Source organism: Squalius cephalus, assembly GCF_949319135.1.
Source record: "Squalius cephalus genome assembly, chromosome: 9".
Classification (NCBI taxonomy): domain Eukaryota; kingdom Metazoa; phylum Chordata; class Actinopteri; order Cypriniformes; family Leuciscidae; genus Squalius; species Squalius cephalus.
In genome coordinates, this window is record NC_137130.1 from 19,349,639 (window position 1) to 19,472,399 (window position 122,761).

The following is a 122,761-nucleotide window of genomic DNA, read 5'->3' on the forward strand; positions in this document are numbered from 1 at the left end:
CTTTATCCAGTGATCTTCATCTCCATTTCTCAGCGGAGACCGTCAACGTCAAATCCCGCGCTCGTGGTGAATTCAAATTCAAAAATTGCGCCCGAAGCGTTACGACATGTTTTACGGCAGTGATATCAAACGCTCATTGGCTCTCGCATGCTTCGTCACAGATTGCGACATGCCGTGTTTAAGTTGTGTACTACATTTGAAATGGCCTTCCTTCACAGAGCGAACCATAGAGCGAACAGCAAACCGAAACCGGATTAACATTTCCACGGATTAATAACTTAAATTCAACATTTCCACGGATTAATAACTTAAATTCTGCTCTGTAACGTTACATAACTATAACGTTACTGCCAGAGAGGACTGCGACACATCGTCATGTGAACGACTTTTGGTACCGGTTTTGACATTTTCTCAATAAATTAATGATTGTGATTGTCTGTCTGTTGTTTTAATTTATAATTGTAGTTACGTAGTTTTAAGAAATGGTTAGGTTTAGGGGTAGGGGTAGGGGTAGGATTAGTGGCTCAAACTATCTTTTAATGCTACATTGTTAATAAAGCTGCCATTTCCCTACACATAGCCTATCTGTCCATTACGTTTTATCCTTTTAATATTATCTATAAAATGGGTATGTTTAGGTGTGTAGTTAGGGTTAAGGGATCTTACATTTATAATCTATTAAATGGTAAAAGGGAAATTATACATATCTTTATGATATGAAATATTCGTAAATAGTTTAACGTAAGTTACGTTTTTTAGCTGTAAAATCGTAATAATGTTATGTAACTTTACTGCTTTATTCTGAAACCAAACGGTATAAACCAGTTAATTCAACAGCTGGAAAGAGCTGAGAAGGAATTCAGTAGGCCTACATACACCATGAACTTTATTTTAAGTGCCTGTATATCTGAAAACTCTTTACAAAACCATAAAGCTGTTTTACAATTTCATGATATGGAGTCACATCAGTAGCTTTATACGTTAAAAGGTGACTCTTTACCCAAATAGAGATCAAGGTGTTTGTGAAACATTTTTTTTTAAACAGCTTTATGGTTTTTAACTGGTTTATACCGTTTAAGAATAAAGCAGTACAGTTAAGATCAAAGTCCATTTGTCCACAGTACATTGTTTGCAAAGACTTGAACTTTCATGTTCATATTCATGTCATTTCACAGTTATGCCACATTGTTCATCAGTGTTTCAAAGCACCAAGTCACCACTTTAGTTGAGGGGCCACACACATGATGAAGTCATTGATAAATAATGCTTAGTTAATGATGACTACTGTATTTTAATGCCAACAGAATTCGTATGTTATGTGCTGTGATTGGCCAATTTGGGGGTCTGTCCATTTACCTGCAGGCTATGAAGAAGACATGAACATGCTGGATAACTCAAATCATAAAGAAAACACATTGTTCATCAGTGTTTCAAAGCATCAAGTCACCACTTTAGTTGAGGGGCCACACACATGATGAAATCATTGATAAATAATGCTTAGTTAATGATGACTAGTATTTGAACGCCAACAGAATTTGTATGTTATGTGCTGTGATTGGCCAATTTTGGGGTCTGTCCATTTACCTGCAGGCTATGAAGAAGACATGAACATGCTGGATAACTTAGATCATAATTCAGAAAAAAAGTTCTCACATTAATTGATATACTGTTCTAGCCTGTATGCATGCATTAGATAATGTGGATTTTTGTACATTCCTTTAATAATTCGAAGAGTAGTCTTGCATGCATGAATTAATACTTTTTTAAGCATGAATTCATGATGATTCATGTACCATAACCATAGCTTTATCCACAATGGGTGGTAAAGACCAATTTTTTGTGTGAACAAAGAAAACATCATGATCATGCGTAATAAATCATATTTTATGATGATGTACTCATCTTAGTTAATGTTTTAATTAAGGTGTTGTTCATCCATGAAGTCGTGAATGAAAAACGTTGAACTCGTGTAAGTTCCTGATGATTCATGAGATATTAATGCATGAATGAATGCATATTTCATGCATGAATTTATACATGAATTCATGTACCCTTACCGTAAAGTGTTACCAAGAATACTGTAGCCTAATAGACCCCTTTTGCGCGGACGTCACAGTTACGTCACGGCGCTAGCTGGAGGCAAAACAAACGGAAAACTGGAGGCGGCCAATACAAACCAGCACAGATTCGGCTACATAATAAGGAGCTTAAATTATTATTTTTATTATTAAATGTCATCTTGTTGTGTTGTTGGGTACAAGAATCGATGAAAAATGAGTATGCTGTATCTGGATTTTTTATTTCTAGAAAATATTCATATATATGCCCTCAGTTTCTCTTTACCCTCGGTTTCTCTATCGGGTAGGTGTAGAAGTCAGGCCACTCAACCGGAGGTAGCGTTAATGTTAATCCTGTCAGATCGTCCATTGACTGAGCATGTACGGTCATCTGGTTCCGTCCGTTAAAATTAACTTTTGCAAATAACAATCGCGGTCCTGGACAGTGAGTGACCTCGCACATTAAGACAAAATCGGATTTTCTCCAGTCATTGTTAAAAAAACCAGCTAACAAAACTTGCAAACTAGCGTTAGTGAAGCGGCCAGAGGGATCTTTCTGCCTCCAGCTAAGCCCCGCCCACACAAATACGTCACCATGTTTACCAACTGTAAAAGGGTCTATTATGTGCCTTTATACTTTTACAGTCCATTTTCGCTGATATGTCAGTGTTGTTTGCATTTAAACATTATTATTCTTTTATTCTGAAAATAGACACAAAAGTAACACAATCCCTTTAAAAAACGAGAAAAAGAGAAAAACCGCATGGTCCCTAAGTTGAGCGTCAATAAGAAGCCAGCAAACGCGGAAGTTTGCGTCATTTAAGGTGGAACGGATAGCGTCAATTAGAAGCTGCGAATGAGCGTTTTGACCTATCAGATGAAAGGGGCGTTTCAGCGCCGCCCACATGTGCAAATGAAATATCGAACCCATAAACAGATTTGTAAACCACTCACGAAAAATGAAAAATCGAGCCAAAATCTAATTTTTCGTTCTTTAAACTAAACTAAAAAACGAATAAATGGGCTGGTTTTAATTTCTCGTTATTCCATTCCAAACAGGAAATCAAATGACCAAAAGATACACGGACCCTTGGATGACATCGGGGTGAGTAAATTATCATCAATTTTTTTCTTTTTTTTGAAAGTGTACTAATCCTTAACCATGTGCTGATTAGCATCTTTGAGCTAGGCTCAAAAGTATCTAAAATTGTCACTACCGAAACATGTCATCATATAGTGACAAAAGGGAACAAAATTTTAGTACAGTTATGCAAATCATTAGTTTCTTAGTATATTTTAGTAGTGTTTTAGTATGGGAGTTAAAATTCTGTAATGTGATGTGGTCGCTACCAAAACATTATTGTGCTACCGAAAATGTGCCGTCTCGACTGAAACATGCATGTTTTGTCTAAAATAAAGTAGTCTATATTGAATTATCAACTAAGATGTTATTATAGTATGGAAGTAAAATAATGTCAAATGTTTTTGAAACAAAAAGCCTGTTGAATTGCACTACTTGAAAAAAAATAGGCATTGCATTAATCATGCTTGCATTTTAATGCATTGTATTTTTAGGGCTTGCATTTTTATGGGCTGAAATTCAGCATGGTTGAATATTTAAGCTGTGAATATTTCAATTAAAAACATTTCAAACACATTTTCATTATTAAAAATTCAATAATCCATATTCACCTTTCATATTTCACTTCCAAAATATTCAAACTGTTTAAAAATACAACCTATAATATTCAACAGGCAATTTTCGGTCCATTTTATTTCGCTTTGCAAAATTCGCTTCCACAAATTCAGTGGTTCAAATTCGACAGTAAATTCAACGGAACTGCAGGAAAAGCAATAGACTACCGAGATACTCTCCATCTGCTGTTAGTCGACCTCACCAGAAGGGGGTGCAAAAGCGCGTGTTGTTGACGAAGACAGAGCAACAGTTAGAGCAAGCCATTCATTCATAAAACTCATTTAACAGCAATGCAAGTGTATTTGTGATTATTATGACGGCGGTTTTATGTTAAATTCAGTGTCTTCACGGTTACTCTCCCTGTGTAGCCTACAAGCATCTTTCTCTACCGTGAACAAGATTATAATGTTATTCCCCGATGCGGATATACAGATCCAATATTACATTTTTGAGATTGCTAATAAATTAAAGTTTGCTATTGAAGTTAGAAACGTGTATGCCAATGTTTTATGCAACTTTTGAGACGGTCCCTAAATGTGCGAATGTCCAATGTTAAGCCAATTTTACATTTATTAGGCTACATTTGTTCATTTATTTAGCAGACGCTTTTATCCAAAGCGATTTACAGTTAAACTAACAATAGGAGGACAACAATATGCAAGTGCTATGACTCTTCCCAGTTTAAGCTAATGCAATACACGTAGGCATAGCCTATTATATATATATATAGGCTATATATATATACTGTAGAGAGAGAGAGAGAGAGAGAGAGAAAAGAGAAGAGAAAGTGTTAGTATTGATCAAGTGTTGATTTTATGCCAGTATATCACGAAACGCTCAGCATGAAACTTTGCACGTTACGTTCATATTCTTAGTCCATCTAGCCTATATAGTAGCCTACAGCCTACATCCCCAATAAGGTGCAAGTTTGGTCTTTTATATCTCTGTATTAGTCCATAAACTACGTTAAGCGTTTTGTCCCGACAGAAGGGGAATCCTCGAGTGTGAGGTATATTGAGGGAAACCGATTATAATCCTGTTCATGTAGAGAGAAAGCTGATGACATGCTACACAGGGAAAGTAACAAGTTATTGAATGAAACATAAACACAGCTTTTGTGTCTTTATCATCTTTTCCGCATATATACTGACACAGCTCATTTTCATTTTATGAATGAATGGCTTGCTCTAACTGTTGCTCTGTCTTCGTCAACAACACGAGCTTTTGCACCACCTGCTGGTGAAGCCGACTAACAGCAGATGGAGAGTACGCTCGGTAATCTACTGCTCTTCCTGCAGTTCATGGATGTCAACGTAATATTTTCTGTCGAATTTGAACCACTGAATTTGTGGAAGCGAATTTTGCAAAGCGAAATAAAATGGACCGAAAATTGCCTGTTGAATATTATAGGTTGTATTTTTAAACAGTTTGAATATTTTGAAGTGAAATATGAAAGGTGAATATGGGTTATTGAATTTTTAATAATGAAAATGTGTTTGAAATGTTTTTAATTGAAATATTCACAGCTTAAATATTCAACTATGTTGAATTTCAGCCCATAAAAATGCAAGCCCTAAAAATACAATGCATTAAAATGCAAGCATGGTTAATGCAATGCCTATTTTTTTTCAAGTAGTGCAATTCAACAGGCTTTTTATTTCAAAAACATTTGACATTATTTTACTTCCATATTATAGAGTTTGGTTGGATGTATATTCAAACTAATGAATCCTTAACTTTGAAATCAGTATGATTAACTTAATGCCTTTTACAAAGAAAGATTGGATTCAAAATACAACAAATCTTATAAATTACACTTGAAATATTGTTAAAATTGTAATTGTTATTGATTTACCTGTGAAAACTTTTTTTTAAAAAATAGCAAAAAATATATTTACATGGTATGTAAACAAAATATGAATAGGCCAATATAAGCCTTCTTATTAAATTATTTATTGTAGTGACAAATTTGGGGAGAGGAAAAATATTCCAAAACTTTCTGAAAATACAATATGACAATTAACTGCACAATTACTAGAAATGTGTACCTTGGATATTATACAAAAAAATTGTGGATTTTTATTTATTTATTTTTTTCCAAGATGTTTCCAACTCTTGACTTTGAACCAATTCTGTAGAATGGCCCATAAGTGCTTCTGAATGTTATCTATTTGTTACATCCGCTAATTTTGGAATGTTTGGAAATGTAAACTGATATTTCCTACTGACACACTACAGCAAAAGATCAAAATAACTGGCTTAAAACCAATTTTTGTATACTATTGGTGGCTCTGGCTGCTAGCTATGCTGTTGTGTTGGCTAATAAAATCTAATTAGCATAAAACTAACTACAGAATGGTTTAGCCAACGTTAAGTATTTAAATGGGAGCATAAGAGGAGAATATAATTCAGTTCACTTGTCACTGAGTTTATGATATTAAATTAGTTATCTTTCTCAGTAAACAACCTTTTGCTCACCATGTTACAAGTTCGCTTGCCAGACACACTGCGCGGCAGTAGCGGGAAAAGGTAGTGGGCGTGGTCAACCTGTCATTTCGATCCAGGGTGACCAATAGAAAAGGGCCTTTCATCTTGGTTGGTAGAGACCGCCCACTGAGACACTTCATTCGCAAGCAAAACTTTTCAACTCACAAGCAAAAGATTTAGACCTGCAAAAAAGACAGCAGAAAAGAGAGCAAAATTTGTGTTTGTGATGAAAGTGTTCGAAATGCACAAAGAAAAATAAAGGTTTTTAAAGATTTACACGCAGGGGAGACCGGGGACAGTTGCAACAGGGGATGGTTGCAACATGTAATTTTTCTCCAATCAGAAACAAGCTAGAGTGATGACACTCATACTGAACATGCACAGTTAGACCCTCCCCCCACCAAGAAGACAGTAGACATATTCAACAAATGCTGCTGCATTTATTGAACAAAACTTGTTTTGGAGGTATGAAAGTAAATTTTTTCATGAGATATATTTTTGTCATACTGTCCTGAAATTTTGTATGAATTAATTAGAGGTGGGCATAGATTAATTTTTTTAATCTAGATTAATCTAGATTAATTTTGAAATTAATCTAGATTAATCTAGATTAAAATGGCTCATTTGAATTCTGCCGAAGGCATTCAGAATATGTGTGCTACCCAAATAATGACTATAAAAGTAAGTCTTTGAGAACGGGTTTCTCAAGCCAGGTGGCGCATTAGACCAGGGGCTCATCTCCTGTTTCCAAAATGCATCACAAACTGCTTGAGAAAGCTGTTCTACTCATAGACTGTAAAGGTTACTACTGTACTGTTACCGTCCATAGGCAACATTAGGTAGGCCTATTATCAACTACTATAGGCTATCAATTAGGGATGGGCGATATGGCCTAAAATCTATATTGTGATATACATTGCAGCCTCTTGCGATAACGATATACAGTATATTATAATAAAACCATTTCAGAACAGGTTACACAGACCCTGCTAAACAACTGCTAAATGTATTTTTTTTAAAGGGTATATGTAGTTTTGATAACATATATTGTGCAAAACTATAAGTATACAACATAATTTTGCAGATAAATAAAATTTAAGTACACTAGCTGCAGAGACTTAAGTAGGTCTAATGTTTATTATAACTTTGAGCTTATGAAACCCCAAATTTAAAGTGATAATATTGTCTAACTGATGTATTTTCAGTTAAAAAGAAACACAACAACGATTCTTAAAATCGGGCATAGACAGAGATTATGTGTTAACGTTACACCACTAAGATATATTGGAATGAGAATAATACGCGCGCGCTGGTATTCAGTGATATCATGTTTCGTTTTGAATTTGAGGTGGTAGAACGGATTAGTCGTGTGTTGACTTACCGAACCGTTACCCCACACACTCTGTCTATAGTTTGCTGCTGTTTGTCGGACGGCTTAAATCCGAACCAAGTCCAAATAATGGATGTTGCAGCTTTCACTTTCAGCCGTGTTTACTTAAGATGACGACGAATATGCGTTGCAGCCGGGTTTACCTCGCGGCCGCGGGTAGATTGCGTCATCATCTCCCAACCCAACTTGGGGAATAGATTAACGGCGATATTTTTTTTATCGCGCGATAAGAGTCTCGCGTTAACGCAGCGCGTTAACGCCGATAACGGCCCACCACTAGAATTAATCAAAACTTACTTAGTTTGAATTATTGTTTTGTTGACTTCTAAGTGACATGGTTAGCATGTGTCAAAGTCAGTGTGTCTAGCAGGAATATGATTTTCTGTCATGGCTGATAGGGTCGGGGACGGTTGCAACAAGTTATAAATTGCATGTTTAATAAAAGTTTGTTGCATTGTAAATTGTTAAATTCTTCCTGTCTGACACTGAAATATGCAGAGATTGAATATCATCTGTAATTCCTGCACACTGAATCTATGTAGGCCTATGTTCTACACATGAACAAACAAAACTCAATAACTGTTATTTGATAAATATGACTAAATAAATAAATAATAGGCTACAATAATATTATTGAAATAAATAATACTATAATATTATAGTAGGCCTAAAACAGTTAATATTTTCAGAATTATTTGCTCATTGAGACAAAAAGCTTAAGTTAATTAATGAAATTTAAGGTATTTTTAACATGTTGCAACCGTCCCTGGTTCACGAGTTCACACTTACATATAATTTGAATGGGTAAGTTTAATGCGTATATGGCGTGCTGTCCGGAGGGAGGGCTCCGAGCTCGGAGTTCGGCCCGAACCCAGAGTACTCCCCCCGTATGTAAGTGTTTAGGACTAGAAGTGTGGAGAAGGGGTGGTGGAGGGATGCTGCAAAAACTGTCAATGGAATGAGGTGAGACTGCTGAGTATAAATACCTCTCACCATTGATTGCTGAGTGCTCTCCACTTGTGTTAATTATCTGAACGTGCTCCTCCCGAACCTTGTTAATAAAACATCATTTCACGAGTTCACACTTACATATAATTTGAATGGGTAAGTTTAATGCGTATATGGCGTGCTGTCCGGAGGGAGGGCTCCGAGCTCGGAGTTCGGCCCGAACCCAGAGTACTCCCCCCAAAGGCTAAAGCAGAGGACAGCCGCCGAACTAAAGACCCCCAAATGAGTGCCGAGTTTGGCGGGCTGGCATCTCAAGAAGGGGCCTGGATGTTTGACCGGGAAGGCCAGCAATGGTGGCTCACTGCCTGGGCTGCAAACGAGGAGCGGTTGTAGTTTACAGAAAACAGGAAAATGAATGCTTGCCCCGGAGATTTCCTCGCACTGCATCGCTGGAAGAAAAAGAGAAAACGTAAGTGCTTTACTGGGAAAGTTCTCACTCCGTCCGCTGTGAGACCAATGCTCGCTGGACGGAAAGGAAACAGGAAAATGAGTGCTTGCCCAGGAGATTTTCTCACACTGCATCGTTGGATGAAAGAGAAAATGTAAGTGCTCCACTGGGAAAGTTCTCACTCCGTCCGCTGTGAGACCAATGCTCGCTGGACGGAAAGAGGAGACAGGAAAGAGGAGACAGGAAAGAGGAGACAGGAAAGACAGGTTTTTTTTTTTTTTTTTTTTTGGTCAGTTTTACTTTGTTTAATCAAGTATTATAGGAGACATCACTGCTGTGGCAGTGGAGAAGATTAGCCAGAGTAAAAGAGCTCCAGTGGGAGCATAGGAGACATCACTGCCATTCAATACCGCGATGTTGGTCAGAGGATTGCGGCAGAGGTTCTTCAAAGACGAGAGATTACCCAGCAAACATTTGGACGTTTAATGACCGTTGAAAAGACGTCCGTCCGAGACGTCCCGTCATGGTTGAAAAATAGTTCCAAAATGGAAGTTGAACCGACGTCTTTTCTGGCCGTGAATTCCACGTCTCTTCTGGCCGTGAATTCCACGTCTCTTCTGGCCGTGAATTCCACGTCTCTTCTGCGCGTCCCTGGACGTCTAAATGCGTCGTCATCTGTGTTTAAATGTGTTGCTGCATAATTTAAGTGTATAAGCCTGCATATAAAATAATCACACACCTATTGTGTAACATCGTGAAAGACAATCAAGTCTTGAGGTTTAGCCTACACATCTTGACAAAGGTTCTAAAAAGGTCCAAAATTGGTCCAGTCAGACCTGAACGTCAATAAAACGTTTTAATCATGTGTACATCAAAAACAATAACACATTATTTGTGGACATAAGCAAAAAAGAAGCATGTTCTGATTAAGCACAACATTTTATTGATCTTGAACAGCCAAAATTTCTCTTTATTTTTTTCAATGTTTAACATTTCGTGAGCTTAGAATTATAAGGTTCTATCTCCACTTTTGGTCGAAATTGAGTTTTTGACAGTCTGATTCATTAGGTGTTTATTAATGCCTGTGTGGTGTTATTTTTGTAAAAAAAAATATTTTGTTAGTAGTTATTAATAAAATAAAAGGTTCCATCTCACAAAACATAAACCGAGTTTAAAAACTTTGATCCTCAATAAACTACAATAAACGGAGATAGAACCTTATAATTCTAAGCTCTCGATTTGTTAACCAAACTAAATACCAATAGCAAAATACTGAATTATTATATAAAGATAGTTCACCCAAAAATGAAAATTATGTAATTTACTCACCAAATTCCAAACCTGTATGAGTTTCTTTCTTCTGCTGAACACAAAAGAAGATATTTTGAAGAATGTTTGTAACCAAGCAAATAGAGCATCCACTGACTACCATTATTGGAGAAAAAATGATTATTAATGGGAAGCGACATCTGCTTGGTTACAAACATTCTTCTAAATATCTTTGTGTTTAGCATAGAAAGGTATACAGGTTTGAAACATGAGGTTGAGTAAATGATGACAATTTTCATTTTAGGGTGAACTATCCCTTAAACACATTGTTTGGCTCATTTTTTGTATCCACCACCCCCAGCTCTTCCTGGAGCGTGTTTCAGGTGTTCTGCCATTGCTGCATCAATTTCAGTGTCTGTAGCATGTGGGCTCTACCTCTTCACAGCATCTAAGGGAAGAGAATATATTTCTTTTTAAAATAAATGAAAATTAAAAATTTGAGGTAAATGACATGCACTTATTTTCAAAATATTTGTATGGTCTTCAGCTAAATTCAAAACAGCATTTGTCCCCTGCCTCTTCAATACCACTGTGGTGCCCTTGAGAAAGACCCTTAACTAGGTGTGTAACAGTGAGAAAGTGAACAGGACATTTCTGATAAAGACAGGTGGGCTGTGATGTCCCCTGAATAGACATGTTTAGCAATTCTAAAATTACAAAATATTTTTAAAGCAGTTACTGAAAACATACATGTTCAAATCCAGGTAATTTCATTCTACTTCAGATAATTTACTTTCTGAAAGAAACTCTCAAAAGGCTACATTAATAATTTACAGTAATAACTTTGACTGTATCATTAAACATACTTTATACTATGGTATACCGTTGTATAAGTTCAAAGTAACTTTTAGCCTACTAGCTAATTTTAGCCAAACTCAGTTAGCCAATTTCAGTTGACAATGTGGGCATCATTTCTTTCGGTTCATTCATGTCAAACAAGTAAAACTCTAGCACGTGAATCTAATAATACAAAATGTACGTACCCAACAGTAGATTTCTAATAATATGGGCCTCAATTCCTCCTCTCTCCGTGGTTGTTCAAACTTCAGTGTTCCGGAGTGAGTCTATGGGGAAAACGCGTTAACATCTCGTGAGATAATCTAACCTTATCGCGGGATTTGGTAATGTCGGGAGATCTTTTGTTACATCTTGGCAGCACAGTTTTGGCAATTACATCCAACTCAGACATAAATGGTGACCAGATATATTTCTGTTTTACATGTATATGCATACATTCCATAAAAAAAACAAAATAAAAAAAACACACACAACGTATCAGGTAGGCTACAGGTTGAAATAATGACTAGAATGCAGAGGCTTTGCATTCACTTTTAAAACCACACTAGGAACTGTGTGATTATAATTTATTTAAACAAGATAAAGTAAATATATTTACTTTGTATACAATTCGTGTATTTCATAAAGATAATTCCTGTTTTTTTTTCTGTCTTGCTTGACTAGACGTGTAAAAGACATCAGTGGACGTCTGTTCACAGTCTTGATGTGTAAAGGACGTCAGTGGACGTCTTCACAACCTCTTAAAAACTACTTGGGCAATTAAATTAATTTTTGCAGTATTAACCATGCAAGGATTAAGCACAGCTTTTGCATATTTCACAAGGATTCCATGATGGAGGGTCATGATGGACTATAAATGCACGTGTAAAAGACGTCGCCAGGTGACGTCCTCTCACCCGATACACTATATTGAACTACACGTAGCTAAAAGTCAAAATAACAATTATACATGCAACCCCAGAGAACTGTAGACATGTACAAATGTATCTGAATGCATTTTTAGGAAATGTTCTGTGTTACATATTTTTACCGATTTATGCCGTCATACCGCGACTATTTTTGGCCAGGGACACGACGTTGCCGTCGGACCAATGTTTGCTGGGTATTCATCGGACGGGAATTGCTCGATTCGGACCTGTTAGGACGATACTGTCTGGCTACATGCTGCAAAAACTGTCAATGGAATGAGGTGAGACTGCTGAGTATAAATACCTCTCACCATTGATTGCTGAGTGCTCTCCACTTCCCAGCAAACATTGGTCCGACGGCAACGTCGTGTCCCTGGCCAAAAATAGTCGCGGTATGACGGCATAAATCGGTAAGAACTATTTTTCAACCATGACGGGACGTCTCGGACGGACGTCTTTTCAACGGTCATTAAACGTCCAAATGTTTGCTGGGTTGTGTTAATTATCTGAACGTGCTCCTCCCGAACCTTGTTAATAAAACATCATGTTGTGTTGCAACCGTCCCCTGGGTCGGGGTCAGTTGCAACATCTGACTTCTTCCATTCAAATAAATACTGTGAACGATATGTCATATATAATCATCTTTAAATGGTATGGGTAATTAGCAGACAGATGCAAGTTTAATATATACAAATTTGGTTGGTCTAGTCCAAATAGTCTCTGAGTAATTGAGAGAAATGCAAAAAGTGTTGCAACTGTCCCCGGTCTCCCCCACTGCAAATCATTTTATTAACTTGTTTATTTTTTACCCTTAAGAAGACTTTTTTACTCTCAGACACAGTATGTTTGATTGAATAAAATAGAGTTTCCTTTGTGTCTTTTTATTCAAACAAACATACTGTGTTTTTTTTTTTTTTTTCTGGACAAGCAAATTTTTACTCGGACAAGTGAATGACCGATACTTGTGCGATGGACAAGCACATGAAAAGGCTTAATGTCGAGCGCTGCCCTTAAGGACTGTGTAATGTGCCGTGCACTAGACCTAATTTAAATATTTTGAACTGTCACCGTTGGCATATAAGTTAGTGAAACTAAGATTACTAAAGTCATCAGATTTTACTAATAGACTTACCAATCTCTGTGTAAAAAATAAAATTATGCTGTTCTAAAGTAATTTTTTACCACCGGTCTCTAGCCTAACCGCGACTTCAAATCTCAGGTAAAAATTGTCATTCAGACCCCCCTCTACAAAATATTGAATTACTCAGTCAATATACATTCATTACATATTTTGCTTTTCTTCATTTATGTTTGTCTTTCTTCAAAAAAAAAAAAAAAAAATTAATACTAATAATTGAGCCAGGGAAGTTTCTGAAATTTCGTTGATTTCACATGGAATGACCCAATTGTGTTTATGTCTGAGAACCTTTTATACACATACTTAACTGCGGACACTGAAATGACACTGTGTGGTATGGTACTAATATTTTGAGTGTCCCTTATTCTGTCTGTTCCTATAAACAACCACGATTGTCCTGTATTTTCCATTCCAGAAGTTGGCAACCTTATTTCAAACATTTATTGGCGGATCCCTTTGTTACAATCTACCCCACAACTGGGGTAGGTTGTAAGTAATACATGCTGGGGTTAACAATTATACAAAAGAAGCAAAAGCAGAGGCCACAGCACACACTATACATAGCATACACCTATCTGTCTTTCTTTTCCACTGTTTAGGCATTCTTTAAGATTATTAAAAATAAGCTGTTCTAATATGTAAGGGAATGGTTGTAACACTTTTTAAAGATGTGTTACAACCTACCCCCACCCCACCCCTGTTTGGCAGTGTTTAGCAAGCCATATTAGCATAATGGTTTGAAAATAGCAGGTTAAAATTGCATCACATTTTGCCTGAGAGACTAATCTAATATAAGTTATATGATAATAAAATGCATAACCATACAGCCTTGACAACCATTCATATATGATCTGGGAGGAAGTGAGTAAACTGAAATGATCATAGAACTCCTAGCTTAAACCTGATTGGTGGAATTGGTGGTGTTACAACTCTCCCCATGTTACAACCATACCCAGTCTCCCCTACTTAAATTAAATTGTATAAAATAATAATATATTTTTATAAAATGAATGGGAAAATACTTAAAAATGTTTCTACATCACATATATTTTAGTCTTATTCCCTGTTCTTCTATTACCAGTTCTGTGTTATAGCTACTTACTGTATTGGGTTTTTTATAATCTCAAAGCAGCTACTATCTATTGTCGAGATGTCATAGGCTAGCCTATGTTAATTCTTTAAGTTCAAATAGTCTAAAATTGTTTGTGGAAATATTTTATTGGACAGTCCTTTGTGCTTTTACTTCTTTGTAGATCAATACTTTGATGGTTATAATGATTGTGTTTAATAGGCTACTTTTATTGAACATTGATGGATCAAAACATTGGTGGGACAATAATAGTTTAGTTTGATTCAAAATCATAGCCTATATACTGTAGGCAAGGTGGAACAAATACTAAATACAAATACAGCGAAAGCTGAGTTTGAGTAATATTTAGACTGCTTGTCCAAAATAACCACTTAAGCAAAATTACCATTTTATGTATTTTTATAAAGTCAGTAAGTTAATTCACTTTTATTAAATAAATCTACATCAAATATTTACTTTATAGACACCACTGGAATAACAAGATAAATTAAAAGATAAAAATGTTTATAATTTAATGTTTTTTTTTGTAACAATAAATAGGGCTTTTGATATTTTGACATGAATTGAAATTGTGGTTTCATTATGGTGATTATCTCTAAGGTAGACATTGGATAGCCATTATCAACTTACTAAATTATATTGTACATTAGAACTGAACAACTAATAAAAAGGTCAGTCATCTATTTAGTATCACTGCAATTATTATAAAAATTGGTTAATGGGTTCCAAATACCATGATGTTACTTAGGCCTATTTAAGTTAATGGAAAAAAATTGATTTAATTGCCTTGAACAAAACTATCATTAATAATTTTTCTGTCTTAAAATATAGTAATTGTATTATTATAATAAAATTTGTTCAACACAAATTACATTTTACACAACTTTTGGACAAAAATGTTTGTTTTGGATATATTTTGAACAGAAATCATCCTACAGATTTATATGTTTGTCATGTTTTTCAGATGGAGAAAATATTCAGCTTACTTCAGAAGTTCAGACTGGACAAATACTACAAAAAATTCATTGATCTTGGGATTCAGGAAGAACTGGATTTTTTTGACAGTGTCAATGATAGGACCTTAAAAGACATGAGTATGACTTTTATTCTCAGAAAATAGCAGAGAAATCTATTCTATTAATATCTATTTTTTTATCCATCATAATGCATGACCGTATACGTGATGGGGAAGCACAGTGGCTCAGTGGTTAGCATTGTCACCTCACAGCAAAAATGTCTCCAGTCCTTTCTGTGTGGAGTTTGCATGTTCTCCCTGTGCCTGCGTGAGTTTACTCCGGGTTCCCCCATAATACAAAAACATGCAGTATAGGTTAATTGAAGACGTTAAATTGTCTGTAGATGTGGATGCGTATTATTCACAGTATTCATATTCACAGTACTGATTAAAAAATATTTGATAATGCACTATTCCATTCCATTTTTTTAAATTTATTAAATATAACTGCCCATAAATATGATATGCTAATAATACATATTATGGCCACCAGTGAGCAGTATAAATCTTTCTTACCTTGTTATATTTTATATAATATTTTATAATAAAAGAAAATATTATATTGGATATGTGCAACATTACACCGTACTTATCTCAAAGAGAATCACAGGAAGATGGTTTCCAAAAATATAGTCAGATGGGGACTTTCCAACTCCCCCATACATGTTTTCAATAAACTAATTACATGCGTATTAAATACTGTATGACAGGTAATTTTCTTTTTGTTCTGTTAAAAGATTTTTCACAAGCAGAGAGGAACCGGTATGGCAATATGGTTGCTTACTTACAAAGGATTGGCAATGCACCGCCTCCAGAGATGCAAGGAATGCCTGTAATGAAGTCACTTAATTCATTTACTATATTCTACCGATTTCCAAAATGTCCTGGGATACAAGAGATAAGAGGTAAATGTTTAGAAGGCATACACACTTTATAAACAGTACAAATGTATTTCCTCACGCTAACAGACAATTACAATAATAATACTGGGCATTGGGAGATGCCAACACAAGATGCAACTATGTTTGAGTTAAAGTACAGATACTGCTAGAATTAATCAGGGATTATGACCTTCTCTAAATTAATTTTTTACCAATAACATAAACCTTTCAAAACAGATCTACCATGAGCTTCAAGACTGTTTACAATTACATGTCATTATTTCACCTTAAATTGCACAACAGGACCAATTTCTACAAATAATCTAAATAGTACAATGCTCACCTGAGAGAATTATCTGTTTCTGGCTGGTAAGATGGCCAATAGAGCACTACAGTAGTCCAGTGTTGAAATGTGCCTGAAAGAGGATAGTTTATTGAAACAATAATTATATAGTAAATGATAATAATAAAGCACAAACCTGAATGACAGGGCAGTCAATGGGCAGTGCATTTTAATCACCCAAAATGCATTGTCTGTGCTAGCAATTTTGCTAATCTCATAAGCAATTGTGGTATACTGATAGTTTAAATATACATTTTATCATATGCTAATGAAAGCAATACATTTTGACTTCATATTTTGGATACTGAAGACCATCTTTACTACCTTAAACCGCCTTTTTTCTTTCTATGATATAAGGAAGTTATGGAAAAGAGAAAATACAGAAGAGATATGCGTTATTAAGACAAGAGTGTACAAATCTAAAATTAATGGAAATAACTTTACCCTTTAAAGACCAACAGATTCTTGGGAAATAGGCTAATTCATGGAGCAACTTTAATTTGAGTTTGTGTAAAGTATATAATCATACATAGCTTCAGTGAGAAAAATAATTAAATGCAATAAATGCAGAATGTCCTGTCCCTTTATTCATATTTTATTATTCTTTTAAGTTGAAGTGGATCATTTAAGTAACTTGCCAAAATCTTTGTGTATGTGTGTGATAGAGCAATAATCCCCAAGAAGCTGTGGTTTACATTGTAACCCCCTTAGCCATTCTAAAATAATTGTAGGCTAAACCACAGCTTTACTGGGCTTACTGCTTTTATAAAATGGTTGCTACATAGCCTATACTTGCAAGGTTTCATAAAATGAACATTAAGCAAAAAAAAAAAAAAAAAAAAGGTAATTAATGTTTGTAATAATGTGACATTTGTTTTTTGACCATTGTACAGATATGGATCCCTCACAAAGTACAATAGAGGACCTGATGCTCCGAATCTGCCATGAAAATGAGGTTGCCGGTAACATGTCTGTATGCCTTTACACGGTTGAGGGTATGCCTTTGACAGATGACCCCTTTTTTAACACATGTAAGTATTAAAATGTTTTTGAAGATCATATTTAAACATTGTTTTATTTTGAATCCAGAGACACTTTAATTCCAGCACCAAATGTGGTTTCTTTTTATTTATTAATGAATCAAGCATAGTGTTGTAATATTTGGTAAGCATCATAACATGGTTATTGATAACAGAATTATTGGATACACATCAGGTCTGATACAATGGAACTATGGTACAACTTGGCTCTTGATTTGATTTTTGCTTCATTATCTGATTCTGAGATATCAATCTGTAAAATCAAGTTGTCACCCTTCCTGATTATTAAATCATTATTCACACAAGCAGTCTAAATCTTGTGGAAGCTTGTTTTCACACGGAATTAAAAATAGAAAAGGAAATTGTGACTTTTTATCTTACAATTCTGACCTTTTGAGTGCATATCTTATAATTCTGAGAAAAAAAGTCTGAATTGTATATACGAAGGCCTGCACATATTATGTGGATATGAATTCAAGTCCCCCTGTAGTCAATAATTGTATCCCTTAAAACTCATCTTTGATCACCAAAATTACATATTTAAACTTTTTTTTTTACTGTGAATTTTTTTTAATTCATGTCTTAAAATAGCTTGAATGTAACTCTACAACTTCATATTGATACTTTGCAGTCACGTGACTACCACGGATACCTGGCGGGCAACAAACGGGTATTTTCAACGTTGAGTCCTGTCTTTCTAGTAGATATCAAGTCTGTTAGCGAGCTTGCTGCATAACTATGGACTAGGATTAACTCCAAGGTAGCTAAATTGTGTAAAGCAGATAAGTTTTTTTAAGATAATCGAGCAGTAATAATTCCTCCGTAAATAATCTAGCTCTGCTGTTGGGTCATCTCTGGTTCTCATTGAAAATCATAGATATCGCAAACCTCAAAACAACCTATCACACACTTCTGTTATTGTTAGCAAAAGACGACACCGCCACCGGCGAGAGCGTCAAAGTGCCCGGAAATCATTCATTTCCAATGAATTTTGCCGCTCTCGCCGGCGGCGGTGTGAACGTACAGTTAGCCTAGCTTAGACTCATAACACAAAGCTGACTCGCCGAACCAGCTGGTGAATACTGGTGGTGTTGATTGACAAAACTACAGTAACTTAAAGACACGATTAATTACATGATCATACACATATTGTATTCAAACAAATGTTGAAATTACCTTTGATGGTAATTTGCACAGACGTGTAGCCTACTGTGAAGGTTGCTTATCTCATCTGCGGTTAGTGCATCCAATTGCATAACAACTGATCTGACATGTCGTTTACACCTCAAAACACCAACTTTTGTATAGCAAAACTGGCGACCCTTGATTAGTTTACTGGGTTTCATTGCTGGAGAATGACGTTCTTGCCCGCCAGCCAGTACTTTTGACGTCACGTGCAAAGTATCAATAGTATACGTGGATCCATGAATATGCAAATGATCCCCACCTCCACTCACTCTTACAAGGTCTTATAAAGTTCGATGTATCAGAATGGTAATGCATTTTATGTATCGCTCTCTACGTCGGACACATAGCGGTAATTAATATGATTAGCATTTTGCTTGACTACGTTATCAAACATCTAATAATGTATTGCTAATATCACAAACCATGTTCCCGTTAATAATGAACCGGGATAACCTGGCTTCTCCTGAGACTCCCCTGCTTCGTGGCATATAATGACAATAATGCTAAAGCCGTACGTCGACGTTATTGGCTATAAGGTAGTTTGTGACATCAGAAAAACCCAATAGTATCTGTCTGCACCCCGCAAGACTTCAAGTTATGCCCACTTCAAGTTACGCCCACTTCAAGTTACGCCCCTTCAAGTTACGTCACGCCGTAAGCCACGCCCCTTCAAGTTACGTCACGTCCCTTCAAGTTACGCCCACTTCCGCCACGTCCCTTCAAGTTACGCCCACTTCCGCGATATGACGAGATGACATCAAATGACCGTGAGAGCGATTAGAGAAAAGTATGCGATTAGTTTCGTATGCTTCTTAATCGATCTCGCATAAGTTTAACTGAACATATTCAAATGCAGTGCACTAAACTGACTCTTAGCTGTTCAAGAACATAAACCTTTGAGATGACATCTTCAAAATGCTTGTTTTTGTCTGTATACAGTAAAGCAAGTTTCAATATGCATTTATGCCACTGCCAAGGTATTGATAATGTATTGCTAGAAACCATATTGCAATGTATTGTTTTTTTCTAATTGTCCCACCTCAACTAGACTGTGGAGCAAGTACTAATATAGATATTCTTTTGAAATTTGGCTTTGTCTAAAACATTATTTTTTAAATAAATATTGTTAAACATCTTTTCATGTTTTAAATAAATAATTTTAAATATCTGTTCATGTCATATTGCCTGATGTGCTGACAAACGATTTTTTGACAACACTAATAAACAGTTAAATGCACTACTGTCAAATATCTTATGATACTTTAAGACAAATTAACTACAAGCAAACTTATCACAAAAAAACTTTTATTGAAAGGCAACACAAGGAGGGTTTATGCAAACCCAATCCACAATTTATGTCACTAATATTGTCATAGAAAATCAGATTGTGCCTCCAGCCACATAAAAACAGTCCATGCAGCAGTATCCAGCAAAATCATTTTCAGAGTAGAACCCTTTAAGTTTTCCTCTTTGTCCACTTCCCCAGTATCCTTTAAGGAGAACTCCGGTCAATTTTAACATTGAGCTCATTTTTTTGTACATTTGGAGTGCTGTCATTACAGAGAATAACGACAAAAATCAGTGTTGCCTACACCGTGTTATCCTCCTTTTAAAATTTGCACCCTGTTGACTTCAATTGGGCAAGTTTTAAACCTGCTTTTAGCCTCTTAACATCCTTTTTTTTATATTAAATTTTCAAAAAGTGTTATACAAATATTGTCAAAACCTCACACGATACAAAACCCAAACAAAGTGTAAAGAACATAAAACGTACAGTAAACAATGATTATTTGATAATATAAAAAGTATATATAGAGAGCATGTATCACACATTCAACATGAAACAAATAAAAACAGTAATTGACAAGACAAAAAAAAAAAAAAAAAGAGTTTTTTGGGATAGATTACCATGAGGGTGGAGAAGGAAGGCTATGTGTGTGTGTGTTAGAATATACATTACTGTGCGTGTAAGTTTGTGTATGATTGAGTGTTTTGTGTTTGAGTGTTGAAATCAGCAGGATTGGTATAGTATGAATTGTTGTAATTAAAGTATTGTGCCCTAGTTATATAAGGGGATGAGTTGGGTTGAGATGTGAAAGATATGAATAAAAATTATAATATTTCAGCCAGCGCTCATACCTGTATTTACATCCTGTTTTCGGTCGAAGTCCATAGTAATCAATTGTCGAGTTCATGCGCGTGATCATAGGTAACTAAACCTATGTGCGTGAACTCGACAATCGATTACTGTGGACTTCGACCGAAAACAGGATGTAAATACAGGTATGAGCGCTGGCCGAATTAACATAATTTTTATCCATATCTTTCACATCTACTGCAGTCAGATTCACTCGTGTTCACTCTGAAGGAATCACTCACATTGGCTGTGCACTTGTAATGACACATCAAGGATGTTAAGAGGCTAAAAGCAGGTTTAAAACTTGCCCCATTGAAGTCAACAGGGTGCAAATTTTAAAAAGAGGATAACACAGTGTAGGCCACACCGATTTTTGTCGTTGTTCTCTGTACTGACAGCACTCCAAATGTACAAAAAAATGAGCTCAATGTTAAAATTGACCGGAGTTCTCCTTTAACAGTCTTTGTACAAATCATCACATTGAATGCAACGGGAGATCAGATAGGGAATGCGGTAGGTCCTTTTATACTCCCCTGAAAAGGAGTTCCAGTTTACCACACCTGTTGACAAAAGAAAAGAAAAGTTTAAGTGTAAAACATGTTTGCATTTCTTCTTTTTTTTAAATATGAACTTTTCTGGTAGCACTGTTTCCTCAATATTAAAGTAGTTCACTTTTAAAATGAAAATTCTATCATATAATACTCACCCTCATGTTGTTTCAAACCTGTATGCATTTCTGTCTTCTGCTGAACACAAAGGAAGATATTTAGAAGAATGTCAGTAACCAGACAGTTTTTGGGTCCCATTGACTTCCATAGTATATATTTTTTCCCTACTATGGAAGTCAATGGGACCCAAAAACTGTCTGGTTACTGACATTCTTCTAAATATCTTCCTTTGTGTTCAGCAGAAGACAGAAATGCATACAGGTTTGAAACAACATGAGGGTGAGTATTATATGATGACAGAATTTTCATTTTAAAAGTGAACTACTCCTTTAATTTGCCACCATAACAAGACAATTCAGAAATGAAAAGAAACACTTATTGCCTAAAACAAAAAGCATTAGTCTAATGTAGAAGTGAATGTTATATTATGATAATTAAAATAATTTTAGCACTAGAACCTTGACTTGAATCATAACTGTGGCCCACACAAATGTAGAAATCTCCCATTTTGCTGCACAACTGGCATTTGTTTGGATTTTTTAAGATACTTTAAACCAGGTGTCACCAACCCTGCTCCTGGAGGGCTACAGTCCTGCAGATTTCAGCTCCAACCCCAATCAAACACACCTGGACCAGCTAATCAAGCTGTTCAGGGTTGCTTGATAATTACAGGCAGGTGTGTTGGAACAGGGTTGGACCTAAAGTCTGCAGGACAGTAGCCCTCCAGGAGCAGGGTTGGTGACACCTGCTTTAAACTGTTGAATGAAGCTAGAGGAAAATAAAATAAGAATTAAAATGATCACAAACATTAACATTTATTGTTCTGGTGAACAAGATCTTCAGAAATACTGCGGTACATTCATGTAAAAAGGCACCCGTCAAGTAATCACAACTAAACTTGCATTATTCTGAATGCAGCAATGTGTGAGGGGAAATAAATAACATTACACGTTACTCGTTGCATCATGTTACAGAGTGAGCTCCCGAATTAGCCTAATGTTTACCCTGGCTAACGTTAGCTAGCTTATATTGTTTTTATTGCCTGCCATTAGTTAACTTATGTTGCTTTCACATGCTATCAGAAATGTGATATTTACAACTTTTGAAATCGTGATTTCGAGCTCATTGCATTCAAGTTCGAAATTGGAGGGTGTTCATCATGTACATTTTATACCAAGGAAAGCCGTTTTACGCCAATTCCAAGAGCAAGGCAGCATTATTATTACCACGCCAGCCAGTAAAATACTTAACAACACCAAGCGAGGACGGTTTAGTTTTAAATAAATAAAAACTTTTAATAGATTATCAACTCCAGAAACAGTACCAAAAAAAAAAACACAATACTGTATGAACATTTCTTACACGGTTATCTGTGGAAAATATTCTTAACGTGGTCTCTGAACCCTCTAAACGAGCTGCCGTCTTGCCAACAAAATCTCGTTCTTTTGACATCTCGTGTGATTCGGTTGTGATTTGGACAACTTCAAGTTACGCCCCCTTCAAGTTACGCCCCCTTCAAGTTACGCCCTCAGTCTTGCCGTCCGCAGACAGACCCATCTCGAAAAACCAGCTATTTCAAACCGTGTTTTTGAGACTGTCTTTTTTTTCACTGCAGTTTTAAGGAGAAAATACTCAGCAATGGTGTGAACCTATGAATTTACACATGGTTTTATAAGCATATTACACCACATAAACATATAAACAACATCAACTTGATTTTCACCACAAGGGGTCTTTAAAAATGAATTACTTTGTTTTATTAATTTGTTCCCCCATTTTTGTTAAATTGTGGCCACCAATTAATAATTCATTCTCCCCTTTTGTTAAATTGTTGCCACATTTTAATAATTCGTTCCCTTGTTTTAGTGAAATCAAAACGAAGGAACGAATCAGTACAATATGGGCATAATTTATTAAAACGAGAAGTCGGGGGAAAGAATTCTTAATTTGTGGACATTATATAGACTATTATTATCTGCAGGTCATGTGCGTGGCTACGTATTATGGTTGGTATTACTCTCCCAATTCAGACTTTTTTCTCATAATTTTTAAAGTTTATATCCTGGAATGTGCATTTTTTCCCCCTCAGGACTGTGAGATATAAACTCGCAAATGCAAGTTATGAAGTATGTATTAGCCTATCATATGTATAAGTCACTACTCTCAGAAAAAAAAAATTGTGAAATCTAAACTTGTAATTGCCTTTTTTATTTGTTATTCCCTTATAATTCATTTTCTGCAAGGTTTTTAATTGAACTGTTATTGCAGAATACTGTGGTAAGAATAATTCTGAAAATATCTGGATTTCTGCATTGATTACTCATGAAATGTGGTCTGACCTTCATCTAAGTCACAATTTAGACCAGGGCCCGGTTTTTCAAAAGGTTTAATCCGGATAAAATTGATCCGGATTTAGTAATCCTTTTTTTTGCGATCCGTGATCACGTAATCCAACTTACTTTTGAGCCAGTTTTTCAAAGCAACATCGGATTGGATCAATCTGATCCGGATAGGAACTTTTCAGGATCACCAAATCCTGTTTACTAGAGCCTTAAAAGGAACCAACAGTGTAGCCTACTGGCTTAGCAAAGAACAACAGTTGGCAAAATACCGGTGGCCACAAATAACCATTGTTTATTTTAATTTTAAGACACAGAAACACTGTAATAAACAGAAACATTTTACTTTCCTTATTTTGTTATAATGTTAAATTGTAGATTTTGTTGTTTTACCATATCTCATTAGATGTGACATGCTTCATATATGCTTCAAATATGAAGAAATGTATATATCATCAGTAAACATTGATTTTGTGATCATTCACTTAAAAAAAAAACCTCTCTGGTTTTATTTGGTTCGAAAAATCACAACTGAATCCACCCTTCTGATGGGATCAGGATAATCCTGTTTTTTGGGATCAAATAGATCCCAAACCGAGTTCAAAGTTCTGAAAAACCCAAAGGGCAGGTTTGATCCAGATCAAATTTAAGATCGGATTACATGATCTGATCTTAGTTCAGAATCCCTCTTTTGCTTTTGAAAAACCCATTTCCAAGATTTGATCCAATCCGTGATCCGAAATCCCACTGGATTACTTTTGAAAAACTGGGCCCAGGAGTGCCCAACCCTGCTCCTGCCGATCGACTATCCTGCAGAGTTTCTCTCCAACCCTAATCAAACACACCTGAAGCAACCAATTAAGGTCTTCAGGATCACATGAAAATTAAAGGCAGGTGTGTTTGATTAGGGTTGGAGATGAACTGTGCAGGACAGTCGATCGGCAGGAGCAGGGTTGGGCACCCCTGATTTAGACAAACACCATCTGATTAAAATAATGACACACAATCAGTTGTACTTTCCAAAATTTTAATAAAAGACATTAAGTGACATTGAGTCCAGCATTGCTGAAGACCTGGGCAGCGTTTCTCAAAAGCACTGAGCTGAGCTGATCGTATAGAGACCATTGGTGGCAATAGTACTACGATCTAGGCTTACAATGCTTTTGGGAAGTTTGAACTTTCTGGCAAAAATGTGCAACGCTTTGTTTAGAGCAACGTTGTCCAAACCTGCTCACGGAGGGCCATTATCTCGCAGAGTTTAGCTTCTCCAACCCTTATTGAACACACCAGAACCAGCTAATCAAGGTCTTCAGACTTACTAGAAACTTCCAGTCAAGTATAGGCTGGAACTGGTTGGAGCTAAACTCTGCAGGATGTTTAGAGGAAAAAGGGCAAAGCACAACAAAACCTCATCCCAACTGTGAAGCATGGTGGAAGGAACATCATGGTTTAGCACTGCTTTGCTGCCTCAGGGTCTGACGAAACAATGCAAGACGAAAGAAGTAATCCAAGGCGAGCAAGAGTCCAGAGCAGGCAGAGAGAAGGCAGAGCATGGGAAACCAGGCTAGGATCAAAACAGGGCAAACAAACAAGAGTAAGACTAGGATATACTCCATAAATATGCTATCAGCTAGACAGCCGTATAGGCTAACAATACTCCGCAATCAGTGAGCTTGTGCATCAGTGTTTTATAGTCCCTGTGATTGACTACAGGTGTGGAAATAATTAAAGCCATGGAACATGGGAAATGTAGTCCAGGGTAACCTGTAACTTTGTGTGCAGTGAAAAAGTCTTAATGGTGAACAGGTGATCTCTGGTGGTGAATGGATGGAAACAGCAGGCGTAGAATATGTGACAGTCATCATGTATTAATTCCTTCTCAACATATAGTATTAATAACAGTGTAAATTAATGTTAATTATCACAATGTAATTAATCATTAGCTATTTGCAAAGATATCTATGTTATGACTTTACTTGTTGAGGCTACATAACTATTAACTAATTGTTAAGTAACATGTCAAATTGGTTTTGGCATCCACACTAAGCCATGGATTTCACTTTCCAGCCGTCTACAACCAGGATTCCACAATATCAGATAAACTGGCGCATCCAGTGCCTTGTTCATGGCAAAAGAATATGTTTGGTTGAAGCTTGAGGTCTAGGATTCAAAGACAATGCTATTTCGTAACACCTTGTCTACACCAGACAAAGATAATAGAACCCATTATAATTAGTGATACTGTCTACACTGTATGCTATGGAAGCTTGTTTCTGCCACGGAATAAAAAATAAAAAAAAACAATAGCAAGTTTTTATCCTTAGTTTTTTTTTTGAGTTTTTTGTTTTCCTTAAAGTTGTGAGATTACATAACGTAATACTGACATTTTTCTCAGAATTGTGAGAAATAAACTGTTGCCTTCAGTGAGGGAAATGGCAACAGTTGTCTTAGATCACATTTTCTGCATTCATGGCCTTTTGGTGGACGTGGTCTGCAGCAGGGTTCCCAAATTTGTGTTCTGTTGACAGCGAGTCTATCCTCCGGCTATCACCCGAAGACTATAACGGTCAGGCTGAGCGTGCTAACCAGGATCTGGAGAGGGTCTTGCGCTGTGTGGCCCGTTCTCCATTACCAAGGTGCTCAGTCCAGCTGTCGACAAAACTCTATCCAAAACTTAGACAAAAATTGTGGAACCATGTCAGAGACCACGTCCACCAGGAGGCCATGAATGCAGAAAACGTGATCTAAGACAACAGTTGCTGTCTCCCTCGCTGAAGGCAACTTCATAAAATGGCAGAATAAAGTGGCAGGGGAATAAAATGGGCCGCCTTCGAGAACCTGTCCACCACAGTGAGGACTACCATGTTGCCATTGGATTGGGATAGGCCCGTGACGAAGTCCACAGCTATGTGTGATCAAGTCCACGAAGGGAAAGGCATGCCGGGGGTTGATTGGAGCCCTTGCACAGCACAAACCGAAACCGGACAGGCCGACACAAACTGACAAGGACACCAGGGACGGCCACCAAAACCGCTGCATGATAAAACAATCATGTACAAGTCACTCCCTGGTGGCAAGCTAATTCGTCTGAGTGGCTCAACTGCAGGATGCTAGTTCGGACAGATTTGGGCACAAACAACAGTCTCTGGCACCCTGCAGAAACCGTGATGTTGCGCAGCACTGCACAGACTCTGGACTCCACAACCCCGGTTGACCATCGCCACCATCGGATCAGGAGGCAGAATGGTCACAGGGAGGGTGGATTTAGCCTTAGCCTCAAAGATATGCAAAAATGCGTAGGGCTTATTGTATAAAGGAGAGGGTGTACGGTGAGCGTCACTAATTCCCGGCTGCCCTCTGGTGGTCGTTCAGTCCTCCAGGCCAATTAGTTAATGGTATATGTTGATAAGGAATTAATAAATGATGACATTTAATTAATAGCAATTAATGTATTGTATGCCTATATTAGTGATTGTGTAATTATTAATGAATGGTTTAGTTCTTCATGAGTCATTCATTAACTCATGATTATCTGTGCATTAGTTCAGCATGAATTAATGTTTATCAGTGCACCCATATTGTATAGTGTTATCAATGAACCAAAGCACACAAATAAATCAACTAAAGAATGGCTGAAAAAGAAGAAAATATATTTAAGCTAATTCAGATTCTGTATCTGAAACAAAATAGGGATGTGCCATCAAGACAACTCAGAAATAGTGATCAACTGAAACACATTTGTGAGAGGGATGGTCCATAATTGGTCATTAGTCTGTCATTTCAAGGAGGATCTACCTTAGGCTACTATAAGTTACTAAATTCACTTTATCTACCCTGCACTGTGAATGATTACTAAATGTATTCAATACAAATGTGAAGAACAATTGTTTGTTTGTTATTAGTTTAGTCAGATTTTGTCTGTTTATAGTTGTGAGCTAAATTAAGATCAGGCCACATTTAATTAATCAATGCAGAAATCTAGATAAAAGAGTTTACAAGCTTATTCTTGCCACTTTAAGCCGTACTTGCCATTATCGATTCTGCATGTTTTTTCACTAATTTTATTTCTCTGCATGCTTTGTATCTTTAAAGGGTCTTTGAAAGACAGACATATTGAGAGTGGAAGTGAACTGTATGCCATATTTTCACCAAGTGTAAACTTGTTATGTCTGACACAAAGGCAGGCCAACATAAAAAAGGAAGGATCAAGTGTCATCCGCTGTCACATAATGTTACAGGTACTACTGATGTATAAAATAGAATCAAGTGTGGAGAAAACACATTTTTTTGCATTAACAGTGTAATATATTTAAACAGAATAATCTACTGAAACAGCTCTGCCAACATCCATTAACCTGATAGAGAATTAAATTATTTAACCCAAAAGTGAAATGTTGATCTCAAAATCCTTTATATTTATACAAATAGTTACAACTTCAACAATTAAATCAGGATGATGGTGCTCATGCATGAAAGTAATTACATCATTTTTCAAATTAGATAAATTGACCCTGTTAAAAATTTACCCTGTTACAACCATCTTAAGTCTCTCTATATCAACATCAGTCTTCTTGTTTTTCTCATATTTGTTCAAACAGGGAGACTTTGAAATCAAATGTGACTTTGAAAGTGATACATTGAAAGAAGTGACACAACGGCTTTCTCTCGAAAGTGGTATACCAGCAACAGTTCTTCACATCAGGTCAATAATGATCACATAATTGAGATTATACAATTATATATTTTTAGTTCATGCTATACTACTGATTTACTATATTGTATATCATTGTTTTCCAAGACAACATAGGTTAATTTCTCTTACATGTTTTTCTTTACACAGAAGTGAAGAGTACAATCATGTTGATAAACTGAATGAACTTGGAATCACTGAGGATTCAGTTCTACAGTTCTCTCTGTCATCATTTGATGATGAGAAACCAAGTCAAAATCTTTTCTTCATGAATGATGTCATACCTTCAGTGAGGCAAACACAGAAAGGCCTGAGTGTTTTCCTGTCAACGCTGTATGCCGTTGTATGTAAAATTCTGTAATTTCTATATTGTCAGGGTTTGATGCTTGCTGGTCTAAAACCTTGGTTGCATATACAATAGGGAATCCAATTTGCAGACCGATCTCAAATGCAGTTTTAATTCACAAGGCCTTATTAGAAAAAGTGCCAAAATCCCAAAATAATAGCAGTTCAAAAACACAGCCTAAAAGAAAAAAGAAAAATCCTAAATCAGTCCAGATCTAAAAAAAACAACAACAACAAAAAAACAAAAAAAAACAAGGGCCAAGGCCAGAAATATAAATAGCCGCGTTTCCACTGTCGGGCCAAAAATGAGCATGAGCCACCACTGCCAACGACCAGGAGTGTTTGGCCCGCCAAATACCTTTGTCTAAAGCAGGTCAACTGGGGCTCAAGGTGTGGTCATGACCAGAGAAAGGGTCAGGAGAAGGAGCTCATTTCCCATGTTTTCATATTAGGCTACCAGCTAGCATCAACATTTAGGACATTTAAAACAAGTTTCATCTCAAAACGCATAAGCAAGTGTCTAAAATAACTTCCAATTGCGATCCGATAGATCTAGATGATTTAGATCACCGTATGAGACAGAAATATATTTATATGCAATGCTACTTATACTAACCATTGCCATAAATAATTTACATTATGCTAATGAAAATATCAGGGACCACTTTTAAAGAACTTAGACAAATCATACAAGATTATAATCGTGTATATGTTTGGTTGTGCATTTGTTGATACCGGACTTCTGCATCTAAATATGTCATAAATTATTCTGGTTAACTCCTATATCTCCTGTTTATTCTTGAGCTCCCCCTGTTATTCTGGCTGAAAGGATAACAGTGAGACGGGATAGATCGCTTAAACATCCTAAGATCGCAAAATTCCGTGCAAAATAAATAGAAATGCTCATTCTTTCTAAAGAAATGTGACATAAACATATGATATTCAAATCAATATTTTTCAGTCTTCTGACTTATTATCCATCATTCTCCAACATTCAGAGCCGTATAGTAGGGTGGAAAGGACAGTGCTTTGGTAGTCTCAGTTTAGTGTGGGTGCTATATTTGAGGACCTCCACACATTGTTCAACATTCTAAAGGTGTTTCTGGCCTTGCTGAGACTTGATGTCACTGCCTGCTCCTCTGTCGTGTCGAATGGTGCTGCCCGGGAAAATAAACTCTCTCGGACTGCTGAGGATAAGTTTCTTCAAAGTGTCTATGTTTAGCTTCGTTATGACGTTTAATGTTTCCACTTTTGACAACAGCAGCAGACTCAGAGCAAATGAGACACATGGGCCCCGTACAGCTCGATGCATGGAGAATAAATGGGTATTTTCCACCCATTCATCTCGGAAAACCCGGTTTTCAGCATCAACTTTCCTAATTTTTGGAAAATTCCATTGTTTTTCACTCACTGAAAGTTTTATCTGTCTGCATTTTTCACTCTGCATTTTGCAAGTTTCATCTATCTGCGCACCGCTCTCTGCTCTCTGCACGCATGACTGTGCATCTGAACTTAGCAACAGTGAGCACAGCAACTGTAAGCAGCCCGTTGATGTGCCTGATATAAATGTGATTTTATTTGAAAATAGCGTTTGCCATTTATTTCATTATGTCAAAAAGCTTTGCGGTCCGGATGGACGGATCTCGTGGTCCACCAGTTGGCGACCCCGGGCTTAGGGCATAGGTTTGCTCCTGCCCTGTACAAATTTTATATGCAAACTGCTTCAGCTTGTGATTTTTTGTGACAGCTTGATAAGTTGCTTCTGGTGTGTTTGATTAGGGTTGGGGCTAAACTCTGCAGGACAGTGGGCCTCCAGCAAAGCTGGCCCAATGCATTTGTGTTCTAAGCGGCTGCTTAGGGCCCCGTGGCCACCAAGAGCACATGAAATGACAACTCAGTTGCAGTTCTGTTGCCTCCATCCCAATACTATACAATTCAACGTACATTCGCATCACATGTTAACGCCACAGTAGAGTTACACTCATGGGACTTATTCGCAATCACAAAGTTTATTATTTGAATGTGTTTTAAAACCTTGCCAGTTAAATATTTCATTCGCGCGCTTTTCTGACGTGTGCTTTTCTGAGCGCATATATCCGAAGCTTGCGCGTCAAACAGCGCCCGATTACTAGACTTTATCTTTTGCGTCTGATTGCACAAAAACTGTCAAATACACACAAGGTTTACATAAACACAGTTGGTTATGTCTAAAGGGAAATTAATCATTTGCGTCTGTGTGTTAGAAGCATGCAGGTCTTAAAGGGACAGCAGCCTAATAGTGAACATGCTGCCCCTTGTTCTTAAAGGGATAGTTCACCCAAAAATTTAAATTCAGGAGCGGACCTAATCTTATAGGTCTGTGGTCTGCAGATCCAGTTCCCACCTAAGTCCCCACCCTCGAATCCTCTCACTAAGGCGAGAACCTGTAACCATGAGCATGCCGGTGCCATGATATTCATATGCGCATTGAAGCACAACTCATGATTGTTACCAAAACAATCTTCCCCCACAAGTAACTTGTGTTCCCTTTCGATTTTGATAACTTCGACTTCAGAAGCTGATGCTAAGAGGAAACACATTTCTCAGAAATTACTGAAGCCTTATGGAATAACGCCATTGCGCTGCAATGGCCAGTGGCATTTAAGCATGCGAAAAAGTGCGGGCTCGCTCCCTATATAAAGCGGCGCTGAGCAACATTTCCTCCAAATATTTTTCCTTCACACGACTCAAATCAGAAGCTTTTCTTTTGCCGTCGAGTCAGCACTTCAAGTGGACAATGCTTCTTTGCTTTTCCTCTTAAGCGTTCTATCAAGAACTTAATGCAGATGGCATTAAGTAAAATTAGCAGCACCTGTGCGGGTCCCATCAAGCTTTCATCAAGTAAGATTAAAATGACAGTAATTTGAATAATAAAATTTAGTGGGCTTTTTTTCAGTTTAACCGACTACTGTTTTCAGTGTCGACTAGTAGCAACTGTATCGTTTAGTCGACTAGTTGACTAGTCATGCACATCCCTAATCCAGATAGCCCCTCGCCACAGGCACTTTCTGAGATTTTCTTTCGAATGTGTTGCCTACCAGTTTACAGTTCTTCCTTTCAGTCTGTCCTAAGCTCCACGCTCATTCACAAAAAGCATGAACGTATGTATTCTGTATTCTGCATGTATTCTCCCATCTTTGATTGAGTTTGTGTTCTGAACCACCTGTCCTAGAGGATTGTCTTATTCTAGCTCATTTAGGGGCCGATCACACCTGACGCGTTTTTTGCAGTGAGAGGCGCCTATTTTCAATTGGTTTCCTATGGCAGCGAGCGTTCTGCGTGCTGTTTATGCGCCTACTGCGGCTCGCGTTTTACCGCCCGCTGCGCCTCGTTTTTTTCCACTGTCCAATCGAATGAATGGAGAGGCGGGCCTTCCGTTTTAGTGATGAAAGCTACAGTTGCTTGAACGCCCGGAGAGTGCGATGATGGAGGATAAACTTGTGGTGCTCTCCCGGGTTACCAGGAGCTTAACGACTTCACAAACCGTAACTACCACAATGTTAACAGAAAGTAAATAAAGTTGGCTGATTTGACGTTTACTTGACTGACAGGACAGCTGTTTCAGTGGTTGCCTAGCAACATAAAAAACGCCGCGCACTGCTCGTTCTGTGTGATGGCAAGTGCTGTGTGCCTCGCGTTTTCGAACCTGAAAAACGCGTCAGGTGTGATCGGCCCCTTAGAGAGTATGTTGCACGGCTACAAACATATGACCATCAACGTCCTTCAGTGTTTGGGTCTTACTCAAAAAGGCTGACTTAAGCCCACCCAATGCATTCCCTTTCTGGCCGTGGGTCTCAATTCACTCTCCATGCAAGCCCGCCTCTTATCGGAACACTCAAGGCATTAATGGACTCAATCATGATGTTCAAAAAAGGGAGAACCCTCCTTTTTGTGTCAGAAAACACTTGGGCTGATGGCTGTAGGATGTCAGTTGGGCCTGCTTCATGCGGCCACTTCAGCTATGGTTGAAAGCTAGGGTGACCACCTGGATATTGATCTGTTGCAGGACAGTAGCCGCATTTCCATTAAAGATTTGCGCAAAACTTTTGCAATATTTTCTAAATGTCGATAAAAAACTATTGCAAAATGACAGTTTCCATTAACCAATGTTATGCGACTAAAATGTAATTATTTCCTTTTGTGATAAGTCATTCATGGCGATGGATGTTGGTAGGTTTACGTAGCCCTTATTTTTAATCGAAGGATTGAAGGTGTTACCCCACCTTTAATGGCAAGGAAAGCCCCTTATAGCCTACTTGGGAGCGGCACATATGGGGTTTCTCCCTCCTATCTGCTTCAAGGTCTTGATAAATGTTGGCATTTCTTTGTTGTTTAGAATCCAGCATTTATTGGTTAAAATGAATGGAGAATATCTCGTGTTTTTCCGTAGATGCTCGACCATTTAAAGCATGTAGCCTAAGCATCCATCCTGATGGCAATTTGGCAAATATTTCCAACGAACATGGGATCAACGCATGTTAGTTGGAAATATTTGCCAAATTGCCATCAGGATGGATAATTAGGCTTTCTTTTTTATTTTATTTTATTTTATTTTTTAATCTGGAAATGCCCTCGCTAGTCTCACAGGTACTGTTGGTGCAAGAGAGCTAGTTTTTGCAGGCCAAAAGCCCACAGTAAGCTGCTCCATTGAGCAGTGCTTATACTTTGATAAAAGTGTTGTTACAAATCTATCTTACTAAGTGCTGTATTCGCTTCTTCTCTATCATCCATTTACCCTTTCACATGTAAGTTAAAAATATTCTAGCTGACCCGCTATCGCAAGTTTTTTTAAGGCAACCTTATTAGATAGACATCACTGTTATGTGTTTCATTACACCAGTAAGGCTACTATTGCTTATCAGTGCTAATATTGGGCCATTAGCTATGCTTATGCTAAGCAGCCCTTCACAGTAACACGGCAGGATTTTATACATTCCCCATAGTGTCAGCTTCTGACGCAATGTTGAAATGACCGAAATTGAAAGGGAATGTCCCTGAAATAAGGGAACGAGACATTGCGTTCATGCCATGTTACTTACACTCAGGGTTTATCATTAGCATTCAGTCGAAAGATTCTGAGGCAACGTCTCCATTGAACATATTATTCCAATAAGGCTTCAGTATGTTTCTCTTTAGCTTCTGACACAATGTCTCCTTCCCTCATCTCAGGGAACTGAGGTTACTTTTAGTATTTGGATAATTTTTTATGCTTCAAAAACTAGAGGGCCACAGTTGCATCACATGCTTTGTTTAATGTAAAGAAAATTGTAACTAGGTCTCCCACCCCACTTCTTACTTAGTCTATCTATATTTTAGTCTATTAATTTAAAACTTTACAAACTATAATTTTACCAAAAACCATATCCGCTTTGCTCTAATTCTTTATTTTCTTTGAAAGTACTTATTTCCATTATACTGTATGTCAAACTGCTTTAGTTTCCAATGCAACATTTTATTTATTCTGAAAATCTTTTTCAGTGCAACTATTGGTAATATTTTCTGTATTTTGTCCTATTCTTTAGAAACTTAGACACTGTGGAGAAGAATTTAAGAAAGTGGTTGCGTGTATTCGCAGACTGAGTGGATGCAATGCTTTGGCTCAAAGTTTATTCCAAATGATCTGTGGGAACTTACATGTAACTAGAAACCAAAAGGTATGTATTAAATAATATAAAGTGTGAAAATGATTCACTGAATTTCTGTGGGGTTTGACTTTTTAAAGATATTTATGTTATTATGTTATTATTTTATTTTCATTTCAGATTGCTGTTGTTGAGGGTCTTTACTTTCTTTTCCGAGAGTTGTTACCAGGTCTTAATGAAAGATCAGGCCCAAAAACCATTGAAGATGGTGATGTTTTTGAATATGCAAATATCTGCTGGGCTTACTTGATTGCTCAAGGACAGGTACGTTTGTAGTTTTTTGACACAGCACTTCATAAATTAGATCAGAAGCTGTTCAGGTACTATTTTTCATTCCAGTAGCATGGACTACCCAGTAATTGATTGAAAACATGATTTTTTTATTATTATTATTATTATTATTATTATTATTATTTATTTATTTTTTCTACCAGAATGAGACTAATGATCTGGAGAACTATGCTACAATATCCCTGAAGGCCTATCCTACTGACAAGCGGCTGTCTGAGCCAGTGAGAGTACCAGGGATACCAGACATTTTTGAAAAGTCGTACATACTGGAAAAAATCACAGGTAAAATGTAAAACCGAGATGTTTATTTTTCCCAATTCATCTCCACACCCATTATGCTATGAAAAGCTTTTTTTGTTGTTGTTTTTTTAGATGGTGTAAAGATTCCAAACTGTGATGAGGAGAATCTATTGGAGTCATCAATTCAGAGAGCTACAGATGTCGAGAAAATTTTGCTTAGTCTTCCTGCATCATTTGATAGGTTTCCACTGTGGATTTCTCATAACAGCATCCCTCATGGTTGCAAGTATGTCATATTCAGGAATCTTGAAAAGCACTATAAACAGATAAACACTTATATGTTTTTCATATATAAAAATATATATTTTAAAAATTACATCATAATGGAATAATGTAAAAAATATATATATACATAATGCTTTTTTATAGCTTTCAGGTTGAACAAAAGAAAACTTTTTCGGTCATGTTTGAGGATGTCAAACAGTTCAGTCATTTGATTGTCACACCACCCCTGCAACTGGCAAACATGGGAGTTGAGGGTCCTCTGCTGGTGTATCTCAGTGAAGGTCTAATTTTTATATGCTGAAAGCTAGACTGTTTAAAGCCTAAACTGTTGCCTAAGAACCTGAGTGTAACAAACCCGATAAGATTTATTTTATATTATTGTTTGTATTGAGCAAAGTATTTCATTATGAATTAATTTCATTATGATCTAAAATTATTTTTCTATATATAATATATAGATAATCTAGGTGTTTACTTGAACAAAGACAAGGGACATCCATCTAATATTAAGGTCTACAACTGTCTGTCCGGAAAAGAGACCACAGTAAATGTGACGGATCTGGCTGCAATGTAAGTATAGTTCAAAAGCTTTTACCTTATAAATAACATACAAGGGTTTTAGGTGTATACTTGTAGTTATTTGATGAATGTTATTAAGCGTTGCTATACCTTTTAAGGTCCTTAGAATAAGTTTTTATTTTGATACACCTGAACATCCACATTGAAAGCATTTGATAATACTTGTCAAGTCAAGTCAAGTCAACTTTATTTATATAGCGCTTTTCACAATACAGACAAACACAGTATTAAATAAAATAGTACATCAGTGTTTGTTTCTAGTGTAAAACGTCCACGTTTGGTAATGCTGATCAATAGTATTGTTGATTGATTAATTAAATTAAGTATCCCCAACTGAGCAAGCCAAAGGCAACAGTGGCAAGGAACCGAAAAACTCCATCAGGTGACCTAATGGAGAAAAAAAAACCTTGGAAGAACCCAGGCTCAGTCGGGGGCCAGTTCTCCTCTGGCGTTTATGAACTAGAGACCGGATTTAACTGTAAGATTAAAAATATTATATAAATGCCTGGCTGAAGAGATGCATCTTTAATTTAGTTTTAAACTGGGAGAGCGAGTCTGAGCAACGAACAGTATCAGGAAGGCTATTCCAGAGTTTTGGAGCTAAATGTGAAAATGATCTCCCTCCTTTGGATGATCTGGATATCCTAGGTATGACCAAAAGCCTCGAATTTAGTGATCTTAAAGAGCGCGATGGATTATAGGGCGATAGAAGATCCGTTAAATAAACTGGAGCTAAGCCGTTTAGGGCTTTATAAGTCAGTAGCAATACCTTGTAATTAATACGGAACTTTATAGGTAACCAATGTAGTGATGATAGAATTGGTGTTATATGGTCAAATTTTCTTGATCTAGTAAGAACTCTAGCGGCGGCATTTTGGACTAACTGTAGCTTGTTTATTGAGGATGCAGGACAACCAGCTAATAAAGCATTACAGTAATCTAGTCTCGAGGTCATGAACGCATGAACTAACTTTTCTGCATCAGAAACAGATAGCATATTACGTAGCTTAGCAATGTTTCTAAGGTGGAAAAAGGCTGTTCTTGTAACATATGAAATAAGATTTTCAAAAGACAGGTTGCAGTCAAGTATAACACCCAGGTCTTTTACTGTAGAGGATAAAGTAACAGGACATCCTACTATGTTAAAGTTGTATTGTGAGAGGTTTTGTGGGCGGTTTTTTGAACCGATAAGTATTACCTCTGTCTTGTCTGGATTTAATAAAAGAAAATTGTGCGTCATCCAATCTTTTATATCTTTAACACACTCTGTCAATTTGGATAATTTAGCGTTTTCATCCGGCCGTGATGAAATATATATTTGAGTGTCATCAGCATAACAATGGAAACTAATTCCATTAAACTTGTTCCATTCCATTAAACTAATTCCATGGAAACTTGTCACATGTATGTTGGTTTCAATGCGTTTTGGTTTGGTCTGTTTGGTTTGGTTTAGTTCTAGTTCCCGTTTCCTTTGTTCTCCCGCTACTGTTTTCCCGCCATTAGTCAGTTTCCATGGTGTCTAATTAGTTCACACCTGTTCCCTGTTCCGTTGATTAGCTTCCCTTGTTTATTTAAGCCCTCGTTTTTCCTCAGTTCCTTGTCTAGTGCCGATGTTGTGTTAGGCCTCGTTTACACCGCAGGTCTTGATGCCAATTCTGATTTGTTGCCTATATCCATAGATTTTTTTTGACCGTCCGTTTACACGTTCTTTCAATTGTGACCCATATCCAATTCATGTGTTTACACTTGCCATCGGCTACTATCTGAAACATTGTGCATGCTTAAAGGGTTAAATTATCTTGCACAGATGGACAAACGCGAAATATGCTTGATGCTAGCTTTGCGATATAGCCAATGCGAAGTTCGCCAAACATCACCATGATTTTGAGGTGGAGGAGGATGAAAATGGCCATCATCATTGCACATATACTTAAGTTATTGTGTGCGAGAGAGTTCTCAGGACTAGTGGGAGCATATTGTGGCAGGCTTTAACGAGGAGCAGTGGGTCCGAAATTTTAGAATGAGCAAGCCAACCTTTGATATGTTGTTAATGTTTGTCCACATTCCTCTCCTACGACGATACAACGTTTCGTCCCTTTGCAGATGCGCGTCAAGATTGCTCTCGTCATTAAACCGCGGAGACGTAGCCTAATGCCTCAGAAAATCTGATCTGCCTGTTTACATGACAGTCGCATTGGCACATATCTGATTTATTTCCACATATGAATGAGACCTGAAACCGATCTCGAAATATCCGAATGCATGTGCAAAAAAATCGGAATTGGGTCACATTTCACTGACAGTGTAAACGAGGCCTTATGCTGTGTAGTGCTTGGTATACCTCTGTGTCAAATAAAAGTCTTCCTGCTTGATCTTCTGGATTGCTACAACTTTACACATAATTGTGGGCAGTGGGCACACACTACAAGATTTTCAGGGCGATTTTTGGACAGATTTATCCCCTTTTGACAATCCTAGGTAAAGTCCCAATTATCTTGATGGTTCTGCGGATTATTTTATCAGATTTTCCAGTGCTGAATCTGCTTGGAAGATCGTCGGAGCAGCCACGATTTCGAATCGTAAATATTCAACATGTTGAATATCTACAATCAGAAATCCTGTAGTGTGGGGGGGACCCAGAGGACAAATGCGCGTACACTCTAGAGATTACCAAATCAGAAAGCGAGCTGACAGAAGACTTACCTCCAGCTCGCGCTGTAACGTGAAGTCCATGTTCACAGCATCTCCACAACTTCATCTAAACATTTTTACGAATTTTCTGTATAAAAAAAAACATCCATACACTATAACGGGGGTTTTCAACCTGTGGAACACCTGTTAGTTCAGATACACTTAAGTGAAACAGCTGTAAATGTGAGATTTTACTAGCAAATCTTTAAGGTAGGGATACACCAAACCAACGCCAAAGAACTAGCACTGATGAAATCCGACTGTGCCAGGTGTGTCTGACTGCGTCCCACAGTACTACAAACCATGCCCCTACAAATTACACCCCTTACCTCAAGTTGAAATAGTTGAAAGTTGAATACCCTATAATAATGAAACAGCCATTCACGATGTCATCAGAGCCCCTCCATCTGAATTTGTTGATGTCATCACTAATACTGCTCTTCTTCTGCTTCACTTTCTTCACTTTTTAAGCTTCACTATCGCCATCGCCTATTGTTTCCCTGTGACCTAGTTTTCCCCAATCTGCTTGATTAGTCATTTCTTTCACCTGTGTCCTGTTAATTATCTAATTAAGTTCCTTTATTTGCTCTGTGTATTTAGATGCTGTGTTCTCCCTCAGTCGCCGTCCGTTCTTGTTAATGTTTGTGTGGTTTTTATCCTGGTTCCTGAGTTTTGTCATTAAATACCCTTATAATCGCTCTCCTTCCTCCATGCTGTTTCCACTACCACGTTACGTAACAGAAGAACGGACCTAACCGTAAATGGCATGGCCTCACTTGCTGTACTGCTTCTCTGCTTAGAGCAGGGAGTCTGCTGGAGATCCACACCCAGGAATTTTTACATCTCTCGTGCCAAAGTCATTACCCGGACCACTCGCTCTGTATATTTTTCCACACCAGCCTAAGCAAGCGCTCCACGGTCCCAGAGAGGATTTCGCCGCTTTCGTAGTGTGGGTGCTGGTGCACAACAAATCACCATTTACCATCGGCCCAGCGGAGGATGACTCCACTGCCAGAGACCAGCCAACCACCACCAGCGAACGACGTGACTGAGATGTTGCTTGAGCCCACCTCAGACAGAGGAGACCGACCACCCGTGAGTGACAGGACCGTACCGAGTATAAGGACACAGAGTGTCATTGCCACAGAGCCTGGACCACTGACAGAGACTGACTAGGTGCGTGAGCCGGCAACACCATGCGTCACTGAGGGAGTGCTTGTGGAGCTTGAGGGCTGGGAGGATTGCCCACAACCCTACCTCTATGAAAGTGTGTATGTTGGACTCTGGCATATATTTTGAGAAACTTAAGGACATTTTTGTGGTAGATCTTATTGACTTTTGTGGAGAGGTTATACCCAGTACCCCTGTATCTCCAGCGTCCTTTGAATCACCAGAATTCCCGCTCAGCCTCCCTCTCCCACCTCCTCAATCAGCCTGTTCCTCAGCCCCGCCTCCGCTGATGTCCTTCAGTCCCTCAACAGCTCCCACTTGCTGTGAAGATCTGCCAAATGTCTTTAGGCCACCAGCTCTATCTCGCACAGAGGATCCCCTGTCTCCGTCTCCAGCCTCTGTGCCCGTTGCTCCACCTCGGCCTGGCGACACATCAGCACCACCCTGGCTTCTCCCTTCTTCGGCTCCACTGGAAACCATCGGCCATACGGCTTCTCCGGGCTCCCTCATCCCTCTGGCTCCGCCTTGGTCATCCGTCGACCTGCCTGCACCTTCAGCTCCGTCTGGCTTTGTCTTCCCCCCGGCTCTGCCTCCGTCCTCTGTCCCACCGGCTCAGCCTCTGTCCTCTGGATTTCCGGTTCCCCCTCGGTCGTTCATCACCGCTGCTCCACCTCGGCCTCTAGTGCCATCGGTCTCCTGTGGGCTCATCGGCCGGTCAGCTTCACCAGGGTCTCCATCATCTGTGGCATCCTCTCCATCAGTCGTTCCCAGGGTGTATTCCATCAAGTCGTCTCCACCATGACTTCTCCTGCCTTCGACTTCGCCCTGGGGCCTTGTCCTGGCCTAACATCTGGCTTCTCCTGGCTCCTCACTACTGGCTCCTCTCACCATCCACTCCACCATGGACTCCCTTTGTTTTAGCCCTGAGCTGTTTTTGCCCTGAACTCTCACCAACGGCACAATGCCAATTCTACATGTTGAATCAGCCAAAAAAAAAACAGGTGGCGTCTGACTATAGCCATTGATGTGGAACACAGAAAAAATAAGTCGGCCTTGGTGTGTCCCTGGCTTTAGTCATCCATTAGAAGGGGCAGTTTGACTATTCTCCCAGCTAATCGTTGGCTGGTTACACTTTGGCGCAACTGAATTTGAGCATAAACAACTAAAAACAAAATGGATGGGTGGCTTGTAAAAATCTAAAATACCAGAGATGATAAATCAGTTAAACTGAATGAAAAACAAGCTTATGCCGGGGACACACTTAACGACTAGTGAAATTAGATAAACAAAGGGGTGTGCATGTCCAAAAAAGGTTGAAAACCCTTGCACTTCAAAGACACATTTGATGTGAGAGATTGTGCGAGATTTCCTGTGTTCACAGCTTGGACTCTGGTTGTTTGTGAATGGAATCTGTTAAGCCTGGTTCACACGGGATGATTTTAAAATTGTCTGCCGATTTTCCAAACCTGATAGACCCCACACACGGCGATAAAAAAAATCACGGGTCTAACAGTTTTGGTCATACAGTGTGTGGTGCGCAGCCACACGGCAAAATCAACACATCACACACAAACCGATTTGACTCCCGAGCATTCCCAGGTCAGACGTGAAATCTCGCAAAATCCCTCGAGATCAAACGTGACTTCAGAATAAACAATCATGGTGGACGAAGAGGATAAAGTGGCGATAGTTTGTAGTTTGTTTTTAAACGAAAAAAAAAACGGTCTGAGTACCAGCTAGAAAAAAATAGGCCATTTTGGGCATAAAGGTGCCGAGAGCAGAGCAGAGCTACTGGAGGGAAAGCATTAATGTGCAGAGAGGGCCACCTGTGGGCTAATGCATCCTTCTCCCTTGAGAAGTTGGCATTCTCTTTCAAAGCAAAAATGTCCACCTCTGCTTGCCTGAAAATGCTCCAAATCGTGTGGACTGTATGGGGGTGGAGCCTCCACTACCCCGGAGATGGTACACTCTGGGACAGTATGTCTGCCCCCAAGTTCATGGAGCCCTCACTGAGCGAAGATTCTACTGAGCCCACAGAAAGAGGTGGCCCGCCAGCTTGTTTAGCGGACGAGACATGAGACTCCTTTGATGATTTATATAGGCTACCACTGTCATGCTGTCGGATTGGACTGTCATGATCTCATCTGGACATGGTGCCCCCTGAGTTCTGACTGGAACTTCTTGAAGGCAGGAACTACTGCCATCATATCCAGACAGTTGATGTGCCAGTTCGTCCTTGGCTCCGTTCAGCAAAATCCAGGCCCGCATTTGAGGCGAATCAAATACAGCCCCCAGGAACGAGATGTGTTGGCTGGGGGACAGTGAGCTTTTGCTCAGATTGATCCTGAACTGCAGACTTTCCAAGTGGCTGAGGATCTGTGCGCACATAGTTCCTCCTTCGACTGGGCTAAGAGCAACTTCAAGTTAATTCAGGATGCATACTCCAATCATTCTCAGGGAGGAGAGAGCTGCATCCACACTAGAGGCTGACATTTTTTCGGGAATCCCACGGGTCACGGGATTCCCGTGGGATTCCTGCAGGATGGGAGTCATCTTTGTTATTAATCACGGGATTTGGACGGTACAGGATAAATGGTTAACGGGAGCAGACGGGAGCGGGAATCAACCAATAGCAAAGACGACAAAAAAAGAAAAAAGTAAATGCACCATTTTGTAGTTTCCTTTTAACCTGTTAAGCCTCACCAGTGCGTCGGCGCACTGAAGCGTTTTTTTTTTTTTTTTTTAGTTCAAAGTTACTATCAGATTTAATGTTATACATTGACAGACTATACATCATTAAAAAGATATAATACTCAAGTTTCAGTATTTGACAACTATTGTATTCTGAGAAACTTATAGTGACAGTTATTTCTTAATTTGTGTCAGGAGTTATGAAATGAAAAAATGCGTCGATACCTTTAATATGAATTATGCGCGTCAGCCGCTTTCATTCATAAAAAACTCCCGTGCTGTCGTCATGACAGCGATACACAAAACAACGTCCCTCAGGGCTTTAGCTCAAAAATGTGCAGATTTGGAGAAATATTGATAGATTCTCATAGATTTACATCAGATTTCTATTGACAGGAATAATATTTATTGAATTTATACCCATAATTGGACTCATTATGCAAGAGCATAATTGATGAAAATCGTTAACATGTAATTAAAAAAAACTATAAATGTAAACTATAAATGTATTGTTTACTCAACAATAAATGAGAAAAAGGCAGCTTTGTGTGCTGTTTGGGTTTATTAAACTATTGTAGACATGGTGTGAACTGTACTGTTTTTATTTTATTTGCTGTCTAGAAAATCTAGAAACGGGCTCAGCAGCTGGTCTAAAACAGGATGGAGAGCAGATTAAATCAAATTATGTATTAACTAAACACTAATTGAAGAAAAACATATGGGAGCGGTACAGGAGCGGGAGTCAGTTTAAACAGGAGCGGGATGGGAGTGGGAGTCAATTTACCAGGAGCGGGATGGGATGGGATTATTTTTAAAACTTTGGTCTGGAAGTGGGACGGGACAAGATTTCTTTCTATGGGAGTGGGACGGGACAGGAGTGAAAATCCACTCCCGTGTCATCCTCTAATCCACACATTTCGTAAAGGTGCGTGGAGCTAGGGACAGTCTGAATGGTAGGACTGTATATGGGTAGTCGGCCCCATACATTTTGGCAGGCTGAAAAGCCATTTTTCTTTTTTCTGTGCAGGTGCACAGACGTGACCCAATCAGGCTTCAGTATTTTGAGAAAAACTGACTTTTCCCTATGCGTCTGAGACTGAACCAATGTGCGCGAACCATATCAAAATGGAAATTATGTTCAGTTAAATATGACAACTGTTCACTATTTAGGGTTTCAAAAACCTTCGACAAAATACAGTTCTGAAATATAGTTATCCATATAGTTATCCATATTTGTAGGATCTCCCCATTTTAATAATGGAATAACAAAAACAATTTCTAAATTATTGGAATTTCATTGATACACAGCGAAAGATTAAAAATATATGTAAAAGGAGTGGCAATAAAATCTGCAGCTAATTTTATGAATAGTGCTACTGATTTATCAGGACCGGCTTATTTACATCCAATAATTTAAAGGGGTCATATAATGGTACATGCACTTTTACAAGTTGATTGTACTGAAATGTGTGTTGGCAGTACCTGTACACAACCATCATAAAATGATAAAAATCCATCCAGTGTTTTTTTTTTTAATCTTCTTATATGTTTTCCCCCCATCTCAAATCAAGCCCCTCCCACGATTGTTGATTGACAGCAGCGTTTCAACAGACCCGCCCTCGCTCGTGAGCGAGCTGTCAATCATAGTCTGCGCGGACCGGCGCGGTCATTCTTGATACGCTGGAACACTGTCTATGAGCAGAATGGCGTCTAAGCGATTGTGGTGTTCTGTTCTTGGGTGCAATAAGGAACACAGCAGTCATTTTGATGTTCCTAAATCCGAACCGCTGAAGACGCAGTGGCTGAGTTTGTTTTCGAAGGGAATATTCCCCACGATCAAAGTCAATGCTTTCATGTTTGCGTGAATCATTTCACACACCAGACTGCTTTACAAACGAGGGTCAGTAACATTATAAAGCTGGTTTTGCTAAGAAGCTGCTCCTGAAAAAAGGATCGGTACCAACTATTCGTGTTCCTGCTGCACCTCCAGAATAACTGAAGTGAGTGTAACGTTTTATTAACCTTTATATTAATATTTATATTCATCTTTGCAAATCGCTAGCACGCTTCACGATGAATGCGGCTAAGATTTACACTCAGGGTACATTACGGCATGTTTTCTATGTATGACGTTCTCAATATAATTCATAATCCCACGTTTATAATGAACAACGCCTTATGGTTATTGTGTTATTGTGTTACAAACGGTGTATGCACAGAACAGAGGGGCGGGGTGAGCAAAGCTCATTATCATTTAAAGACACATGCACTTAAACGGAGTGCTGAAAACAGAGCTGTTTTTGACCAGGTAAAATGAGTGTTTTCTTACAATACTAATGAGAATTTTTAATTAAATTATATTACATACTTTTAATTTAGACCCTAAAGAATCATATTAGCTTGTACAAAAATGGCATTATATGACCCCTTTAAGAGCTTTTGGAACCCAAATAAACTATTTAATTAAGTACATTTCTTTCTCTAAAATCCATATCATTGTTCATAGTTTTAGGTGCCTGAAATAGAGATCCAGCAGCAACAAAGTTCTTGTTAAAACAATCAAACATGTCTTCTTTATCCAAGATTTTTATGGAGATATCCATTATGTATGATGCAAGCTTTTCAGACTTTTTTGCTCCTGAAATATTGTCAATATTTTAAGGCAAGGCAAGGCAAGTTTATTTATATAGCACATTTCATACACTATGGCAATTCAAAGTGCTTTACAGAAAGGAATTAAAATCACAAAATAAAAGCAAGGAAAATTAAAACAGTTATGAAAGAAATTTAAAAAGATATATGATAAAGTTATAAAATGAAGAGTAAAACGATGATACATATAAACTTCTCATCTGGCAAAATATCATATTTTTATCATATTTTTCACAACTTTCAGTTTTACTCTGAGATTTTCTCATGGTGATTAAACTGTATCTATGGTGTTATTTCGGCGCCTAAGAAATCTATTGAACGTTTCCGATGGACCCGATATTTCCCTAAAATCGGACAGGAGGAGCTCTAGGACTGACTCATGGGGTAACCTTGGGTTCACTGCCCCATCAGTCCGCACCCCAAAAAAAACCATTTGTTCCAAAGCTCTAGGAATGGAATCAATCCAGTCCGTACCCTACAGAACCTCAAGTTTAATTACACATCAAACTCACTACTCCATCACAGGCCCAGGTCATGGTTTCATCTCTCAAGTTCCCCAATTAAGTAATTTATGTTTGTCTCTTACCCAATTCTCAGTGCCATTTCAGTTCAGTTTAGAATCAAAAGGAGGAATACAGTGCAATCAGTCGGACATATAGTGGATACAGTTATAAAAATAATTAAAAGAGTAATAAGATTATACATAAAATAAACTTCTCATAAATAAACTTCTCATCTGGCAAAACACCGGTGTATCATATTTTGCACAACTGCTTGTTTTACTGTGAGTTTTTCCCATGTGGATTGTACTGTGTCTGTGGTGTTCTTTCGCCTAAAAAAAAATCTATTGGACGTCTCCAATAGACCTAATTTTTCCCTAAAATTGGACAGGAGGAGCTCTAGGACTGACTCATGGAGTAACCTCTGGTTCACTGCCTCATCAGTCCGCACCCCAAAAACCCATTTGTTCGGAAGCTCTAGGAATGGAATCGTTCCAGTCCGCACCCCACAGAACCTCGAGTTTAATCACGTCAAACTCACTACTCCAACACAGACCCAGGCCATCAGCATGGTTTCATCTCTCTTACCCAATTCTCAGTGCCATTTCAGTTTAGAATAAAAAGGAGGATAACAAAATAAAATACAGTGTAATCAGTCGGACAGAAAGTGGCACAGTACTCATTCAGTAAATTCACAGCTGATCAGATGTGTTTTGAGTCTGGATTTGAATGTGACTAGGGGCTGTTTACACCTGGCCACTTCATGCATTTTCTCAGATCAGATAGCTATCCGATCGTGAAAAGACCAGGTGTAAATGCCCTCCGAAATGCATTCGAGACGGATTTGAATCCGATCGCTCAAACCACTTCAGGAGGTGGTCTGGGCCGCATTCCTGACGAAACTGGACAAGTGTAAATGCATCTGGTTGTTGAAACCACATATGTAAATTGTACTCCCAAAAATGCTAAAAAATAGACTTGTGAGAGCGTGTTATAGGCTATCTGTAATGTTATAGCCAGATATGACGACGCTACTGGAACACGCATCACCGCAGACGAGCAGCTGATCATCTCTTCATCAAGCCAACGTGCAAACTATCGCAAATCAAAGTGAAAGTAAGTCGCAGACGCTTAACACACAATCATCATCATTAAAAGTAAAGAAACGAAAATATCTTACCAGGGCTGTTACTGCTCTCTCTTATTGCGGTCTTTGATTTGAAATTTTAGCTGGTGATCAATAAAATACAGCTCATATCTGTTGCTTTCGGTGACGTGCACTCCATTAAATCTGCATATAGCGCAGGAACTGAAGATCGGATTTAAATCCGTTTCGCAAAAACACATTTATGTGACCAGGTGTAAATGGAATCATTTTGATAAATCAGATAGCTATCCGATCTGAGAAAACGCATGAAGTGGCCAGGTGTAAACAGCCCCTAATGTAGGAGCACATCTGATCTCTTCTGGAAGGTGGTTCCAGCTGCAGATGGCATAATAGCTAAAAGCGGACTCACCATGCTTAGAGTGAACCCTTGGTATTTCTAGCTGTGATCCTAATGATCTGAGTGATCTGTTAGGTTTATATTTAGTGAGCATATCTGTATTGAAGGTCCTAGGCCATTTAGTGATTTATATACTCGTAATAATACTTTAAAATCAATCCTAAATGTAACAAAGCCAATGTAAAGACCTGAGGACTGGTGTGATATGTTCATATTTTCTGGTTCTGCTCAGAATCCTGGCAGCAGCGTTCTGTATGAGCTGCAACTGTCTAATGGTCTTTTTGGGAAGGCCAGTGAGGAGTCCATTACAATAATCCACCCTGCTGGTGATGAAAGCATGACCAGCAAGTCTTGTCTGGAAACAAATCATCTAATTCTTGCAATATTTTTGAGATGATAGTATGCTGATTTAGTTATTGCTTTGACATGATTACTGAAACTAAGGTCTGACTCCAGAATTACTCAGAGATTCCTGACTTGATTTTTAGTTGTTTGCCCCGTTGCGTCAAGGTATGCGTTCACCTTGAGAACTTCATCTTTGTTTCCAAACGCATTGACTTCAGTTTTGTCTTTGTTTAACTGAAGAAAGTTTTACCACATCCAACTGTTGACTTCATCAATGCATTGGCACATGGAGTCAATGGGGCTGTAATCGTTAGGCGATAGGGCTAAGTAGATCTGTGTGTCGTCTGCATAGCTGTGGTAAGCAATTTGGTTCTTTTTCATTATTTGGCTCATTGGGAGCATGTACAGGTTGAACAGGTGTGGCACAAGAATTGAGCCTTGAGGGACTCCGCATGTCATGGATGTCCACTCAGACTTATGATCTCCTATACTCACATAATAACCTCTCCCTCCTAAGTATGACCTGAACCATGTTAGGACTATCCCAGAAAGCCCAACCCTGTTTTCCAGCCTGACAAGAAGTATGTTATGATCGACAGTGTCAAATGCAGCACTGAGGTCGAGTAGTACCAGAATTTATGTTTTGCCTGTATCACTCTGTGCTGTGATGTGGTCGGAAATCAGATTGAAAATTGTCAAAGTATCCATTTGAGGTTAGGAAGTTGTTCAGCTGATTGAACTTTTTCAATGATCTTGCCTATGAAAGGAAGATTTGAGATTGGTCTGTAATTGCTCAATATGTTGCTATACAGATTGCTCTTTTTCAGGAGGGGCTTGACAACTGCAGTTTTAAGGGAAAAGTTTGGAAAAGTCCCAGAGAGAAGTGAGAAGTTTAACACTTCTAGGAGATCTAAGCAGTTTAACACACTTTTGAAACAGAAGGTGGGGAGTGTGTCAAGAGCGCAGGTTGATGTTTTAAGGTGCTGTACTGTTTCTTCCAAATTTTACCATTAATTTCTTTGAAATCAGACATAGAAACTTTTTGAGGATGTGGTCTGATCTGTCTTACCTTAGTGCCACACGAGGATATGCTGATTGCCTTTTTGATATTATTGATTTTCTCAGAGAAGGAAGCAAACTCACTGCAATTGCTGTTCGAGAACATTTCAATGGGAATCTGGCTTGGGGGGTTTGTTAGACTCTCTACAGTAGCACAAAGTGTGTGTTATTTATGTTTCTGTTTGTAATATTTGAGAAGTACGTTTTTTTTTTTGTTTTTTTTTGCCAGAAATAATCAGACAGTGCTACGTCCTTAATAACAATCTGTGAAATGTTTAGACCCTTACTGATGAGTAAATCTAGAGTGTGTCCACGATTGTGTGTGGGTCCGTCTACATGTTGAATCAGATCAAAAGTATTTAAAACAGTTAGGATTTCTTTTGCCAAATTGGTTTCTGCATTATCTATGTGAATATTAAAATCCCCTGCAATAGCAAAACAGTCAAACTCTGAGGAAATGGTTGATAACAGCTCTGTAAAGTCCTTAGCAAAGGCTGGAGAGTATTTTGGAGGCCTGTAAATAATGATAAGTAAAATGAGTGGAGCACCTTTTAACACAATGCCCAGATATTCGAAAGACGGGTAATTCCCAAATTATTTTTTTGACAGTTTTCATTCACTGTTTAGTGGTGCTCAAAGCACCACATATGGTTAAACCTGAAGACCAAGGACGCCGACAAGACAGCCCTTCTTGGCTCCCCTGTCTATTCCTCGGGCCTATTCAGTTCTGCATGGCTTTGCTGAGTGTTTTACGGCAGCCCAGAAGCCTTCGCAGGCTATGCGCCACTTCCTACCAAAGCGGGCTAGTTCTTCTGCTGCTTCTAGTCACCCTAATGCCTAATTCATACACAACTTTAAACGTCTGCAGATCGCTGTGCTGCTTAGACTTGCTCTGGAGTCTTGAAGTCGTTGTGGTGTTCACACTATGTGACACTACGTAAATGATCTGCAACAGGGGGTTACACACTACACGAGTTGACAACAACTCTGTCACCCTGCGACTCTATCCAGTCCCCAAACCACGTTTTGTCACGAAAACAAACAAGAAGTGGAATGGGAAATGACGCGAAACAGGAGTTGTCTATTTGAAAATGAACACCGAGACAAAATTGGCAGTGCAAGTTGTTTGCGCAATGATCTGTTCAAGGAATTCATGCTCCTGCCACAGTTCAATTAAATTTTGGTCCATTTCTTGAGTCCAAACCTTTCTTGAAGCCATTGCTGGCGCTGCTGCTGTTTTTCTTTCAAAGACCTCAACCTATGCCTTGCTCTCTCATTGGCAGGGGCGGCGCCAGATAATTTTTAACGCAGGTGCTGAGGGGTGCTAGATTTTTAACTTGTCTTTGTGTCTGTCAAGTGTATTTAAAACATCATGGCTTCCCACACTTGAAAAGGGAAGGACTTGACCAGACTCAGGATTTCACTCGTTCTTCAATTTATTTGACCACTAAACAAGGAAGGTGAAAAACCTTTAAACATACAAAAAATAAAACAAATTAAATAAAGTTAGATATTTCCCATCAAATACAATAAAGCACAACAAAGTACATCAGGCAAAGTGTAAGTATATTTTACACATAGATTAACCATTACTTCATTATTTATCAACCCAGGTAAATCAGGCATTGAATAACCAGAAAGCCAGCTCTACTTTTAGACACATTTACTTTTAAATTAACCTGTTACTCTTTGTTTAACTTAGATCATTCTATACAGAATTTATATATGACATATTGCATTCATAATTTCAACCTAAATGAAATCAAGCATTCCAAACGATTTTACTGTAGATTAGCATAAGATTATTTCTGTTCAGAAATGGTTAAGTCTCTTTGTACAAAGCTAAACATTTACCCAATGTACAGAAATGTTTTAGCTTCAATCTATTAATAGTGCAATTAACAATGCATCTCTATCAACAGACCATACATTTTGCTTGCCCATACAGACTACTACGTAGCCAGCGATCACATTTAAACAGTCTTCAGAGTCCAGTAAAGAGATGTGAGCTTACCGGTAGCCCTTTTGATCTTTTCCTTTTCCCATGAGTTTTAATTCCGTGATTCTTTAGCGATTTCTTCTTTCTTCTGCTGTTCTAAGCTGCGTTGCAAACCTGAACAAACTCGCGCCGCTTCTATTGTCTGAAGGTTCTTCTTCTTCTTCTTCTTCTTCTTCTTCTTCTTCTTCTTCTTCTTCTCTTATTTAAAGCAGCACTCAGTAGCTTCGGGATTTCTTCGCTGTATTCTCGCTTTTTGCTCGCAGGTTTCTCTCTACAGCTCCCCCCACAGCTTCGGAATAGATATTTGACAACACTGTTGTAAAAACTCATTGGTGATTCTCAGACACCAGAGGCTATAGATCAACGACATCAAAGCAGATGGGACATTCTTTAAAACGTCTTCTTCATTTGGGTTCGGACAGCGTGAGGGAGCGCAATAATGACAGCATTTTAGCAGATTTCTTTTGGCCGTAAAGCAATTGTTTACATCGCGAGACCTGATATCACGCGAGACTTCCTGACGCGGCGACCCGCCGGCTCAAAGTTGCAAGTGCGTATTTTCCGCTCACGGGTACCAGGGGGGTGCGAAACGACCATCATTCAACCCGAAATAAGTAATATAACCATTCCAATGACTCCGAAGCTGTTCAGTTAAGGTAAAAAAAGTTACTTAGTTCACCTTTAATGGCGGACTGCAAACAACGTTTAGGTGCATGCCGCCACCTACTGTACTGGAGTGTGTATAATCATGTCATTTTAAAGGTGCTCTAGGTAACTTTTTAACCTTAACTGAACAGCTTCGGAGTCAGTGGAATGGTTATATTACTTATTTCGGGTTGAATGGTGGTGGTTTCGCACCCCCCTGGTGCCCGAGAGCGGAAAAAACTCACTTGCAACTTTGGGACGCGGGTCGGTGTCAGGAAGTATCGCGTGATATCAGGTCTCGCGATGTAACGAATTGCTTGACGGCACTGCACAGGTACACGCCCCTATTCAAGCACCGGCGGGCTAGCTATAAGCAAAGGGCAACGATAGATTGAGTTATGGCTGAGGCTGAGCCTGTAAAAAAGAAGCAGAAAGCTAGGAAATCTTTGTCGGAGGACCAACGAAAGAGGAAACGGGAGACTGACCGAGCAAGAAGTCAGACTCGAGTAAATATATCGGACCGGCTTTTTCAGAATGGTGAGAACTGAGAGAAACAGAAGCCTGCAAAACGGATGCTGATCCTGCTGTTGCACTTGTAAGTTAAGTATCTTTGGAATAAACTGTGTTTAATATTTAAATTTCAAGTAATTGCGACCTCAGGATGTTTGCTATTGTCTGTAAAGGTTTTTATTATGATCGCTGTCTGTTAGGGGCTTACTAGTACGCTAGATACTATAACTTTGATGTTAGTATTGTCATAGCAAACACGTTTGATTTCTGTAGTTGTTTGGCCGTTCCTCTGTCGGTTTTATTTGTGTAACTTACACTCTTATTTTATGTCACTAAGTCAACGCGTCTGATAATAGGCAATATCAGACGCGCAAAATGTTGCACATTTCATGATCGAGCTAGAAAAAACGTTCTGATGTTTTCTTAGACATGCAAAGGTAAACCATCATTCTACCAGATGAACTTATAGACCTTGCTAATATAACTTTAGACAAATATTAGCCTCCGATATATATTTTTTTTTTTTATGCTCATGCCCATTCTCCCAAAAACAAACAAACAAACAAACACGAAAGCAGTAGTTCGCCTCGTTCATATCGTTCGTTCCCGGTAAAAATACTAGTATGCATGACAACACAATAAATAAAAAAATCGCCATCAGTTGGAAAGAAAGTATTGCTTTACTTGCCTCGGTAGACATAACTGGTTTTGAAATAGCGGTTCCTCTGCTCAGCTAGGTTGACAGCTGATCAGCTGGGTTGCTCGTGGCGAGGGGGGAGGGACAACAGTTTGTTTTTACGACAGAGTGTTTGAAAGCATTATACTACCAGACACTAGGGGGAGCTCGTAGAGAAAAAACACTCAGACTTGCATAGTGTCCCTTTAAATTCTACTCCATTACCCTGAGTCTTTTAAAAAAGTAAATAGAGCCTTCCTAGTGATTCTTATTCCTTCTCCTTCTCCTTCTGATCCAAGTATCCCTACCAGATTCCACTCCCTCCCTGCCTCCTGAACCTTATCTTTAAGCACCTGTCTTTCCACTTCATTCAATGTACAGTAAAATATTACATGTTCAACATTTTCTTTAACCCCACAGTTTTCACAGTTCTCACTATTCCTTTTCCCCATTAAAAATAATGTGCCATTCAGCCCTGTGTGATCCACTCTCAGTCTTGTCATTACAATTTCCTCACGCCTGGTCTTTTCCATGTAATTCTTTATACTGACACTTTTTTGTATTTTATAATATCTCCTACCTTTCCTGTCTTCCTCCCATCGTTTTTGCCATATTTCAAGACCTTTCCTTTTAACCACTGCTTTACCTTCGCCTTTTCCTAGTGGAATTGTAATTATAATTACTTTTAGCAGTGCCTCTTTGGCCAGTTTATCTGTCATTCTCATTCCCTTTAACCCCCTCATGTGCTGGCACCCAACAAAACTGAATATCTATGCCACCCCGATGTAATCTAAATAAACTGTTTAAAAGTTCTATTAGTAGATCCTCTCTTATTGATGTTACTGCCTGAATACTTTTAATTACGGCCAAAGAGTCTGTGCACAGTACCACCCTATCAGGTCTGACCTCTTCAACCCACTGTAGTGCAATAATGACTGCTACTATTTCTGCTGTGTACACTGATAACCGGTCAGATAATCTTTTGGAGAAATGGATTTTAAATTCTGGTATATATATTCCAACTCCCACACATTCCTGTTTATTCTTGGATCCGTCTGTATAAATCTTTAAATAATTATAGTAACTGTTTCTTATGTAAAGGTTTGTTTTAACTCCTATTTCCTCCATTCTCCATTCTCTTTTCTTTTCCAATATATTAATATCAACCTTTACTTCTGGAAAGAGCCATGGTGGAATTCTACTAACTGGATTGGCCATGGTGAAATTTAAGGCTTCCATTTCATATTCCCTCACTCTCATTTCTCTTGTCCATCCAAAACCAAGCCCCTGAAACTTGGAATACTCCCAACATTCCTGTATTGTTTCTTTTGCTGGGTTTTCTTTCCCACTTCCTTTCAATCTAATCCAATACGCCATCGCCAGTTTCTCTCTTCTCAACTCCAAAGGTATCTCTCCTGCTTCTATGAGTATAGCATTAATGGGGGTTGTCTTAACAACTCCGATGCATACACGTAATGCTCTATACTGTAATCTTTTAATTTTTCACAATATTGTTTTTGCCGCTGCACCATAAACTACGCAACCATAGTCTATTGATGACCTCAGGCAAGCCCTATAGATGTTAATTAACGACTGCCTTTCTGCACCCCAGTCACATCCAGCCACAGCTCTCATCAGGTTTTTAACTTTTTTGCATTTAGTTTCTAAGTGCTTAATATGCATTTTCCATGTACACCTACTATCAAACCATAGTCCCAAATACTTAAATTCATTTACTTTCACCATTGTCTGCTCATATAATGTTAAACTTTCAACATGGCACTTGCGCTTCTTTGTAAACATCATATAACAAGATTTGCTTGTCGACATCTTGAATCCCCATTTATATGACCACATCTCTACTTCCCTAATTGCTTTCCTTATATTACCTAATACATATGACACATTCCTTCCTCTCATCCAAATGGCCCCATCATCCGCATATAGTGCTGTTTTTATGCATCCATCCATTTTTGAAAAAATATCATTAATCATTATGTTAAACAGTATCGGACTAATTGCACTCCCCTGGGGAATACCATTGTCTACATTAAATTCTGTAGATACCTCTGATCCAACTTTAACTTTAATTTTCCTACCTGTTAAAAAGTCCATAACCCAATTATATAACCTTCCTCCAATACCCATACTACTTAATTTAATAAGCAAACCTTCCCTCCACATGGTATCATATGCCTTTTCTATGTCAAAATATACAAATGTCATTAGTTCTTTCATTTTCAATGCCTTTTCCACATCATTACTTACTCTAACTAGAGCATCTGTTGTGGAGCGCCCTTTTCTAAATCCACTTTGTATATTGGTCAGTAATCCTCTCTGTTCCAATATATGTGATAATCTGCGAACTATTATCCTCTCCATCCATTTGCACAAGTGGGATGTCAATGCTATGGGCCTATAGTTATCAGGATTAGCTGGGTCCTTACCAGGCTTGTTGAATGGTAATATTACTGCACTTTTCCAACTATGTGGTATTATTCCATCCCTCCAAATTTTATTAAAAAGTCTTAATATTAACTTAAATGATTCAACTGGTAACTGTCTGAACAGTTGCTGTATATCCAGTGCCCATGCAGCAGAGCTATGTTGAGTTCTGACATCGTAAAATCCACATCTAGTATTGACATTTGTCTGAAGGTTTCTGGCGTGTGCTGCTAATTAGTCTAATTTCGCTCACCTGCTGAGGCGCGCTGCGGAGCTGCACGCTCGCTGTTACGCGCATGTAGAAGCAAGGCCGCTGTCACATGCACGCGCATGCAGACACACCTCCCGGCAGATCGCCGCAACAGTGTCAACATAGAGTCCCAAACTTATGGAAACAATCAATAATTATTCCCATCGCAAAAAGCAACCACCCAAAAAATTTGAATGATTATAGACCTGTGGCTCTAACTTCATTAGTTATGAAGTCCTTTGAAAAAATGATAAAGAAAGAACTGCTGGGTAGAATTGAACATCTCCTCGACCCCTTGCAGTTTGCATATAGAGCCAACAGGGGGGTGCAGGATGCTACTATAACTCTGCCTAACCTCATATACAAGCACTTAGAGGGAAATAAAAACCATGTCAGACTGCTGTTTGTGGATTTCTCGTCTGCCTTCAATACTATCCAGCCCCATTTATTGGTGCAGAAGCTCATAGAAAATTTTGGGTTGGACTGCAACTTGGTGGGCTGGATTTTGGACTTTCTCACTAACAGGACACAGAGAGTGAGAGTAAATGGACAAATAAAGGTTTTTGAACTTGAACTTGAAGATCATTGACAGGGGGAGCTGCACAATTATACATATATATATATATATATATATATATATATATATATATATAGTCGGCCAACAGCTCCAGATATGCATGCTAGCATGCTAGATATTTGTCTGGCGTCGGCAAGGTGTCAGCGAGCGTTTTTGATGCGTCGTTTAGTATTTCACACATAAAGATTGGCGATTGCGGATCACCCACAGATTTGCACGCGATTACAGCCCGACCTGTCGGCGAGCTCGGTATCTTGCAAATCGGGCTTAAAATCCTGTAGTGTGAACTAGGCTTTAGTCATCGTCGACTCAGCAGTACACCAAGCCAGCTCACACTCAGCCCCAGTCCAAGGCAGAACCTGAGGTGAAGCAGCACTTCCGTCCAGCTAAGCGCTACCCATTTCAAGCAGCCCAAGCAGTCCTGATGTTTTTGGATGTTCTGTATGTTCACCTTCCAACCCCCTGATCAGTTCCAGGTGTTGGAGGTGCTGTGTTTGGTTTCCGTACTGGATCCGCCCCACCAGTGGTATGCATGCCCAGACCTCCTTCATCTGTTATAGTGAGTCAAATAAAAACAAACACCTTCGCAAAAAGAGCATTCTTTCTCTTCACTGTCCTGTCACAAGCCTCAGCCCCCCGCTACAACATGGCGATCTACCAAATGTGACTCTTCAACCCCTCACCACCCAGAGCCAGGCTTGGGAAGCCATTCACGGCGTGTCAAATTGGGTTTTAGAAATAATCATACTGGGTTACTCTAGCTCGCTCACAAGCTCCCCACTTCAGGGGTGTGATTCACACTTCAGTCTCAGACATAGATGCTCACGTCCTCTGAGCCTAAATAAAAGTTCTGTTGCAAAGGGTGCTGTGGAAAAATTTCCCACAGCCCACAGCAAAGCCCTGTCCCAAATGGCGCACTTCATGTGGAGTTTCGGTCTCGTGGACTTAAATTGCGCATGCTCGCCGAGTCCACGAGTCCGTAGGCCGTCCCATTCAGCATTTTAACGCTTTGAAGTGTGTTCAGCAGTGCCCCCTTTGTACTATTGAAGCGGTCTTCCGCGAAGCCCGCATAGATGCAGGCTCCACACACTTTAACTACATTTACATTTATTCATTTAGCAGACGCTTTTATCCAAAGAGACTTACAAATGAGAACAATAGAAGCAGTTAAACTAACAGTAGGACAACGATATGCAAGTGCTATGACCCTTCTCAGTTTAGTCTAACGCAGTAAAAAAAAAATTGTTTTATTATAGAACAGAATAGAATAGAATAGTAGAGAAAGTGTTAGTATTACTGGATCAAGTGCTGTCGAAAAAGAAGCGTCTTCAGCCATTTCTTGAAAGCTCTGGGGCCTCATTTATAAACGTTGTGTACGTACGCACAAAAGAAGGCGTACGCCACTCTCTACGCAATAATTGGTATTTATAAAAAGCAAACTTGACGGGAAAATGTGCGGTCCTTCACGCAAACTCTGACCCAGGCGTACGCACAAAAACGGGTGAAATGAGAAATGGCGACACCGTCGGCAGATGGAAGAAACACGTGAAAGTGTGTGAAACTGCAAACCGTTGTGTAAAAGAAATGGCAATACTGCCTCATAAATAACATGAAGACTTCACAAAGCAAGTCTTACAATTAACAGCCTACACGAACACCCGTTTGATCGATCTGCAGTGTAAAACAAACAAAATCAAATGAAGATTACAAAAGAAATGCAATTGAACACATATGTTCTGCAATAATATTGGCATGTTATGCAATTCATTCTCAAAATTCTCCACCTCAGTCACCACTCCACTTAATAGGGATTCCCCAATAATTGCCGCCAGTGTCTTTCATCAAGAGGGGTCACCACCGGTGTCCCCTTTCCCCCACCCGTGGCAGACACACTCTGGCGATGGAGCGCTTTTTTGCATCGACTTTGATGTCCGACCATTTCTTTTTTATTTTGCAGCATTAACGGCGTCTGCAACCTTTTGTTACTCAAGTGCCTTTTTGGCATTAGTAATGCCCACACTGTGCCCTCCAAACAACATTTTACTCCTCTTTTCCACCTCGCGAATGATAATTTCTACTTCATATTGAGTGAAGTTACGTTTCTTGGTTTTCCTCTCTGTTTGCCATGATTTCGCAATCGATGAATATTAACTTGTGGGCGTTTCACGGACTATTTATGGGCAACTATGGGCGTGACATGAAGCCGCAAAAGCTGCGCTACATTTAGAATTGATTGTGATTTATTAAGGGAAAACAGCGTAGGATGTGCGTGCGCACGGTTTTATAAATCCGAATATTTCTGTGCGTACACACGTCCTATGTTTCATCCGTACGCCACTTCTGACACAAATCCTACGCCAAGTTTTATAAATGAGGCCCCTTGTTGAGTTAGGCAGATCATTCCACCTGCAGGGAACAGTCATGGTAAAGGTCAGAGAAAGAGATTTTGTGCCTCTTTGAGATGGCACCACAAGACGTCGTTCGCTTGCAGAGTGCAAGTTCCTGGATGGCACGTAAGTCCGAAGTAAAGAGTTAAAGTAAAAGGGAGCAGAACCAGTGGTTGTTCTGTAGGCAAATGTCAGTGACTTGAATTTGATGTAAGCAGCAACTGGCAACCAGTGCAATTTTGTGAGGAGAGGAGTGACCTGTGCTCTTTTCAGCTTGTTAAAGACCACTCTGGCTGCAGCATTCTGGATCAGTTGCAGAGGTTTGACCGTGCAAGCTGAAAGACCAGCCAGGAGAGCGTTACAATAGTCCAGTCTGGATAAAACTAGTGCTTGGGCAAGGAGTTGTGTAGCATGTTCTGATAGGAAGGGCCTGATCCTCCTAATGTTGTACAAGGCAGATCTACATGACCGGGCAGTTCTAGCAATGTGGTCTGTGAAGTTCAATTGATCATCAATTACCACACCAAGGTTCCTGGCTGACCTTGATGGAGTATGGATGACGAGTCTAGCTGAATGGTGAAGTTGTGATGGAAGTGTTGGGTTAGCTCTGTCTTCGCAAGGTTTAGTTGAAGGTGATGGTCCTTCATCCAGCCAGAAATTTCTGTCAGGCAGGCTGAGATACGATCGGCTACCGTCGGATCGTCGGGCTGGAATGAGAGGTAGAGTTGTGTGTCATCAGCGTAGCAGTGATAAGAAAAGCCATGTTCAGCAGACAGATCCAGCAGGATGAGAACTAAGGATTTGGAAGCTGCTCTTGCCAGTCTCAGAGCTTCAATTACTGAGAGCAGGGCAGTCTCAGTTGAGTGTCCGCTTTTGAAACCATCTGATCTGATCTGGTTGAAAACAACTCGTTCAAGTGTTTTCGCGACGAATGGAAAGAGAGATACCGGTCTGTAATTTTCCAGATGTGCTGGATTTAGAGTGGGTTTCTTAAGCAGTGGGGTTACACGAGCCTGCTTAAACGCTGTGGGAAAGGTACCAGTGTGAAGAGAGGTGTTTATGATGTGTGTGAGTGTGGGTACAACTGAGGATGAAATGGCTTGAAGTAGGTTAGTGGGAATAGGATCAAGCGGACAGGTGGTAGGGCGATTGGAAAGGAGGAGATTGGAGACTTCTGCCTCTGAAAGTAGAGAGAAGGAGGGTAGAAAGTGTGTGTTAGCTGGTAAAATGTGTGTGTCAGTTTGTGGATTGGTAAATTGGCCGCTGATGGTGGTTGTTTTATTTATAAAGAATGTGGCAAAATCGTCAGCTGTTAGTGTTGATGGAGGAGGAGGAGGAGGTTTGAGAAGAGAAGAGAAGGTTTTGAAAAGCATGCGAGAGTCTGAAGAATTGTTAAATTTTTTGTGATAGTAAGTCATTTTAGCAGTAGAGATATTAGTAGAGAAGGAAGAGAGGAGGGACTGATAAAGACCAAGGTCAGTAGGATACCCAGGAATCCTTGCGAAAGGCCAATCAGACAACGGATGGGAGGAGATTTCGCTCACGGATAATTGTTGACATGGCTGAGAAGAAAATATTACGTTTTTTATGACCTAGGTGTACATTTTACCAGTTGTAACCTACAGTTTATACAAACATTATGGTCATCGACCAGTGGTTGATGTCTCAAACATAATAATAGTGCGTTGAATAATACGATCACATTATGATTCATTAAATAAATAGAACTGAATGTCAGGGCTGTACTGAGTCATATGTAAACATAGTATGAATATTGATAAATTCCTGTAAATTCATCTGAAACTCATGCACATTTTCATTATGTGTTAAAATTGTAATCTTAGTTCAAATGGAACATTATGTATTATTATGTACAACTGTATACATTTAAATAAGCATGATGTATCTATTGTCTAATGCCCAGGTGGCATGCATAATATCAAAATCTAGAACTGTAAAATTAGGCTGTGTAGTTGACATGGAGATAAGACGATGGAGCGCAAAAATGTGATTTCTCCTGTCCAACAACAACCAGACTGTTATTTCCGGCGTGACGATCGAGTCTGTCCCAAAAATACCTCTCAATGCGCCCTTGTGGACTCGCGCCAAGGGCCCTATAGGTCTGCACTACATGACGTCACCAAAGTGTGGACTCTGAGGAAGTCCACAAGTCCGGAGTGTGCCATTTGGGACAGGGCCATTGTCAGGCTTTTACTTCCTCGTTCCAAGGCCTTAGTCCCATTCTCGATTTGAGATGATCTGATAACACGCCTGTTAAGAATGCTAACTTTAAAAACAAATACTCTTACAGATTTGCCCAGGATTTGTTTTTTTGTCAGTGGATTTGAAAGATGCATACTTTAATATCCAGATAGCCCCTCATCACAGACCGTTCTTGAGATTTGTGTTCGAAGGGGTGGTTTACATGAATACAGGGGTGGCTTACATTAATATTAATAGCATTGTCTAAAACTTAATTATTAAGCAGGTGTCAGAAATTACCAGAGCATCAGCATCAGTATTCCCTGCCCATATGCGTACCATATCCATTTTAGGAAGTAAACTTTGTATCTACCTAGTTATCCTCAATATACTCACCGAAATCTTTCTTAAAGGGTTAGTTCACCCAAAAATGAAAATTCTGTCAGTAATTACTCACCCTCATGTTGTTCCAACCCCGTAAGACTTTCATTCTCAGATTTAATCAAAAATATTTTAATTTGTGTTCCGAAGGTGAACGAAAGTCTTACGGGGTTGGAACAACATGAGGGTGATTAATTAATGACAGAATTTTCATTTTTCGGTGAACTAACCCTTTAAATTTGTCTCAAAATTAAGAACCTGCACAATTATCCATTGTTTTGATTGTTACAAATAAATGCTTTTGCTACTTTGTGTTTGTGAAATTTAGAATTGAAAGAATGTGCAACCTTTTGTACATTTTGTATTATTGTTCACTTGTGTTTACACTAGTGCATGATGAATTATATGTAACTAATGGGACAACAGTTGTAGCCCTTATGTAGCAACTTAACATCACACTTTTCTGTTTTAGTGTGGCTACAAAAATACTGTATTAGACGGTGAAATTTATTATGTACAATGAAATGTTCAAGTAATATTAACCACTGACTTTATTTTACTCATAAATCATAAAACCCATTGCAAAAATGTGATTTTCCTACAAAATAATGTCTCGACTGAGCAGATTTTTTACTCTTTTACATATTTGTATGGTTTACAGTGCAAATTGTACAAATAACTTTCTTTTACAATTTTACCCATTCAGGCTCAAAGATAACAGAACTGACAGCACCATTAAAGTCAGCAAAACCCCCAAAGAGGCCATTGTGGTAAGTGTTGTGAACTAGATAAGATTTTACTCTGATGTAATGTTTGCTACACTTTCAGATGGCAATCCACTTTTTTGGGTAAAAGATTAAATAATTCTTCTCACCCTCCAAACATCGAACATTAAAACAAAATTTAAAAGTGTAAAAGCATTAACAAATGACTATAACAGACAATGAATAACCCCGCAAAAGTGATTATTTTTGCATCAGTATTACGGACATGTTAAATATCCCTGTAGTAATATATGTCTGTATTATATAACCTACGTTGCCTTAATAAAAATTGTTCATCAACTTAAACATTGAGGGATAATATTTCAAAGTGATTTACTTAATTTTGACAGACAATAAATATTGTATTTACCTGCTTTAGAAACATCCAGTGAACACTGCTAATAGGGATTAGAAGTGAAAGCGGGAGACAATTAGATTTTAAAGCATCAGTTCTGAAAAACAAACCTGAAAAGAGACTTGAGGATTTTAGGAGAACAATGTGAGATTCTCAATGCATTCCTGTGAATTTTTTATGGGATATATCTTTGGGAGAGCAGACTACAAATGCGTTGTACAGTATGTGTTGTCTTTTTTCATACTGTTACAGCAGTTTCATACTGTTGTCACAAACTGCTCTGAGACACAAAGGTTGAGGATCCAAATGCAGTTTATTTGAGTAATCCAGAATCGTAATCAAACACAGGCAAAGGGTCAAGCACAGGAACACAGTCCAAACAAACAAACAAACAAACAAACAGCCAGGCAGGCAGGCAGGCAGGGCAGAGCCAAAAAGGGACTCCAAGAAACAGGCAAAAATCCAAGAACCAAGAGACGATGAAACCAGGGAGAATGCTCAGAAATGCAGTATAAACACTAAACAAGACTTCGCAGGGAATGAATGAGTGTACATGGTTTAAATAGGCTTAGACTGACAAGGTAATGAGACACAGGTGGATGCAATCAGGGATGATGATTCTGGGCAGTGATTTATGAGAGCTTCCTTGAGAGCCACCAGAGGGCACTCCACATCAGACTATTGTCATTCCCTCACAAACTACATTTCCTATAAATCACTGCCCGGACTCATCATCACTGATTGCATCCACCTGTGTCTAATTACCTTGTCAGTCTTATGGTGCGTTCTATTATTGTCAACGAACCGACTCTGCCCTCGGATATGACGTCACTTCCACACTTCAAGCGTTTTGGTATGTTTTGCGCGTCCGAGTCGGAGAAAAAACATGGGCGCCACCCGGAAAGCTGTTGCTATGGTAGCACTGGCCGAGTACCAGGCGCTCCAAAAGTATGTGCTATGTTTTAGTTAGTGGTGGGCAGATCGAGGCTTCGTGAAGCAATGAAACAGTTGAACCAAATGTGCCATATTGTTTCGAGGCTTCGAATAAATCCGACACCCGTCTCAACGGTGACACCTAGTGGTCACTTGCAGGTGTTGATCTGAAACAACCTTGATGAGCCATTAAAAAAATGTGTTGTTTTTTTATTATTGTATTTTTCTAATATGTGAAGCTTGTAACCTATAGGCTCCTCACTGTGCATAATGCTATTTTGGTTCTGCAAAATTAATATTAATAAAAGAAATCAAGCCACAATGTCTCACTTTTTTAGAGATTTTTATTCAAAAATATTAATTTCTCTGCTGTGGAAGGACTTAGCCTACTTCTTTTTTTTTTACAGATAATTTCTCCAGCCTTTGAAAAAATCCTCTCACAAGGGATACTTGTTGCTGGCATGCAAAGATATTTTTTAGCTAGGACATACAAATGAGGAAAGATTACTGCTCTCTCTTTCCAGTAAGTTAGGGGATCATGAGTTCTGGCCAAATACGCATCGTTGATGTATTTTTTCACTTCCACTGTGGCATCAGCTGTAGCATTGTGTGTCTCATATGTAGACCTATAAAATGTATATTCACACAATATTATATTATATTATATTATTTTTACATTGAAGCTATTTTTAACATGATTGGCAGTTGTGATTGGGACATTAGGTTGTAGGGCATAGGGCTATGGACTTTCTAAACAGTGTCCCAAAAGTTTGTAATTATATTTCAATTATAATTATATTTCAAACAATGCATACCTTGCTTAGATGGCCCAGCAGTGTCAGTAGAAGGCCTAGGTACAGGGGGAATGCCATCCTCTGCACCCTGCAGAATGGCAGGGTGAGTGCTCCTCAAATGGCGCATCATGGATGATGTATTGTTGCAGTAGGCTAGCTGACGATCACAATACACACATCTCACTTTATTTGGGGTTTCTAAACGGAAATGCTCCCACACCACAGATGTACGGCATCTCTTCTGGGGAGCCTCCATTTTATCTATCTATCCAAATCTATCTATCTATGTATCTATATGAATCTATCTATGTAGGCCTATCTAGATATGTATCTATAATCTATCTATGTATCTAGATAGGCTATGTATCTAGATATGTATCTAGATATAATCTATTTATGTATTTATATATGTATCTATAATCTATCTATATATGTTTCTATAATCTAGCTGTCTATATATATTTATATCTATGTATATTAATGTGTCACTATATGTATACTCTGTCTGTCTCTAGTAGGGTTGCCACCTTTGATTTGTGAAAAACCGGGACACTCAGATGTTTTTGCATGATTTTCCAGCGCTGTTTTTCCTTTATATTTAACTGAAATTTTTAACTCTAAAAAAAAATAATCTTGCAAATAAGTGTATTGTGATTGTCAAAACATTTTAGTAACTAAACTGAATTGTATTAGGTTTAGTGACAACATGTTACAATGTTTATATGGTACAATTTCTGGTAAGATACGTTTTTTATTATTGCTTGAAACAAATTTCAGGATTTCAATTCAGTTCAATTCTTGTGATTTGATTTAATTGACTGATTTGGATAAATATTAGAAGATAGGCATTCATTTTTCTCAAGAAAAAAATCTCACCTAATGCTGTAAACATACAGAGAGACCTATCAGCTGGTAAAATTATTTAAGGTTAAAAATAACTTTATTTAACAAATTAAATATAATGCATTTTTTATTATAATAACAACTTTATTTAATGATAAGTAAATATAATAAATATGTAATATAGTAGCCAATGTTTAGCAAAATACTCTCTATAGCTCTTTTTTTCTAGCTAACTAAGTGCTATAGCCTATTATGGTCATCAAATGGCTTTCCTGAGGTAAATGTTATGTGACAATTGTTCTCCAGCTGTTTTATTGACCCTTTCCGCGGTTGAAAAACACTGATTGATCGATATTATGTATGATGAATATACATTTCGGTAAGTTGTAGGCCTACGTTTTATTTTAACATTGTTCATTCGTGTTTATTTACTATTAGCTAGAGGTGATCAGTTCACGTGCCGCTAGGGATCTTTCACGTCACATTTACAAACTCCAAAACGGTATTTATTGTTTGAATTTCATAATAAAATTGACAGAATCTGAGAGCTGAGATTTTTTTTATATCATAATATAAGTAACCTGCTCTGTCTAGTCTGTCGGTCTCCATGTCCTCTTTGCTTCGCGATTTTTCTGTGCGTGAGAAGGGTTAATTGCGCGTGGCAGATCTGCAGTAACAGTAGAAGGAAACGGTTTGAAACCAGGAAATTCTACTTTAGAAGTACATTTTAACAAAAAACCGGGACAATTCGTGTCCCGGGAAAGAATATTAATTTTCCGGGACTGTCGCTCAAAAAAGAGAACAATCCCTGGAAAACCGGGACGGGTGGCAACCCTAGTCTCTAGCCTATCAGTCAATGTGTTGTGTAAATTTAAATGTAAGCCTAAATAGCCTGTAACTAATCAAATCGCACTGTCACTATATCACCAAAAATCTGCTATCTCAAAATCAAACTCCTCTCACAAAAACCCACAAGGTCAATATGCGTTGATTTCACTTTTATACAGATGTGCGATTGTGTGGTCTGTTCCCGACCCTGTGAATCAAACGCTGATTCGGCGGACCACACCTGATGAAACACTTAGTGAAACACTTTGAGGCTTCGTTTGGCCATAGTCACGTGACATGGGTGTTTTGAATCACGCTTCGGATCAGTGTTTCGAAACATCTGTGCTTCGGGATCTCGCAAAGCTTCGGAACGACTGTTTCGCGTCGGCCATCCCTAGTTTTAGTTTATCTTCTGTTAACAACGCTAGCCACGTTAGTTACACCTGTTTGAAACAAGACTTCATTCAATATTGCACTCACATAAGACCGATTCCCATACCCACAGGCAGTGATACGGACGCAGTAAGATATTGCAGTAATACAAGTGATTAAAATCGTTATTTAAACAACCAAAGCGGTCCAAAAACAAAAACAATTCATACTTACAAGTCACACAGGGTGCAGCCATCTTGGATTCCATATCGGAATTCTTGCTCGGTGTCCTCACGGTTGTCTGACTTCCGAGCTGGGAAATCTGCGGAAAGGGGGCGCATTGGCGCATGTTGCTAGGCAATGTCTGTCTTCCTAGTCGGAACTCCGACACGGATAAATGGATAAATAATAGAACGCACCATTAGCCTATTTAAACCATGTAGCCTACACTCATTCATTCCCTGCGAAGCCTAGATGCGTACGATCAATCCCATCGGTGTGATTAGAACATTCAGATCGCATGATTATCAACTGCTAAATTCAAATCTGCGTTTGCGCGTCTGCTGGCGCTGGGCTAGAGACGGACGCGCTCAACGCTATCACATATCAAAACTATTCAGTGTTTTCAACTTCATACGGTTTATTTTAGGTTTCAGACATTTAAATACACATAAGTATTAGCAAAACAACATTTATAGTTTGTAAAATACACACCGATGCGGCAATAACAATCTTTTTAATTATAAATTGATGACGTGTTTATATACACATTGTGTAGCTTCTTCCACGAGGGGTTTCACGTCACCTAGTGCAGGACATGCAATAAGTCAGGAGAGGTGTCATATTTGGCCAGAGAAGGCAAAATATAAAAATAAATAAAAAGAATAAATGAAAAAAATTGAAAAGAATTGCTGAAAATTAAAGCTGGTTTGTAGCATACCAAGAATACAGACTACTTTCTTGTTATTAGTAGGCCTACTGTAGCGTTATTTAGTGTTAAATCTGTATTTGGTGGCTTAGGTTTTATTGTGAATTTGTTATGTAAATTTGTTGCTTTGTATTTAGACTAGCCTACTTATATCTATATATTTACTTGAAATATATATATATATATATATATATATATATATATATATATATATATATATATATATATATATATATATATATATTAGGGTGCATCAAATTTGAATGTGAAATTTTTATTTCAAAATATCAATTTGGCTGGCATTGCATTTTGTTCCAGTTAACATAAAAATGACTTTGCAAAGTTTTGAGGAATTCCATTGAGATTTAGGGGTGCCACCTAACACATGAACTTTGGCGAAACTGCCAAAAGGTTGACCTGGAAATGTTGAGTACAATGACCTTTTATACAGTAACATGTTCTATAGGGTTATCAAAGTAAAAGTTGTTTGTTTGCCCTTTGGGCAACTTGGGCATTTCTCAGAATTCAACTTTCAAGATTCTCCATTCATTTGTCCTATAGACAAAATGAATGGAGGTCAATGGGACATGTTCACGTGGCCTTACCCTGTTAATTTACTGTAACAACTACAATGCTACTCTCAATACACATGAGACATCTTCAGTGGGGAGAACAAGTATTTGATACGCTGCAGATTTTTTCAGGTTTTCCCACTTACAAAGCATGTAGAAGTCTGTAATTTTTATCATAGTTACACTTCAACTGTGAGTGACAGAATCTAAAACAAAAATCCAGAAAATCACATTGTATGATTTTTAAGTAAGTAATTAATTTACATTTTATTGCATGACATAAGTATTTGATACATCAGAAAAGCAGAACTTAATTTTTGGTACAGAAACCTTTGTTTGCAACTATAGAGATCATACATTTCCTGTAGTTCTTGACCAGGTTTGCACACACTGCAGCAGGGATTTTGGCCCACTCCTCCATACAGACCTTCTCCAGATCCTTCAGGTTTCTGGGCTGTTGCTGGGCAATACAGACTTTCAGCTCCCTCCAAAGAGTTTGTATTGGGTTCAGGTCTGGAGACTGGCTAGGCCACTCCAGGACCTTGAGATGCTTCTTACAGAGCCACTCCTTAGTTGCCCTGGCTGTGTGATTCGGGTCGTTGTCATGCTGGAAGACCCAGCCACGACCCATCTTCAGTGCTCTTACTGAGGGAAGGGGGTTGTTGGCCAAGATCTCGCGATACATGGCCCCATCCATCCTCCCCTCAATACGGTGCAGTCGTCCTGTCCCCTTTGCAGAAAAGCATTCTCAAAGAATGATGTTTCCACCTCCATGCTTCACAGTTGGGATGGTGTTCTTGGGGTTGTACTCATCCTTCTTCCTCCAAACACGGCAAGTGGAGTTTAGACCAAAAAGCTATATTTTTGTCTCATCAGACCACATGACCTTCTCCCATTCCTCCTCTGGATCATCCAGATGGTCATTGGAAAACTTCAGACGGGCCTGGACATGCGCTGGCTTGAGCAGGGGGACCTTGCGTGCGCTGCAGGATTTTAATCCATGACGGCGTAGTGTGTTACTAATAGTTTTCTTTGAGACTGTGGTCCCAGCTCTCTTCAGGTCATTGACCAGGTCCTGCCGTGTAGTTCTGGGCTGATCCCTCACCTTCCTCATGATCATTGATGCCCCACGAGGTGAGATCTTGCATGGTGCCCCAGACCGAGGGAGATTGACCGTCATCTTGAACTTCTTCCATTTTCTAATAATTGCGCCCAGCCGAGCATCCCAGCCTTGTGCAGGTCTACAATTTTATCCCTGATGTCCTTACACAGCTCTCTGGTCTTGGCCATTGTGGAGAGGTCGGAGTCTGTTTGATTGAGTGTGTGGACAGGTGTCTTTTATACAGGTAATGAGTGGAGAACAGGAGGGCTTCTTAAAGAAAAACTAACAGGTATGTGAGAGCCGGAATTCTTACTGGTTGGTAGGTGATCAAATACTAATGCCATGCAATAAAATGCAAATTAATTATTTAAAAATCATACAATGTGATTTTTTTTTATTTTTGTTTTAGATTCCGTCTCTCACAGTTGAAGTGTACCTATGATAAAAATTACAGACCTCTACATGCTTTGTAAGAAGGAAAACCTGCAAAATCGCCAGTGTATCAAATACTTGTTCTCCCACTGTAGGCTATACTCTGAATATGACATTGTCCACTCTAGAATACTGTTGATGTTAAGCTTAATAGCTTAGCTAAAATTGATACCTAACTGTGGTTAGCAAACTGTTGCTAGCTAACGTTAGCTAGATGTAATGAGCACCAAATACCTATAAATATGACTTAAATGACTTATGATAAATAAGTATACAAAGACACAACTACAGATATGATAGAAATATGTAATAATACATACCCAACACAGAAAGATCACCTCAAACAGAAAGATCACCTCAGTTTTCTTGAGCTGTAGTATTGTTTACCTCAGATCTCCATGGTGACTATTGAGCACTGTTAACCACTTTATCCAACAAAAACAGATGTGCGGTGGCAGCCCTAAATCATCATGTACTGGAAAAATATTTTGCATGTGTTGTTTCTACATATATTGGAACACTTTTAGCACCTAGCCATATCAAAATTCAAGAATTGTGTTTTTTGATGCACCCTAATATATATATATATATATATATATAACATTTTAAGATTTATTTTTTTTTTTTTATTTTTTTTTTTTATTTAATGTCATTAACCATTGTTTTGAGGCTCTTTTAAGTATCAGTTCAGGCACTGTTTAGGCACCGGTTCCGTTTTAAAAGTATCGATTTTGTTAAGTTAAACGATACCTAATGCTATACAGGTGTGTCTCAAAAAATTTGAATATTGTGGAAAAGTGCAATATTTTTTATCAGTTATTTAAGAAAGTGAAAATGTAATATATGCTAATACACTAATCAAATTGCGCAAATTAAAATTGCGAATTGAAAATACGCCCAATGGAAACACGTCAATTTTGCAAAAACTCCCATTTATCGCAAAAACGTATTTACGCTCACATAAGGTGGTTTTTCAGGCAATTCGAAAAAGAACTATTTCGCAAAACTGCAATGGAAACAGTTTTTGCGCATTTACATGTAACATGACGTAGATGACGTGGTATGTTTGGACAGACTACGAGACAGAGTTCTTTATAAAATTCATAAAAGACAAAAGAATTACAGGAATATTGGATTCTAAACCTCAAAGAAATGCCACAATCAAGACCTCAAAGCAGAAATGAGGGAGAAACACCTCATATGTGCCACTCCAAGTATAAGGATATTTCCTTGCCATTAATGATTGGATAACACACATACGTCTCCTTCAATTAATAATAATAGCCAGTGCAGTGACTGGGATATATACGTAAACCTACCAACATCCATCGCCATAATTTTTGGAATGACTTATCGCGAGAGGAAAAAATTACGTTTTAGTCTCATAACATCGGTTAATGGAAACACCGTCATTTCGCAATAGTTTTTTGTCGACATTTAGAAAAAATTGCAAAAGTTTTGCGCAAATCTGTAATGGAAACGCTCCTATTGACACCCTAAGGATTGTAAGCCACAAAAGGTCATCGCTGAAAGGGCTGGTTGTTTGCAGAGCGCTGTATCGAGGCATAATCATGGAAAGTTGACTGGAAGGAAAAAGTGTGGCAGGAAAAGGTGCACAACCAACAGGAATGACCACAGCCTTGAGAAGATTGTCAAGCGAAGCCGATTCAAGAACTTGGGAGAGCTTCACAAGGAGTGGACTGAAGCTGAAGTCAGTGCATCAAGAACCGCCTATCACAGACATCTTCGGGAAATGGGCTACAACTGTCACATTCCTAGTGCAAGCCACTTCTGAACCAGAGACAATGTCAGAAGCGTCTTACCTGGGCTAAAGAGAAAAAGGAACTGGACTGTAGCTCAGTGGTCCAAAGTCCTCTTTTCAGATGAAAGTAAATTTTGTCTTTCATTTGGAAATCAAGGTCCCAGAGTCTGGAGGAAGTGTGGAGAGGTTCAGAACTTGCTTGAAGTCCAGCGTGAAGTTTCCAGTCAGTGATGATTTGGGGTGCCATGTCATCTGCAGGTGTTGGTCCACTGTGTTTCATCAAGTCCAAAGTCAACGCCAGTCATCTACCAGGAGCTTTTAGAGAACTTCACACTTCCATCTGCTGACAAGCTTTATGGAGATGCTGATTTCCTTTTCCAGCAGGATTTAGCACCTGCCCACAGTGCTAAAACTACTACTGACTGGTTTGCTTGCCATGATATTACTGTGCTTGATTGGCCAGCCAACTCGCCTGACCTGAACCCCATAGAGAATCTATGGGATATTGTCAAGAGGAAGATGAGAAACACCCGACCCAACCATACAGATGAGATGAAAGCTGCTATCAGAGCAACCTGGGCTTCAATAACGCCTCAGCAGTGCCACAGGCTGGTTCAGGCTGACCAATTTAAAAAAAAATTGTAAATCCTTTTTGATTTATCTATTCAAATAACTTGAGGTACTGGATTTTTATTTTCATGAGCTGTAAGCCATAATCATCAAAAAAAGAGGCTTGATATATTTTGCTTTATTTCTAATGAATCTAGAATATATGAGTTTTACTTTTTGAATTAAATAAAATTATAACTTCTCCACAATATTCTAATTTTATTCACCAGCAAGTTGAAACCACGTTTTTGAGTCTGTCTTTGGTTCACTAAAGAGAAAATACTTAACAATGGTTTTGACTTATGAATTTGCACATTAAAAGCATATTAAAAACACCACATAGACATATAAACAACATTAAACGCTTGATTTTCACCACAGGGGGACTTTAAGAAACTCTTTTCCATGTATGCAACATCTATATATAACTTATGTCTACATAATTTACATTAGCAAAATTAATTAATTAATTAATGCTCCTATCAGGTGCTCTTTGATTCAAGTTCTTCAATGAAGGGAAAATGTTATGACACTGTCACTCAAATGAAGCGCATTGATGCTGTCAAGCAAATCTTTGACAGCTTTTCCAACCGAAGCATGGCATATGATTTTGAGCATGTCATCTGCCTTGTGAAGTTCAACAAGGATGTGGAAACTGTTCTCAAATTTACAGAAAATCTGGAAACCTTTAAGGTATTGTTGTCCTGATTATTACACCATTATCACAATTAAAGTAAATGAAAACTACTAAGCATTTGGTTGTAATGATAAATGCTGTTTGTACTCAGTGTTTAATCAATATCATTTTTACACTTATAGGAGCAAGTGCATGCTATTGAAACATCAGGATGCACTAAGTTATATGATGCACTTGTTCGTGGTGTATCAGAGTTTGAGGATATCAAGAAAAGGTTTCCAGCCTGCAGATGTCGCATCTTGTGTTTGACAGATGGCAACGATCACAGGTGTGTGTCTTTGTATATGTATTCCTATACCATCTGAATGAAATTTTACTCTTAAAATTTTACTACACCAACTAAAATGATTATGGATATCTTTTATTGTCTAATCTACAGATCCAAAAATAATCCAGTCACTGTTGCCAGAGAACTGATTAACAAAAATATTGTGGTTGATGCTGTTCTTGTTGGCAAGGCAGATAACACAATTTTACATGGAATCAGCTATGTAACAGGTTTGTTCGTGTGCATTAAAACAAAACGTGTGCATATAACTCAATACTAATGTTTTTATATTCATTTTTATTTTGTGAATTATTCAGTTTTCATGTGTCTATTTTATAAATATGTTTGGTCACAATCTGTCATTGATAATATCAAACTTATAAGGTAGGTTGTGTTACCATACATTTTTGATTAAATTAGACTAATTATATAGTCCAGAATAAATGTAATCAACAATCTTAATGTCACAAGTAGGTTTTGTGTCATGTTCATGTTTCATGTCCTTTAAGTCATGTGCTCCCCTCGTCATGTGTTCTATGTTGTCATGTTCTCATCTTGATTGAGCACAGGTGTCCTTTGTCTTGTCATTAGTAGTCTGTGCATTTAAGCCCTCATGTTTGTTATGTGTTTTTGTCAAGTATTATTACCTGTAACCACTGTTTGGTGAGTTTTCTGATTATAATATAATATATATATATATATATATATATATATATATATATCAGTTACCATGGTGAATACACAATACTAACAAAAACTGTTAATGAAACATGGAAACTGCTCCTGATGAATAAAATGATATTATACCTGCATGCAAATCCTTCTCAGCTAACACATGACATACCAATAACGTGATTTATTGGTATTTTACTTTTATTTCGTGACTTACTAATTTACAACGTAACGACATTGAATGTAATCGCGGCTTTGAACGATTACGTAATGTTGGCATCCCTAATCGTAATCTCGAATTAGAAATTAGATTCATTGTGCAGCCCACTAAAATTTTTACTTTAATGTGTTACTAGAATAAAATTGCAAGTATTTATAACAAAGTGCAAAAAGCTATAAGTTTATTCATTGATCAGTGATGTTCTATTCTATTCTAAATTGACGTAGCCTATCAGCATGTAAAGTTCATGTAAAATTACTTTTCCGGAAACACAAAAAGAAAAGATATGTTCATGTTCATACTGTAACTGCGTTTGATGTTAGTTCAGGACAAACAGTTGCTAGTTAAGGGCTTGAGATGGTACATGTTCTTGTCAATTTAGCCTAAAAGTGTCAGTATGTTTGTCATGTGATTTCAGAGTAATTAATCACTTGGTATCAGAAAGAAAGAAAGAAAGAAAGAAAGAAAGAAAGAAAGAAAGAAAGAAAGAAAGAAAGAAAGAAAGAAAGAAAGCTAAAAACGTTAGTGCAGGAAAGCAATGTTTTGAATGGAGGATGCAGCAACTGCCCTTGAGATAAATGGGAATACAAAAGTGTCTCCTTGCACTATAGACATGTATGGGTTTTGTAGTCAGTAACTGTAGTTAGAAACTCAAAGGAGTGTGCATTTGTTCGTGACTAAATTATTTCAGATTTGAGTCGCTAACAGAGTATTGTGGTTTTCTCAATTAAATTAAGGGGGATATTGCTTTAAGCCTGAGAATGCAAAAGCTGCCCTTAAGCTTCTGGAGATGGAAACGGTCTTGTCCATGGAGCTGAGGGCAGAGAGAACAAAGGTGCCCGCATCTTCCATAAAAACAGAGGTATGAAGTAAAAGCCATTACAGTACCTGTTATATATCTTTAACAGTAAATGTGTTGAATATTGCTATATTTTTAAATGAAATTATCTCTCTTTATATATAGATTACATAGCATCAGTGTGTAAATCTGATTTCTGCAAATATCTACAGTTATTGCATGGAAAATGTCTAACATGAGCAAGATCACTGCAAGATTAGAGATAAACATTTTCTTCAATTCTTTTTTTAAAAATTTGTTTTCAACAGGAAGACTTGACCAACATTTTTGCCACCCATGGCTATGATGAAAAACCAGAAAGGAAGCTTCCTGCTCAAATCAAAGAGAAAGTGGTCAGGACAGAGAGGTATTGAGTGTACAATTCAAAGTCAGCTTGTGGTCTGAATTGGACATAATTTAATTATTTTAAATATCACACAAGCGGGAGCTGTTGTGATGTATCGATTACTGATTCCGGGTCCTCTACACTATTTCATGCGAGAATACTATTCATTTATAGCACATCTTTAAGCTAAGCTTTTGCAAAGTCACAGTGTACTTTTGGAATCTGAAGAAATGTGTGGACCCAAAAACTGTGACATGTGATGTCAGACTTAACAACTGGCCAAATTTATTATATACAGTGCATGTGAAAATTGTTCAAATTACAGTATAAACAGTAGTGCAACCACAGTATATACTGTACTAATATACTAATTATTTCTTTATTAGCATACTAAAAAATAAGATACGGGAATCCAAGTCAGGTCGCTTCATGGAGAAAGACAAACGGATCTTAGAAGAACTGAAGAGTCTTCACTGTGATCCCCATCCATATTGTTCTGTGTATCCCTCAGAAACCAACTTCAGTAAGTATGATTAAACCTGCTTTTATGCTGGTGGTCAGAATAAGACAGTATATGCTTTTACTCCTGTTAAACAAATTATCATGCATTAAATGTTCTAAATAGTTAATAATATCAACTGTCTGTGACTAATTTAATCAGAAATTAAATAACAGTGATATCAATAATATCAATATCAATAATTGGGGAGAGGAGGCCTCACTGAACTAGGTTGCTTGCATCTCTATAAAACTGGCTTAATGTTTTTGACTCTCTAAATTTGACTGAAATCCAAACCCAGTCTATTACTGTATGCAGTCCAAACTGTAAATTTTCTCATCACCTTCCACTGTTTGTAGGTCGAAGCTTCTTTGATATGTTTTGCAAACAGAAACTGCCATAATCCTCAAAAACCTAGCAACGTATTCATTGGTCATTCATGGCTCTTAATAAATGGGGCAGTCAAAATTACAAATTTAAATTTGAGCAATAAAGGTTGTTGTCATTGCGCATTTAAAATATATTTCAGCTTTTTGGAGGATTGTCATGAAAGGACCTCCAGAAACTCCCTATGAGAAAGGAACCTTTGAGCTGTACTGCGAGTTTGGTCGTGATTATCCAGTTAAACCACCTGTTGTCCGGTTCTACACTCCTGTATCCTTAAGCCAGAGAAGTTTCACAGTAATTTTCATAAACTGATTTCTGTTTTGATGAATACATTAAGATTAGAGTACAGAACTATAGAAAAAAGTACAGAAAAAATATATTTATTTAGCATTTTGTACACTATAAAATCCTTAACTGCAGTATAGATTTACCATTGCAACATCAACAGTGTGGGAAGGATTTGCCACAACATATTTGATCGAAACTACTCAGCTGATGTGACTATGAGAGAGATCCTGGATGCTGTATATGGACTTCTAATAGTCCCAGAGGCTGAAGATCCACTAGACAGGTACAGTACAGTATTTGTACAGTACAGTAGTTGGTTTCACATAACCAGTTAAAAAATGTGTATATTGTTCAATGGACTTATCTGATATAAACGGAACATACCAGAGACGAGACATTATTTATTTTGCATTGATCTGTACATGTATGAAATTAAAATAAAAAAATGTTGTCCACTGTCTATCATAGTGTATTGGCAGAGGAATTTCAGACTAACAAAGACGTCTATGAGCAAGCAGCTAAAGATTACGCTGCAATAAATGCATGTCAGTCCATGGAATTAATTGAAAAGGTAAAATATTATTCACTTGATTATTACAAACAAAAGTAGCTCAGTGTTTTTGATCATAGATAACTTATATTTGTTTGTACATTTTTTAGACACTCAGTTGTTACTGGAATATCATATATTTTTTTAAATGTCTAACACAAACTGAGTTTTTTTTTGAAGAATAAGGAAAAATATGGGAAATGGAATATGGGGATGATATTGAGCAGACCCTTGGTCAACATTTCTAAGTCAGGTTACATTGTACAAATCTTATAAATGTAGTATTCTGAGCTCTGTACACTTTTACTATTAAATTAAATTGTATATATTTACATTCTGTTTTATGATATTTATCAAATACATTACACCATTTATTTGTATTTATAATTTGTGTTTTTCAGACATATATAGGAGAGAGCAATGTTCAAGTGCCTCCTCATCTGAAATGTCCCTTGACAGGGAAGATTTTCATCGATCCAGTCAAGGTCAAAGGTGGATATGTGTATGAGCGAAGAGCCATTGAGGATCATCTTAAGACGTAAGTTTCTGTGGAAAAGTTATTTCCCTTGATGAAATGTGATATCACAAGATGCCATTCACTCACTTTTAAAGGGAACCAAGACTTGCAAAAATGGTGTAAGACAGTGTTCCGTAATAGAGAGAGCCCCACAGAAAAGCTATTTTCATAATCCATAATATTTTCATAGTAAGATTAAATCGTAATAAAAAGTTTTTATATTAATTTCCTTGCTTTATTGTTGTCTTCTATCTTGAGGAGGAGTATATAGAAGGATGATAATAAATTAACTTTTTATTGTTGCAGGGACAGGAATGATCCAGTAACACGGAATCCACTTAGTCTCACAGATCTTAAGCAAGATAAGCACATGCGAAGATCCGTTGTGGAGTTTCGTACATCCCAGTTAGAGGAAAAGGAATGAGCTTTATTTGCAAAGTGTGCTCAAACTCAAGGACTTTGTAATGGTTTCTTGGAGCTCTGGGTACATTACATACATATATAATGCAAGAGAATATAGAGAAATAAGAATTCACTTTTCTTTGAGGTTGTAGTGTTCTGCCCCCGAGGAACCAGGGGCGCAGCAGAGTTAAAAATCATCCCACTGTAACTGTATGTTAAAGAACGTGTTTATATTGAAAGCTCCCTGAAGTTGAATGCATAGATAAATCATGTGGTAACGTTTTTTTTCATTTGAGAAATTTGGCTAAGATGAAATCATGTCTGATGTATAAGAGCCTTGAAATTGCAATCCATGCCCTTATATCATCAAGACTTGATTCCAGTAATTCTTTATATAAGGGTATTAGTGGGTATAAGGGTTAACTAGAAATGGTAAGTGAAACTCAATTCTTAGGTGTCATAATTGACCACAAACTCAATTGGAAATCCCACATAACCTACATAAAGTTAAAAATTTCAAAAACTCTTGTTATCCTGTCCAAAATAAAACACATTCTTGATTCAAAGGCCCTAAACATATTGTACCAGTCTCTAATAGTGCCATACATGGCATATTGCGTAGAGAACTGGGGAAATACATAAAAAACAACAATAAAAACAATTGTTATTCTGCAAAAATGTAAATTATAAATAAAACAGATTATTATCACCCAGCAATCAATTTATTCATAAACTCTAAATTATTCAAATTTAATGACTTGGTAGAATTTAAAATAGCCAAAATAATGTTTAAAATAATAAATAATACATTTCCAGACTGTGTCCAAAACCTGTTTCAGATGAAATCTACTCCTTATGAGCTCAGAGGAACACTCATGTTCAGTAAACCACAGATCAGAACCAACGTCCAACAGAGATGTCTGTCTGTTCAGGGGGTTAAACTGTGGAATAGTCTCGATGATGAGCTGAAAACATGTAAATCCATAAGTAGCTTTAAGAAAAAAAAAAATATATATATGTAAAAGATTACATTATATAAAGCTGAATAAATTGAGCTTTTTCTTCTTTTAGTCATTCTTTATGTACGCAAGATGACTTTGGTGTTTGGTGTTTTGGTGTTGTGTGTAAAATAAATTAAATGTAAAAAGGATTGGCGCAATAAGCATAAGATTCAGCGACACCTTTTCGGACAAGCAACTTTCTTTTCATTTTTTTCCTTTTAAAAATATTTTTTACACCATGATTTAATTTGTTTCTATGTTTGTTTGCAAATTGTTTTCCTTTTTTTACTTTCTTTTGAAGTTGACCGAAATAAACTAAACTAACTAAAATTTAGTCAAGTATCTATCCTATGGCTGCAAAAGGTTCAAAATGCTGCCGCGAGATTATTAAAAAAATATTTAAAGACGTGAACACATCACTCCGTCCTTGGTCTCTCTACATTGGCTTCCTGTACAGTATAGGATTGCTTTTAAACTTCTTTTATTAGTTTATAAATCTCTGCATGGCCTTGCATCGGCTTATTTATCAGATCTGCTAATGGAGTATCAGACAGGAAGAACTTGGAATTTTAAGCAAATTTTGAGTTGTTGATCTCAAAGGACCAAGTTAAGCCAGAAAGGGGATCGTGCGTTTGTGGTAGTTGCACCAAGACTTTGGATTAGCTTACCCTTACATGTTTGGGATGCTGACTCTGTACAAGTTTTTAAAATACAAATTAAGACACATTTGTTTGCCATGGTGTATTCTTGTTTTTGATGACACATTTTATTATTGTATTACTATTGTATTATGTCTTTTCACTGAGATGATGTAAAGCACATAAGTCAACATGTGTTGTTTTAATAGTGCTATATAAATAAAAGTGACATGAAGTTGAAAAATTACTCAAATATTATCTGCACATAATTAATAAATATCATTAATGTTCTTCTTCTGACACTTTTGTGCAAGTAAAAAGTAATTTTAGTAAGCAAGTTTCCAATATTCATTAACATTAAATTGATATATATGACGGGGAGAGCTTCTGTTATAGTTCACTAATGTTATTTGGGTTTGAAGTATATATTGGGTTAAAAGTAGCAAAAGTAAAAAGCTACTGTTATGTTTAGATCCATGTCCGAGGCAGTTCGACTTCACGAGCGCATTTCATAAAAAAAAATAAAAAAAGAAGATAAAAAGAACTTCTAGGGAAGACTGTATTCTCGTAATTTTGACTTTATTCTCAAAATATTATGATTTTACTCTTGTGATGTTTTGACTTAAATCTCTAAATATTTTGACTTTATTTTTGAAATTTTAGAAGAATAAAAAATGATAGGGAATAAAGTCTAAATATTTAGACTTTATTCACGTAATTTTAGAAAAAAAATATTTTTACGGATTTTTTTTTTTTTACATTGTGGTTCAGGGCTTCCGTACCCTTCTATATTATAGCTAAAAATTAAACACAATTGACACATCTACAATTGCGACTGTCACAAAAATTATAATTTATTTTAAACTATCACTACCTTTTTATTGTATTTTTTACTTGAAAACATCCATAATAATTTTAAAATTAAGATAATTATTTTTGGATGCAATGATGTGCAATTACATTCACCTCACCTCTTTGGTTTCACCCTGGCTGTCCAGTTTGGTGTTGGAGTTTTGGTTGGTTTTGGAGGGATCTGTTAGGCGATGTATATACAGACCATGAACAGCTCTGTTTAAATTAAAATTAACATTTTATTTCAGATCATAGCATAACAGTTCAAAGTTAACCTACAAATGGCTTAAAGCATTGTAAACAGGGTGGAGCCACCTCTCATCCAGGCTGGTGATGATAAATGGCGCTTGTGATCACAGCAGTCTTCAACAATTAATGCTTCCGATTACATCTTTTGTCATAATTGGTTTGGACAAAAATTATATAGGCTTCTTCTTCACCTGGAGGTTAAATGTAATATCTTGTCAAATGCAAAATCACCACCAAAGGTTGCTGCTCAGCCTGAAATCCTTGAACAGCTTCCTGATTTATATCGTTCTGTTAGGTGGTTAAATCATCAGTATCAATGCAACAATAAAATTTATTAAGAATCAGTATTCATCTTCATTTATGTCACACCAGTCTTTCTGATATGTAGGGAACACCATGATAGATACACCATTATAGACAATTCACTAGAGGGAAAAAATTAAAACACAGATTCAAAATCCAGCTGAGAGACCTCAACATTGTTTCAGACACTTTGACTTCAGATACTGTACATAATGAAGATCTAGTGGACTCAACTAGTGTTAAAATATCTTTGAGAGTGGAACACATGAAAGCATCATATGCACAATCACACATACGTATCAGTCTTATCTTAGTGAAGCAACAGTTGTTGTTTTTTTAACTCCACACACAAACCAAACAAATGACTACCCAGAATTCCTTGAGCTGGACAACATGTCCTGATCTTCCTGATCCTTCTCCGAATAATCTCAGGCAGCCTTGCATGTTAGGCTTGAATAAATTCAGACATTGCAACATTCAAATGAGACAATTAGCATTCTAACTTTTTGAACTACAGTGTTTGTGCTTTTGAACGTGCCACACTAAGAGTCATCCTGCATCATTCAAAAAAGTCCTGATTGGGTTCTCCAAAGATGAAGAACTCAACTTAAACAGGAAGAAATGGCACAGTTGCAGGATGTAACATATCAGGGTTCTCATGGGCGTGAATGATTATGAGCAGAGAGCTCTTTTGGAGGCTGCCCAATGGGAAATGGACAGGCAGTGGAGGTGAACTTGGGCAGATTATGGGACAGATCTGAAACCATTAGGGAGTTGCTGCTGTTCCTCGGCCATTCTTCATCTTCTCCAGCCTTTTTGAGAGGTGGCTGTTACTAGACTCCAACTCTTCAATCTTGTCCAATGCAGATCGTAACTGCCATGAAGCAAAGTTGAGCAAGCCATTAATTTTATTATTTGTACATACACTCACCTAAAGGATTATTAGGAACACCATAGTAATACTGTGTTTGACCCCCTTTCGCCTTCAGAACTGCCTTAATTCTACGTGGCATTGATTCAACAAGGTGCTGAAAGCATTCTTTAGAAATGTTGGCCAATATTGATAGGATAGCATCTTGCAGTTGATGGAGATTTGTGGGATGCACATCCAGGGCATGAAGCTCCCGTTCCACCACATCCCAAAGATGCTCTATTGGGTTGAGATCTGGTGACTGTGGGGGCTATTTTAGTACAGTGAACTCATTGTCATGTTCAAGAAACCAATTTGAAATGATTCGAGCTTTGTGACATGGTGCATTATCCTGCTGGAAGTAGCCATCAGAGGATGGGTACATGGTGGTCATAAAGGGATGGACATGGTCAGAAACAATGCTCAGGTAGGCCGTGGCATTTAAAGATGAACTGAACTGGAATTTTGAGTAAAGGTGATATAACAGATGTATTTTATTTATTCTCATTGGTACAATTTTTAAAGTGGCAGAATTTGTTAAAAGGGATAAAATGGTATGTTGAAAATGTTGTTGTTGTTACACGGGCGCCGCCATGTTGGATTTCAACATTCGGCTACGTCACTGGAATGGTAAGCTACTCCGTTGCTAACCAACACTAGCAGAGCAGCCATTGCATGCAGCCCCTGGATTTCGAGTCCGTGGTGAGCATTTGTTTAGCGACAGACTGTTTAGAGAGTTGTACTTTCAATACAACAGGTTCACTGGTGAGGGTTAGGCTAAACCTGAGGCCATTCTGTCAATGTTAAACTTTTCAGGCTGTAGTACAGGGCAGACCGATAGACCAATGGCAAGTACTAACACCACCGATGCTATCTATGTTACCGCAGAGACAGGGCGCTAAAACGCTCACGTCAAGGCAGAGGACAGAGAAGTATGTTAACTGTTATCATGATCGCAAGTTATAGCAAGCTAAGCGAAGGGCTGGATGTAACGTTGTCACATACACAAAACATGTACATATTCACTTACACGCACATATAACGTGTAACGTTAGGCTTTATAGCGTTCAACAAAACTGAGACACTCATTAATTGAAATTGAGTAACAAAATCAAGCTAGATACCAAACATCCAACCTAGGGAAAGAGCTAGCAGCTAAACACGTTGGAAGCACTTTTGTCAAACTCCACAAGCTAGCCACCACTCCGACCATATAAACTGTAAAAATCATGACTCGTCTCGATAATAATGCGTTTACTAGCTGCTAATTAAACCACAGCAGGTCTGTAAACAGATTCCAATGTCCTACCCACCCTGAAGCTAGCTAATGTCCATCATCTCAGGGCACATTGTTGATACAGAGGGAGTTCAGGTTTTTTTTTTTTTGTTTTTTTTTTTTTTTTCGTTTCTTCATTCGGATCCATTTGCGATCCATTCCATTCTGAATAAACAAACAACGCAGTTTACATGCTTCATCCTTGTTGCATTAATCACTAAGATAATAATTAATAAATGCACGCACAATTATCCGTTAACTTGATAAATGTTGCAGTCAGATATGTTTTATGCACAAACAAATGCCTTTCAACGTGCACAATTCAGAAGTAAATGAATGTGCAGCAATTTGTACAAATAGAGAGTCTGTAAGCCTACTGTACGTGTTGTAGCCATTAAATAAGCTCATTTAGTTTCATATTTGTTAAAATATTATATATATATATTTTTTTTTTTTTTTCATCTATGTTGAATATAAAAAAGTTAACAGCATGAGTAAGATAGGCAAATAATATATATATAATAAGCAAATATAGCAGACATTATAATCATGGAGGCGTCCGCGCGTCCACTTGCATTGCACGTGAACTGGAGCGCATCTCATCCTAACTTAACCGAAACTCAGTGTATGCCTTACAGACATGAGAAATATAGAAAGCTTGAAATGTCTTTAAACGAAACAATTCAAAACGAAAAGAAATAGGCTACTCAATGATTATGTAATGATGTGCATTTCTCTCTATAGGCGCGTTCACTACGGAGATGGCGATCGTCAGCTTAATCTTTGCAGCTGACACTGTTTATTAATAAAAATCAATGCATGCGCGTCACCGGATTTACAAATGCACATCTTGTTTGTTGCACACACACATAGTATGTAGGCTACTATGAAATAATTAGATATTATGTTGAAATAATTAGGCTAATTATTAATTATCATTATTAAAAATAATACATCTATAAGAATATTTGATTGAATGCTGAATGTTGCTTGTTCAATTGAATAAAATTAATACTTTAATTGTGATAATTAAAATAATTGATTATTAAATATTAAGTGGCCTATGTTTGCTCATTTATTAATACTATTTGTATATAATATATCTAGCACCCCCTCAGCACCTACGTTAAAAAAATTATCTGGCGCCGCCCCTGGTTAACGGCCCACGTATTAAAAAAATGGTCAGGTTTAAATCGGGCTTGGGTTCATAATTACAGTTAATGTGTCGGGCCGGGAGTGTGGTGGTAATCAGATACCCATGCCATTAAAATTACTCATTTTCGTCTATGTATAGGACCTGCAGCTGCAGCTGCCTATATACCTTCGCAGGTTCTACCATGCCGGTGACGTCATCGGAATTGCCAGCGTTCTTATACTAACAAACGCAATTTTTGTGTTGCTTAAAAAAAAGAGCTATATTGATATTTTTAATTCAAATTTTTTGTGTAATTTACTTTTAATTGTCATAAACAACACGTTATCAACATTGATTATTTCAGTTCAGTTCATCTTTAAACGATGCCCAATTGGCACTAAGGGGCCTAAAGTGTGCCAAGAAAACATCTCCCACACCATTACACCACCACCACCAGCCTGCACAGTGGTAACAAGGCATGATGGATCCATGTTCTCATTCTGTTTATGCCAAATTCTGACTCTACCATCTGAATGTCTCAACAGAAATCGAGACTCATCAGACCAGGCAACATTTTTCCAGTCTTCAACTGTCCAATTTTGGTGAGCTCGTGCAAATTGTAGCCTCTTTTTCCTATTTGTAGTGGAGATGAGTGGTACCCGGTGGGGTCTTCTGCTGTTGTAGCCCATCCGCCTCAAGGTTGTGCGTGTTGTGGCTTCACAAATGCTTTGCTGCATACCTCGGTTGTAACGAGTGGTTATTTCAGTCAAAGTTGCTCTTCTATCAGCTTGAATCAGTCGGCCCATTCTCCTCTGACCTCTAGCATCAACAAGGCATTTTCGCCCACAGGACTGGCGCATACTGGATGTTTTTCCCTTTTCACACCATTCTTTGTAAACCCTAGAAATGGTTGTGCGTGAAAATCCCAGTAACTGAGCAGGTTGTGAAATACTCAGACCAGCCCGACTGGCACCAACAACCATGCCACACTCAAAATTGCTTAAATCACCTTTCTTTCCCATTCTGACATTCAGTTTGGAGTTCAGGAGATTGTCTTGACCGGGACCACACCCCTAAATGCATTGAAGCAACTGCCATGTGATTGGTTGATTAGATAATTGCATTAATGAGAAATTGAACAGGTGTTCCTAATAATCCTTTAGGTGAGTGTATAAGTAGGACTTTGTCTGTTATTTTGATGAAAGCAGTGCTATTAGGCTATTGTACCTCTCGCTGCAGTTTGCGTTTTTCAGCTTTGAGTTCGTCTTCCACCTTCTCTGAATTTTCAGATGCAGCTTTGTACCGGGTCACCTGACCCTCGAGCCTTGTGACCTACAAAATGAGTTTCAATTAAAACCATGTCAAATTTTAATGTGTTTAAATGTGTTAAAAATATAAACACTAATACAAATATAAAAATATATATATTAAAAGAACTCACATTCTGTTCAAGTGCTGTGACTTCTTGCTCTGATTTGACAAGTTTAAATTTGAGGTCATTGACTTGCCTGTTGGCATCCCCTGAAACAAGGAACAATTACACATTTCTCAACAGCTGAGGATGAGAGTCTTAGTTTCTTGAACTATGAACCAAACCTGTTAAAAATCATTGTTAATGATGTAATGAATATTTTGAGCTGTTTTCCAAAACTTTTAACCTGAACCTGATTGAGAGTGCAGGCTCATTTCCTTACTCTGTATATCCATGATGTTGGAGTCAGCACCATTCTCCAGCACATCCCCCTCTGGGGTGGATGAGTCCTCTATGCCATTATTCGGTTTCTTCTGCTCAAGTTGACCTTTCAATCTCTTAACCTGGAAAAAACAAATACATGCATGTTACGGCACAAAATGAGGACAAAGCGAGTGTGAAGCAAGCGACTGCCAGATACACACCTGCTCTATTAAGTTCTCCCTCTCATCAACCAGTTTTCGCAAACGAATTTCTGAAAAGCAAGTGCAGCAGATTGACTATAAGACAACAACAAATGTTCTATTTTCCTGCAATTTTTGTTTGGGGGAGGGGGGATATGATAACACCTTAGAGGGTACTTAAACTCACAGTTTTGTAACAAATCTAGTAAAATGTCAAAACAAAAAAGTATTCTGCAATAATAAAATACATTCATGTCTTAAAACACACCAAGGTTAGACAGGAAAATTTTCACATACCAGGGGTGGGAGGAGCCAAAGGCATGGAGGGGGAGGAGTCAGGGCATGCAAAAGTGAGGCTATCCTATGCTGGGATGTGAAGGATGAGGATGGACAACATGCAGAAACTTAACTCAGAGAAACTCAGAGGCCTCAGCCTCATGCAGTCAATTCTCTCAACTGTACATCTATTACATGTCAGTATTTTCCATGATTGTGAGCTTACTTGAGCTTATGCAAATGAGTGTGATCTGGCATCAAACTAAAACTCCATAAAATTCATGAATGTACCTTGACTGTAGTTTTGTTTGTATGCTTGTCTGAAGCAGTTTAATTAAATGTCCTCTATCATTATATAAAAAACGTATTCAGTTAGCTGGGAAATTAAATTATAAAATATTAAACTGTAACACAATCAACAACAATAGTTTAAAATATCTATTTTTAATTTATTCATTTTATTTGAACATAGATGTTTAATTAACATACATGTTTCAATGTTCCAACACCATCTTCACCAAACAGAATTAAAATGAAATATTTGTTTTCAATAATATCTCCCAAAAAATTTATTGGAAAAACAAAGCGCAACTACAACACTCAGGGAACGGAATGTTTAATAGGGTTGGCACACAGTAACATTTTTTATTTACCACATTTGGAACAACATACCACCCATTTAAACAACATACAAAGTACATTCTGGGTGCTTTGCAATAGAAAAAGCTGTAAATGCTAATCATGACCGCAGCATAGACAGAAAGATGGCAGTTTCCAAAACAAAACAAAAAAATATTAATCACATATTCTCATAAAAAACATTGTATTCATGATTATGTAAAATTTCTAAATAAATATGACACATTACACCCATTACTGCTAGCATTTAATGTGTTTTTTTTTTAGATTTGTCAAATTATTTGACCTAATTTCCAGATTTCATTCAGTATTGTTATTCAGATGTAAAACATTCATGTATAAAATGTGCTTGCTGAAACAGTTGTGATGATTAATAATCTGGCTTGACTGTATGATAACTTTGGTTTTCTAGGGTTCTCCGAAGTAATGGTCCCAAAATAATTTCATTAGGACCTACAAGTGCAATGTTGAATTGGACACTCAGCAACATCCTTGTATTAAGACATTTTACATTCTTCTTTCCCCTTGCCCTTTCCTTTCCCTTTTCCATTTTTTTTAGATTCTTTTCTATCATTTTCCTTGTTGATCCCTGTGGCTTCCTGCTCTTCAGAAATATTTGATGCCTTGTTTTCAAGGTGAATGGAGCTATCGATCTCTTGGCCTACATCTCTTGTCTCCATCTCTGAACTTTCAATAACCCCTTTACTGAGTGTCACATCTCCTGATGCCTGCTGATGCTCCTCAAATGCATCAGGTCTGTCATGCTGCTGATCATTAGGTCTGACTTCACTGTTGGTTTGACTGTTTTCTTCTGTTAAACATCTTTCTACATCTGTTGCTGTTTGAGGGTTTTCTGTGGCATGACAATCATCTTTCTGCTCCGTTGGCATTGATTCCTGATCTGCAAGTTCCAGATTTTCATCTTCTTGAATTGGGTCCTCATCCTTGACATTGCTTTGGTATTCATGGCTTGCTTCTTGTGCACTCTCTTTTAACAATGAGTCCTCATTTGAATGATCTAGAAGGTTTTTTAAAGGGGCACCTGATGATGCTTCAAGATCCATTTCATCAAAATCAAATGATTCTCCTTCGTCTTCCTCATCATCATCTTTTTCCTTGAGCTCTTGAAGAACCACATCTGACTTTACCTGAGGGTCAACCTCATCTTCAGGCAGTTCCACATTAAGTGTAACTTGATCTTGGTTTGATCTTTCCTCCTGGACATGTTCTAGCTTGGGTTCTTGGTCAGAAGTGTCTGAACCTACAATTGATTCCTGATTTGCTTCACTGGCAGACAGGTGATCCTCATGTATAACCTGAATCTGTGATTCAATTAAAGGAGTGTCGTCAACTTGGCATCCATCAAACACTTTTTCACTAGGCACATTAAGGTTTTCTTCATCTGGTTCATCTTGTGTCTTAACCTCTTCCTGGTCCACGTCTGCTACAATACTGTCTTGAAGTTGACTTTCCATTGGCTGATCAATAGGTTGTTCCTGGAATACCTTTTCAGCTTCGTTTTCCAACTTCTCCATCATCACAGAGGAAGAGGAATGAGCAGAATTATCTTGATCTTCAGAGTTAGTGTCACAATCTAGAGCGATATTTTGGAGCCTTTCCTTCTGTTCTTCTACTACACAGTCCAGCTGACTATTCTCTTCCTTGACACCTACCAATGAAGAATTCTCAATGTTCTCAGAGCTGCTGATGGACTCAATGCACATTCCAACAGTATCCATGGGCTGAGTAGAAGGTTCATGAGGCAGTGAAGTCTCTGTTTCTGAAAGCATAAGCTCACTGCTGAAGATTACAGGTTCTGGGTCAGGATTTGTCAAATCCTCAGTGTGGTCATCAATAATGGTGGCAGGGTTAGAGATAATATTGTTGGACTGCTCATCTGAAAGGACACCATTGCTAGATTCAGGGCAATCAAAATTTGTGATGGTTTTAGAAACTTCTGCAGAATCAGCTTCATCTGTAACTAACTGAATTACATTATTAACTAACTCTTGAGCATCATCAGCATTAATATTTGTGCTTGTTATTTCGATACAGTCCAATTCATCGGTTCCTTTATCACCATGTGGGACATCTGTATTCATGGTTGTTTCGGATATGTCATTCCCTAAGGGCTTGTCGTGGTTTTCTTCTAGATCACCTTCCACTTCTTGGTTTGGATTGTCTTCACTCAAAACCATTTCATTCTTGTCATCCAGCTTTGTGTCACTCTCTTGCTTGTCACTTTGTTTCTGCTTCTGTTTGTTTTTCTTCTTCCTTTTCTTTTTTTTATTGGAAGCACTGGCACCCTGTGTTTTGGGTAGTTTCTCCACTTGAGATGATTCCACAGACTCCTCTTTGAGTTGATCATCAATCACTGCCTCACCAGGTTTATCGGTTTCATCATGGATTGAACAAGAGATAGGCTCTAAAGGAGTTTCCTCTTTGATTTCATTACTAGGTTTGACAAATTCGCTCTCTTGTTGTTCTGTCTCCATAAGTCCATCCTTGTGAACTTTGCACTCTAATTCTTCAGTATATTTTGAATCTTCCGGAATATGTGCCTCAGATTTGATCTTCTCCTTGGGTCTTGTTGCAGTGAGTTCATCATCACCAACAGGACTCGGAGGTTCTTCAGGTCTATTTTCAAGCTGCCCTACACCCTGATTCATTTGCTCCCCAAGGTCTCCATTCTCATTTGCTTCTAAAGCTGTCTTTGTAGAACTGAAAGGGGCATGTGAAGACTGTTGATTCCCTTGCATCTTGTCATCCAAATCTTTTTGTTGCTGGTCTTTACACAGCTTCAACTGATGAGTGCCTGGGAGATGATGGAGGTGTCAGTAGTTAAAGCCAGAATTAATGCGTCTGTAGAAGCCAATGAGTATCTTGCAAAAGTTTAAAGCAAGAAGTAAAAGGAAGAAGGAAAGGAGGGGAAAATGAAGACTCCAAGGCAAAGCTCTTAAACCTATACAAATCAAATGTGTTTAAAGGATGTCCCAAAAAAGAAAAACCCAGAGTTTAAAGTCAAGAACCGAAGAAACTACTCAGCAAATCCTTCTCTTATTTTGATTTCAAAGTCAAGAATGAGTAAACATTTGCAGCAATTTGATAAACACTTGTCCAACAGAACATTGAAATATGGACTCAAGAAAGAGACAAGATCCTGTAGTGTTTGGTTCATGCTATGTCATTAATTAGTTTATGCAAAGTGAATACAGGGAAACAGGAAAGTGTGAGAGATGTTAATGTAACCAGGTTCATAGAAACAATTTAGTTGGATTTGGCTCAAGCTCAACAAGATGAAAATGCAAAGTGGCAAAGATAAAGTAATGAAAGCATGCAATGAATGACATTAAGAAAAGCAGCTTACCTAGTACGCTACTCCCCTCTCGGATTTCAGTTGATGCCTCTTCCCCAGTTTCTCTATTGGTGGCCAAGTCGGGTCCAAGGACAATGCCATGTTTCTGTACAGGAAAACAATTAAATATTAGTATACTTAGTTTACTCCTGCAGAGTTTAGCTCCAACCCTAATCAAACAAACCTGAACAAGCTAATCTAATGTCTTCAGGATTATTAGAAAGCTACAGGCAGGTGAGTTTTTTTTTTTATCAGGGTTGGTGCTAAACTCTGCATAACACTGGGTTTCCAGGACCAAAGTTGCCCATCCCTGGTCTAAAGTTATTTTTAAACGCATCTGTATTTGTTGATGCACCAATATTATGATAACATTGTAATATAATATAATCTGTTCATTCAGTCAGAAGTTGAGAGTTAAAGAATCAGTCTCGATTTATATTATATTCTGGATCTTAGTACCTTTATATTAATAAATATCAATAAAAAGCTGAACAGTATCAAGTCCAGAAGGTCTGTCTACAAAAATATGCAAACAATTTGTTCTGTTAGGAAATGTTCATGGGAAAAAAAATGAGTCCTATTTTTCACCACACATATCAATACCTTTAAAATATCTTTGAGCTGAACAACCTCATCTCTGAGCTCATCCCGCTCATTTCGAATGGCATCAGAAAATTCCTTCTGCCTCTCTAATGCCTGAACAGCACCAGAAGGGCAAAGATGCAGCAAAGAGGAGAAAAAGGAAAAAGCGATGAAAACACAAAAAATGAAAGCGACAAGAATAGTTTGGCAAAGTACAGACAGTTTGTAGCAGGAAACGGATGTTGAATCAAGCAAATATATGTTTGAAAGGTGAAATTATAATTCTTAATATCTCAACGTGAAGGTAAAGACAAATAAAACTTTAACAGGAGTTGGATACTGAGGGATCATACCCCAATTTTTTTATTCTTCCACTCAATAGTTTCCTGGAGGTCAGAAATCTCCCTAACAAAGCCGTCTTGCTTGAGCCGTAATTGACGGATCTCCTAGAAAGAGGTATTATGCATGGAAGTAGACCAAATATAAAGGAAGGGAAGAAATTGTTCAGGCAGATGAGCAGAAGCCAAGCATTTGAAAAAGACAAAAGTTTTATGACAGACACATAAATACAACAATACTCACAGTGAGCAGTTCTTCACTCTGTTTCAATGTTTCCTTTAATTCACTGAACTGGAACTGCAGTATACTATGAGCATGCTTCTCTCGTTCAAGGTCCTGAAAAATAAACAGAACTGCTATCAGTTATTTCATTTAAAAAATCCTTTAAATTTCAAACGAAGAACAGTGCGAATACACCAAGTGTACACTTTTGTATTTTAAATCACAAAAATGAGAATGAAATTACAAACAATAACAAAAAGTTAATTAATATACAAATTAATAAAGTAATTAAAGTTCCAATTTAAAAGCATTTACTATCTGAATTTATTCTAATAAATTATTCGACAATGCCTATAACCTGACTGTACAGACCTTAGTCTTTTCCTCAAGCTCACGGCGTGTTTCAAACAGCATCTCCTCCAGTTCCATTAAAGAGTCTTTTAAAGTGTCCACTTCATACATCATATTGGTCTTCTCATTGTCCAGCTGTGCATTAGACACCATGGCCTTACGGTACTTCTCTTCCACTTCCAAAAGGGAATCCTTCAAAAAGTCAGACACCATATTAAAAACAGCACACTCACAAACACACCTCTGAACATGTATTACAAAATACTAACTAAATTAACCATGAACACACTTTTAGACTAAATTCCAAAATATCATGAAAAAGGATGTGTAACAATATGTTTTGGAGAATAATATCAAGTCAAAGATGGAAGCAAGGCAGAGAAATCAGACTATAGACTTCTGTGGCACAGCATCTGTGTGTGGCAAAGCTTCTGTGGCACAGTATAAACATGCAAGACGAGAGCCAGATAAGAACCAGAGGCTAGATATCACATCGTTTCATCATGTTCCCAGTCAGCCACTCGCTGATTAAAAAGCAAAAATTTGTCATATCGTCACCTTCCTAAAATAATTGCCCACGTAATTTTTTTCAGGTTTCTCAGAAAACACAAAAACTGAAAGACAACTTCAGAGGTTGAGTAGATTTTCATTCTTCTTGATGCAGCTGCCATCTTGAAACTTAGGCAAAATAAAATGGCCTTAGTCACACTCTTGACATAGGCCATTATACTACAGGGGTAGAATTGCATGATTTGTTCAACTGAGGATGTGGGTGATTTTACCAGAGGTGGCCAGCATCATGAGGAGATTATTTTAGGAAGGTGACGATATGTAACTCAGATAAAGCAGGTTTGCTGGGGTTTTGACTGGCACTGTCTTTACCAGACATGTACCTTGAGCTCTTTGAGGTTCTGCATGTGCTTCGCCTCCACATCTTGAATCTGATCCTTAAGCTCATGGATCTCCTGAATGAAAAGCATGAAGAGTGAGAAGGAAGGATAAAGAATGCAGTGGAGTAAGAGCAATGGAAGGGTAAAGAACAGCTGACTTATTTTCGTATTAATTACTGTGCAAGAAAATACAAAGCAAAAAAATAACAGAGAAGAAGATCGTAGCAGGTGCTCAGTCCTACTCCTGAAGAGTTTAACACACAAACATCAAAATCTGCAAAGGGGGTAATAATGGGACAACAATTTAAAAAAGTGATTTTTCACTATTATTTACAAAAGCATCTGCATTTTAATGGGTTTAAATAAAAGATTTTTGTTATAGGAGACAATAAAACAACTTTGTGCATCAAAACCCCTCCTTTCCTGGTAAAAAATTAACTTGATTTTCAAAATTCAATGAATTTGTGACAGCTGATTGTAAAATTTTCTACACGCCAAACATGTCCGTCTCTAAATAACATGTAATTTATTTCAAGTCCAACTGAAATCAAAATTTACCCTATTTACTTTGTTAGCGCATATTACTAGTCTTGTGGTGAAAAATTAACCTGTGCAAGTTAATACACAGAAAAAAATTGTTTGCCATCGTAATCTTTAATCAAAGTCTGAAAAGTTACTTCCGGTCTGGAATGGCGTTCCTTCTCTGATGATGTAGGTTTGACGGCTTGGGTTGGGACACGCTTAACCACTCCCCTTAAACCGTTAGTCTGCTATGAGTGAGAGATGGAGAGGAGGGGCGCTAGAGTAAAACCCTGCCCTCTGTTCAATATTCCTTTTCACTGGGAAATACGTCACAACACTGGAGAAAAGTCGTTTGCAACTTCCGGTTCACACGGACTTTAAGCCATGAAATAGACTTTCTGTAATTAATCACTTCACTGAATACTTGCTGGCTAAGAAATAAAATATTATTACCTTACTATCCATCTTTTTTTTTTTTAAATCCACATCATTTGAATATCACGACATAGATGTCTGTCAGAAAATAATGTGCAAAATGTACGGCAGCATTTACGAGAGGTTCAGCGAGTACATACATTTCATGGAAAACCCACACTTCCAGATGTTTTCAATGCATCCTCACTGATGCGGCTTGAGCAGCTTCAACATGCTGTCTGTCAGAGACGGTAACATGCATAATACATAACGCACGCGAGTACAAATTTATTCTTCACTCGCTGAAATTGAATGATCAGTGAACAATCTTGAGTCCCTGTATAGTCATTCAATTTGACTCTCATATGATGATGTAATATAGAGTATATAAACTTGACACGTGATTTTTTTTATAAAATGTAGTTTGAATACTATCTTCCCAGTTGTTTAAAATATTAAGGCAATTATCAATGTTTGATAAAATGTTGATTAATTTTCCAATAAAAGATGATACCTTTTTTAAACGATTTGTTACATTTAATTGCCCCTTAGCAGATTTTGACTCTTATCTGGTTCAGGTGTGTTTAATTAGAGACTAAACTCTGACGGAAGGCAGATCTCCAGGAACAGGACTCAGCAACACAGAGAAAGAAAATGACAGTGTACTGAGCTTCTGTGAAGAAGGTGAGTGATGGAAATGAGCAATGCTATGTTATCTTAAATCAGATTCTCAAGCTGAAGAAGTATGGCTGTACACTTTTAAATCAAATCAACATAATCACAAATATAAATGTGAAAATAAATAAAATACAAAATATCAAACAAAGACTTGGAATATAATGACATTTAATTAATAAATAAATGAATAAATAAATAAATATTGCATACTGTAGGTATGTGGTCATGGGATGATACCATGTGTTTATATTAACCTGCTGCCTAAATTTAAACTGGCACCAGACAAAAAGATTAGGACACCTTGATTTCCCGTATAGATGCTTCTGTGTCAGCAGAGATGGATGTATCTCCACTTCCTCTCCGTGAGGATGTCCCACCCAGAGAGGTAAGAGTGGCGCCGGATATAGTTGATGCTCGTGAAGAGCCCTAAAAATACAGCAGGTCATAAGTCATATGGATTGTTTATACAGCTCATCATGACAATTTGCCTAATTGGTGAAATATCTACACAAATTAAACAAAATCACAAACCTTTTCTAAGTAGTCTCGCTCTGACCTATCATCAACCTGCAAGTAAACAAAATTATACAGTCAATAGGTTTTGTAGTCTTGCAAGTCAAGTCGAGCCATTACAAGTCTCTTATTAATTCATTGAGATTCATGTTGTCCACTGAAGACATGCTGTCGACACAAAAAAGTTAGCAAAAAAAGAAATGTTTCTATTTATTAGAGGAAGTTCAACTTAGTTCAAGAAGATTCAAAACCCAATGATAGTATTTGATTAATAAGACTGATGAATCCAAATGCAACCAGCAAGCAGTTCTGTAATAATTCTCAAGGTGTTGCAAATATCTTTTCACAATAAGCTTGAAGTAGAATATTAACAACAGGAAAGATCCATCAAACATCATGTCACTCAAGACGTCAGTGTTTTTCCTCACATGAAGCAAATGACCACTGACCATCTCACATGCAGACCACCATCTCAATCCAACATGCCATTGCTTTTATGCATAAATACACACACGTTTTAAACCAGGGCATCAAGCACCACAGATCATATGAACCTCAAGATTTCACTCTCGTACCATAAGCAGCCTCCCATTAACATTCGGCAGGTCAGGAATGACAACGCGGTCAAGGTCTTTAGAGAGGCCACTGATACTAGCTGTGCTGCGCATAAAACTAGCCACTGAGCTGCTGCAGTCCTCCTGGAAACCACCAGATAGCAGCAATTAACATCAATGCGAGAGGTATTTCAACTATTTAAGTCTCAAGTTTAACAGTCGGTTTTCTGCATGCACCCAAAGGAGGAATGCACACAAAAACATCACCTCTGGAGTCCTTTCTTACACTGTTAACGTAATTTAATACTACTCAATATGTAAACATCAAATGTAATTTAGCATTTTAATGGAAAGACAAAAAGCACATTCATGACTCAAGTAGAAACATCCACAATCAATGACACACACACACACAGTAACTATACAGGCACCAGATTTAAGATACATTAAAATCAAAAGCCATTTAAAAGTAGCCGTTACTGAATTTGTCACTGTGAAATAAAATTGTGTTGGTCCATGATCATCTTGGGAATCAGTGACACCGGGTTGCTCACCACAGGGCTGCCACACGCAGAATTTGCCCTGGACGAAGTCCTAGAGCTGGAGCCCAGGAAACCACTGTATTCAGAGGACTAGAGGAATACACACACTTGCACTATGAGTATGTGAAGATATATGTATATACACAAATAGGTTTGGAGATTGACAGACATTTCAGGCACAAAACTCAGAAAAGCAAGCTGGTAGATGAACTACTCTGAGAACACACATGCCTGTTATTGTCTTGTAGATCCTCTGAATGTGCTAGATGGGTAGTTGATATGAAATACCAATTTGACTTATTACCTGAAGTGTGACAAGCTGTACTCCATCTAAAACTAAACATTTAGTTTTTTTGTACTTTGGTTTTAGAGTGATAAATTAATTAAATTAAATAATGAAAAAAAAAAATGAAACATAAAATACGCACCTGAAATACACTTTCACTTACAGGAATCTTAACCAAATATTTTGATGAATATTTGGAATATTTTAATTAAAAAAGACAAATGTCATGTGATATGTCAAGCATCAGCTACACATGCATAAAGCACTCTCAGCTTTACACCATTCCCAAAACACATTTACAGTCTTTTCAAAGCCTTATTTTGACTTCTTCATGATACAAGCAACCTGTTTTAGCCTCTAAATCTCTCTCTCTCACACACACACACACAGAATGTTAAATAAACTTGAGAACCAACTCTCCGTACTCTCCACTGTGTGTTAAAATGAACACAATTAGTATTTTGAGAATAGAGTGCATTAGCGCCCACCCCAATTTTCAGCGGCTTTAGGTGAGGGAAATAACTATCAAAACAATCCCATGAAGCATTGCAAACTGCATACTCAAATTAAAAATGATGGAGAAATATACAACTACTCATTTACAAATGTATACAAACTGTATTACAAATTATATATATACAAACATTTAAGTATTTTGAGAGCGTAGTGAGATCGACTAGATTACATAATTCGCAGTGCTTCATGGGAGTGGGCAGCGTCGATTTTTTGGCATGTGTTGCTTTTTTCGACTCTCTGATTGGTGCAATTTTCTGTACAGAATAATGGGTAATATAGGTTTTCACCAGGAATTCTGCTGTTAAGCACAATTGTTTTAAAAAAAATTCTAAAATAATGTGGGCTGACACCTTCAACAGAAGCAAATACTATCGATTAACAACCTCGTAGCTCACAGTAGGTCTGTCTTTAAAGGTTTATAAGTTATTGTTCAAAATCAATTTCCCTATGTAGAAATTAATGGAGTATTTACTTTCGGAACCTGACTGTTGCACACTATAGTCTGAGTGAGTAACATAACATTATAAGGGTAAATAATAATGAGCCAACTATGCAAAATAATTTAAAAAACTCACACTTTGGTTAGGGAACTGAATCCACAGATTAATAGGGTAATATTTCATGCACATTTACAGTTTAGCTCTATCATTCTTACAGCACGAGCACTGGAGCGTCGAGAGCCACTGTAGAGACTGTCCTCATATATAGAGCCCTGATAATAGACAAATATAGACACACAGACAAGAAACAACATTTATATCACACCTCAAGGTCTGACCCATATCTGCTCTGTGCAAGTAAGCATGCAAACTCTCTAGTCTCAGTTCTCCTTTTATGCACAATGCATCAATACAGCTGTCTTTCATCACTTTCAGATGATTTAATTTCATCTGATTTCAGCCAGGCTGGTGAGGGAAAAATAATCTACAACTATTAAAGCTGAAGTGTGTATTTTTTCAATATATTAAAAATGTATTTTTTTCATCCCAGTTACAGAGACCACTATTCATAGAATGAATGGCTTCCCACTGTAACTATGTTGCACTTTTAAAACGTCAACCTCTGGCTCAGCTAATGGTGGAAGTTAGAGAAAGATCACAGCTATGTAGGAACTTTTGTTAAAAGAGTAAATTACTTCATAATTTTCTAATCATAATTCAATTTTTTTTTTTTTTTTTTTTACCAGGAAATAAGCATTGTAGGCATTGAATATGCAATAGTACATTAAATATTCAATAAGTATTTAAGAAGCCTGGTTGGAAAATATATATAAATCACACTTCATCTTTAAGGATGGTATGTCAAAGCAAAAGCTCAAGCAATTAGCTCGGTCCTCAGGCGTTTGTGCTCTGTGTGGGTTTAAGATCTAATAACCCTACATGACCTGCTGTGGATGAGAGAGTGAAAGCATGTGAAATGTGTGTACAGTGGCAGAGCTGCACATATTATTGTACAGGAAGTGCTGTGGGGCAGAGAGTATAATATGAGGAGCAGCACAAACCCGGTGCTTCCTGCTGTGCAGCAAAGGGAGCTAAACAGACAGGAGAGATGAACATTTCAAATCAAAAACAGACCGAAAAGGCAGAGAACAGCTAAACTTGTCTGAAGAAAAAGAAAGCTCCAAATGCTAAAGTACAAGAAAAGAGGGGATTTGAACACTGGACAGAGATTAAGTGAGATGGAAGGAGAGGATGAAGATAACAGACCTGGTAGCCACTGTAGGAAGGGACTTGATGTTTAGAGGAATAACTACTACTGCTGTTGTACAACTCAGATGAATAGTAGGCACTCTAAAATAATGGGAAATAATGTAGATGGAATGAACGATGAACTGATGAAGACAGGAGTCTGAGAGACGACACGAAAAGCTGCAATGCAAGGGCGTCATGCCAGCTAAAGTCAGAAATTGTACTACATCGGCTTTTCACACTTGAAAACATTCACCTAGGATATTTTAAACAAATTATCTTATTTCAGCTTTACACTGTTTATGCAATCCCTGGGTTGGGATTTCTCACTGCTCACACATTTAATTTAGTAATTTAGCATTCTACTCTGAAGCAGCTTGCTGCTAACCTGTGAATCGTTGCTTACCTAAGTGGCTTTAAAGGGTTAGTTGGTTAAAAATTCTGTCATTAATTACTCACCCTCATGTCGTTCCAAATCCGTAAGACCTTCGTTCATCTTCGGAACATAAATGAAGATATTTTTGGTGAAATCTGAGAGCTTTCTGTCCCTCCATTGACAGCAACATCATTGCAAATTTCAAGGCCCAGAAAGGTGGTAAAAACATTGTTAAAATGGTCCATGTGACTACAGTAGTTCAACCTTAATGTTATAAAGCGATGAGAAGATGAACGAAGGTCTTACGGGTTTGGAACGATATGAGGGTGAGTAATTAACGACAGAATTTGAATTTTTGGGTGAACTAACCCTTTAAGATGTTACCCTAAGACAAAGTTTTAGTGTGAAAAGCCTTTTTTGATACAATTCACATGCATAAAACCATTAGAACCACACATTTAGTCATGTTGAACCTACTATTTTTCAAGTTACCCCTGCAGAAAATCTAATGCCTAAGATCTTTAGTTTGTTTTAGCTGGTCTCCCACACGTCCCAAGCTAGTATTCATAAATAAATAAAATAAAAGTCTTCGACAATTATCGGCCAATGCCGATAATTAAAAACAAAAACAAATATAAGCCGATATATTAGTCAACAACTAGGGTTTTCGTAAACAAACGCATTCAATCTCAAACACAGTGGCAATCATCCACTCATGTTAGACATATTTTCATGTTAATAACATAAAAAGTGACAAGGCCAGAGAATCAGGAGGTTAAAGAAATGCAGGATTGAGACCCACCGACTGCAGATCAAGTCTAGAGGAGCGAGACCTTTTGCTCTCGTCACTGAGTTTGGAGCTCTGTGTAAAAATACACAGAATTCAGTCAAACATCACACCAATCTGTAGCACATCACACCACAGTTAGTCACACTTCTGCATCACGATCACTGCGAACGTGTGAACAACAGTCTCCTAGACTTCATTAAAGGTGAATCAACACGCTATTAATCCTCAAACACTATCATTGCACAGTTATTTGGGTCACTAACCCGACTAGACAATGTGCTGAGATCATCATCATAGCCATTGCTCTGTGGGAAAGACAATATGTCATGATTGATATAACATTCTCTCTTTATAGAACACAAATATGATGTGCATAATTGCTGTGAACGTACGGTTTTAGAAGAATGTTTTTTCTTTTTCTTGGACTTCTTATGTGAGTGAGAGGAGGTGGCCTGGGGAAGCTGGGCAAGATGGTGGGAAATGGAAGTAGGATTAAAACGGCAGAAATTGCTGCTCAATACTTCATAGTTGTGCACTGTGACATGCAGGTGAAGTTTTTAGACACTTAGTAACAGACATTTAACTGTCACACACAGTCATATTTGTTAAAACCCATCACACCCCATTTGTAATGTTGATGAAACAATTAAAACATCACAAATGTAGCATCAGGTATTCCAAGTGTTAGCTATACTTAGTTGAATCACACCACAGTGCAAAAACAAAAAGTCTTGTGAACTCAGTTATGTGCTAATCTTACTTTTACAGGAACCCAAAAGTAATGACATAAAACTGGTGCCTGAAACATTTCCCAGCCTGCGATTCTTACCCCGACATAAGCACCCGCCGCATCCAAATCCAACTGCCCAGACAAACAAAACCATCATCAGAATGTAGAACAATTTGGTCTGTTTTATGACCTTTAGACAACACACTCACATGTACATTCACCATACACTCTGACCCACAGTACAGAATGTCTGAAAGGAACAATACAGTTACACTGATACTAACCCGTATGTTGCTCTTGCTCCCCACTGACATCAGTTCTTCATCATCTGACACCTTGGATAAAAAAAAAAGAGATAAAATGAGATGGAGCCCACAGTTAGCACAAGTTTAAAGACATGTGCACATATACAGCTTATCAGTAGTGAGCCCCGAAATGTAAGTCTGCCTTGATGTGTCTATGTAATTGCATTTGAAATAGAATTTCCAGTGTTTTTCAAGTGTTTGAAGAAATGTTTTGCTTGAGAAGTGTGCATGGAAGTTTGAGGAGGACAGACAGTGAAAAGACAGAAATACAAACCGAAGCATTTCTCCGTGAGACACGAGTATATCGCTCACTATCCTCCTGAGAGAAGAGAAGAGAAGAGAAGAGAAGAGAAGAGAAGAGAAGAGAAGAGAAGAGAAGAGAAGAGAAGAGAAGAGAAGAGAAGAGAAGAGAAGAGAAGAGAAGAGAAGAGAAGAGAAGAGAAGAGAAGAGAAGAGAAGAGAAGAGAAGTGAAGTATAATATATGCAAGATGGCAGAAGAGACAGACACACAACACTCAGCAAGCAAGGTGAGCAATGGAAGCATGCAAATCAGTAATAATGGATGCAAGAGCAATCTCTTTTAAAAAACAGACAACTCAAGACAATACAAAACACAACCCACACTATTAATTGTACACAGTTGTTATTGTTTTTTGTACAATAGTGTGAAACACATATACACTCACATTGCCGTTCAAAAGTTTGGGGTAAGTACGATTTTTTTAGTAATTAATTAATTAAAAGTAATTAATACTGTTGATTATCAAGGATGCATTAAGTTGATAAAAAGTGAAAGTAAAGACATTTATAATGTTACAAAAGATTTTTTTTAAATAAATGTTGTTAAAAAAATGTATAATTTCCACAAAAATATGAATACATGTTTTTAACATGGATAATAACAAGAAAAAACTATTTTTTTAGCATCAAATCAGCATATTAGAATAATTTCTGAAGGATCATGTGACACTGAAGACTGGAGTAATGATGCTGAAAATTCAGCTTTGCCATCACAGGAATAAACAATGTTTTAAAATATATTGAAATAGAAAATAGTTTTACTGTTTTTACTGTATTTTCTTAAATAAATGCAGCCTTGGTAAGCATAAAAGACTACTTTCACAACAAACAGTAGTGTACATAAAAGTATCTACAGTGCCATTAAACACAGATTAATATAAAGGCTGATTTCACTTGTTGAAAGTGCAAATCAGCCTTGTAGAGGTATTGACCTAGTGTTATGAGACAAATAACCCTGTGCTGACTCTCTTAATTTTTATAAAACATGAATGCATCCTGTTTCGCAATGGATCCCTATCATGCAAAAATCAAATGCTGATAAAACACAAAATCCCAACAGTGAATGTACCATCCACTGCTCAATGTCCCCCCATTTGTTGTCCAGGTTATCCAGTCCATAGTATTTCTAAAATGAGAAATCCAACAGAAACCAGGAAAGAAAAAGAACTTCAGCTAACAAGAATGACCTGAAAGTAATACATTAGATTAACAAAATATGACAGAAACAGCTAAATAAGCAAGAACAGAAGGAAAGGAATTAAAATATTGGAGTAGATCTACAGCATTAGATGTCCTACCTTCTGCACCTGATAAATCTACATCACAGGAGGCCAGCAAAAGAGGATCAGATGAGCAAAGGAAAGGAAGAAGGCAGATTGGGAAAGAAAGGGGAAAAAGAGAGGCATTGATTATTTGACATGACAGAGAGCGAACCGAGTGGAAGATTGTGTACACAAAGATAATGGAATGGAAAGAGAAAGCTGTTAAATTTTTAGCGATCCATCAGGCAGGTGTCATATTACTTGGCCTAACAGGTGAAAGTGAAAAACACCAGTTTACATACTTGACTCAAATGCATGAAGGTTATGTGGATCAACAAGTAGCAAAATTCAAAGGCATCACAGATGAGATAGAATTATCAGTCAGGAATTTTAAGAATCACACTGCAAGTTAATAAAAGCATCGGAATTATGCCATGCAACTGTTCAGATATCTAAAGATATACATAAGAATTAAAGATGGTCATGTGATTAGGTCTGTGGGGTAACAGGATTCTTTCCACTGATGTTTAAGGTTTCATTCAGTTCACCAGTGACCAAACCAATGAACAGCACTAGACTAGTAAAGCAGTGGTGCGTTTAAAATGACACATTTTCATATTTGTTCTTGGCCATAATTTTTGTACTTTTGTAAGTAACCATAACATCAGCAGAAAAGCTGAAGATTTGGGTTTTAACAACATGGTCTGGTCCCCACAGTAAACTTAAATTGACCTCCTGCTAATGACACAACTAAACATTGTAAATAGTTTTTTAAAAAGCCTAGGCTATTCTTCCATACATTTCTTGATAGAAAAATACATTCTATTTAACAGTTTGTGATAAGAATTTTAATAATATAATCAATCATTTTGAATCTGATTATCTTATTGTCTAATATTCTACTGAACTTCTTTTTACTGTAACTTTTCATTCTCACTTATTGTGAAAAACCTACAGAATCTCACCCAACTGGTTTCCCATTCCCATGTATTTGCTCCAGTTTTGATGAGTGTTTGTTAACATAACATTCCTGTAACAAAATCTCTTCCTTGGAGGTAATCTTTAATTAGAGACTTTACCACAACATCAGTGCTCATTTGTTTCTGCAAAACTCTGCACTCTCATAAAACAAAGAAACTAAGAAACTGTCAGGGTATGATAAGAAAATGTTTAAGATGACCGTGTACTCCATTAGGCACAAAAGAAAACATTTCTCATCTTTCCAATGCTCATCTAGTAAATTCAAGCTCACCTTCCTCAGCACAGGGGTCTGGGGTCGCCCATCGATCACTTCCCTAGCCCCTCTACGCACTAGTCGCTTGCAAGCCGTCCTACTAGTATCAGTGTCCCCGTCTACCTCAAGACTGAGGAAGACAGAGACTTTATATGATCCCAAAGATATAGTCTGTCATATAATCCAAACCCCACAGCCTGTTTGCGCTACAAGTTCATCTTCACAAAGTCCTGATTGAACTCTTCCAGATCTATTTTGTCACAGCATGTTCAATCTTGTGTCATTGTGTTCCTGATTACCATAATGATCACATCCCAGATAGTGAATGGGAACTGAGTCTGTTATCCTGCTGCAGGTACGGCTGAAAGCTCATAATCTACTTTAATACTTGGCTGGAGTTTTAAAGCCACAAAGCGCACACCCTTAACATTCTCACACACCTCCTGATCAGACCGGGTTTAACTCTGAATACTAGCTAATCTTTCAAGTGTGACCTGGGTATGTGTAAAAGCTGTGTTTATCTTCATTACATAAGTTTGTTGCGTCTGAGCTCACAGTGTGAGTTTCTGGTTTTCCATTCACTTCTGACGAACCCTGAGCAACAACAGTTCATTCATATGCAAGCACCTAATCAAATGTCCCTAAATATCTACAATTTGTTTGTATTCGTGCTACTGAACCCATGCCATACATACCTGTGTGTGCAGTTGGCTGTAGCAAACCAGCATGAGCAGTCATATTGCATTAAATTACTAATTACACAGAATCAATTAGGCTATACACCTATTGTAACCAAACCCTTCTTAAAATCCAGCTCCCTTTACAATGAGGAATGTTCAGACAATGTACTATTACAGTTCAAAAAGCTTGACACATCAAATGAGTAACTCAAAAACATCTATAAATTCTGTTTGTAAAGATTTACAGTAACTGTACTGTAACTGGGGTAAAGTACAAAACCTGCAGTAAAGCTGCAGGGTGCTACACCAAAATAAGCATAAAGACAGACCAAGCTTTTTCATGAATGGCAATGCTATTTGAACAAATTCCACAGACAACCTAATCCAAATAAATCAATTGCATGTTATTGTTCATTTTCAATTGCTGTCAATAGACCTTAAAAGGATAGTTAACCCAAAAATGTAAATTCTGTCATCATTTAACTTATGTCAGAAAGATATTTTGAAAAATGTCTTCTTTTTTTTCCATGCAAAAAGTAAATGGGGTCTTAAGCAACACTGAACCCCGTAAAAAAAAAACAATCTATTTAAAAACACCAAACTGCTCATGATATAACTGATATTTCTGAGTATTAGCTGAGGCTGAAGTTCCAATGTAGCAGTTCAAAGGGCCTCTTAGGAGGTCCTGACCCAAGGGGTGATTAACTGACCGTGATCCCTGTTAACCCAGCCAAAACATGTCCTTCAAAGCACAGAGCCCACAATCATGATGAAGATTAAACAAATTGAACATAATCGGCTGACAGCGTTTTACAGAAGCAAGTCAACAAGACCATGAGAAAGATTTAATTTTGAGAATAAAGGCGGCGTTTTCTGCTGGTAGCTCAATAGAAGAAAAAAAAACTTGAAATTTTAAAGGCCTACAGCTCAACACACTCTTGAACGCTGTTGGAAAGGTCTCCTCCTGTGTTTCAACATTGTGTAATGCAGATTATTTGTTTTTGAGATGCTTTCAGTGCTTAAACTGTTCGTATGTGTGATGATTATTACACCAGTCAAAGGGGACATATCCACCGTATGCACAGGAAGGAGTTAATTGAAATTGTTGTTTCTTCACCTCTTTCTGTTGTCTCTCCAGTTCTTTCATTCTGATCTCACGAGCTTCTGCACGGGCTGCTCTCTTAGCTGCCAAACGGGCTTCAGCCTGCAGGGGGCGGGTGGGGGAAAGAAAAAGAGAGAGAGGTAAATTCATTAAACCATGAACATGAGAGCATGAGCAATGTAGTAAATGCAAAAAAACACAAAACAAACACATAAAAGCTTTGCACTAAACTTAAAAAATTAAATTTTTTAATTTTTTTACAGGAGGATCACAGGAAACATAATGTCATATGTGATTACATGAATACGTTTGTGTACCTGACTGTCATAATGTTTCATGTACTGTAACTGTATACTCCTCAGATGGCACATGCTATGAATGTGTTTGTTTACATGAGTACGCATGCGTGTATTTGTGACTTTAGTCAATCACACTTTGAAAGTCCTTTTAAGGAAAAGACTCCTTTTCAGGCATGAGGGGGAGAGAGAGAACATGCACACTTCCTTCCTGTAGATGACGCCACAAAATGTGCAACAACCAGAAAAAAAAAGAAGAAACCTCAACTCCAGTATTACATCACACCCTCACATAGTGATGTCTCTACCTTAACTCCACCTACTCTTCCACACAATCCCATGCTACAAATAATCTTTACACCAGAGCAGTGACTGTAACATTCCCAGTTTTGCACCAGTTCCACAACACATTCCTGAAAAAGCAGCAAAATATGTATGATTTAAAGAATAGGGGTTAAAATAGTGAAATTTCTACTTGAAGGGATGCATGCAAAGCTTTAAAATGATTTCCTGTGTTTGTTTGCCGATGGAGAAAACCATAATGACGTGTTCCCGAGTAAATGTCAGATCATATCTTAATGTCTCAGACTGAGGCCTTCCGTCCTTAACGGAGTCGAGCAACTTTCCAAGGAAGCAGCTGTTTCTCACCACAAAGGTCTTGCATCCCTTTGCCAACAACGATGAAAAAAAATATGGATCCAAAATAAATATTTCCACAGTTTCAACCATAGTTATAGTACTAGTAGTTCTAACAGAAAATGATGGCTCTAATTTTGTTTTTAAGGACAAGCAAACTGGAATTGTAACCGTTCACATCCTCAATGATATTTTACAAAACCATTTGACTTAATTCAATTACGATGCTGTGCAGCGGTCAAACAACATCAGAATTAAATGTCCAAAATTTTAAAAACATCTCTCTTTTAGATTTAAAATCACTACTTTGTAAACAGGAAATGTGTGACCATGTCTTGTTAGTCAGTATGGTTGTAATGAAGGCAGATAATTATGTAGATAAACTGCTAGGGAGAAGTTACCAAAGCAAACCCCAGCACTTAAGCAGCTGTCTAAACATGTTTATAACTTTTCATTTTCCACGAGCACAACAATACACCCATGCACACAAGCTTTAAAATAACAGCATTACCAGCCAACATGGCTTGGACTCTGCTGAAAATGTTGAATAATATTTCACTTGAAAAAAAAAAAAAAAAAAGACTAATAGTGTCTTCTGAAAACATGCAGGAATAAATGCACTCTATGACTGTGGGACTAACAGGGTAACCAAAACTATGCCTTTTTTGACCATAGCAGGAAGTTAGAGGGCTGAGTCATTCACAGTTGAGCCTGATCACACCCTTCCTGCAGTATTAACAGAACTAACTGCTGATCGCACAAACACCCATCACTGCTGCTCGGTCCTGATGTGGACATCATGTGCATGTACAATGATTTGCATCAACAGGAAATAATAATACATTTTACTTAACAAAATCTATTCACTCTATGCATAAAATTGTGCATATGCACCTAAAAGGAGCAGGATAGAGGCAGCCACCTTAAAGAAAGCATGCACTATTCTTCCTCTCTGAACTAATCACTTTTTTTGATAACCCATATTCATATTAAGGCCTACCTTCTTGCAGTTATCAAAGTAGACCATTATATCTGTCACGGTGAGCATATGATAGCCTGGGTCATCCGCATTTCCCCCCATCATGATAATTCACACACTCTTATCACAGAAGAGAAAAACAAAGTGGCCTATTTCACACACCTCTCTCCTCTCACTTTCTCCTCAACAGCTATTTTTAATGACCCAAATGGAGCAGGCTCTATCAATAAACCCAAAATGCTCTAATTTAATGAACGTTCTGTGATGTGGCTGTTCTCAACGGGAATGAAGAGCTAGTTCCACAGCTGCCTGGTAGAGACCTTTTTTTGGAATAAAACACATTGTTTAATTGTTCATCAAGTTTACGTTGTGCCTGCATCAATGTTAATATACTAAGTAGTTACTACATCATGACAATTTTTTTTTTGTTTGTGTGGCGCTAGCTGATATGCCTACATCTTGGATGTAAACTACTATACAACACAATAATAAAATTCTCTGACATTTCCAGGTCCCATGATGACCATTGGAATCCTACATGCATGTGAGTGTACAAGATACCATTCATTTCTTTATTCTTTTTTTTACTGAGGGAAAAACTACTGTTCATACTGACCTTTTTTTCCCCCTAAATAGCAAATATGAGCACCCATGGAACATCTTAGGGTTCAATAAACTCTAAGATGGAATTTTGTAAGATAATGACATATTTGTCTCAAATGATTGTGGACAGCTTTACTAAAACCCTTTATTTGGTGCCTTTTAAGGTAGACTGCAGAACAAGTCCTGGGAGTTCAATGAATGCCAGAGTCCAGAGCACTTATCTATTGACATAAATACCACAGAAGGAGATGCCAAGTTCACCAGATCTCTCTCTCCCACGGCCTCTTGTACCAGCATGCCAGGCTGAGCGGGTACATGCTAATCAGCTGGACTGCTAATAGACCAGCTGTAATGGAAAATGAAGGGAACAAACAGAAGATATGCAACACAAATAACTGTAAGTCCACAACTGCTCCTTCTTCACTGTTTTTGGACAGTACTCTGGAAGCAAAACTTACTATAGTGTAAAAAATTAGGCATTATTAACTCCAAAACTATGACTTATATAAACCAAAAGAGACTCTGGCCAGTTTCATTCATTTTAATGTGGAAAGCTCAATATTCAAAATGTGAATCATTTTGCCATCTGTGTAAACTGGATTAACTGTCTTCAGTATGAGACATAAACAGTCTTTCTCACTTCAGTACTAACGTAAGAGCCAGAGACTGGAACATATGAGATCACTGGAGACGTCTGCCACATTTCTGGTCTGCCCATATTAACACCTACATAAATTGTGCCAGCCAGCCATGTCAAACATAAACCATACAATGTCGGATCTGTGTGTGGTGGGTCCATATTTTAGCAGTCCCTAGGATCTGTGACAGGTTTTAATATCAAAAGTGAGCTTGAGCAAAAAGAAACTGACCATGTAGGGCTAAAAGAGTTTAGGAACATGAATTTGGGTCATTCCGAGCATGGAGAAAATTATGGCAAAAAGGGAGGGAAAGAAAAAGAAGGAAAAGAGATGATAAAATTAAGTGACCATTACTTAGTGGTAATACATCATTTCTAATTTAAACTTCAGACAATGGAAAAGTAAATTTTCTATGTTTAAGGGATAGTTCTAAATATAAAGATATTATCACACAACGCTAACTTGCTAAATGCTACCATGCTAACATATTATAAACATTAATATCATGATTTTGCTTTGAAATCATGTGTATTGTTTAAAGCGCTTTACAAATAAAATTGACTTGACTTGAAAATGCTGTCATCTTTTACTCATCTCTTTTCGTTTTGGCTTGTTTGACTTTCGGTCTACTGTGAAAATGCAAAAGAAGATCATTTTAAAAAGGTCTTCTTGTTTTGGACCCCAAATGACTTTCATTATATGGACAACTGTTGAAACATTCATCAAAATATTATCTACTGCTTTCTGCAGAAGAAATTCAGACAGGTTTGGAATGACATGAAAGTGAGTAAATGATACATTTTCTTTAGGTATTTAACTATCCCTTTAAATACTTTGCTGTTCCAAATTAATCTGCAGAGGGAACTATAAGTAAGCCATTCATATTGACTTCCCAAAAAGTCCAAACACTGTAGCTCTGCGGTGCTATCAAAACATTAGTATTTTGTTTGAGCAGTTCGACATGTCCTGTTCTGTCATGACGTTTGCATCATTCAGGCAAACCCTTTCAACACATTTCATCCTTAAACCCTGAGAAACCTGAGGCAGCCAGGGTGATGTTTTGATGCCAGAGTGCCCATCTCAGATGACTGCACAGAAAAGCAGCTCTTCACAGAAGAGAAGACCTAGAGTACTTGACCAACGCTTGCTTCACTGACAACACAAGTTACTCAAGAGTAAGCGCAAACCTGTGAGAGAAACTCTAGCCTGTTGAAATGTAGGAATAAGAAGAGAGTAGCATGCTGGTGAAAGAGTGTCTCATCTACTGGTCTCTGGTTTCTAATGGCATTCATTACTCCCTGTTCTAATACCTAAGAAAATGACTCGCAGGTGAGCTAGGTTTACAATGCAGTAGAGCTGATAGCACTCTAGATTTGTCCAGAAGAGATTAAAGCAACACTAAGGAACCTTTCATCTTCGGTTGCCCTACAGGTTGGAAGCGGAATTGTCCATTACCGCTGTCATAAATAATTTTGCGGCCCGCAGCCTACCGTCACACGCACGCTCGCTGTTTATCCAGCACCGGCTTTGAATGAATGATGTCCACAGACAAGGTAGAGTATGTTGCATGATTTCATGAAAGCATGATGTATTACGACATCAGAAACGAAGAAAAACTAAATAATGACTGTTGTAACGCTTGACATAAAGCAAGTAAAATTTGTAGTTTTCTTATGTCTCATTCGAACTACAGAAACGCGACCAGGTTTGGCAAACTTGCATAGCGTGGTTATATCAGATATAGGGCTGCAAAGCAAATGCAGAAGTACCTTTCACCCTGTTACGACTTGATGAACCACTGAAACCATTTCGGAAACATTATTTTAAGGTAAAAAATGTTACTTAGTGTTGTTTTAAGAGTACGAGTCAGAGACCAGAGCTCATTCAACAGACTGGTGAAGGTGGTGAAGCACTTTGAATTTATGGAAATTTTATTTGTTTATGTGACATCCTAAAATTTGCATACAATTATTCAGATGGAAACCCAGATATTTAAACCCTAGTAATTGTAATATGTCTGTGGACTCCTTTCTCAATGTTTAATGATCATACTTTAGCATTATATTGGGCGCATGTAACAACACTTGTTAGAATCTCTGAGATGAAGAGGTCAGCTGGAGTCAGGTCAGAGTGAGGGAAAACAGAAGACAAATTGTTTCTTCAGAATGAGCAGTGTCTTTGCAACATAACATAATGTTTGACACATCAAGCTGTTTTACACCTACATTTGTCAAATAAACAAACAACTTGCACCAAATGGCCAATCCGATACCAGAGCAAGAGTTTGTCCGAATTCCTTTCCCTTTAGCAAATGGTCTTATCAGACCAAAATCCACAACATGACCTTGTACACCAAGTTAATAAATCATGAAACAGGAACCATTTTCTCTCTCTCTGCATTTCACATTTTTGAACAGAAATGTAACTTAAGGGAATACAAGTTTAACACTTTTTTAAAAAGGGAGAAAAAACAATAAAACAAGACTTCACAGATAAGACGTATATGTGTAGGATTACCATGTACCTCAAATCCAACAAAAACAATATTTTAAAGATAAGTCATTGTTGGTTATTCTGAGGATTATAACAGAAAGCATCATTGTATGGTGCTAGGTCACTGAAAACCCTCTTTGATCTTGCTATAAACTGTTGAACTACTAAAATTAGGAGCACCTTATATTGTGTTTACATTTACTCATTTAGACACTTATCTAAATCAACTAACACTAAACAATACTTATGTCTAAATGTAAGATGTATGCATTTTAATTGTATGTAATGTGATGCATATTTGTCAGTCATACATAAATGAAACAAGAATGCGATTTTTGTAATAGTACTTTTAAACAGTATACACAATAACCAGGTTATATATTTATCATTAATAAATCAAACACCATACATTTTATCTATCTGAATCTTACTTGTTCCACAGCTAGCCATATTTAACCATGTTCATGCTTTTTAATTGATTAAATTGAACTATTTTTACAATTTACATATTTATGCTGATTTTCATTTGAAAATATGATTTAAATAAAATGGATAATAAAACCTAATAATAAACTATGCCATTATTAATTTTTTTAATGTACAAATGAGGAACATCGCAACCAATTTGTCGCAAGAGGAAATAATATTCATAGTATATTATACTATACTATTATAATAATATTCATATTCAACAATGCTAGCTTTACAACACTAAATTCAAGTAAAAAAAGAAAGATAAGTAAACAAGCTAGAGGTGAAATACAGAAAAGAAGAGAAAGAGACCTTTAAATAAGTAAATAGGAGTTATGCCTAAGAAGCAGTTATCGCAGCAACCATGCTTATACACACACATCCTGACCAATCAGCATAAAGAACACTAGAAATATGGACTCTGCATTAATACTTTAAATGGGATGCATCCCAACAGCAGAGAATAAACAGGAAAGCAATTGTGATAACAATCTTCAGGGGCCCATCAGTGACGTCAGGAAAAAGGAAGAAAACCCTTTCTGAATCCATGTCCTTATATGGAGAGGTTCCATTCTTGGTGAAAGATATCAGCATGCGAAAAAGGTTTCTGACTTAAGTGTGCTGACATTATTTGAGAGTTTTCTACACAATGTCTTGCTGTATAAACAGTTCTGCAACAAGGCTCTTGAAGAAAACTGAAAGGAATAATGCATTGTTGAATACAATCCAGTGCAAGTTTAACCTTGGGGGCACTCAGAGCTTATCCTGAGGGAGGCAGAAAAAAATGTTATGATTGTCATTGACTAGTGATAAGCAGGTGATAATGCGTCAATGCGCTACTGTGCTTGATATTATTCATAAACCCATATTTGTGTGTGGGCACACAAATTATATTATGATGTCAGGACTCTTCTTCTGAATGCAGATATACAAAACTGCTCCTGACAATGAGTTTAGATTAACAAACAGCTCTCATCCCACAATCCAAAGTCTGAGCCCAGATTAATGATCTAAACACCCTCCAGAGCACAAAGCCTGGCATCCTAATTTGCTTGTAACCATCTCAGATGCATTCTGGCACTGTCACAGTGTCATCCAATGACTGAGCTTGCTAGTAGCTTCCAGTGGAGAAGTTTAACACAATCATTTTTGAAATGTTGAGACTGTTAGCAATGAGAAATGTTAAGTACAAGCTAGTTTACACTATCAAATATTTGGGGTCGGTACGATTTTTAAATGTTTTTGAAAGAAGTCCTCTATGCTCACCAAGGCTGCATTTATGTGATTAGAAATACAGTAAAAACAGTAATATTGTGAAATAATTTTACAATTTAAAATAACTGTTTTCTATTGTGATATATTTTAAAATGTAATTTATACCTATGATGGCAAAGCTGAATTTTCAGCATCAATACTCATATGATCCTTCAGAAATCATTCATTTGACAGAAATCTATAACATTATGTTTTAATGCGCATTTGATCATTTTAATGCATCCTTGCTGTATACTATATATATATATATCTCATTTTTTCAAACACTTTTGAATGTGTGTGTGTGTGCGTGCATGTGCGTGTGTGTGTGTGTGTGTGTGTGTTTTAAACAATAAGATGGAGAGCTTGGCCTACTTTGAACTATCCATGTGCTAATCTCACTAAAACTATTCTCACACAATTAGTTAAGAGCTCAGTTGTTTAAAACCAATCCAATCATTCTCTTATAACAAAACTATTGAACACATTTTTAACAGACTTGCCAACATGCGTCTGTCTCAATAGCCGATTTCCAGCTGTAAGCCTCTTTTACATAGTAGGGATCAGTCCTGCCAGCATCTCAACTTCCTATTGTAAGTTAATTGCTCTAAAGACTGGAAATCAACTTTCATCTTACTTGAAATAACACTGGTAGTGACAGTGACAAATGAGCTTTTGACAAACCATTGTCCTGCACACATCTGATTAATCATACAGACTGACATGGTACAGTTACGCCATAAATCACATAATAAATCAGTCAGCACGCAAAATGGTTTACAAGCAGAGAGCATTTCTGAGTTTCTGAGTTTTCTGGCTTAAATAATAATTGGCTTAATAAAAGCACAGGCTGCTCCCCTGACTGTAGAAATGTGAAATGTTAATACAATTCGAAATAACTGTTTTCTATGTTTAAAAAATGTAATTTAATTCAGCTGAATTTTCAGCACTATTACTCCAGTCTTCAGATCAGTGTCACAAAATCCTTCAGAAATCACTCTAATACGCTGATTTGCTGCTCAGGTCACATTTCTTATTATTGTCAATGTTGATAACAGTTGTGCAACTTGTGCTGCTTAATATTTTTGTAAAAAAAAAAAAAAAAAAAAAAAAAAAAACCTTGATACCTTTTTCCAGGATTCTTTGATGAATAGAAAGTTCAAAATAAAAGCATTTACTTAAAATAAGTATTTTATAATATTATTATAAATGTCTTTACTGTCATTTTGGTCAATTCAATGCATCCTTGAAGTTGGTCTGCATTTAAATTGAAATACCTCATCTAATAAATGAGGAGTGTTGTTGTAAGAAACTTTTTTCAGTATGTGCCAAAACTTTGCGAAATGTGGTCATGAACCAAATACATACAGCTGAAAACAATCTATTTATGTCATGCGTTTGTCTTACCAGATTCCACAATTTTAATCTGTATAACTAGAAGGACAAACAAAATACTGAATCAAAGTGTTGAGTAGCAATTGTTGAAATTGTTTTACAGGAAATCCTTCACTGACTCATGTTTTACTGAGGCCATTTCTCACTCTTACCAGCTATAAGAGAGCAGCAGAAAAGCACGGCCATTAAGGATTACTAATGCAGATGTTATCAGCATGTGTTTCCATAGCATCCATCATCAGATGCCCCTGTTCCCTATTCTGCTCATTGTAATGGCCCCCCAGAACTTCATGTCTGGTCTTGAGGCTGCACTAACAGCTGCCCTGAGGGCCTTCTATTTTTAAAGCTCTTGTTAGAGAATCAACGATCACATGAGGGCCAACATACCAGCCTGTCAGAGAGCAGCAAGTGTGGGACGGCAGCCTATATCAGCAACAAATGCAGGTACCAGGTGAATAAATGTGGGACATGCATGGAACACAGGAAGTAAATACTGAAATAGGCCCTCAAAAGAAGATAAAGTGGTTCCGAAAGAAATATATAAACATTAAAAAAGTCTTAGGAAAATTTAAATAACTAGCTTATTTGTAAAGGCATTCAAAAACCCTTGAAAACGTGCCAAGCAGCAAGTAAAAAAAAAAAAAAAAAAAAAAGGTTACACCACAGTATCTTCGTCAAACTGAAACTAAACCTCCATGAGACCTTACGTGACCTCGCTGTTTAAATTTGCAAAAGCACTGTTGCAAAGCCAAATGGGAGAATACTAAAAAATTAATTTCCATTTCAAGAGAAACAGGTTTGATCAGAAAAAAAAAACTTTAGCGGTCATGCTGAAATTATACAAATGTGGGACTGAAAGATGCTTCCTGATTCGATGTTTCACAACATTGGCGTGTTTAACCTGAATCTCTCTTTATCCACATGATCACTTGTTACTAGAGATCAACTCAATGTGCTACAGAAAACAAAATGCACTCTTACAAATGGGCAATTGTCAAGTTAGGCTACTTTTAAACATTTCAAACAGGTCCTTCCTTCCAACAGCAGTCAGACTCTTTAACTGCAATAACAACATCATATAGCACTTTTTGTGTATTTTCTTACCTCAATAAATACCACTCAATGGATCAATAAAGTCTATCAAAGTTTTACACATCCTCTGACACTTGTTTATTTATTAAAAATTTTAGCTTATTGATAATGCATAAACACCAATAAGTGTTTCATACTGTAACTCAGACTTCCCCTAAAACCAGAAGGTCATGATCAATGGCAATAATAAATGTATCTAAACAGATGCATATTACACACAAATATAACATGCTTCTCTGACTGTATTTCTCACTCTAAACTGAGAGTACAGTGCATGCTGACAGTAGAGTGAGAAGGCCTCTATATCCTGCCTACTACTAAGCATGATGTCTCAAGCAGAAACACACTTACTAATAATAGAATGCAACATTAGCTACAAATGATATGTATAACTGTCTATTACACTCTTTACTTGTCACTATGGGTGTGCAAGGAAGGAACATCATGTCAGTCGAAGATCTGACTGGCCAAAATTATTTCCTAAGCACTCAAATCAAGGTTCTCTCCACCATGACCCAAACACCTGTTCCAGCACATCAAACTCAGCTTATGTTGCACACTGCTAGCACTTTCAAACACATTACTGCTATGATGCAGAAAAAGAACACCTTTGACCAAAACAGCTCAGGAACTTGTAGATAGGCGAAAGCAACTAAAAACACTAGGAGGAAGCAGACATAAGGAAATGATCTACAACTTGTACATAAGAATAAAATATGAACAATGCAGGGCCACGTGAGGGCAAAAGCATGGACTTTACCTTAGTTAGGCTTCTGTTATGTTAATTGGATACTTGTGAAACTGTGTAATGCTCTTTGGTTTAATAAATAAACTGACTCAGGATGTAGAACCATGTGATTTTTCGTATTTTCCACGGGAGTTTAACCCTGTAATTCTGCAAATGAGACCATTACATTAGTTTATCCCTTATAGTACAATTTACCTCTTTTGCGATTACGTTGAGGGCATCTTCCTCGGCAGTCAACCCATTTTTGCTGGTGGTTCTTTTACGTCCTGGCCCTTGAGACCCCATTGGTAACCTTTAATAAATCTTTCCGAGAAACACACGCTCCTTTACGCGTGAGAACCGATCCTTTGGAGAGTTATTCCTTCAGCAGAGGCATAAGAAAAAGAAAACACGTTTCCAACTCTAACCAAAAAAACAGCGAGGCTACGTCGTGTCGTTCGCGACGCGGTTCATTGTGTTACATCCGTCTTTTTGCACTCTTCCTAGTGCTGTACTGAGAAAGACTGAAGAGTCACCGGTGCTGAGAGCGCAAACGCCTTTTCATGACACACGTGTCGCCTCTGAGGAGCTGCCAAAATGGCTGTAAATGATCTAGACTAGAGTTTGTTTGCTTAGAGAGTTGGGCTCTTTAACAGTGTGATTGTCAGTATAACCGCTGGCGCTGGGTTAAAAGTTTTCTTTTAGTTCATTGTTGCGCGGATGGACTGTGAGCGTCTTTTGGGGGAGTTTTAGGGCTCGCACTCGCAGACCCTCTTCGCTATTTTTAATCATGGGAGTCTGCTGCTAAAAACAGAAACCTTATCTTGCACTTCTTAAAGTCATACCCATGTGCTTACGCGCCTTTCGCAATAATAAACTGCTGGATTTCATTCTGAAGTGAAAAAAAGCACTGCTGGGTGGGCAGTGCTATTATAATTGCTATAGCAAAATATATTGCTATAGTTTAACTAGCCTCAGCCTGACCAAGTGTCCGGTTTAGGTGGTCTCAAGCACATCACCAATCAGTTAAAAAAAACACAAACTACACCAAAGACCAGAAAAGTTTCCCTTTTCCCTAGCAGAATTGTAGCCAGAATTATAACCTGGCCATGATACAAACAATTTCTAAGCAAAACAGCTCGTTGTCTAAACTGAGTCACCAAATTTATAGTTGGCCTAATTTTTTATCTTTATCATTATTTTTTATCTTTATCATATAGGTATTTTATTTGTATGGCTCTAACACTAATAGACGTCTATGTCTATAGCTCCAGTTGCTGGTGCATGTTGACATCTAGTGGTAAAAAGCATAATGCGATTCTAGTTTATTGTTTTTGTTTAGATTTTTTACGATTCATATGCCGCTTTTAAGAAGAAATGCATCCAGTTAATAATCACTTTTGTTAAACTTTTTTTGCTGTAGATTTTTGTTTTTGGAAAGCCTCTAGCCTGCCAACACTAATTAATTAGTAGCCTAAATTACTTTCAGGTAATTTATCTCAGGTGATTGTGGTTTTAAAAGAAGCTCACAAAGCTGTTGTTTTAGTTGATGCTCTGAGACCTGTGGGTGAGAAACATGGGTATGTTCTTTTGTTGCTGCAGTTTATATTTGTTTGTTTCTTTTGTTGCTGCAGTTTATATTTGTTTGTTTCTTTTGTTGCTGCAGTTGATTGATTGTTTGATTTTTCTCTTCTCTTTCAGCTGCAAAGACAGTGTTGATCGTGTATGCGCACCAGAGTGCTGGATCTTTCAATGCGGCTGTTAAAGATGCTGCTGTAGATGTGCTGAAGAAACAGGGCTGCAATGTTCTTGTTTCTGACCTGTATGAAATGAAATTCGAGGCCACAGCAACCAAGGAGGATATTACTGGTGTGGAGGCAGTGTTATATTTGTTTAGAAAATATTAAACTTAACTTGTCTTTTGCCCTTTATTGGAGTGCAATGGCTGTTTTGCACAATTTTCTGTTTCAGGAGCAGTGAAGAACCCAGAACATTTCTGCTATGGAGAGGAGACCATGCTGGCCTGGCAGGAGGGACGACTAGCTTCTGATATTGTAGAGGAGCACAAGAAACTAAAAGAAGCAGATATTGTTATTTTTCAGGTGAAGCTTCTATATATCAGAAACCGGATTTCGTTTAATTTATTTTTGTTGCTTTTGGGTGCTTGTAGTTCTTTAGTTTGTTCTTTCTTTTGCAGTTTCCCATGTACTGGTTCTCGGTTCCTGCCATCATGAAAGGCTGGATGGATCGGGTTCTTACCCTTGGTTTTGCATACACCTCAGAAAAGCGCTACAGTGCGGGCATCTTCAGGGTAAGGCCTTCAAATCACAAACTAATCTTTCATTGCATGCGTTAATCAGAAAAGGTTAAATGTTGGTTATTTAATGAGATGTGAGCAGATTATTAATAGGTGAGTGGATTCCCTTTCAAGGTGGTAACTCAACATTACGTCGTCTATGATGTATATGAGGAGGGGAGGAGTTCCCATATACGTCATAGATAACGTAATGTCTCGTTCCCGCCTCTCAGGGAACCGAGGTTACGATAGTAAACGGAGACGTTCCCTTTCAAGGCGGTAACTCAACATTACGTTGTCTATGACGTGTATATGGGAACTCCTCCCCTCATATAAGTCATAGACGACGTAATGTCTCGTTCCCGCCTCTCAGGGAACCGAGGTTACGATAGTAACTGGAGATGTTTTTTTAACTTGTGTCAGGAAAAGAAAGCCATGTTATCATTCACCACTGGTTCCCATGAGACCATGTTCAGCTCCAATGGGATCAATGGAGATATGAATGTTACTCTGTGGCCAGTTCAGGTAAGAAGCTTCATCCCTTATTCTTTTACCTCAACCAGGCTTAATTTTGCACTATTTGATTTCGCACGTCATATTAACCTGGGACTGCTGTGCTAATGTTTTCTTTCGTAGAATGGTGTCCTCAATTACTGTGGCTTCCAGGTCCTCGCACCACAGGTCTTCTGGGCACCCACACATCTCTCTGCTGAGGCTCGTGACAGCCTGTTGAAAGGCTGGCGTACTCGTCTTCAAGGTCTTTTAAGCGAAGCGCCTCTCTCCTTCCCACCCGTGGACAGTTTTGATAAGGTGAAAGGCTTTCAGCTGAAGCCTGAAGTTCATGAAAAGCAGGCTGATTCCCCCTTCGGTCTCACTGTGGGTCACCACCTGGAGAAACCTCTGCCACCGCACAGTCAGATGAAAGCTGGGGTGTGAGATATGAGCAACACTGTCCCCATGTGGCCATGTTCCTGTCTAACTATCATGAAGCATAATTTTTTTTTTTTGATGTGAATAAACTGTTCATGTGAATTTGAGTATTGTAATTCATTTTAAGCCATGTGGAACCCACAACTCCTAGCTTATTTCCTAAAGTTAATATCAGATTGGGAAATTTAGAGACCAAAACAGTGGTTGATCTGTGCTCCCTAGTCAAGTATTTCCTGACTTTTGTTTTGCTGCTTTAGTGGTCTTGTAACAGTTTACCCAGAAAACATGGAATCTGAGAGCTTGACAGTGAAAGTCTGCATTTAATGGCAGTTACACAGGCAGGTCAATCCTCTCCTACAGGGACTAGCTCTTATGAGCTTTACAAATAAAAGGTAAAATCTTTAACAAAGAGGAAGAGCAGACATGACCACTTTTCCCTGCATAGTCATGCAGTCTCATAAGTGTATTGCCTAATGCGACGCATGTAATGCCTTGTTTTTGCCATTAGTCACCCTTAGCTGGCTTTATCCGAACAATTATATGGTCCAAATATAAGCGTGTTTAAATAAGAACAAGCAGCACCTTAATATGGCACATTTATTTGGTGCGCATAAATTGGATTCATTTACTCTCTAAAAGATGTCTTATGTGCACAGCTTCCCCATTTCCTATGGAAATTTATTGGAGACATGTCCTTTTCTGCATCAAAGTGCTTTGCAGATGTCTGCCGATAAAGCTTTGAAATGCATTTGGATTCTTATGTAATCTTAAACAGATCCTAAGTTGTAATCAAATGTAATCTAGAAACCGGTACAATCCCAGAAAATTTGGAATATATTACTCTTTAAGAGTGTGAGCCCTTCTTCTGCTTTCTGTGTGAATGAACCAATAAGTTCAAGTTACTTTATTTGTACCCGAAGGTAGATTTTGTTTGCAGTAGAGTCCTCATACACACATATGGAAAACAAAGGAGCACGTATCACGCATTATTCAAAAAGTAAAAGTTCTTACTGGTCCAGAGTAAATGAATACATACATAAAAGCAAAGTAAACACCTGTGCAAAATATAGCTATGACTTATTCCTCAATGTAATGGCTGCAGGGACAAAACTGTTTTTGTGTATTTTTGTTCAACACATAAACCTACGCCCAGAGGGTAGAAGCTGAAACTCTGTGTGCAATGGATGGGAACTGTCGTTTAAGATTAAACCAGTTATGCGCTGTAACTGTTTTGTGTACAAGTGAAAATTGTAATCTCTTTTAACCAAGTTAAATGTTGGATGAGAAATAGAGTTTGAGGTAATCAGATCAATGATGTGACACCAATGTAGCATTTTGCCATTTTAATTCATTACATTGCTGTTTCACATATTATTGATGCATATACTGTCTGTGCAGATCATTTCCAAGCGTTCTCTCTAGTAACCACTCAGACCTGCATAGTGATTTGAGTATACTTGCCTATAAACGTCCATGTTTAATAATTTTCACAAAACTAAATGAAAATGTTTAAGAGATCGTAAATTTAGTTGTAGCCTATACATGTTCTCATATCCATATATTTTGTTCTGATGTCACAAGTAGGCTAATAATCTCAAGGTTTACTAACACTATTCTTTTGTAGCATATTGGTAGGCTAGTGTAGGCTACTAAAATAAACATTGTCACGTGTGTACCTTACTTCTTCTCACCGCTGATTCCTGATTGTTTAGAGGACATTTAGTCCGAGTCGTCTCCTTTCGTTTCAAAGAATAGTACAACGGCGAGCGCGTCAAATGCCTCGTCCGCGCGCGCTTAACACTCCTCTCTGGAACAAAGTCATACAAACCCATCATTTCACCATCAAATGGAAGTTTTATCAGAAAACTATAGAAACAAATCACTGGAAACTAGCGAGATCGCAAAACGAATATGATAAAAGCGACCTTGCTGACATTTTTATTGTTTACTTAAAGATTTATAACCACGCATCAATGTTTTACCACAGGTTTAGGCCTACAATAAAAAGTGACATATTGATCATAATGAATTAACCTGTGTCAAGATTGGACATTAGTCACACACAAATAAAGTGATTTACCGTTATTTCACAAAAGAAAGAGGACACACACCGATAGCACACGCACCTCCCGGAGACATCTGTGTGACGTCGTCATTTTAATGCTGTCACACACACACACACACAAAAACGAGGGTCCTAGAAATGCGGTCCTAGAACTGCGGTCCTGAAATTGCGGCCTCCGGGATTGCAGACAGATAATATTGGAATGAACTGGATCTCATTTTGAAAAAAAAAAAAAAAAAAAAAAAAAACAGAAAAGGTTTTTTTTTTTTTTTTTTTCGAGCAGAAAATTTTAGTCATAATTAACCTGGCCATGATACAAAAATATCTAAGCAAAACAGCTCGTTTTCTAAACTTTTTTTTATCTTTATCATAGGTATTTTATTTGTATGGCTCTAACCTTAAGCCCCTTTCACACAGCGCATTGAACGTTTCGGTTACTAACGTAACCTCTGTTCTCTCTAGAAGAGGGAACGAGTATTGCGTAGTTACTACGCTACGGGAAAGCCTTTCTTTCTCGAGATACTGAAGCCAAAAATTATCCTTAATTTTTATAATCTTGTCAACGCAGTGCGGCAGCCTGCAGACCTAGGGCAGGCTTACTAGCGTGCCCATTGGCTGCCCTGCGGCAACTGCAGCAGCCTACCGCTGAGCCCTTGGCGTGACGTCACGACCAATGAGCGCGCTTGGCGCGCTTAATGCGTCACAGCCCGCGAAAAGGGGTGTGGCTTAGCGTATAAAAGCGGGGCTCGGAGGCTGCTTCTCTGGTTTCTGTCGCATGAAGCGAATGAGCTCGTGGCGCGAGCACGGCGGGCTACGCAATACTCGTTCCCTCTTCTAGAGAGAACAGAGGTTACGTTAGTAACCGAAACGTTCTCTTACGAGAGGTTCTCTCGTATTGCGTAGTTACTACGCTACGGGAACACCCTTGTCAACGCCGTGCGCGCCCAGCATCCACTGAATGAGTCCCAGGGAGAGCCCGGGGAACGTGATAGCAGAGAGCCGGGCGGCCCACAGAGGGCTAGCGCCGTACATAAGCACACACTAGGGGGTTAGGAGCGGCACGGCCGGTCCGAACTGACAATTCCCTGTATAGTGCAGCTCAACCAGTAGAGCTAAATCACACAACGTAGCCCGCGCACAGATAGTGGGCTGGCATACGCGAGACTTAGACTGATAACACTTTCGCCTGCAAGGCGGGAACATCCAGGTTGTAAAACCTAACAAATGTGGAGGGGGAGGCCCAGCCTGCCGCTGCACAAATGTCATGAATGGGAATCCCGCTGGACCACGCCCACGACGAGGCCATGCCTCTGGTGGAGTGAGCTTGAATGCCCAATGGGCACTGCAGGTCTTTAGACGCATAAGCAGCAGCAATAGCGTCCACTATCCATCTGGACAGGCTGTGTTTCGAGGCGGCGAGACCCTTGGTGCGCCCGCCAAACGAAACAAAGAGCTGTTCCACCACTCGTTTGACTGAAGACAGTGCTATCAGAAAAACGGTTTTGAGCGTGAGGTATTTCATATCCACAGTTTCCAAGGGTTCGAAGGGATGCGCTTTCAGGGCCTCCAAGACCAGTGAAAGATCCCACATAGGAACCGAGGGGGGTCGCGGGGGGTTCATCCTCCTGGCTCCTCTAAGGAAGCGGATGACGAACTCGTTCCTTCCTAATGCGCGGCCCAGCTCTGAACAGAGAGCGCTGAAATGGCCGTGACATAGACTTTGAGCGTGGAGGGGGACCTGCCCGCGTCCAGTAACTCTTGAAGGAAACACAGTACTCGCGATACCCCACATGTCTGTGGATCGAGCCCCTTAGCAGTGCACCATCTGTTAAACACTGACCATTTCGACATGTAGAGCCGCCTCGTAGAGGGGGCTCTAGATTGTATGATCGTGTTCATGACCCCGTCTGGCAGATCAGCGTGTAATCGTTGAGGCTCCACGCATGCAGAGACAGCGCTCTGGATGGGGATGCCATATCGAGCCGCGGGCTTGAGAGAGAAGGTCTCTCTTCACCGGTATCGGCCAGGGGGCTGAGTCTGCCAGCTGTATTAGATCCGGGAACCAAGCTTGGTTCTCCCAGTATGGGGCTAAGAGGAGCACTGTGTGGCGCGCTTCCCTGATTCTCTTGATGACCTGAGGCAGCAGAGAGACCGGGGGAAAAGCATACAGCGGGCCTCTGGGCCAGCGCGTCCTCGTTCTTCGAGAAGAACTCTGGGCAATAAGCGTTGTCTTTTGACGCAAAAAGGTCGACTTTCGCTTTGCCGAAACGGCGCCACAGTGACTGGACTGTTTGGGGGTGTAGAGACCACTCCCCAGGGGGAACGTTGTCCCTGGACAGTCTGTCGGGGCCCTCGTTCAGGTGGCCAGGCACATGCGCGGCTCTCAGCGAGCGCAGAGTGCTGAGCCCACACGAGGAGGCGTTCCGCCAGGGTGCAGAGCGTCTTTGATCTGACACCGCCCTGGCGATTCACATAGGCCACTACCGATGTATTGTCCGTGCGGACTAGAACATGGTGACCGTGGAGGAATGGGAGGAAGTGTTTGAGCGCTTTCTCGACCGCGAGCATCTCTAGACAGTTTATGTGTAGGAGATTCTCCTGGTCTGACCAGCGGCCATAGACCGGTCTGCCTTCGAAGAGCGCTCCCCAACCTAGGTTGGAAGCGTCTGTCGAGACAACTTTCCGGTGTGAAATCACTCCCATAGACACTCCTGTGTGATACCATACGGCTGCCAGCCAGGGCTGCAGGGCTGAAATGCAGCTCTGATTCACTTTGACTCGCAAGCCGCCGGCCGCCCAGGCTCGGTGGGGCACGCGCGCTTTCAG

The 122,761-nt window shown here is 38.1% G+C and overlaps 3 protein-coding genes across 35 annotated transcripts; 2 read left to right on the forward strand and 1 right to left on the reverse strand.

Moving 5' to 3' along the window:
• Positions 1-15,259: 15,259 nt before the first annotated feature.
• On the forward strand, positions 15,260-78,603 carry LOC307164543 (uncharacterized protein). The gene is made up of 24 exons (XM_079881511.1): positions 15,260-15,383; positions 16,042-16,209; positions 17,422-17,559; positions 27,993-28,138; positions 28,499-28,602; positions 28,741-28,933; positions 34,497-34,628; positions 34,737-34,880; positions 35,051-35,189; positions 35,280-35,433; positions 35,577-35,713; positions 35,891-36,002; positions 61,403-61,466; positions 71,477-71,683; positions 71,810-71,955; positions 72,067-72,185; positions 73,585-73,709; positions 73,955-74,052; positions 74,418-74,554; positions 75,060-75,184; positions 75,343-75,488; positions 75,674-75,776; positions 76,157-76,293; positions 76,579-78,603. The coding sequence occupies exons 1-24, from the start codon at positions 15,380-15,382 to the stop codon at positions 76,694-76,696; spliced, it is 3,096 nt and encodes a 1,031-aa protein (XP_079737637.1). The 5' UTR covers positions 15,260-15,379; the 3' UTR covers positions 76,697-78,603.
• Positions 78,604-79,284: 681 nt separating this feature from the next.
• lrrfip1a (leucine rich repeat (in FLII) interacting protein 1a) lies at positions 79,285-115,556 on the reverse strand. 33 transcript variants are annotated; one of them, XM_079881490.1, is made up of 28 exons: positions 114,861-115,444; positions 104,076-104,162; positions 101,081-101,098; positions 100,852-100,908; positions 99,756-99,800; positions 99,461-99,511; positions 99,276-99,308; positions 98,839-98,907; positions 98,710-98,751; positions 98,459-98,518; positions 97,299-97,382; positions 97,094-97,123; positions 96,248-96,304; positions 94,803-94,880; positions 94,270-94,392; positions 93,713-93,748; positions 93,482-93,607; positions 91,571-91,642; positions 90,699-90,869; positions 90,348-90,440; positions 90,119-90,211; positions 89,787-89,879; positions 89,196-89,289; positions 84,935-84,984; positions 84,733-84,853; positions 84,480-84,559; positions 84,266-84,370; positions 79,285-80,591 (listed from the first exon to the last, which is right to left on the reverse strand). In XM_079881490.1, exons 1-28 carry the CDS (start codon positions 114,948-114,950, stop codon positions 80,484-80,486), a joined length of 2,166 nt encoding a protein of 721 aa, XP_079737616.1. In that variant the 5' UTR covers positions 114,951-115,444; the 3' UTR covers positions 79,285-80,483. The 33 variants fall into 33 exon arrangements, with proteins under 33 accessions (XP_079737616.1, XP_079737619.1, XP_079737617.1 ...); XM_079881493.1 differs by lacking the exon at positions 94,270-94,392; XM_079881491.1 differs by lacking the exon at positions 91,571-91,642.
• Positions 115,557-116,146: 590 nt separating this feature from the next.
• Positions 116,147-117,976, forward strand: LOC307164547 (ribosyldihydronicotinamide dehydrogenase [quinone]-like). The gene is made up of 6 exons (XM_079881516.1): positions 116,147-116,224; positions 116,346-116,513; positions 116,616-116,746; positions 116,842-116,955; positions 117,364-117,465; positions 117,577-117,976. Exons 1-6 carry the CDS (start codon positions 116,221-116,223, stop codon positions 117,874-117,876), a joined length of 819 nt encoding a protein of 272 aa, XP_079737642.1. The 5' UTR covers positions 116,147-116,220; the 3' UTR covers positions 117,877-117,976.
• The last annotated feature ends 4,785 nt before the right edge of the window (positions 117,977-122,761 follow it).

What these genes read in the sequence shown, in the direction of transcription:
- LOC307164547 (XM_079881516.1), top strand. An exon ending in AACCAAGGAGGATATTACTG is followed by an intron (nt 116,514 to 116,615) that starts GTGTGGAGGCAG and finishes TTTCTGTTTCAG; the next exon opens with GAGCAGTGAAGAACCCAGAA. An exon ending in CAGATATTGTTATTTTTCAG is followed by an intron (nt 116,747 to 116,841) that starts GTGAAGCTTCTA and finishes TTTCTTTTGCAG; the next exon opens with TTTCCCATGTACTGGTTCTC.
- lrrfip1a (XM_079881478.1), bottom strand. Translation starts at nt 114,950, where the DNA reads ATGGGGTCTCAAGGGCCAGGACGTAAAAGAACCACCAGCAAAAATGGG. An exon ending in GGGACATTGAGCAGTGGATG is followed by an intron (nt 99,801 to 100,851) that starts GTACATTCACTG and finishes CTCTTCTCTCAG; the next exon opens with GAGGATAGTGAGCGATATAC. An exon ending in GGAGCAAGAGCAACATACGG is followed by an intron (nt 99,309 to 99,460) that starts GTTAGTATCAGT and finishes TTGTCTGGGCAG; the next exon opens with TTGGATTTGGATGCGGCGGG.
- LOC307164543 (XM_079881511.1), top strand. An exon ending in TGGGATACAAGAGATAAGAG is followed by an intron (nt 16,210 to 17,421) that starts GTAAATGTTTAG and finishes ACCATTGTACAG; the next exon opens with ATATGGATCCCTCACAAAGT. An exon ending in AAAATCTGGAAACCTTTAAG is followed by an intron (nt 71,684 to 71,809) that starts GTATTGTTGTCC and finishes TTACACTTATAG; the next exon opens with GAGCAAGTGCATGCTATTGA.